Source organism: Typopeltis vanoorti, chromosome 21 (assembly GCF_054136105.1).
Source record: "Typopeltis vanoorti isolate ZY-2024b chromosome 21, IOZ_Tvanoo_1.0, whole genome shotgun sequence".
In the NCBI taxonomy this organism is placed as follows: domain Eukaryota; kingdom Metazoa; phylum Arthropoda; class Arachnida; order Uropygi; family Thelyphonidae; genus Typopeltis; species Typopeltis vanoorti.
Genome location: NC_143569.1, coordinates 73,392,433 through 73,526,172, shown reverse-complemented (window position 1 = coordinate 73,526,172; position 133,740 = coordinate 73,392,433). Strand labels below are relative to the sequence as shown.

At 35.2% G+C, this 133,740-nt stretch overlaps 2 protein-coding genes across 3 annotated transcripts; one reads left to right on the top strand and one right to left on the bottom strand.

Moving 5' to 3' along the window:
* Window positions 1-4,233: 4,233 nt before the first annotated feature.
* LOC150094970 (zinc finger BED domain-containing protein 5-like) lies at window positions 4,234-4,611 on the top strand. Its single transcript, XM_090411160.1, has one exon. The coding sequence runs from the start codon at window positions 4,234-4,236 to the stop codon at window positions 4,609-4,611; it is 378 nt and encodes a 125-aa protein (XP_090267286.1).
* An 18,625-nt stretch (window positions 4,612-23,236) lies between these two features.
* LOC150094969 (glycogenin-1-like) lies at window positions 23,237-118,155 on the bottom strand. 2 transcript variants are annotated; one of them, XM_090410921.1, is made up of 8 exons: window positions 118,026-118,155; window positions 113,380-113,515; window positions 102,865-103,039; window positions 74,238-74,400; window positions 45,500-45,626; window positions 37,517-37,697; window positions 37,314-37,349; window positions 23,237-24,948 (listed from the first exon to the last, which is right to left on the bottom strand). In XM_090410921.1, the coding sequence occupies exons 1-8, from the start codon at window positions 118,129-118,131 to the stop codon at window positions 24,736-24,738; spliced, it is 1,137 nt and encodes a 378-aa protein (XP_090267047.1). In that variant the 5' UTR covers window positions 118,132-118,155; the 3' UTR covers window positions 23,237-24,735. The 2 variants fall into 2 exon arrangements, with proteins under 2 accessions (XP_090267047.1, XP_090267048.1); XM_090410922.1 differs by lacking the exon at window positions 37,314-37,349.
* Between the last annotated feature and the right edge of the window lie 15,585 nt (window positions 118,156-133,740).

Sequence of the window (133,740 nt, the reverse complement as noted above, 5' to 3'; positions counted from 1 at the left end):
TCGGAAAGATGGCGCAGTGTTCGCACTTTAGTTAGAAAAGATCCGAATTCTGTTTTTGCTACAGACGGAAAAATGGAATTTAAACTGAATGATGAATCAGCCAGTCTCATGCGAAGATGGAAAAGTTTCGTCGCAAAAGCTCAAATACAACATTAACCAAAAATCTAAAGACATTATTCGTAATTTTATTAGTTTTGTATTGCTTTTCTCCTTGTTAATTTAATTCATTTTATCCACAACTGAAGAAAGAATTTACAGACTCGACTACCTTTGTAATGTAAATATTAAACGATCACATAATTCTAACAAATATTAGGAAAAAATATTAGATTCTACTAATAAAATGTAAAACATTTATTAGTATTAATTAGTATTTACGTTCTAAAGATTTAAATTTGCATTTTCACTACACATCATTTTATTTATTATTTTATTATTATTATTAGATAACCAAAGTTGTTTTTTTTTGTCTTTGTGATCATGAATCTTCATAAACTCCTTTGTTATTCCAATATTCCAAGGTAGGGGTGACTTGAATAACCCGGGCTACGAAGGCCAACATCGAGGTGGTCCCAAGTCCTTTTCAGGGCGAGATCGATCGGGCCAGGTCTTCCCATTTCGTTCATTTGTTTTTATTGTTATTTTCTCTCCGTTTGTTATGTTCTACAGATTTTTTATACCTCATGGACTGTTTTTATAGTACTTTTAATGTTCCTCTATCTGTTAAGGTTTTTTTTAGTATATTTTTCCTTTAAAAAAATGAAAATTCAACGACCGTTTTAGAAGTACCCGGTGGGTCAACAGCTAAAACTGGTCAACTGAGGCCTCTTTCTCTACTTTAACACTATTTAATTCTATCTTTTATCCCCCCCCCCCTCTCTCTCTGCTGAATCTCAGCGCCCGTTTATACTCAAAAGGCCAATGATGAGAGATTTAAACTCACAAATTATCATCATGAATTGTGATTTTGGTAGATGAAATAAAGTGATTGACGGGGGTGGGAATTTGTCGAGAATGAGATTTGATCGTCGATTTTTTACTAGTGTTTGTGCAAAGTAGTAGTTGTTTCACAGGTGAGTTACTTCCTTAAATTGTGGATAATCTTGACACTGATGACTTAATCCAAAAATTGGATAAAAATCTTGCACTTGAGCTGCTTAAAAAACTATTAAAGAAATTTGAAATCGAATGGCCAGGATACCTAAACTTTTACTCTGTGACAAATAGCGACCCAGAAGGCGGTGATACGAGAACAGAGAAGGAAAAAATTGACTTGGTGCCCCCCCCCCCCCCCACACACACACCTAAAGAATTTCAAGAAGTACATGCACGTAAAAACGCAGAACTGAAGAAGTGCACAGAGACGACAAAGTGGATGATGATACCCTAATACGAACCCGCTTCAAACACTGTTCAAGAGAAGATGCTTCCAATCATCCTACGAGACAAAAGCAAATGGACAACTCCATATCAATCATGAAGGGTCAAAATATTGCCCGCTCATGGACTAAAAATACAGATGAGGGCATAAAGATTCAGCCCACCACAATAGGAGACTATATTTTACTATATTTACTATACTGAGTATATTTTAAAAACTTTTTACATACAGTCATTTTTAATTTCAAATTCCGTGTACACTCTTGTATCCAGCATGAAGATATATAAAAAAAAAATGCTTTTAACATATTTGAATGTAATGCTTTGTAATTCAGGAATGAGTTCTCATCTCTTCAACAAATTTTACTACGGTAGTTATTTACATAATTTAAATTTCTTTGCTTTCTGGAAGTATACCAATATAAGGTTTAACAAAATTTATTACCTAATAAAAAATGTAAGCCATTTACGTTTCGAAAGCAAACTTGCTTTTTTATTTGGCTATAGAAAATGATGGAAGTTTATTATCATTTATTTTAATTAGTTCACGAATTGTGAGCGGAATAGTTATAATATAGAGCCGGATATTTTTGTGGTGATCTCAGAACTCTTAATTATATCTACCAGACTTTGTCCAATTATTGGTTAGATTAGTTAGCAGCAGGAACAAACAAAAGCGGCATCCGGAGTTCACAAGATTTATTTCATAAAGAGGTCACAAGAGATTTCAGATGTTTTTTTTTTTTTTTTCTTCTCTTACAGTTCATTATATCACCGTACTTTGCTTAGGAACCTCACCTTTCTTAAATAAATATGCTTAAAGCAGTCAACCCTAAATAAGTTTTTTTTTTTTTTTTTTTTTTTTTTTTTTTTTTTTTTAAATATCGACCGAAAACTTCCTGCGGTATTAATGCCACAATCATCGGAAAGGTGTTGCGGTATCAACGCATAGCCATTGTGGTGTTTGGCTACTCATTAAGGAACGTAAAGTTGAAATCCAAATTCCTCGACCTTCAATTTGCAATAAACAGTGGTGTAGTACGATACATCGACAAGACGTTTTTTTCTGGACAGAACAGAAAATACACCCGTAATAGAGTAAATTTTACAGTTTCAATTCCATTACATTTTTCATGGATTTTTTAATAAATGATATAAAAAAGGAAGATTCTGTGCGCTATCAGCTTAAACTTCCTGTCAATCAACGAATCCGGTAGATTATTTGCCAGAATTAAAGAAAAAATTCCTAACGTCATCTATAGTTACCAGTCACTTAATCTTATTTCCGGTTTTGATAAGTTTTTGGATATCCGTTTAACATCATGTATATTACTTCTAGCGCTACTCAGCTTGTTGGAAGCCTGAAGTGGCTTGGGGAAAAAAAAAGTGTATATTTGCTTTATAGAAGATTTTCTTTACGTAACTTTCAACTTGTGACATATATATACGGGTTATGGTTTAGGGTCACAAGATGGAGGCACTTGCTCCTGAGAACTTTGATTACTTGATAGCTTGAGTTCACTATTGGTGACAGCTGAAGAGTGCAGGATGCCTGTCATTGATCTAGGCTAATAAAAGGCGACAGATGATTCATTATCTATTTTATTTAATTCATCAACTCTGTGACTCCCATTTTTCGAAGCATTTCCAGCGAATGTTTTCTAATCCCTAGATAAACATGCTTTTTTTTGTGAATAGAATGCGTTAACATGCGTAATACAATAATAATATAAACATTATCCGCGGTATTTACAGGTCTTTAAAGCTGACGACGTGTGCAAATAAGCTTTCGTGGAGGTAATTTTATGCATACGGTGGTTTGTCTTATTCTTAAAGAACAGTGTTAATTGATTGTATTTTCATGGCCTGTTTTCGGATGATAAACCGGTATTGAACTGGAAGAACACCCTGCTACCTCCGTGTTACTCGTCTTTGTTTTAAAAGCCATGATAGACTGTTTGCATCCTGGACTGAATTTGTACTGAGATGGCTTTCAACCAAACAGCAATCGAAACTGAAGAAACAGAGTCCCTGATTCTTCTGAATTTCTTTATAGGCTTGACCTGGTTGCATGGAAAATCAGATGTACACTAATTCAGACACCGCAGTAAACATTTTGTCAGATTCCATCTGCCAATGTGAATACTCATCCTTATAGAAAATAAAGTAGGCAGATACAGCTGCCTACATTATTTTCTATAAGCTGTAGCTGCCTACATCCTGTGATGCTCAAATTCTAAGGAAGTGAGTCGTGCTATCCTCCTCTCAACCACTGCAGAAGAATAAAATTCATGACGATCCAAACGTCTGGCTCCCAGTACTTTTAATGGAAAAGTAAACTACTACTAATGATGATTGAGGAAAGCTATCTTAACGTGGTAATTCTCCATGTTCTTCTGCATAAAAGAAAGTTAGACAGAATTTCTTATCTGTTGACATATCGATGACAATCATATACGTTTTCCGTCCTGAAGAAAACGCCATTACTGAAGAAAAAAATAAAATAAAATAATAAATTTTTAATTTAAAAAATTCTAAAAATATATTAATGATATATAATTCAGAAGTATGAATAATCAAAGCTAATCATTGAAAATAAAAAAGAAATAATAATAAATTAATAATATCTTTTTGTAACCTAAAAGTTAATTCAACTTTATGAATACTATTTTTCTCATGGAAGCCTTTATTCATCTACGGCGAACTTGACTGTTAGCAACTGGTTAGCAGCCATTTTCCACAACTAGTCATTAAAATATAAGCTGAGTATAATCCTATCGACTTAGGACGAGAGTTTGCAGATATCTAATCATATATTTTTCTCTTAACTATTTTCCATCCCTTCCAACACAAATGTATGATTGGGTGAGATATCCATACTCGGAATCTTCTGCTCATCCTGAGAACTTGACTTTAAGAGAAGAGGAAGAACTTTGTGGGCTGCAATCTGATCGTACATTCAAGATGACATTTACTGACCTATCCTTGGACAAGTTCTGGATTTCTGTTAAAGAAGAGTATCCTACTATTCATAGGAAAGCAATAAATATATTGCTGCAGTTTTCAACGTCTTACAAGTGTAAGCAAGCTTTTTCTTGTTTGACAAGTATTAAGAGCAAAGACAGAAATCGTCTCCTTTCTGTTCAACATGAAATCTGTGTTTGTTTATCTAAAATCCGACCCCGAATTAAGTGTTTGTGTACTAAAATACAAGCACAGGTTTCTCATTAGAAAATTAAACTTTATTATTCATATTTGTTTCAAAAATAATTCTTTGGCACATATTTTTGTTCATATGACATTTTATATTGATTTATCTTATTTTGAAAATTACAAATAAACGATAAAGTTATTATAGCACTTATTTGTTTTCCTCGTGATCTTTAAATTCATAAATAATAAAGAAAGATACTAACAATGATATATAATAATTATTATGTAGGGTTCCCTACAACATGGATATTATTTCAAGGGTTCCGCAAGTGCAAAAAGGTTGAGAAACGCTGATGTATAACATCATACATCTCCTAGGAAATGTTTTACATTATGGAAAATACTAAGGATAGTGATCAGAGCTTACCCCACCTTTACTACGAGTTGTCATGAAAGCTTTGCTTACGCTTGGATCCACCGAAACTTTTAGTTTCTATCTATATTCGGCATGAAACTCTTGTAGTTTCTCTATTCGGCTTTAAAATAATGTTGGATTCAATATCCATTTAATTTGAATAAAAATTATAACATGTAAAGTATTGAGCAAGTAAGATACTGTTATAACAGAATAATAAATAAAATTTATTATTATCAACATTGTAATAGAAATTGGTACTAAAAACGAGATAAAATCCGTTTATCAATTTTTTCCTGAAGGATACTTAAAAAAGCGGGACTTTTGGAATTAACTCGGGACATTTTTATAAAAAACGGGACGAATGGGAACTCTACCCTAGACCAAACCAAATTCATACTGTGCTGTTATGTCTAATGATTATGCTGATACAACCCTAGGATACACAATATTCATACAATGACCTGAATGACAAACTACTGAGGATGAAACTATAATTTGCCTGAGAAGAAAATGATAAACTGCGACAGAACTCAAAATTTTGACAAGATAGGTTACAATGTCCAGGAATGTTTCATTGATTGTCTCACACAAGATCACACATTTTGTGATTTGTATTGATATCGATATTAGAGCAAGGTTGGAATGTTAGATGACATTAAGCTTAAGCAAATCAGATTACTTACCTCTTACAGGCAAATGTTAAATGTAAGCAATTTCAGAATTGGAATTAATATAATTTAGCATTCTTATGAGTGTCACACCTACAAAAGGTTGATCATCTATTAGTATTCAGGGAGGAGAGTTTCAGATAGGCTATGAACCATACGTTGAATTTTTTTTTTCATGCTAGAGGCCTTCCAAGTAAAAAAAAAAAAAAAGGTTGCAATATAAAGGTTGCAGTATAAAATAAATCCTCTAAACAGCTTTTATTCCCAAAATGCATTAGAGAATTTATTTCTTTTTTGACATTACATTGGATAATGAAAATCTGTCACTCAAGAATCGCATAAACATCCATATGTAATGCAGCTTTTTTTTTTTTTGAAGGCCTGAAGTAGCTTGAAAACAAAAATGGATTTAAAAGTTAAAGAGAGATAATTATGAAAGAAATTAATATAAAAGAAAATAGCCCTCTTCAGCATGTCTTTTCATTATAGTTAATGAAAAGACATGCTTCCTTCAGAAGCCTGAAGCATAAGTAGCAATAAGAATCATCTAATTGCTGCTAATTATATTTAGCAAATAAACAAGAAGCATTGGTGTCACTAAATATTATTATCAAGTTACACAAGCCATCATAATATTGATCCTAGAAAGCAAGCAATTTACAAGTCTCATACCTTAACTACTATGTAACTTGAAGCATATACTTTGTAAACATTTCACAGCTGTGAAAGAGCTAACTTGATTATTCAGAAAGGAAACTTCATTTTCAAGCATTTACATGACATACTTAATATATACTGTATTATATCCATGTTATTCTGATTTTTTAGTATCCGAGTCTGAGATACTGTATTTTTTTTTAAAGCACGTAAAATATGTGATTATGGTCTAAACATTTTCGAATTGTATCATCATCTCATCCACTCGATAATGGGTTGAGTCCACTAAGAAGAAAGGTTCTCCACTCATCACGATCACGACTCTATAGCTGGGAATGTTCTTTCAGCAACTTTATCCAAGTACTTTGTGGTCTGCCTCTAGGTCTTTTACTTCCTATATATCCATTCAGAGCTAAATATGGCAGTCATCCCATCTATGAGGGGATCATTCTCTGGGTGTGTTCAAACCATCTCAGTTGATGCTTAATGATTGTATCTATTATATCATCTGGGAAGTTTAAATCTATTCTGACTTGATCATTAGTGTTGTGTTACATCCAGTGGGTGTTATTAATTTTTCTGAGGCATTTCATTTCAAATGCTTGAAGTATCTTGATTGGTTGTTGAGTTAATCTCCAGGCTTCTGAAGCATAAGTAGCCAATGGGATGATAATTCTTTTATATAATTTTAGACTTGTTGGGATTTTTTTATTTTTCCACATTTTATTTAGTTTATTCATACTGGTCTAACCTAGGTTTAGCCTGTGTTTTACTGTTTCCTTATTGTTAAGGTTACTAGAAATGAGGCTGCCAAGATACACATATTTATTAACTTGGTCCAACAGGTGATTTTCGAGATTTATAGAAGTATTTTCTTCTTCTCTACCTATCTTTGTTATTTTTTTTTATGAAGATTTATTTTCATACCATAAGTTTTACAGGAGTCATTTAAAATATTAATAGTTTTTTCTACCTGTGGTTCAGAATCTGCTAGAATAATGATATCATCAACATATTAAATGCGATTAATGTTGGTACCATTGATTTTTACACCTGGTTCATCAGCTATGGTTTTACAGACTTCTTCTAGGAAGATGATAAAGAGTTGAGGTGAGAGAGGGGATTCCTGTATTACACCTTTCTCAACTCTGAAATCCTTGGTTTTAATGTTGTTCGTTTTAACAAAAGCTTTGGTGTCTCCATAATAATTTGTAATAAATGTTAAAATATCAGAATCCATTTTTACGTTTTTTAAGATAGTGATCAATTTGTTTCTATTAATTGAATCAAAGGCTTGGTTGAAATCTATAAAACAACAGTATATGGGCAGGTTGTATTCCCACTATTTTTCTGCTATATTATTAATGGTGAAGATGTGGTCTATAGTGGATCTATGTGGCCTGAATCCTGCTGGGTTTTCCTCTATGATTTTTTTCTGTAAGCACCTGTGTTCTCTTTTGTATAATTCGGATGAATAGTTTATAACTATGACTTAAGAGTGCTATGGATTTATAATTTTCACATATTCTTTCGTCTCCTTTTTTGTGAATTGGTATAATAATTCCTGTTTTCCAGTCAGTTGGAATTACTCCAGTATAAAGAATTTGATTAAATAAATTCATTAAGAAGTTAATGGCTTCCTTGCCACCATATTTCGAGAGTTCTATAGATATTTCATCTTTGCCTGTAGCTTTCGAAAGTTTCATTTGGTTTATTGTATTTACAATATCTGCTGGAGTTATGGATGATGCCTTTTCATATATCATCTTTTCTGTTATACTTTCCTCCTCTTGTTCTTTTTGAAATAATGTTTGATAGTAGTCTTTCCAAATTATTTTAATATTTTGTATTGATCCAGTTTCTAGATTGTTTTTATCTTTCATTGTTAATGGTTTATCTTTATGGATCTTAGTTAATTCTTTTATAATTTTATATACCGTTTTAATGTCATTTCTTTTATTAGCTTCTTCGTGCAATTTTGCTTTTTCCTCCAACCAATTGTTTTTGGCAGATAGGCACATTTTATCAATTTTGTTTTTAATGTTTTTATAATGTTGTTTATTTTCTTCTGCATTTTTTATATTTAATATATGCTTTGCTGCTCTTTTTTCTTCTAAAGTATTTAAAATTTCAGGGATTATCCATTGTATCCCAGCACTAAAAAAGGGTTTCCCATCCTTTTATAGTGGGGTTACAGTATTTGAAGTTCAATCTGTTTTGGATTTTATGGATAATTATATGAACTAAATGGTATTTTAAATAAACAGACAATCCAAAGCAATTAAAATCAATATTTATTGTGTACATTAAAATATATATTTCTAAGCCTCAATATATATCTTTCTCTAAAATATATATTTTACACTATTACAGACATTACCAGAAATAGTTTACAAAAACAAACATAACAAAAACTGACTTATTTTTACACTCAGATCTGTCTTATTTAGTAATTGTGGCACTGAATTATTAATTATAATTTAAACAAAGGAAACACTTGATTTATATCAACTAATTCAACTGTCCACTAAAGCAAATGACTAAACTGGAATGTTTCTATTCAAATATTTTACAAAAGCTCATAGAAATTAGGTTACAAATGCCATATGCAAATTTTAACTTGCATATATACCATTACTATCATTGCTATAAAATACATAATTATGGCAATCAAGTAACACCAGTTATTTTTATTAAAAATGCAAGTTCATAGCAAATTTATTAAATACCAGTTTAATCTTTTAATAAATGACAACTTTATCACATTGCTTCCATAAATTAAGGATTCAAGTACAATAAGTCACCAATTTATTGCAGATTTAAAAATGTAGCATGCAGACTAAACACAATAAGAATAAAAAATATTTTTTCCTTTGAGCTACAATTCATGTTGCTGAATGTCATATCTTACTGGATTTTAAAATTTTTTATTTTGCCATTTTGACTTAACTTTATTTAATGGATCTTAAAAACTGTAAATAACACAGACTGAGCTCAATAAAAGCTTTTCTAAATTGAGAAAAAACTTAAAAGGAAGAAAGAAGGCAGAATTCACATCTGATGTACAACTTAAATGTGAGAAATAAGAAAAAATTTTAAAAGATAATCATCAATAAGAAAAATGAAAAAATATTAGCTGAATATAATGAATTAGAAAAAAAAATTAAAAAAAAATTAAAATTCGCATTTTTTATGCAGCTCCCATCCACAAAAAGTCATAAACCTATAGTACATCAATATGGTGAGTGGGTGAAGGAATTTTTCTGCTATAAGTGCATGTATATACACACAAAATTATACAGCCAGACCCCAAAATATGTAATCTGCAAATATGTAAGAAATTCGCTCAACCCCACATGCTGCATCATCCCAATTACTGCATATCTCTTGCTGTAAATGCACTTATATAGTGCTGTGCTTATTTTCATGTTTTTGATGTTTTTTCTAAATATTCACAATGGCTGGTGGCAAATGCCCTTGAATCAAAATGTGAACCATCTCACAAATGTACTACAATTAATCTAGATGAAGGTGGACAAAGCTTATCAGGTATAGCACATGACCTCAGTCTTGCAAAAAAAGACAATCCGGCCCTGTGAACATACACAGATACAGTCAGGAATACCTAAGATGATCCCTCCAGCCATAGGTCTGAATTGTCAGCTATGCCAGTCCCAAGCCCGGATAAAAATAGGGAGGATTGAGGTTGTGCCGCACCTCCCCGTAAAAGAGGTGTTAAATCTTAAATCAGGGGTGGGGAAACCCCTCGCCCGCGAGTCTATTTCAATTCGCCCCTTTGCTGATGTACGCATATGTACATCAGCACACTACATACACTATATATGAGTTAAAATTTGCCAGACGCCCGCGGAAGTTTTTAAATTAGCAATTTACGCCCGTGATACTAAAAAGGTTCCCCACTCCTGTCTTAAATGAAAGGTTTAATTTGTCATAAAACATTTCATTCGGGATTTAACTAGGATACCAAAATTTCCCAAAGAAGTACTTGTATATGAATATAAATGAAACTGTAAATAGCGTATTAGTCCTTTGTTTTGTAAATTCTTCAAAAATTTTTTATATTGTTAACTGTCCTGTGAATAAAAGACAAAAATTGAAATTTAGTGAGAATTGTAATGGAACGGGAAAGGTTAGACCAAAGTTCATAGTGAAATAATCAGCTTAAAGAAGTAACCCGAGGCAGTAGCGTGTGTGAGGTCAAAGGTGCGTGCGAGATGTCCACGACGAAAACGTAACGAGGAAAAGATAGTACTGAGTGCAAAGGGCTTAGATGCTGTGAGGAATCTGTGACGTAGTAGGGAGAGCAGCGACGCGAGGATATAAAAAGTTGGGCAGTGCGAATTCAGGGCTTTTTTTGCTTCTTTTCCTTTTGGCTTTCGAGTACCGGTTGGAAGTCGTTTGAGCGGTCAGGAAGAATGATGGTCAGCAGTGGCTATGCAGCATGGTGTTCCAGTCCGTGCATAACAACGGTGCAGCTAGACTGTCAGCGAGGACCGAAGTTTCATGCCGAACCACGAGGACCTGTCCAGGTAGGGCAATTTTGCCCACATCGGCAAGAAGGTGATTCGTGAACGTAATCACTAGTTGGTCATATCCAAAGACCGTAGAATGAAAAAGACTAGCAGTGTGAATTCAGAAAATTGTTCGAGAATAGAGGCCAGCGTGATCTAGATGGTCAGTAATGTAAAACCTTTCTAGTTCCATTGTATTCTGAACAAAGCTAGAGTGTAGAAAAGTGCTGGTATTTATGTGATAGGACATTAACTGGTAGCAGAGCTCTAGTATTTTGATCCACTAGCTAACTGTTGTAAATTCTAGAGGTGTGTTGTAGTAGAGTTTGATAATGAATTGTTGAGGCATGTCACAGTCTAATAGCCTTAGAATGGATGGAATAATCTCTTGCATAATGTGTTAAATGAATGAGAGTAGGACATCTTAGATTGATATTGTCTTTTTATGTGAGGTGCTGATTGTGGTGAGATTTTGTCTGGTTAAATAATATTACATGCAAGTGTAACTCATCTCAGTTAAGTGTGATTTTGATAATTGTGTAACGTACTAAAGAATGAATAAACATTCCTGTTTTCTTTAACATGTAAAATTGCATGATCTCTGAAATCAATGCACCGCTCATTAAGATTAGAACTTGTATGAATTTAAACGCAGGGGATTAGCCACGACTGTATTTAAAACAAGTTCATTAAGGATTTGAAATAGAGTATATCAATAGCTAAGTTCTAAGAGTCATAGGTTAGTCTGTTGTTAACTCTCTGACAAGGAGGCTTCTCTTGTATAGGAAATAAGATGGCACAGCTTTAACAAACAAATTTTTCTTAATTCTAAAAAGGAGTTAATTCCAGATTCGCATCCGAAGAAATTGGGCTCAAATCCGAGTCGTTCTCTTTGTTTGCTGAGATTTGCACACATACCCAATAGAAGGAGCAGCCACAGAAAGGACAGAATTTAGCTAAAGCAGATTGTAGTAGTAGTAGAGGGGCTTAAGAAGGACAAAATACTATAAAAGCTAGAATTAAAAAATTAATAAAAAGAGAGTTAAGACAAATATAACTAATAAAGTACGTATATAACAAAATGGCGGAGCCGACAGGATTTTGATTTACTCAATGAAACAGAAAAGAAAAGGAAAAAGGGAATATAAATTTATGTAAATCAAGGTGAGTTGGTTTTGGTTTAAGATCGGGCAATCTAGCACAAGAAGTTTAGATAACAAAATTTTGTGTGAGAAGGGATAATATTGTGTAAACCTATATACAAGTAAGAATTGTTGGATTCTGAATATATAAAGATTTGAGTAATTAATATTTGCTTCAGAATCCAACATGATCTTCCATCACATAAGCTAGACTTGTAATTATTATTTAATCTAAATCACTTGTTTATAAATTAATATTCATGTAACTACCTTTAAGTTCTATTAATAATTAATTAATCAAGGATATATAATAATAGTGAGAAGACTCTGTATTAAAATATTAAGTTTCATTTATTTATTGCTATGTTAATATTATAAGAATTTGTATTCAACATTTTAACTGCATATTAATTGAAATGTAAATATTCCTTATTTGTTCCTGTATGTAGAGGTATAACGTTGTGCAATGCCTCAGTTTTATTATATTTTGTTTTAGTTGTCATGGAGACATATGTAAGATAGCAAGCATGAGTTTAGAAAAGAGCGTGGCAGATTGGTATTAAAGGGCTGGAAAGGATTTTAGTAGAAGAGAGCACGAGAATAATTTTGGCGGGAAGAAGGGATATATAAGCAAAGAAAAGAGAAAACAATTCGATTCGGGGGAATCAGAGTGAGATAATAGCGAGTAGAGAGATAACAGCGAGTCAGTCAAGTAGCTAGCTAAGGTCTACTAGTTGAGGAGCGAGTTAGCTAGTAAGTTGCAGAACAACAAATAAAGCAACAGAAGATAGCAAGGTAGCAACTGGATGACTAGCAATAATTTTTGTTGGGATTGATTCAGGACCAACCTTTCAGGGACACACAGAAACTTGAAGAATAGCATGGAGTAACTAAGAGAATAAGCAGAGGCAGCAAGGTTAAATTTAAACGATAGCTGTGCTAAGAGATATGGTGCCTAAAAGATTAATTAAATGCTGGAAGAATAGGCAACTGTACATAAAAACTTCAAGTTAAAGTATTACTGCGTGTTGCCTTAGTTCATGAGTTATTGGTAGAATACTGAATTGGTCAAGTGATGTCAAAGATAGTACAAGCATTTTGCTCCAAGCAAGAACCTTTAACTGTGTGAATTGCGACCATTAATTTATTCAGTTATTACTAAAAGGATTTGTTTTGTTTTTAATGAGTGCTGTTAATTGTTTTAAGTGAATACAGTTATAAAAGGTGCCCGTACATAAGTAGATGAACAAGGAAATTTACCGGTAAGAATTAACCAACTTTGTTACTCCTATGCGGAGATATGTGTGTGTTTCTTCCTAAAATATCCCTACATTAACAATAACTTTTGCAGAGAATAGCTGGAGTGTGGATTTAAGAGTGTATACTTGTGAAGAAGTGTTGTCGCCCTTATACTGTATTTGAAACTTAAGTAATTATAAGATGTTAATGTAGTTGGTTACTAAGGAACTTATGACATTCAACTTTTTCAAATAGTTAATTGAATTTTGTGAAAGCTGTATTTCAGACAACAGATTAACCATTGCCTGAAAGTATATAACTATATTACCAGATGAGCTAAAATGTTTGTAATACCTTATTCAGTGACTTAACTAAAGTGTATAATTTGTAAGCCTATATTAAATGTTTGTTTTGTTGATCGAAAGTTGTACTTTGCCTGAATCTCTTTTACTGCACCGTTCATAAAATAATCGAACCAAAGCGGGTGAATTAAATAAGTTAAATAAACTCGGCCTGTATACATAATAACAAAACACAAAAGGGGAATAGTTGAGAGTTGGTTTTACTTTAATTCTTGGACTAATTTAGATATAGAGTGGTGCAGTCAATAAATATAAATTTTCTCTATATTTGGATTAGAAATCAACTAGCAACTTATTTTTTTTGTTTAAGAACATCATAGTGACAAATTGACTGATCCAAAGTATAGGTTAAGACGAAATAGGGTCTAACAGAATCAACCATCAAGTTCCGGGATGGATGATTACGAATTTTCAGGACCATTAACCCTCAGCAAGTTTTTCTGCAATTCTCTGGGGAGGAAACTGACAACATCTTAGCTTTTTTTTAAGCTATGTCGAAGAGTTGAGGAAAGTAGGCAGGTGTAGCTTGTAGGGAAGGCAAAGAACTTCCTCTACTCTTCCCCCATCTTGAAAGAGACCTTAGACTATGCTAAATTTAAGGGAGTGCTGATTTCTGAGTTCTCCCATGAAAAAGGTCCCTTCCAAACCTTCTGGAGACTTTACATGTGTGTGTGTGCAAAATAAAGGGGAAAGTGTGACAAATTACTTGAACAGATTGCTTTTCATCACTCGATCTATGAGAGTGTCCATGGAGGAAAAGTCCCACGTTGAGTGGATGACTTTCCAACAATTCAGATCAGGACTATGTGATGAGGTACGAGAAGTAATATATAAGAAACATGTGAATAACTTAGATGGATGTTATAGATTAGCCAGGGAAAGGGAAAGAGTATTAGAGGAAATATCTCATGCCAATTCTCTAAGGCAATTATTGCTGGAGAGGCCTGGCACACAGTTCCCCCTCCACTCAGGATGCAGGAGCAATTCCGACTCCAGTGGAAGAGCTGAGCTTCTGAAGTCGCTCGAGCACAGTCACACCTCTACGGGAGAGAAAATGGTAACATCCGATCATCTGAGCTGCAAGAAGGAAAAAGGGGGTGAATCTACCTCCAGATAGAAAACATGAGATGGGACATGAGCCTATTGGATCTACTAATCAAAGTTTAAGAACAAACTCCTCTACACAAAGTGTCCAATCGTGCGAGAGACATGTTGGCAAGTCAAATTCTGAGGAAAACAAAAGGGTCTCTGCCACACTCCCTGTTGAGTCAGTCGGCAGGCCCAATTCACCTGATTTCTACTGCAAAATGCAAAGTGTAATGGTTGCAGAGACAATAGGACGAATTCCATTGTCCCTTGTAGAGGGGTTTGTGGAAGGGATCCCTTGTAACTTCCTACTCGACACTGGAGCCCATATATCTGTTATACCAATGCCACTAGTCAAGAAATTTAATGAGATTTCTTCTGATAGCCTCTTTGAATTGCACAAACCTGTTAAAATCACTGGAACAAACAGAGTTGAGCACCTCTCAAAGATGACAGTGAATGTGAAGTTTACCATACCATGTTTCCCAGTCAGTCTCTCCCATGAACTGCTGGTCCTCCCTGAACTCACGGATACAAGCAACCAGATCATATTGGGTCTCAACTTCTTGGAGAAACATCATTTCATGTGTGACTTTGCTAGCAAGACGATATCCCCTTTGTGGAAAAAGATTCCGACCTAAGTTTAGAGCAGGAAGTGAGAGGGAGGCGAATGTGGCCTTAGAAATTGAGGTGGAAGATTCGAAGGGAGTTTCAGATGAGTGGAGGAAAAAAATGGTGCATGATGTGATCAGCTCATTGAAATCTGAACATGAAAGAACAGAGATTGAGAAATGTTTTACACTGATATTCCAAATGCTTTCCCAGAGTGTTCACAGAAGAGGCTAGTTCCTTGTCTTGTACTAACAAAGTCAAACATGCTGTCCAAATCACGTCAGATTTTCCCATGTATGTTAGGCAATATCAAACACCCCTTAAGCACGTGGCTAAACTACAAAGGTTGTTGGAGGATTATGAGAGAGCTGAGAGCATCGAAAAATCTAATTCCCAGTGGAATAGTCCCTTCATTCTGGTTGAGAAACCTAACGGTGGCATGAGGTTCATTTTGGACTTGTGTGAGTTGAACAAAGTCACCAGGCTCATTTACTTTCCTATGTGTAAGTTTGAAGAATTATTGATAGGTCTGGGGGGGGGGGGGCAAGATATTTCTCAAAGTTGGATCTGAACTCAGGCTACTTTCAGATCCCCCTTAGGAAGGAAGACCAGAAGTACTTTGCTTTCACCACTAGATGGCAAAAATATCAACTGTGTCGACTTCCTCAGGGAGCCAGAAATTCAGCCATAAGCTTTCAGTGTCTGATGAATTCCATCCTCTCAGACATGTTGGGAAAAAGGGTTATATGCTTCCAGGATGACCTGTTGATCTACTCATCTGACTTGATGAGGCACAGGAAGATTCTGTTGGATGTTTTGGATATGCTGAACAAAGCCAGACTCTCTCTCTGAAGTATTCCAAGTTTTTTTTGAAGGAAGTTGAGTACTTAGGACACATTGTAAGTGAGGCTGGGATAACCCTCACTCAAGATAACATGACTGCTATATTGAAGGCCAGAGTCCCCACCACTGTTAGGCAAGTTCGGAGATATCTGGGAATGATAAATTTCAACAGAAAATTCATTCCTGAGTGCTCACGATGGAACCCATCGTGAGGATGACAAAAAAAGGGGTGAAATTCACAGGGGGAAGAACAACAGAATGCCCACCAATCCCTAAACATGGCTTGACTAGGTCACCTGTCCTCACTTATCCAAAACTCGGACAGAGTTTTGGATAAGTGAGGACAAAAAAAAAATGTCTTGCTGTTTGAAGGATCAAACAGCAAGACATTTTTCCTCTCAGCTGATGCTTCAAATGACACCATTGCTTCAGTAGTAGAACAAAAGGAAGGGGAGGATTTCAGGCCCATTGCCTTCATTAGCAGGAAGCTCTCCTCTTCTGGAAAACATTACTCTGTAATAGAAAAGGAGGCATTGGCCATTGTCGATGCTCTCAGAAACTTTAGGTACATGTTACTGGGGCAACAGATCATCCTGCGGTCAGATCACAAGCCTCTATCATTTATCTCATCCATGAAGGATAAGAATCAGAGGATTATCAGCTGGACACTGGAAATGCAGGAGTTCAATATAGAGGTAAGGTATATCCCTGGGAAGGCCAATGTAGTGGTGGATTACTTGTCTCTAGACCAGAGATTAGTTGTCTCTGGCAGATTATTTGGACTCTGAACCAGAGGAGAACACCCGTTCTCCTCTATCTGGGCCTCTATAATGAGTGACTTCTCTTGAAGTCACTCATTATAGAGGCCCAGAAAGTGGACCCAATGTGTGTGGGGGGGGGGGTATATCAAAGACTAATGAAGGGTGAGAAACTCTCAGAGGAACATTTGTTCTTTAAGACTGTGTGTGTAGACAAGGACTGTCTTCTGTTGTCTCAACGATGTCTCGGGAGATTGGAAGGATAAGATTCTGGTCCCAAAGGTCAAGATTCCTTGGGTGCTTAATGCAACCGTATTACGGTTGCATTAAGCTTCCAAAGATTTGGGAAACACTCATCACCAGAGTTCCCACCTTACATTCCAGGCCGCCTACTACTGCCCTTAGAGGGCGCTCTACCTAGATAGGACTTTAGTGTCACCCACGTGGTTGGGCTTAGTATTGTTTGTTATTTGTGTATATGTTACATTAATTGTTTTTGTAATCCCCGTAGATGTCCTATAGGAAATACGAAATATAGGAAGTATTAAATTCTATTTTAATTCTTTTTGAGTGTTGTAAAAAATCCATTAAGCCTCCAACATGAAGTAATCCTCCAATTTGTGTGGGGAAATGGCCTCACACTGATCAATGAAAAATTCATCTCCCAACTAAATACAATCACAAACATCTGTGCCTATGGCAGGGTTTGAGAGGTAGGTTGGAGAGTAGATATGCTCACTACTTGGCCAACAAAGCTGCCATGTTATCTAATCCTTAACCCACCTACAGCACTATAGAACAACTTTTCATGAGTGGGATTCACTAAAATAATAAATCTAAATTTATCAATAAATCCAGATTTTCTGTTGCATGCTTTAGATAATATCGCATTCAAGATAAAAAAAAATATGATTAAAAAAATTCAGGATTAAAAATATATAAAATTTTCCCAGAAGATGATTTAATACAATAACATCTTTTAAAATCTCATGTGGTCAATTCATGTTTATATCAATATTGACTAAAATTCAGTGTTAAGAAACAGTAGAAAATGTACAAATTTAATATGCAAGTATAATTTTTTTAAAGCAGTGTTATGTGCCGCTTTAAAAGAAAATACTATATGAGGCAGCTTCACCATACAACTTCAGACTCATTTTAACTTAAAATTAAAATGGTAGTCAGGTTCTTTCCTTAATAAAGAACTTGCTTTCCATTATTAAGCAGAAAGCAGTGATGGAATAATAAAACTATGAGGGGGAGTGTCAAAACCTTCTCTAAATGGAATTTGCATTTTTTATAGTTATCTGAATAATCCCACAATTTTCCCCACTGGGTACAAACAATTTAAACAGCTATGAAAGTCAAACTATGACGATATTTTCAATTTTAACAACATTCTAACAATGATAAAATAAAATGAAGTCAAAAAACATTAAAACCATGTTCAAGATGAATAACACAACTCATCTCCCAAACTAATCTTTTTGGGAATATATTTGCAAACATTACAACTATTTAGCACCATGTCTAAGTAAATAGTTAACATTCTAAATCTAAGCTTTTTTTTTAAGTTACATTAATTAAAACAGCATTTTAAAATGATTCAGTTCATAGGCACAGTTGGATGGCTATGATAAAGCTAACCACGTTTGCTCTTTATCAAATGCTATTAGGTGCAAAAGTAGAATTGCCTGAATGAATATTATCCAAAAGTATGACTATTAACTAGTCATATCTTCTTTTGCTTTTTTCCCCCTCTCTACATAAAAGGATTTTAGTTGAAAACATGTCATATGCTAAAGAGATGGGCAAAACAGCTTTCCTTGCAAACTAAAGTATCCACCTCAAGATATCAAAGTTTATCAGCAAATTTGCACAATATCATGAAATATATATTGCTAAAGATAGTAATAAATATTCACTCACTTCTGAAGAGGAGAACAAATTTCCAGTTGTTCTGTTACCTCAATCTTTGTACCTATAGCTACTTCACCAAAAAAAGCAAAAAAACTGATGATAAGACCTATGTATGATCGACATTTTGCAACATATGGTATGCACAAAACAATACATTATACAAATTAAAGAAGTCATTTTAAACAGCAGCATTATGTTTAAAAGTTTAATTTAAAATAGCAAAATTTCAAGAATTCAGTATTAAATAATTCAAATACTCTACCTGATAGCAATACAGCTAAAAGTTATGACAACTGCCTTATCTTATTATTATTACCCTTCAACCAGAAGATTTAAGTCCATCTACGGTGGTTCACTCATGGAGTTTATCAACAAAATGAATTCCACATTACGGCCAAATACCCAAATTCATATACCTAAAAATTACATGTGACTGACCTTATGTAAATTTACAAATATACTTACACAGTGACCAATTCTTATTGAACAGTTTACGCCAAACATCTCACTGTTTGTTTGAACATATCCTATAGTTCGGTTACTTCCCATGGCAAGAAATATAAAAATTAAGTGGCATTTGTGTGTAGGAAGGGGGGGGAATACCCGAGTAAACTATCATATATTTGTTTTATAAGTATATTAAATGCAAATAAATTATGTATCAGATAAGCAGAAAAACAGAGAGGGCTGACTAGTATTAGTGAACAGGAGGCAGAGTCCTTTAAGTATACAGGTACCAATGCAACTAAAGATATGAGACTAGTATATTATATCTTAATTGCAAGTTCTCCTGGTTGGTTTATCATTTTGCAGGATAAAAAACATTTCTGGGAGGAAAACCCTGCAATTTCGTATGTGACCTATCACCTTCAATTGAAAAGCCCTTACATTTTATTACTATGACATTTTATGCTTTGCAACTATTGCTAATTGACACACAAAGGTGTCACCTTTAAGCCAAAAATATGGTTCTAGGTTATACATAAAATTTATTTCTCTCTCTTTCTCCTTTCAGCTTGGCTGCAAGAGATACTGAAGACATTCTTTCTTGCCTGAACAGAATCTGATCAAAAGATGATATATGACACCAAAAATTAAATTAGCTACTGAATTTCTTTAATAGACCTGATTAAAAACTGCAAAGATGACCTTCACTTAGTCACTTACAAAAAGCCAAATCTACAATGGGACATTAGGGTTGCCACTATTGGTGCTACATACTTGCCGACTTTAACTGAGCCAACTGGTTTGTTACCCAATAGCATGCCCACACTCACGTCTTTAACAAGTAGAATGCATGGAAACATTTGCCAATAATGAAAATTTTCAATATAGGTTTAACATATAGAAGTGGCATAACATTTTAATTCACACTTTGATGTGATCAGTATCACAGCAGAGGCAACAAGGTGGACAACTGCATATCGTTAAAGACATATTGTTGGAGAGAGAGAAAAACTAGACCTCACATTGTCTCAGGCTCCACATTAAAAACTTTACATATATATACTATAATGTTATGGTAAAATAAAATCAATTTTAATCTTTTTTAAAACTAAAAACTCAAAAATGTTAGCTTTCAGATGCAATTTCTGGAGTAAATTTAGTCCACAAGGTGTGTATACTTTTCTACTATGACTAGTATTTGAAACATTTCCAGACACTAAAGGGATTGTTTTTTCTCAATATTCAAAATATATGCAATTCTGGATGTTTTATTCCAAACTTGAATCTTCTTTTGGAATATAATACAGACTATATAAGATATTATAAAATAAGACTGCTTGTAACTGTGATTACAACAAAATGGTATACATTAGCAGATACGTTTTTCAGATTTTTTCATTAAAAAAAATTATCTAATGCTTTTTATTTTTTATTCCCCAGGAGAACAAGTGGAACTTTAGGTATAACTTTTAGAAATTGATAGTAGGTGGCTGGTCTACACCTTTGCCATAAATGATAAATGAGTTAGTAGCTACTACTAACTTTCAAGTCTGTAAATTGTTGAAGACAACAGAAAAACTGCATATATCAATGGATAGGGGCAACTTACATGAGAGAGAGAGAGAGAGAGAGAGACCAGACTTCTCTCATTGTCACATACTTTTGCACTGACAACTACCACATATTTGCGACCATATATCATAACTTGTTGTTTGAAATAGTGATAATTCTATAGTCAATTTTTTTGACTGCAATGTTAAAAGCATAAAAAAATCACAAAAGTACTTATTCGGTCTGCATAAAAATAGCCAATTCCATGTATGGAAGATATGTAAATATGTTTTATAGGCCAATTGTAAGGTGCAAAAAATCATAAAAATGAAAGAAGAGATAATGAACTACATAAATGTTTATGAATTTAATGCAAATATTTTACCAAAATGCATTTATGCATAGTAATACTGTGTTCTAAGCAGTACCTCAACTATGCATTTTTAAAAAAATTTTAAGATGTAAGGACGCATTAGAAACCCATGAGAAATGAATAATTATAGTATCTATGTGATTAACAAAGTTGGGGTTTCTTTATTTTAAACAGACTTTCTTTATATAAATAAACTTATTGCAGCAGTTTCATATATTACAGTATATACAGTTTTCCAAGAATTTGGTAAATACATTACTTGGAAAGAAGTCAACAAGACACCCCCACCATGGGCAAAGTGCATCGTGCCATGTAAATGAGCCACATGTCTGTAACCAGTATAAATTGGAGGAATATGATGCTCCTAGTCAGTGAAAATGTGTCTGGGTGAAATGACTGCAAGAAGGAAACTCACAGAGTTTGAAAGAGGCATCGTGATAGGAAGCCATGTTGAAAGCCTATCTGTTCAGCAAGCTGTTGACAAACTGGACCATCTCACGTCAACAATCGCGATACTGAGATGGAAGCACAGGGAATCAACTGCAAGTGCTAGCCATTCGTTGGCCGACACATTGAATGCAGAGTTCAGGTATCAATTTGAACAAGAATCTGCACAAAAACATTCAGAACCAAGGCTCACAACAACGGTTTCCACAGTAGGACTGCAACTGCAAGCCCCGTATTACCTGAACCAATAAGCATTGTCTTCAGTGATACAAAGAGCATGTACAGTGAGATGTGGAAGCTTAGAAAGATGTGTTATGGAGTGACGAATCACACTATACCCTCTACCAAACAGGTGGATGCCCAGTTAATGTCTCTTACCAGAGTGTGTAACCCGAACTATGAAATTCCGAGATGGTGATGCGATTGCATGGTCCTGTTTTTCCTGATTTGTCCTCAGACCTCTGTGGTCCATGAACATTGAATACTGAGGGTATCCAAACATTTAAGACAATTCATTGCTTCCTATTTTGTGGCATTTCTATGGAACTGACCATTGTCTCTTTCAGCAAGACAATGCACTATGTCATAAGGCTGCTGTTGTAACTGCATAGTTTTTGGACATGAATGTCATCACACTTGGCTGGCTTCCGCAGAGCCCTCATTTCGATCCTATTGAACATCTATGGAATGAACTTGAGTGTGGCAAGGTTAAGGAACATCCAGCCCACAACAGTCCAGGACCTCATCACATGCCTACTTACTATTCTTCCTACAGGAAGAATGGTAATACTACTGTATTATATTACTATCTTATGGGACATATGTTCCACATAAGTCGTCCCATAGGATTGCTGCAATTATTGCAGCAATCAACCATTGCTGTTTGTTCCTCACACTGTTGTGTCCTTTGATTTCTTTCCAAGCAGTGTATACTGCTTATCTATTCACACAGCCAAAAATCTTTCTTTATTGAAAACAACTGGGAGTTTCTTTATAATTTGTGTATGTAAATTATTAGGTGGGACTGGAAAACTAAATACATTACAAAAAAAATTTCTCCCAGCTCAGAGAGAAATTTTTATACACATAATGCATTACACATAATGCAGCATGTAAATAATTACCTTATTACCTTAATGTGATTACTTTATCATGGATGTTGCAATGATCACTCATTGAAGTACTCACTGGATAATATCAATCAAAATAGTTTTGTGTTTGGTAGAAAAACAGTAGAAACCAAAAAGTAATTTTGCTTTGAAACTATGCTTCAGATGTTACAAAACTTTAGTCATGTGTAACAGTTGGACATATGATAAAGTGATTGGAATAAAAATTGCCTTACAAAAATGGATGATATGATACCAGACATTTTCAAGTGACATTTGTAAACATACCACAAATAAATGATTATGCTGCGTATTTGATATAATACAACTTAATTCAACATTTGTACTTCTAAATTCAGGAGAGAAAAATTTGTAATAAGAAAAAAAAAATCTTAGATAATTATTGATAAAGTAAATCTTAATATTTTAATTATATAATCAAAAATATACATTTCACAATTTCAGATAAATGGTTAAAATAAACAAAGGCTGTTCAATAAAATATGGAATGACACTTATTACAGGAAATAATGATTGACTTTAGGAATGAATACAAAATACAATAACAATGAACAATATGATGACAATAATACACTGAATCCATTCAGTTATAAATACAAAACTTAAGGTCATAAACAAATGAATATCACACATTTCATGAAAATATTAATATAAAATTTAAGATAACATTAAAGTGAGGCATTTTGAAGTATAAATAAAAAGAGCTATATTTTTGTACAAAATGCTATGGAGTTAGATACTCTGGAATGTATGAGCAAAAGCAATATATAATGTCTTTACATATAATGTCTTTATATACTGCTTTATATATTACTACTGACTGTGACAAAATCATTTATATCATGATTTACATATGAACAAAACTTATAAAGTACAGAAAAATACTTAATATAATTTTTAAATAAAAATCATATGAATATAAAGAAAATAAAAATGTTGTTTAATTATAAAATGATGTGATGTACAATATGAGACAAATTTTTGTTACAATGAAAACAGTATGACTGTATCAGAGAAGATATATTACTAACAACAAACAGTTGAAGCAGAAAGTTCTATCCTGGTGCTGTCTCTTAATGGTTTTAGGAAAAAACTTAAGTAGAATATTATATATTGTAATAAAATATAATAGAATTCAGATCTACAAGCAATTTTTTTTTAAAGCAGCTTGCAGAAAATAGCAATAAACACAGGTAACAACTTTTTTTCCTTTTTTAGACACAAACTTTTGTTTCAGAAAACAATTCTTATATGAACACACAAAATGCACAAAAGTTATTTAACACCAATTATCTAACATTATATACAGATTCTATAGACTGCAGGACAATCCAACACCTCCAGATGTCCTATCATACCAACTATAAACTATCAACCATTGACTATAATGTTATACTTCGAAAATTTAATGTACCATGAAAATTAAGATGAATATATCTTAATTTTCATGGTACCTAAAAGATAGCCTAACTTCTCTAAATTAATTTTGCAATTCTGAGTTTCTTATTTTCAAATGTTTATATTCATTTTTTTTTTCAATATGGCAAATAGGTTTTTATTTATGCTTCTAACAAAATAGCTCAGAACCTCAAAGCATATTGATAAATTGATGGAAAAGAACTAGTGAAAAGGCTCAACGTAATGATTTTTTTTTTCTTTAAAACCTCAACTGGAATTTCCATAACTCACCATTTGATATTTAGACATTTCTGTAATGTGACATTTAAGTGAAACAGAAAATCGATAGGTTACAAATATTTCCAGTAATAAAAAAAATTAAAAGTTAAATGATCATCATGTTTTAAGCCAACAAAAACTATAGAAATAGTGATCAGGAGTAAAAACAAATCAGTTATAAAATGAACACTAATTCAGAAAATGATTTGGCAAGTAGTTGATAATAAACATCAACAGATCAACTGCAATAGAATGGCAAATCTATACACAGAAAACACAATTCAGTATTTAATTAGTAGTTCTCCACATAACTATCCCACATCTGCCACAGAATAATTTACTACACAGAGTTTTCATTCTTGGTCCCATTAATAGCTTCATCAAGTTTACGCTGAATATTTTCAAATGCATCAACACCTAGATAGTCTACCTGACCACATTCCCATGCAAACTGCCTTGCAAGTCCTTCAGTTAATCCTTTGTTACTTGAAGCTACATGAGTAGAAGGAACTGAACTTATATTCATTTCTGCTATTTCTTCAGTAATATTTTTCTGTGTAAAAAAAAAAAATAATTCATATACCTTGCTTTACTACTACGTAATTGACAAATACTTTCAATTAACACCAATAATTTTTGTTACTGCTATTTTGAAATATATTATATTTCGAAAAACACATACATTTTAAGAGTGCTGATGTCGAAAGGTCTTTTCAGCCTTTTGGGTAAGAAAAAAATTGCAGGATAACCAGTGATAAATTCATTACACCAACTGATAGTAAACATTAGGCAGAAAGAAAAATGAATTTGTTGAAGAAAAAACATTTCAGAAAAGTTTTTTTCATCTTTTGATGAAATAAGAATATAACTGAAGCAGGGGGTAGCTAAGAATATCTACTCAGTGCATTGATTTTATTTAGAAAATAACTGTGGTAATTAGTACAAAGTATGAAAATGATTCAAGAGCGATAAATTTTGCAACAGCATTCTTGTATAAGTGACATTCGTTATCACAGTTGTAACATTTCTGTATCATCTCTAATCATTTTACCACTAAAAATGGTCTAAACTAAAATTAGGACAGCTCAAACAAAGACTCAAAATTTCAATAAAATTCATGAAGTCAGTCCAGAGCAGTTTTGTTATATATGAGTGCATAATGTAATCTAACAGGTTCATTCCAGAGCATATAAAGTTCCTTATGCCTGCAGTTTGGCCTACTTTGGACAGACTAGTAGATTGGTTTCAGACTTGTCAGAACTAGCAGACAATAATCTGGATACTCTTTCACAAAGGATTAAATGGAAGAAGATATCAGTTTTACACAGAAGTCACTAAAGGTCTGGAAGACTATTTGTAGAATCAGCATCTGCTATGAAGCACTAACCTTAACAAGTATGGCTGAATTAATTTGCCAAAGATCTGGGAGACAGTCATTCTGAAACCAAGATAGCCTAATTTCTCTAAATTAATTTTACAGTTATCCAGCCAAGAGAGGATGCCATGTTAGGACATTAGTTCTATTTCAGTTACAATTTAAGATGTTTTTAATGATTTAGTTTAGTGCTTGTGTACTTATCATAGTTATAATTTGTGCTCTGAAGATGCTGGGTAGAAAACTAGCAAAATATTAGTAAGTTCAATACATTTCTATTTTTCCTCTTTTTTGTTTGTTTATACTGTGAAACATTATTATGAATAATAGGCAATACCTAAACCTTTCAATACGTATACAAAATTTCTCTCTTCTCTTTTGCTACTTTCAGTAGCTCGTTCATGTCTTACCATACTTGTCACCTCTAATCATCTGTACCTACAAATGATCAACTCTTTCTCTTTACATTTCTACATCTTAACAGCCTCACTAATATCACTGATTTTCATACCAAAGAAGCACAATTTCATCATGCTCTTGTCAAGCACTCCTCTCATCATGGAATCGCATACAAAAACTTCTCCATTTTTCTCCTTACTTCTCCCTTTCTCACTTAGCCAAGAGTTCCTTTCACTTTCCCAGCACCTCTTCTTTCTCTTCTCAGCAGCTCCATTAACAATCATACTCTCTCTCTCTCTCATGATCAATTCTTCATTCTCCACATCATCCCTGTTATCATTCTTATACTAGTCAATTTTACTTATTGAATCCTACCCTCTATCATTTTTATCCTATTCTCTGTTATATCTACTGCTTCATTGCAATCTTTTGACATGACCTCCACTTCTAACACTCTCAAAGTGGATAAGTTTATGGATGTTCCTTTCAGAAAAAAGTCACATGCTGAACTACAAAACAGAAAATTAGGACCAACTGAGGAGTAAATTCGGTTCTGTCTTATGTCAATTCCTGTACGTGTGTGTTTGTGTGTGTGCGTGTGCACACACACACAAACGCAACCACTCTTGCTTTCAAATCAGTCCATTCACTCTTGGCAATGAGTACATTTCACAGATGATACACCAAAAACTCCCTCAAACTGAACTCTTTATCTAGTCCATCACAAAACACAAAACCAAAGAAACAATCAATAGACAACAGATAACTTTCACTAATGGAAAAATAACATGCCCTCCTTACAATAACTGAAGCAGCTTAAAATGTTCCATATTAGTCTCCAGAAGAGAATTTCCAAATTATCTAACCCTTAACTCACTTGCAGTACAAGTTTTATCCTTTGTGGACAGAAATTATACTAAAAAAAGTGAAAATTTACCACTGAAATTTGCAAGCTATTTTGGCCTCACAGTTTTAAGCACATTTTAATAAGCATAGCAGTCAACTTTAAAGACATCTAAATTTGTTCAAACATCTTTACATGATATATCATGTTAGAATAAAATATTCATCTGGTTTGGATTTATTAAGCAAGTGCAAAGATGTCAGCATAAACAAGGCATTAAATAAGAATAGAGACCTGCAAGTTGTCCAACTGGGTCATGCAGACTACGAAGTGAATATACAAAAAAGCAGAAAGGCAACTTATGTCTGTATACAAATGCTAGGAGTATCAAAGGGATAGAGTTTTGTTGCTTTAGTGAACATGTTGGGGAGTCTCATATTGTAGGCAATAGTGAAACCTGGATATCAAAGATAGATATACTAACTGGTATCAAATGTAAAGAGTGCAGTATTTTTAGGAATGATAGGCAAGATAGGAAAGGAGGGGTGAGCTGCTAATGATATTGGATGGACAAGAGGTTCAAGAGTTTTGGATTTGGTCATAGCATCAAAAGAGCTGATAATAAGTGAGATGCCATCTCTCCCACCAGTTGGAGAGAGAGAGTGACCATGTGGTTTTGACTTGGAAGATGAATAGACATGCAGGTGTATCAAAGAAAAGGGAAAGTATGTGGAATTATAAGGCAGGTGATTATAATAGTCTTAGGTATCAACTAGGAGCAGTTCCATGGAGGGCAGAATTGGAAGGCCAGGATATCATTAGTGCTTGGGAATTTGTGAAGGAATATTTGTTAGCAGCAATAGTAAGCTGTATTCCATGAGTGAAGCCGACACAATTTGGTGTAAAGTGGATGACAAACAAAACAATAACAAACAGGAACTGCAGTTGAAAAAGAGATTATGGAAGAGATATATAAAGAGGGGTGGAGGGTAGATACATGAAGAATATAAGACACAGGCCAGGAGAGTGAACAGTATGGTGAGGAAGGCAAAACTGGAATAGGAGAAGAGATTGGCACTAATCCAAAGAAAAGCCTAGGGGATTTTTTTTTTAGTTATGTGGCCTGTAGGAGGAGAAATGATTGTGGAAGAATGACAATGCAGGATAAAAATGGAAATACAGTGACTGATGCAGAGGACATAGTGGAGTTGTTCAATGAGCACTTTATTGGAATATTTCATCCTGGAGAAGAAGGTTTTAATAGTAGAAAGATAGGGCAGGTTCAAGGTTTAGAGGTGCAGGAAGAAAGTGTGTTCCAAATACTGAGCACTCTAGATACCAGTAAAGCTGTGGGACTGGATGGTATTTCACCATGGGTTTTAAGAGAATGTGCTAAAGAACTGACAGCTCCGTTGACCTAGCTCTTCAATAAAAGTATCTGGCTGCAGGAAAGGTACCCAAGGAATGAAAGGAAGGTAAGATAGTGCCGCTGCATAAGGGCAGCAGCAGACTGGAAGCGTCTAATTATAGGCCAATTTGTGTCATCAGTAGTTGTTAAGGTCTTGGAGAAATTAGTGAGGGACATACAGCGTTGGACAGATGAGGGTGAATTTATCTGTGAGAATCAACATGGATTTTTTAAGGGACACTCTTGCTTTAGTAATATGATTGCCTTGTATAATAGAGTGACAAGAGCAGTTGATGAGGGAAATGCATATACTAAGATGTTTTTGGATTTTGCAAAAGCGTTTGACAAGGTGCCACATGATAAGGGTTTACAGTGATACTGCTGGACCTGGCTAAGGCCTTTGACAGGATACCACATGGAATTCTAATCCGTAAACTGCAACATATGGAAATGGATAGGAGGGTGGTTGATGAAGAGATACCAGAGAGTAGTTTACTCAGGAGTAGAGTCTAAAATATGGCCTGGCCACAGGGCTCTGTTCTTGGACCACTGCCGTTTAATTTGTTCATTAACGATATAGGGAAGGAACTGAGAGGAACGGTACATTTGTTCGCTTATGATGCAAAGTTGGGTAGAGAATTAGTGAATGCAGAAGTTGTCAAAATTTTGCAGGATGATTTGGATAGATTGGAGGTCTGGGCTAAGGAGAATGGATGTCAATTTTATGTGGCAAAATGTAAGGTTATGCATTTTGGGGTGAAAAGATTAGGAGCAGTATATCACATTGGTGGAACTGTACTCCAGGAGATTGATGAGGCCAGGGACTTGGGAGTACTGGTGGATAGGGAGTTGAAGTTTAGGGGGCACATTGCAAAAGTGGCTAAATCAGCTCATGAAATCACTTGGATGCTGAAAAATACTTTGATGAGCAGAGATAAGCAAGTTATTGTTCCTCTGTATTGAGTCTTGATAACACCTCATCTCGACTACTGTGCCCAGATCTGGTCACCTAGGTTTCTTCTTGATGGGGAGGAGGTTGAGAAGATCCAGAGGCGAGTGACCAAGATGATAGCAGGTCTATGGAATGAACCTTATGAAAACAGATTGAAGATGTGGGTTGCAGAAATTGGTTGATAGGCGAAAAAGGGAGTGATATGATTGAGACATTCAAATTGCTGAAGGGTTTCTATAGAATTAATTCAGAGGATATTTTTGAGAACAGGACTGGTGGTGGGTGGACTAGAGGACATCCATGGAAACTGGGCAAGAGTATGGTTAGCAAGGGTGTTAGAGCTGGGTGTTTTACTTTTAGAGTGATGAATGGGTGGAATAAGCTGCCAGAGTCTGTTGTGGGTGCAATGACAGTGAATGAGTTCAAGGCAAAGTATGATAGATACTGTGTGAATGTCGAATAGTTGTGATGGACATGATGTTTAGGCCTCCCTCGATGAATCTAAGGACTCCTTGGAGTCGCCTGTAATAATAATAATAATAAGCTGATATTTAAGTTGCAGCACATGGGTTTAAATGTCAGGTTGGTCAAATGGATTTAGGATTGGCTGTCTGATAGTATCAGAGAATTGTGTATGGTGGGGCAATATCAAGGAAGCAGAAGGTTACAAGTGGGGTTCCACACGGCTCAGTACTGGGACCTGTATTGTTCAACCTTTATATCAATGAATTGCAAGTGGATATTCAGCTGTTTGCAGATGATGTGAAGCTGGGAAGGGTTATCAGTAATAGTTCAGATGTGGCAGCCCTGCAAGAGGATTTGAATAAACTAGATAGATGGGCAAATGAATGTTGGATGTTGGTTTAATGCAGCAAAATATAGTCTTGAAGTTTGGGATCCACTGATGGGAGGATGCATACTCGATTGGAGGAGCTATACTAGAGGAGGTAGGGGGAGACAAAAGATCCAGAGATGATGATTGATTGAAAATTCAGGGAGCATATTGCAAAGCTGGTGAAGGTAACCCTAGAGGATTGCTGCAATATTGAGAAGGATGCTGACCTGCAGAGATAAAAGAGTTATCATTCTGTTATATAAGACCTTGATGAGACCACACTTAGACTACTGTTCTCATATCTGGTCCCCAGGATTTGAAGAGGATAAATTAACTGTGGGAAGGGTACAGAGGCAGATAACAAAGATGGTTTTAGGACTGTACAATGTCAGTTATGAGAACTGACTGAGGGAATGTGGACTGCAGAGTTTGGTAGATAGAAGAAGGTGATATGATCGAGACTTTAAACTGTTGAGAGCCAGTTACAGGGTAGACATTAGGGAGCTCTTTCACTTGGAGGAACGGCAGGAAGGAACGATGACAAGGGGCCATCACTGGAAGTTATGAAAGGAAGCTGTGAGCAAGATTGTGAGGAGTAGTTTATTTGCATGGAGGGTGCTTGAACCATGGAATGCATTGCCTGAAAGAGTGGTTAGAGCAAGAACAGTCAATGAGTTCAAGGAGTGGTATGATAAACTTTGTATTTCCTAAAAACGACCTCCCATGATGAGTCTTTTGACTTCATGGAGGCCTGGATAATAATAATAATTTGAGTTTAAGTCTAATCTCTAGCACGTTCTCAAGGGAGTGTGAAAATGGGAAAATAGTTCTATAAAGTTATATAAAAAAACTGTTATATAAAGGAGGTAACAAGTTATAGACCAATCAGTAGTCTGTGGATAGTGTGCAAGGTATTAGAAGAGTTGGTTAAGGGTAAAATAGAAATGGAGTGAAGTAAAACTGCACATGTAGAAGGGAGGGGAGAAGCACAGTTTTTGAAGTGGTAGGCCTGTAAAAGCTGGCCATATATTACAATGAATGAACTTTACAAAGAGCTTATACTGCTCTTTGTAAAGATTTCTTTCAGGATATCACAGAGCTACATTATGTAAACTGGAACAAATGAGGATTGATAAGAGACTAGTAATGCAGATGAGAGGGTTGATGGACCGTACTCTCTGAATTTCACATCCCTAGCCTTGTTAATTTAATTTCCTGCAGTTCAATCATTGTAATATATGACTTGTAATCTTTTTATCCTGATGTGTATAACCTTACACTTTGTTACATTCGACTAGCAACTATTATCCTTTTGCACACTCCAAGTCTGCTTATAAATTATCCTGCAGCATCTCTACATCACTGGTATTAAATTGCAAATGTGAGCAGAATAGCTTAAAAGGATCACTTCGATGTTGAACACACTGATAATTTGAAATAAGGAGATCATTATCCCTTTCCATAATCTCTGATATGGTTAAATCTCGACTACTATGCAGATTTAGTTGCACTGGTTTCTTGGGAAACAATGAAGGTTAAATGGTTAAATTAAATGGTTAGCAAGTGGAACAAAATGGTGATATCTGTGGAGCATTCTTTATGAAGATAGACAAAGTGCGGATTATAAAGTTTACTCGACAGACAGAAAGCAAAGGATATGATAGAAGGAAGCATAAGTTAAAGGGATTTTATAGAGAAGTTGAAGAAATTTTTCTGGAAGGAAACAAGAGTCAATTCTGGAAATGTAGCACTAGAACTAGACTTTGTTTTGGGAGTTCATGGCCTTCCTGGCAAGCAAGTGGTTGCTTGCCAGGAAGTGGCCATAAATACTTTGTACTGAATGATAAGACTGTGTAAATAATTAGCAGAAGCCTCCTGCAATGAGCAACTCTACAAAGGTCCTAAATAATAATAATGGCAATATACCAACTCGACTGTCCAAGTGGACAATGTCTCCACTCTCTAACCAACTGGCTGAAGGCATGGCATGGATGCTTGTCAATGTTCTTGAGATGGTAGAGGCACCTTCACCCAGTATAAGACTACTACCTATTTACTGGAGTGGAAAGTTACTTGGAAAAAAAAAAAAAAAGTTTGATATTCGGTCTAGAGTAGGATTTCTGGATCATCTATCCCTTAGTCCACCTACACTATTAATGTTATGTAATGGTTTATAAGAGCCTCCAGTAGCTCAGTCAGTATAAACAAAGCCCTGGGTTCGATTCCTGTCAGTGAAGTGAGGAACCTTTATCTGGTCTCTTTCTACTAAAGGTAAGTTAGCTGGTCTCATACAGAGGTTGGAGTTTTTTCACCCGGAAACTCGGGTTTTTCATCCCCCAGAACAGGCAAACCACCCTTGAACATACACATCTACAGAAATAGGACACACTGGGAGGCATAGGGCTAACCACCTTATCCTCGAAGCGGTCGCTGTTTCAAATCATAATATAGGCCATGCCTAATATGAACGTAAGCCTAAAGACAGGACAAAAAAAAAATTTTTAGTCTAGTAACACTAGAGAAATATTAATCTTAGTTGTGAGCCATTAACTCAACCAGTTTTGATGACATGAACTTATTATTGCGTTTCAATTGAAGGCAAGTTAGCCAGTTTTATAGAGGCAGAAGGATTTTCCCTCCCAAATAGGCAAACCAACTAGAACATACACAACTAACAGCTGTAGCACACTATGTGCTGATAGGATTAATTGTCCTATCAGAGCTAATACTAATTAGGTTTCTAAAATCTCCACTTACTTGACCACTATGGACCCTATTGAGCCTAATACACAAGAGCACAGGAAATAGTTATATTTTCTGCATCTAATTCCATGAAACATTCTTTTATGCTTAATTTATCTACACTGTAATAACAGAATAAATTAAATAAAATCAGTATTATTCACTCAAGATGCTTTACTAATTCTTTCTGAACTTATGATATATCTACTGCAATTACCGTAGGATTATAGCAGAATTGGGGGGGGGGGGGTTGAGACAGCCTTCCCGTTGCCCTCCCAGTAGTGTTGCCTTGTGGTACATTGTTGGTGCTTCAGACAAAAGAAGCCCCAGAGATGAATCACAGGCAACACGAAGCTAATGTCTCAAACAAGGCGTCCAAAGGTTTCCAAGCCTCCTGGATTATTCACAATTATGATGAATACAAAACATAAAAAGTTCCATGCCGGCTCTATCGTTGCCCGGAATAACAAGGATCGTGTTGCTTGTTTAGGTGGAGGGCAAGCTTCGAAAAATATGTTACAGTCCCCTAATCAACACCACCTCAAGATATGTTCCCCAAACATAGAAGGGATATCTAAATCCAAAGCTGAAGTCATCAGCAAAATAGCCAAAGATAAAGCAATTGACGTCTTGACTCTCCAGGAAACCCGTTTGCCTGACACAGCCCTCAATAGACTAAAGATCCCAGGACTCATTCTCGTGTCTTATAACTGCCACCTCAAGCACGGCCTAGCAACCTATATCTGGCCTGGTCTCAAGGATATAACCCAAAGTGTTCTTGATACAGAATATTCCATACATATTAAAGTTCAAAATATCACCATATACAATATCTACAAACCTCCATCGCAATCCTGGCCTGATCAGATGGACCGACCTCCTCCTCACCGTGCTATCTATGTTGGTGACTTCAATTCCCATCACACCATGTGGGGCTATTCCTCTAACAACCAGGATGCAATAATCTAGCTAACTGGATGGACACATATAACTTGCATTTGAATTATGATGCCAAGCAAGATGGCACTCTTTACTCAGCCAGATGGAACAGAACCTACACCCCCAGATCTGTGCATAGTCACTAAAGACTCCGAAGACCACCCTCTACCATCAACCAGAACCATCCTTAACAGATTCCCTAATAATCAACATCATCTTACATTAATAGAGATAGGAACAATCCCAGTCATCAGTGGAACACCAATTGTTAGATGGAATCTCCACAGGTCCAACTGGACTGCATTTCAGAAACAAATCGAGTAAACCATTAGAGCAATTCCACCCACTCCTAATTGCTATTCTAGATTTGTTAAACTACTGAAATTTGCAGCAAAAGACTCTATCCCTAGAGGCTACAGAAAACAATATATCCCATGTTGGAGTAGAGAAAGTGAGGAACTCCTAGACAAATATGAGGAATCTAAAGATCCAACTATTGCTAAGGTGCTCATATCAACCCTGGATAAAAACAGAAAGGAAAGATGGATCTCAACCATCAATGAACTCGATTTTTTCACATCTAGTTGGAGAAGCTGGTCACTTTTGAGAAAATTAGGTGGAGCAGAGCTAACAACACACAAAACAATAGAGATAACTCCTGATTAAATGGCTAACCATTTATTGAAAACCTCCAAGATTCATCCCAGCTCTACCAGGAAAATTGCTGTACAAGCTTCCACCAGACAAATCCTGAGGATGGAACCCGAATTTCCGGAACTCGTACACCCAGTATCTCGGGAAGAGGTACAAATAGCCTTAAAACTTACCAAAAATGGCAAAGCTGCAGGAGTGGATGGTATACTCCCTGAGTTCCTAAAACATCTTGGTCAACATAGCTGGCTGCCCTTTTCTCAGAAATCATCATGACTGGTAAACTACCAAAGCTGTGGTGGGAAGCCAAAATAATTGCAGTGCCCAAACCAGGGAAAGATCCAAATGATGTGAAAAACCTGCGACCTATCTCCTTGATTTGCACCACCTTTAAGCTCTTTGAAAAAATTTTCCTTAAAAGAATTTCACCACTCATCGAAAGAGCACTCCCGACTGAACAAGCTGGCTTCAAGCCAGGAAGAAGTTGCTGTGACCAGGTCCTGGCCCTGACAACTCAAATTGAAGCAGGCTTCCAGAAGAAACTTAAATCTGGAGCCACTTTCATTGACCTCACATCTGCTTATGACACTGTCTGGATCAGAGGCCTCTTCCTAAATATTATAAAGTGTAAAAAAATTTTACAACTTTTTGATTCTATTCTCTCCAACAGAAAGATCCGGGTCCATATTGGCGGAAAAAATAGCAGGCCCAGATTCCTTCACAACAGTCTTCCTCAGGCCTCTGTATACATTTTAACATCTACGTGTATGATCAACCTCATACCAGATCAAGCAAGTATATGTATGCCAATGACCTAGCGATCTTACATCAATCCACCTCCTTTACCAACCTTGAATACAGACCTGAACACCCTGGAAGAGTACTTTAAACAGTGGTACTTTAAGCCAAATCCAACGAAAACAGTGTCCTCAGTATTCCACCTGTACAATGCAGAGGCGAATCGACAACTCAACCTTTCTTTCTGTGGAAAAATGGTAGAACATGAGCCTCACCCAAAATACCTTGGGGTGAGCCTGGACAGAAGCCTAACCTATAAAAGGCACATCATCAACCTCTCCAATAAAATTAAAACCAGAAATAATATCATTTCAAGGCTTGCTGGAACAACCTGGGGTTGTGGTGCAGAAGTCCTAAGGTCGTCTGCACTAGCCCTCACATTCTCTGCAGCAGAATATTGTGCCCCTGTCTGGGAAAGAAGTACACACACTAACATTATAGACACCCAGCTAAACTCTACCATGCACACAATTAGTGGGACAGTGAGAAGCACAGCACCTCTCTCTCCTGGCTGCTTGTTCTACCTAACATTGCTCCACCACACATACGGAGAAGACAAGCCTCGATTAAGGAATTTAATAAAGCAGTGAGCAACCCACTCCTGCTCCTACATCACTCTCATAAACCCACCTAGTCTATGCCTCAAATCTAGAAAGCCTCTCTGGTCTATGGATGAACTCTCTTCAGCTGCACTGCCATCAATATCTGACATATGGAGAGAACACTGGTCCAACAATCTACCAACAAACAGCTTCCTGGTAGAAGATCCCTATGCTCTGCAGCCTGGTTTTGATCTTCCTAGGAAGATTTGGTCATCAATAAACAGGATCAGAACTAGTCAGGGCAGATGTGGCTACCTTCTATATAAATGGGGGCTGTCAGATCACCCTTATTGTGTACGACTGCCCAAGGCACCAATTTCACGGTGGCGGCCTACAGGACATCCACAAACTAATGGATGAGGCCTTAAATTGGCTTTCCAGCCTGGACCTTGACCTGTAGTTGGTGTGGCGGTGGTTATGGAGGAAACAGAAGATCACGGTCCCATTCCACCACGAAGACATTATTCTTGTAGTCACTCTCATAGTCCTCGTCATGGTATCAACAGAACTCCTCCTCATGTTAGAAGATGATGTAATGTGAAATGGGCCCCCTCTAATGGATCAAGTTTTCTCACACAAGACACAACTGCTCTCTAATTAAACCTAGGATACAGCTACATTTATGTTGTGAGAACATGCAGCCTTGTCATACTTGTTACAGTAGGATGATAATTGCCCCTGGCTTGATTATGACAAGTTACTTTGCTTTATTTAAAAAAAAAAAAAAAAAAAAAAAAAAAAAAAAGGAAAGACTTAGAAAGCTGGTTGTGCCTTTTATGTAATGAACTTTTAAATGTTAAGATTTTCATCATTTGTTGCTGGAAATTGTGATTGTACTCTTCACTTACCAGTTTCATGTAGCCATAAGCATAAATAAATAAATAGCAGAATTGAATTTGATATTGAAGAATTTATCCTCATTTCCCTACCAAAATAAAGAACTTTTTTTTTTACCTGAAGAAATACAAGTTATATTAATCCATCCTTCAGAAATTTGAGTACTATGGAAGAATGATTAGCCATGACTTCATTTTGACAGTTTTGTACTTGCCTTTAATTAGAAGCTTCAACAAATACTGCACCACAAATATACTGTAATGATTGCAGTAAAGTATTATTAACACATTCTCAGAGCAAATCCATGAGCATTGTGAATTTGCTTTAGAATAGTATCATGCCTATGGGAATGATTAGGACTTTTTTGTGAATGAGTTTATTATAACGATGTTTGTGATTTACAGCAACTCTCATGATAGCAATTATTCTACTAATTCAGTAATGTTCTTAATATCATCAGGTTCAAAAAAATCATGTAAGTCAAAACTAAATTTGGTTAAAGTATGCAAATTTTAGTAAGGATCCTTTATACTAACTTTCAAAATCCATTCAGCAGGCAGTGTGCTACATTGCTAGAACATATTAAAAATAATTGTAAGCAAAGATTCCCTCAAAAACTCATTTTGTTAATACAGAGTAAGCAAACATTTATAAAAATTGTTTTAAACTAACTTATCGCCTATGTTTCTTTTATTATTTACTAATTTTATCATCATTATTACGTAAATAAAAAACTTACTTCCAATGGCTTCAGTTTGGGTTTGATATTTTTGATATATATATTCCACCAAAGCTGCAAGTGTTCCATAAGATGATGGCAATCATCACGTGACTCGATCTGACCAGTTGTCTCATTGTATTTTAACATCCATGGTTTCACTGCTCCAAGGAAATGAACTATCTTTATCCCTGAACCAAATCTAGCAATGAAAACAGAAAAGAGGAGAAATTTTTACTTAGTTGGATTATCATTCAGATTTTCCTATCATATTCATATCATATCATATCATATGATAGGAAAACCTAACTAATTCTTACTTGAAAGGCCTAGAAAAAAAAAAAAAAAGTTACATTCTCGAAAGGATTTGAATCCAGAGAATTTTCAAACTAAGAAGTACATGCCCTACTGATCATTGTTTGGGATTTTTGGCAGAAGCAATTATGACTATAATGCCATTTTATTATGTCCATAAATTACACATTCTTCTGGCCAGTTTATCTGTTTTGGCTGAAACACTCAAGTTCCCAAGAGGAAAAATCTTTCCCACCTCCATATGAGACCTGCTAACTTTCCTTCAATTGCTGAACAGGTACAGAGATTAGAGAAAGCAATACTTTTGGCTTAATGAAAATTAAATATAACATGATGCTAGACAGCAGTTTCAATTTTCTTAGTTTACTACTTTGTAACTATTCATCTACCTCTTATCTTAATTCAAAGCATTAATAAAGAATGAAGATAAGAACAATTTTTCCAGCTTCTTATGAGACAGCTAAACAAGCATAACTACTTAAGAACTGAAATTAACTTGAAAAATTAAAATACTTTAGAGGTGAACCCTGAACCTAAGAATCCAAAATGCTACAGGCTATTTTAGATCAATCTCAAATTATGAGTACAGAAAACAAAACCCAGCATATTTAAATGAAATACAGTGAATGCTCTAATGTTAAAATTCATGAAAAAAAATTTAAGTCATTTTACTCTATCCACCTCAGTGAATATCAGAGGTAGACAGGAAAATTAGCCAATTCAGCATATCACATCTACATGACTTCCTATCAGAAGAGGAACTATACATTTGTGATTTGACATCCCATGTTACAGAAGGCTAGATCTAGAACCCCCCCCTTTTTTTTTAAAATCTACAGTAACAAAATTTTCCTTTGTTCATTATCACATTCATTTGCTCTTTCTATCCCTGAAGATTTGCATTCTGACCACCATACAATTGCCTTTTTCAGAGCTTAACATTCATGATGCTGAAGTATTGCATATCAGCAATGGCCAAATGCAAATCCACTTGTCCACCAGAATACCAGATATTCCTCATCCTGTAAGTATATTGTAGATATAAGCTGTCCTCTCAATAACTCAGACCATAATGCCAGTTACCTTTTCTATGGAATGGGTTTCTGTAAGCCACCCCTAACCTTGTCTTTTGTCACTTATTTTTGAAATAAAATCTGAAGTTTTTCTGACAGTATCCTGTAGCTAATTAATTTAAATAAGTATTTGACAATTTTATATGTAGAAGCACTAACAGAACTATCAGATATACAGAAATCTCAGTTTCGTGGATTTTTATGCAATCCATATTCTCTGAAATCTGACCATGAAAGGGACCAAATCTTTATCAAAAGATGCAATGATACTAATCAGAATTTTAACTCTTTACTAAGAGTTCAGAAGGATTTCCAATAACTTACACAATTCTTTCTTGCAGAATTTTTCTATGACATACTGAAAAATTAATCATAATACTCACTCTTCTTTGTCAGTTTATTATGATATTATAATTATTCTCCAAATGGCTATAAATTAATTTTTGAAATGTTACTGGTGGAAACACCTTTCAATATTTATCCAGCAATTACGTAAAAATTTGTGTAGTCAGAAGAAATCTGAACCTGTTTAGGCATAAATGTATATTCCATAACCTCAGCTAAAATTTTGATCTCATTACCAGTGAAAGGATGACCTGAAATAGTGATTACCCATTTATTGAGGATTATGAATTAGTATACAAGATATTTTTCTTGAAGAGCACACTTTTTTTTTTTTTTGCTTAATTTAAGGAAAATCTGAATTGCTGATCAATTAGATAATGAAGCAAACAATTCAGTATTAAAAGACCATGTGGCAGACTGTTTTCAAAGATAAAATTATATAATGGTAAACTAGATACATCCTTGTTGAGAGATATACCATTATACGCTACTGTGGAACATTTCAAGGAAAAAAAAAACTGAAACAAAAATGACAAAAACTGGTGAGATCTTTCTGAGCAATAAATACAAAATGTTATATTCAGACAATAACAATCAAGGAAAAGAAGGTGTAGTTTTGTATTCAATACTAAATACGAGGCTAATCTTCTGGAATGGCAGGCAATTTCAAGTACAGTGATGTGGGCAAATATCAGAATGGGGAACTGGACATTTGTGCCTATGGTCCAACAAAAGGTAGATGGAGGAATTTTTTTAGGCTTTAGAGAAAGTAACTGACACAGTGGAAAAGGAAAAGTTAGTCCTTGTTGGGGATCTAAATAGCAGAGTAGGAAATGATTGTCAGACATACAAAAATATTTTGGGAAAATTTGGAGAAAAGAGCAAAGCTAAGAATAATAGCAAATGCTTGGATTTCTTCTCAGGACACAGACTGGATATTACTAACATAACACAATTTTCCAATATAAAAATGTGCATAAATTCACATGAAGAGAAAAGGCAAAGAATAAGAAAAGTCTCATTGACTACGTTATTGTCGATAGTGATATTTTCTCCTTGCTGCAGGACACCAGAGTGTACAGAGGATTTGAAATTGGAAGTGATCACCATCTAGTCTTGAGCAGGATAAAATTGAATTTCATATTGAAAAGAAGAACATGTAAGAAAGTTTTAAAGCGAATAAAAGTTGAGCAGTTCTCAGATGTGAACTGCAGACTACAATACACAAAGATTATTGAAGAAAAATGAAAGAGTTTGAGAACAGGAACCAAACCTTGGAGATTCGGTGGAAAGCTCTGAAGAAAATATTAATTGATTCAACCAGAGAGGCATGTGGTCAGGTTGTCTGCAAGGATAGAAAAATCAGAACTCCACAGGAAGTTAAAGAGGCAGTGAAGGAAAAGAAGAAAGCATATCAAACGTTCCTGGTGAATAAGTCAGCCTATGCTCTTAGAGAATACAGAGACGAATGTAAGAAAGCTAAACACTATGTAAAACTAGCTAAACAAAAGTCATGAGAAGATTTTGGTAAGAACATAGAAAATAAATATCAGGAAGGTGTCAAGATATTCTGGAGGCTGTTGAAAAAGCTCAGAAATGGAAGAAAGAGTGCTGTAAAAGAAATTAGAGATGACATGAAAACTGGAGAAAAAGATATCCTTGATGTATGGTGTAATTACTTCAAAAAATTGCTAAATGAAACAATCAGTGACAACACAGTAGTCAAAAAACACACAAAAGGACCAGGAATACATATCCATACTTGAAATAGAAAAACCATCAAAAGCCTGAAATGTGGAAAGGCAGCTGGAGTAGATGATATTTGACCAGAAATGAAAAAGTACGGAGGAGGTATAAAAGTCATACAGTGGCTGTACTGCATAGTTCAGAAGGCTTGGACACAGGGAAGAATTCCAGATGATTGCAGTAGAGCTCTCGTAGTACCCATATATAAAAAGGGAAATAAAACCGAATGTGAGAATTACAGAGGTATTTCCCTACTGAGCGTTCCTGGTAAGATTCACACACGTATACTTGAGAAATGGTTCAGAAGGATTGTGGAAGGGGCTGTCAGGATCAGATTTTCATTTTATGACAAACAGTTGAGAATTCATGGGAATATAACAAAGATTTGTACTTAAGTTTTTTAGATCTGGAAAAGATGTATGACAAGATGCCAAGAGAAAAGCTATTCAAAACGCTACAGTTGTATGGTGTCAATTGGGCATTATGTCAAGCAATACTTAGTCTTTATTTGAGTTGTAAGTCAGCAGTTAGAATTGCAGCAGTGATATCAAAATTGGAGATGTTAATCTCAGCTCTTTACTTTATGTGGATGATGTTATACTTCTAAATAAATCCAGTACAAGTCTGCAAGATTCTCTGACTAAACTGAATAACTGTTGTAACAAAACAAAGATAATGAAAATAGGTAGAAGCATTGAAAATATCAACTGTATTGTGAATGGAGAACCTATGGAACAAGTAATAAAACATTTCAGCTACTTAGGAATGATTTGTAGTGAAGATGGTAAGTTAAATATTGATACTAAATGCTAAATCTAGTGGGATGAAGCTCATCTTCTCCATAGAAGCAGGTTTAAATATGAATGCCTTTTCAAAGAAAGTTGTGAAGCCCTTTTACATCGGCTAAATCTGAATCGGAACAATCATCTCTCTCTCTCTCTCTTTTCCAAAAGTTCAGGAGATGCTTATTTTATGTAACCATCAAAAATAGTTTTTAATAATATTATTTATTAATATTAATTTCTGGCATACAACGACAGTTTTTAATTGATAAACCTCCAACTGCTGTATGTACCTTGCATTCTCATTTCTTTGATCTGCATGTTTCTACACACTGATGAGGTATTTTATTTTCAGTATGAAATATCTGTACTTTCATTTCATTAAATTTAATTACTGTGGTTATCGTGCAATTTATTGTTTATCATTCTTTCTGCACAACTTGCATATTGATTCATTAACTATCTTTGCCCTTCTTATCAGTTTGCCTCTATCATTGCATGGAAGCAAACTCAGAAACTTCACCTTCTCCCCCTACTTTTTCACTTTTCCAATAACTCTTTCACATCCTCCCTCACAAAATACTTCTCACCTCTCAGGTGATTGGTTCCAGCCAGAACAATCAATTCTTTCATGTTCCCTTTCTGCATTCTAACAGCATCACTAATATTATTAATTTTCATAACAAGGAAACATGATTGTGTTCTACTTTCGTGAAGTACTCCCCTTATCATAGAATCACCATAAAAAATTATCTGTTCTCTTTCTCTCATTTATTCTTAGAAATTTTTTTTTTTTTTGGCTTCAGACCTTCACTCAGAAACTTCACCTTCTCCCTCTACTTTTACACTTTTCCAATAACTCTTTCACATCCTCCCTCACAACATACTTCTCACCTCTCAGGTCATTTCCCGACCTGAGAGGCAAGAAGTATTTTCATTCCTGGTTTTGATATTTGCCTACATCACTCTACTTGATACTGCCTGATATTAAAGATTTAGTGCTGAATACTATAGATACTCCCTCTTTTCGCTGATTGTTACTGCCTGAATATAACATTTTGCATTTGTTGATTAGTTTCTTTGTTTCAGTCACATCTATTATGTCTATCTGATAATTATCCAATTCTTCTGCTAGTTCTACTTTTTTTCCATTGATGTTTCTTACGTTGATAGTACCAATCTTGAACTCTGCTGATGTTTAAATTGGGATGTGTTCTGGGATTTGTTCAAGTAGCTGACTCCACAGCGTTTGTCCTGGTTCCCTGATGAAAACATCGGTTATCCTAAGAAAAACTCCTGGATAACTGCTGCCTTTTTTTTTTTTTTTCCCATTAGAGGGTGCCAAAAATAGGACTTTAGATCTTTTGTCTTTTGCAATTATATTGTTTCACTCACTCACTGTCACGTTTACATGTGTGTTGTGCTCTGATGATGTGCTGAGTTGAAAATCAGCAAAATATTAGAGTTAATAAAACATCCTTGTGGATAAAAGTGTTTGTGGTGTTGTTAATACCGTGAAAAATAAGTCATGAATAACCATCAACGCCTAAGCTTATCAGTTAGTATAATAAATTTAGTTTAATCCTTTATCCAAGTGTAAGCGAACAAAGTTTGCACCTGAAAATATCTTCAGGACTGAGGTAAGGTGGTGCAACTCATAGCAAAGGTGGACCAAGCTCTCATCACTCCTTGTTGTTAGATTGTGATAGAGTGGAAATTTATGTATTCCTATCTTATCTCAAACAAAAGAATGAGATAAATACAGTAAATTGCCTCTAAGTGTAGAATAAGTATTATGTATATGTAAATCAAGTATGTTCTGTTGTGAAAAGGTTAATTAAGTATGTATTTTGTGCCATTTGCGAACGAGTTTAATTTAGTTTTGAAAATGTAAAGCATTACCAGAGCTTTAGAGATTAACCTGTGTAAAAGAATTATAAGATGTGAGCACAAATCCAACAGTTGGGGGAGTGTCAAGTTCAAAGGTCGTAACGCGATGGAGCGACTAGCACTTCCGCGTACGTGCGATTAGCAGGGCAGACAATGGTTGCCATGACGTAAAAGTTTGCCAAATATCGAAGGGGGCGAGAAGTGCCCTGAAAAAGGAGGGAAATATAAGGGTCATGCGACCCTGAGACAAGGCTTTTTCTTCCCTGGATTTCCTGGTGTCCCGTTCCTCTGCGGTGGCGTGGGGCGCGAGTCTCTTCGATGTCGGAAGTCTCCCGATAGGCAGTTACGGTCTTGGTGGCCATATTCGCCGCGAAAAGAAGTTTCCTGTGAACCTATGAAGCTCTAAAGATTCGAAAAGGGAAGATAAGTAAACTTTGTTTGTGTTATACTGAATAGGAATGAAAGATTTGTGTCATGTTAACATGTTGTAAAAAGGACATTTGTGATTTAGGATAGGATTATGTTGCTAGGACTTTAGAAGGATATTGAATTTAGGTTGATTATCTGTCGTTGTGTTTAAATTGCCTTTATATTGAGTGAAATTCAAGATATGTTTAAAGTGAAGAATTGGCATAATATTAAGAGATTGTGAAAGATATGAATGTTATCTTGTGTAGTCTGACAGAGCTACAGAGTTTTAGATCGATTGTAAAAATAGTACATGAATAACGCATTGGCGAAGGTTAATATAATTCATACTTTAGGAAGCTACTGTATGTTAATCTATATGTGTAACAGTAGTGTTTGAATTTTATTTACCTTGTCTGAAATTCCCTTAAGATGGGATTTATTTTAGTGTTCTTATGTGTATCAACCTTTGAATATAATAAACCTTGCTTTTGATTCTAACAAAGACTTTCTGTGATTTCTGGAATCCGATGCACCGCTTATAAAGATCTAATACGAACCTATGCAGGATATTTGAAAAGAGTAAATTTTGGTCACGTCTGCAGAGTTAATTGGTATCATTAAGTACTGTCCTGAGATTACCTCTTGGTTTTTAATATTAAATAATCTAATAGCGCTGAGTGGTGCAGCGAAACAAATAAATTTCTTGGCATTTTAAGAGGGGTAAATCTCAGACACTCTGGTACTGCCTCAATCTCGAGGAAATTCCATTGTCCCTCAGAGGTACCACGTGTTACCTGATAGAGTGTATCAAGGAGATATAGTAAAAGGTTAAAGAAGTTGTATTTAAGAAGAAAGGTTACAACATAAATCGCGCAGCAGATAGGATATAAAGAAGTTGTACAATATAGATAATAGAGATAGAATAAAATATAAGATAGTAGAGAAACCATCACAACATAAAAGGCAGGCAGCCGGTACAATATAAAGATAAGAAAAAAAAAAAAACCAACACAACATAAATGTCGCAGCTGGTAGGATTATTATTGAAGGAGGTTTAGGTAGAAAAGGATTGAATAATAAAAAATAAATAAAAGTCAAGAAAACGTTATAACATTATCTCAGTACTGAGATGACACTTGGATAAAGGATTAAACTAAATTTATTATTGCTGATTATAGTTTGTAGTGATTTATCATGTTTTAGAATAGTTTTTCTCTTCTATAAATTCTCTTGATTACAGTAATCAAGAAAGAGGTGAGATCTGTTAGTATCAGGAAATATTGACCAGAGCATTCTTAAACTGAACAGATGATTTTTCATGATTGAAAAAATAAGATTTTTCGTATATAAGTGATTTCTATAATGAGACATACAAACAAGCATTGAAAAAATAAAGCTATTTATTTATATAAAATTTACTATTAAATTTCATATACACTTACTGTTTATATGCAGGCATATATGTATAAGTGGTGCTAGTATTCATGTTATACATAAAGGAAAGATGACGGGAGATGTCTTTAGTGGCCCAGTCATTGAAAACCAAGTTTAACAAACCTTGATCACCTCCTACATTAATAATTTCAAAACATAAGCACAAATAAAAATGCACTTTAAAGTAATTATAATTACAATTTGAATATATTCTTACATATGATAAAAATGCATATGTCATAGCATTTTAGTTGTTACTCAGTTGGTCCATATTCTGAAGTGAATTTAATCAAGCAAAGCTTGATGGCAAGTCCCTAATAAATACTGCAACACCGTAGCACTTTTCTTATAAGTCACATTATATCAACTACTACATATGACAAATAGTCTACTCTCACTGCAGAAATAGCAAACTACCAAAATTACTGACCAAAGTTCTGCAGACATGATTCTATTCTGAAAGAAATTCACTATTGTCAATTTAACTCCACCATAACAAACTATTCCTGTAGTCTCTGCAGGTTTGAGTCAACAGTGAAAGTCAGACAAACGAATCAACAGAGTCAACTAAAGATAATCTTCGGGTTTCATCAATAGGAGATGACAGTGACTTCTCAAAAATTTCATTCCAGTAGAATAAAACATTGGTGAATTACTCCTGAAGCTTTAGTCAGAACGTATCCAAAATTATGTACAATCCAATTTCAGGAAAAATATCCCCCCCCCTTCCCAAAGGAAAAAACTTTCTGTATGCATGATTTGTTTCAGTATTCTCATCACTTTCCTCTCAAATTCCTCTTCACATCTGTATCATAAGAGCACTGATGTAAAAAAAAAAAAATATTAAGTTGAGATGAAAATAGGTATCATACTATGTCTGGTGGTATGAAAAGTGATGTATTATTGGGATACTATATTTAATCAAGAACTGTAGCCCAACTTGAGGTGAGTGTAAAAGAAAAAAAATATCAGGATTGCATTTCCATTGACTGGTGTCCACTTTTGCAACTGTTTCTGATATAATGGATCACATGAGAAACTTCACATTTTCAAAAATCTGAAGGTTTGGTAATTCTGAAATTTTGCAGAACCTTCAATGCATAATATCATGCTGAAGTAAATCAGATGTGATAAACATGTCAATGCAAGCATAAGCTGAAAACTTGGTCATGAGGAAAAAAAAAAAAAATTTCAGATGCTTATCTTGCTTCCAAACCTTTAATTAAAATGGTTAAACATGGCACTTTTTTTTTTTTTTTTTTGGAAAACAGTAGGTAGCAGTACATTCTTTGCTAGCTGGAAAAACTGAAAAAATGATACCACATCGATTTTGTCACTGTTAATAATAGCACTGGGATTCCCAAAAAAAAGTACTGGTTAAATATATTCTACAATAAAAGGACTTTGATAAAAAATACATTCCACTTCCTCTACAGAGATATCTAATTCTTCACAACACCTTTAAAAAGGAACTTTTGAGGATAATTGAATACTCCACTTTCCTTCTCACACCACAAGAACTTCTTTTTGTATCAATCTCTCAGCAACTTATATCATCTTAATTATACCACCTCATTTCTTCTTATCTATCAATCTCTGCATTTGCATTCCTTTAATCCATCCTTGATGCAAAAAAGGACAATAAGCACAACAAAAGGAAATGATGAAATGAGATTAATCCATCCTCACTGCAAACATTCATTATATAGTCCAGATACTATTTTCATTACTCTCCCAGATTATTTCTTTGCAAACATTTCTCACAATTCAGAAAAAATTTATGAAGAGATTACAATTCCCTTATAAGATTCAATTATTTCTATACTATGTTATTCACTGTGATATAACCAGAGTTTGTGAAAGGCATGATATTGCATAGATGGCCAATTTTAACTTATGGATCTGAGAGCTGGGTTAGAAATAAAACACCTGATCAAAGACTAGACCAATATGAAAGTTCTGAAAAAGATTTGTGAAGTGAACAGATAGCATCAATGGCAGTATCACATTAAAAATGAGAATATTAGGAAAGAACTTATCCTTGTTAGCATTCAGGAATGAGTTAGTAGAACTAATCTCAGGTGATATGGTCACTTAAAGATAAATTACAGCAAACAGGGATGGAAAATAAATTGCTTGCTTATTTTCAGAAAGGATTATGAAAAAGCAGTCAGAAAAATTAAATGACCAGTGGTGTGCTACAAGTTTCTGTTCTTGGGCTACTACCAATTAAAAACTGTTCAATAGGTGAAATGGTAGGGAGGACACTCAGTTCTTAGCTAATGATGGAATGTTAATGAAAGTGATAAGAATAAAAGATATGCTGTGGACAGATAACAAAATAGAAGACTTTATTTATGCCAATTTTAATGACATGAAATTTTGCATTTTGGATTAGACTATTATATTGTTGAGACTTCAATACACAAAAACAAAACATCAAATCAAGCAAGGAATCTGGGAGTGACAGCAGACAGGGTTATTGGTTAGTTATTTAGTAAAGCTACTAAGCAGCCCAACTAAAATTATGAGCCCTATGGTCAATGTTAATGGTATAAATTTGTTTTATACAGGTAAAAAAAAATTCAAGTTTCTGGAAAAAAAAAATACTGCTTCTGACATATTCATTAGAACCATCTCAATAAGTTCAGATCTTAGATAGAATTCAAAACTACATCTTTTAAACTAAAGGCTCTGACTGCACTGAAGGCAATAATAGTAAAGAATTGAGGGAACATATTGCAAAGGTGCCAAAAATAATGCAAAAAAAGATTGTTGCAACATCCAAAATAATACTGACAAATAAAAATAAGGAAATTGTGCTTTTCTGTAAAAATATGGTTTAATAGTAATTAATGAGAAAAACCAAAGGAAATAAAGAAATTGGTAGAATCTCATTTAATATCTTATTCATATCTGCAAGACCTCATAAATAAAGTGTGTTTTTCTGTGGTGATTGTTATTAATGACTGTTAAACTCAAGATAAATTCTGTTCAGATTTGGTTCAACCTGGGTTTGGGAGACGGGAAAAAATGAAGGGGCATGTAAGTGACAAGAAAATACAGTTATTATGGTTGCAAAATATTGACTATGAAGTTGGATTAAGAAAATGTAGGTGGAAGAGTTGGTAAACTGAAAGTAAAGATGGGGTATGATAAGCACTGAAGTTAGTGATGGCATGTTATTAGACAGATGTTGAAAAGATTTAATTGGTGGGATGGGATGAAAGAGACCAAAGATGGTCATTCTCCGAAAGAGCACCCAGTAAAGATCTATATTTCTGACTAGTGAGCAAGTGGAAAGGAATTAACAGAAGGAATGGTGAATAAATTTCAGAAGTATGATAGGCACTAAGTGAGTTATCTTGTTCAGCGGACCTCCATAACAAGTTCTCTCTTATGAAGTAGCCAAATAACATTTCAACTTCATTTCTTTATCTGCCACTTGTTACTTTTCGAGCTTACACTTTACACACATAACTATCTGTTGCTTCTTTTCTTATTTCTTCCATAGTTCTTTCCTAAATGTATTATTTATCATATCAACTTTTAAAATGCAGTCTACCACTGGAGTCTGTGAACGCCTCATGGCCGACAACCCCACAACATCAATCTCTAGCTCTTCATACCATGGTATGTTTCCAAATTTATATCCTGAGTCTTTCAGTCTCCACTATGTAGTTTCATATCTTCTTTACTGGTTTTTGGTGATGAAGTGTCAGACTTCTAATTTCCTGAAATGGAACCACAACATGTTCACAGGACATAGATATCTCATTACAACCAGATTTAGTGATGTACTGCAAAATCTGATATATTCACCTGGGATGAAAAGAGACCAAAGATGATCATTCTCAGAAATATATATATACTGCAATATTCCTATGTGCATCCTGAGAATAGCCAATTTTTTTTGTTTAAATGACAATCACAACTATGAAGGGATAGGAGGTTATATAATTAATACTGTGGGTGAGATAAGAGTTAGTTAATCTGAAAACCCTCTCCACAGATATGTGAAACTTTTTTAAAGCAACTTCAAAAAAGCAGGGTGGGGATCTCACAGCATGACAGAAATCATATATACTGACATTCACAAACATTCCTGCCATAGTGGTATTCAATCCACAAAATAGTTGGAGAGGGAAGACACTTAACCAACTGTGCTGACATATGAAATACTAATTCCTTCAAACACTTAAATCAACAAAAGGGCAAAATCAGTGGATTAAAATGTACAAGTGAAGCTAATGAACAAGAAAAAACAAGGCTAAAACATTTAAGGGAGAAAAATTAAGTCTAAATTCTGATTTAGTTTATAAACAGGTTGTCAGGTATATTATACTTGACAAGAAATTATATTTTTCTTACTACCCACATGTTATTACTCAAATGTAAGCAAACAAGTACATGTGCAGAGTATCTTCGCAACTAAGCTACTAATAGCAGCTGGATTTACATCTAGTTCCTTTCCTATATATATACCATAATGAATAGCACACTCTACTCAGGGAGTGCTTAATTCTATATATTAGGTCAAGAATCACTTTCCTGGCTTGTTTAGACCTTTGAGCCTTCATTAGAAACTAGACCCTATGGCAATACAGAACTAGCCCAACAGCAAAAGTGATATTTCTCACATACTAAGTAACAAAATGGGACATCACCATATAATTATTATAGTCTGGATTTTGAGATAGTCAGCATAGTTTTAGCAAGAAAGAAGTGGTGATATAACTACTTAAACAAAATGGTAGAGAAAAGTGTAGCAAAGCATATGTTTGATGGCTGGAAAAAGATCCAGAAGAAGATTAATATTAGGTAGATTGAAACCATTATGTTTTGGTATTTACAAGACTGAATTTTAGATCAGAATATTGGAGACTTGACATGAGATTAATTTGAAGGAAAACTGTTGATAGGATGCTATTAATAATGTAAACTTAAACATGCCGTATTATCACATTATTCTGCACACCCCTTGAGGATACACAAAAGAACTGATGAATTTTTAAAGCTAGGATTCAAGCCATAAATGAACTCAAAAGCCATACTGGTGCTCTGAATTTTTAAGTCACAATGTCACAAAACTGGTACTGATTCATAATTGCCCTTTACTAATATCAAAAAATAGTTTTGAAACAGCCATTTCATCAACAATTAGCTAGACAGATAGCATAAAGTATCTTGAAATTTGAAACTGAAACATTGAAATGATGGAACACCCCATTATTTTTGTTCCTTTTACTGCAATTTCCTGCTTCCTATTAAGCAAAAGCAGATGCTTTTAATTTTCCTCAGATGTTTTAAACCATTGCATTTTGAAGGCAAGTAAGAAGCACAAGGAAAATTATCAAAATAGAACACACATAAGAGTTGAGGGTTATTTTATTTCTTGCTTCCTTTCCAGACACATAAAACATCTCTTAGGAAAGGAGCAGGTCTTTACAAGTTGTGCAAACTAAAGGTAGTCTGCACCATGTGTTAAGGAGAAAATTAATTTAAAAAAAAAAAAAGTTGCTTAAGATGCTTAACATATTTTGGTTTCCATAAGTTAAATTTTAGGATCCATAAGTTAAAAGTGGTTTGAACACTATTATGACTAGCTTCTCTCTTATTCCATATGTAGTTTGCCACCCTAACTAAAAGTTACACCTAATTAGATGTACCTGGCTTAAACCAAATTATAACATGATGGTACAACATGATAAAATTTCATGTCAGCTGGGACGTCGGCAGGTTAAACAAGGCCCCCGTTGTTTTCACCAGGAAATCAGGGTGAACAGTGAAAAGTCAGCTACTGGAACAAATCTGAAAAAACACTCCAACTCAACATCACCAGAGTTAAAGATCGGTACTATCAACATAATGTGGAAAGGAAGCAGGAGTAGATGATATTCGACCAGAAATGCTGACGTATGATGGTATAAAAGTCTTGCAGTGGCTGCACTGCATAGTTCAGAAGGCCTGGACAGAGGGACGAATTCCCGATGATTGGAGCAGAGCTTTCATAGTACCCATATATAAAAAGAGAAATAAAACTGAATGTGAGAATTACAGAGGTATTTCCCTACTGAGTGTTCCTGGTAAGATATATGCAAGTATACTTGAGAAACGGTTGAGAAGAATTGTAGAAGAAAAGCTTGGTGAAGAACAAGCTGGATTCAGACCAAATAGAGGCTGTCAGGATCAGATCTTCACTTTACGACAAATAGTGGAGAAATCATGGGAATATAACAAAGATCTCTATTTGAGTTTTGTAGATCTGGAAAAGGCATATGATAAAGTGCCAAGAGAGAAGCTATTCAATACGCTACAGGTATATGGTGTCAATGGAGCATTATATCAAGCAATACTTAGTCTTTATTTGAGTTGTAAGTCAGCAGTTAGAATTGAAGAAAGTACAGGAAGATGGTTTAATGTTAAATCTGGTGTGAGACAAGGATGTACATTATCCCCTCTGTTATTCATTATCTATATGGATCACATTATGAAGGAAAGTGATAATAAACATGATATCAAAATTGGTGATGTTAATATCAGCTCTTTGCTTTATGCAGGCAATGTTATACTTCTAAATAAATCCACTACAAGTTTGTAAGATTCCCTGACTAAATTGAATAGCTGTTGTAATAGATATGGTATGAAGGTCAGCAATAAAAAGACAATGAAAATAGGCAGAATCGTCGAAAATGTCAACTGCATTGTGAACAGAGAACCTGTGGAACAAGTAAAACATTTCAGCTACTTAGGCACGATTTTTAGTGAAGATGGTAAATTAAATATGGAAATAGACAACAGAATTAATAAAGCTGGTACAGTAGGAAGTCAAGTGAATAAATTTCATATGGAATAAGAGAGAAATTAGTCGGAGCACTAAATTCGCTGTATACAAGACAGTGTTCAAACCAGTTTTAACTTATGGATCTGAGAGCTGGGTCAGAAGTAAAACACTTGACCAAAGACTAGAGACCGCAGATATGAGAGTCCTGAGAAAGATTAGAGGCGTGAACAGATGGCATCAATGGCAATATCATATTAAAAACGAGGATATTAGGAAAGAACTCTACATTGTCAGCATCCAGGAATGTATTAGCAGAGGTAATCTCAGGTGGTATGGTCATTTAAACAGAATGGGTGAGGAAATATTGGCAAAACAAGTGTTCTCTGCCAGATTGGCAGGAAAATGACCCAGAGGAAGACCAAGATATAGGTGGTTTGATAGGGTACAAAGTGCCTTAGACGACAGAAATATAAGATCTGATAATATTGGGGTCTTGACAAGTAACAGACTGATCTGGAGGAAAATTGTTGATAGAAAGTTAGTAATGATGTAAATTTTTCATGTAGTACTATCATATCCTGTACACCCCTTGAGGGTACAGGGCAGGAATTTGATGATGTTCTATAGGTTCTCCATTCAAGATGCAGTTGATGCTTTCAATGTTCCACCTATTTCTTATAACTTCCATAAGTTAAGTTAAATTTTGATGAATACCAAAACTGAAGATATTCAACTCAACTATGCAATGTACTCCTAATTACAGTTCTTATTTTCAGTTTAGTTAGGAAATTCTATAGACTTCAACTGGATTTGTTTAGGAGTACATTGCATAATTCAGTCTCCAATATCAAAATTGAATATCTTCAATTTTGATATTGGTACCATGCCATATGTCCTTTCCAGATCCATAAAATTCACATACAAATCCCTGTTATATTTCCATGATTTCTCAACTATTTATCTTAATAGTGAAAATCTGACCCTAACAACTCAACTTTGGTTGGGTGTTTTGCCTTTTGGGCAGATAGACAGTTAAACAGTGACTGTTTGATAGTCAGTTCAACAGCCAACACATCCAACCAGAGCCAATAGGTGACATAATTATTGCACTTTAGGTCATCCTGTATTTCTCCTGTTTCATCTTTGTCACTGAAGTGTGTCTGCATGCACATGTTTAATACAAGCATCTTAATCTCTGAAGATGCCAATTTAATTTTGGCAAAATATAGGAAGTATAAGTTGTCAATTTCCTATAAGGAAATTCTTCTGTAAACCTTAGTTTTATTTCCCTTTTTATAAAGGGGTACTAAAATGACCACTCCAATTATCTAAAATTTGATGTGACCAGGCCTTCTCAATAACTACTACAGTTTTTAGGAGAGGGGGGGGGAAGCTATTGAGTGGACATGCAAACATCAGTGAGGCAGTTGAGTCTAAGAATGTGTATAATATCCTAAGTTAGACATATGTGTATAATATGCCTAACAAACCAGAATGGGATAGTTAATATAAAGCGTCAGGATAGTGGTGGGCCTAAGGAGCTTTTTCACTTTTTGTACAATAATGCCAGGAGCATTAGGAACAAACAGCAGGAATTTTTGGCATTGGTTAGTTCATCCTAGCAAAAGGTTATTGGCATTAGTAAGACATGGCTGACAGAAGATGATATAGTCAGTGGGATAGAATACGAAGGGTATAGTGTGTTCAGAGAGGACAGAGAGAAAAGAATTGGGGGGAGGAGTTATTGATGATAGCCAATGAACTGCAACCAAAGAGAGTAGAAGCTCAACTGCAGGCCAGTGAGAAGAGCACATTTTGAGACCATCTGGTGTGAGATAGAGGCCAGCAAAACAAAATACAGTTGGATACTGCTATAAACCAGGGAATGGAAAAGATGATGGAGATAGTATGCATCAGAAAATAGATTCAATGAGTGGAGTGCAGGTAACTATTATGGGGGATTTCAACTATGGGAACACAGATTGGAAGGAGAGGACACATGGGATGAAGGAAATGGAATTTACGCAGTTATTAAGGAATAATTACCTGACACAGCATGTGATGGAATATAGTAGGAGTTTGAGAATGCTCAATCTAGTAAATGCATCTGAGAATTTGTCTATAATGAATATCACCATTTTGCCACTGACTGGTGGGAGTGACCATAAGGTCTTAACCTGGGAAGTGGTTAAATGTGTGGAATTTTTAGTTAAGATGGGATTTATGTGGAGTTATAGGGATGGTAAATATGACAAGCTTAAGAGATTGCATGGATCAGACAATAGCATGTGAAACTGCAAGGGCTGGTAGTGTATGGAAAGTGGTCAAGGAGTGTTTGAGGCAAGTAATGGTAGACTGCATACCTAGAGTCTGGAGAGTAAATCAAATGGGAGTTAAATGGATGAATATCATCAAGTTGGAACTGCAAAAAAAAGAAAAAATTGCAGAGGGAATTCAAGGAGAAAGGTGACCAGCAGGCACATAAGCACTACAAAGCACAGGCCAGAAGGATAACCAGTATGTAAAGAAAGGCAAAAGAAGAGTATGAAAGGAAATTAGCAATGCAGGCTAAAGAGAATCCCAAACAGTTCTTTTGATATGCTGAAAGTAAAAAAAAACAATGTTTTTGGCACAATGATTTAAATAATGGCAATGGCAGGGAGATAACTGAATCAGTGTCGAAATAATAGAATTACTAAGTGAATACTTTACAAGAGTATCAGCCAGGTGGAGATATTACAATAACGACAAACGCAAAGGCTTATATGGGAACTGAGATAAATGAAATGGAGACACATAGCATATTACAGAACCTTAATGTGAATACAGCTGTGAGAATGAGTTTTACATGAAACTGCTAGGGAATTGTGAGTGCTGCCCTTGATCGCATTGTTTAATATAAGCCTCAGCTCTGGAGGGGGTGGAAAGAAGGGAAAATAGTTCCATTACATAAAGGTAGCTCCAAGACTGATGCAGCAAATTACTGACCGATCATCATATCAGCAGTTATCGAAGTACAGGAGAAGTTGGTCAAGAGCTCAATGTATGCATGGATACTATATGGGGGGAAACGTGGTTTTGTGAAGAGTAGATCATGTCCCAGAAACATGCTTACATTTTATAATACAGTGACAGCACAGCTGAGATGGATAAAGGTAATGGGTTTACAATGATACTGCTGGACTTTGCAAAAGCCTTTGAGGATACCACATGGAATTCTAATCAGAAAACTGCAACATGGGGATGGATATAGGGTTAGTAAGGTGGGTAAGAGGGTGGTTGATGTAGAGATATCAGAAGGTAGTTTATTCAGGAGTAGGGTCCAAAAGAAGGCCTGTGACTAGTGGCATGCTACATGATTCTGTTCTTGGACCACTACTGTTTAATTTGTACATTAACGATATAGGAAAGAATCTGAGAAGAACTGTTCAGTTATTTGCCGAAATAGCTAATACAGATGAATGATGTTAAAATTTTGTAGGATGATGTGAACAGTGGCAGTCTGGGAAAAGGAGAATGGATGTCATTATAATGTAGCAAAGTGTAAGGTTATGCATTTTCAGGTGAAAAGATTACCAGCTGTATACCACATTGATGGAGTTGTACTACAGGAAATCGACGAAGACAGAGAATTGGGAGTGTTAGTGGATGGGAAGTTAAAGTTTAGGGGACACACAGCAAGTAGCTAAAACAGCTCATTAGATTAATTGGTTACTGAAGAATACTTTGATGAGCAGAGACATGCCGGTTAATGCTGTTATTATAGAATACAGTTGTATCAAGTTAAGAGCATGACATAAATGGACCTCAACTAAAGAGCTATAAAATCATTAAAAAAAATGACTCAAGAAATAAAGGATAATCTTACAATTAGAAGGCTCCTCCACAAAAGAATGGACCAATCACTACACTCAGCTTCTAAACAATAATAATCAAATTGAAATAAAACAATAAGGCAAGAAAGAAATGAATAACAATACAGTTAAATGATCTAAAGAAAATACTGGAAAAACTAAAAGATAGAAAAGCTACAGGAGAAGATGGAATAAATTCAGAACTATACAAATACAGCTCTAAACCATTTCAATTATGATTAATTAAATTCCTAAACAGAATATGGGAAGGAAACATCCCACAAGAATGGAAGACAGCAATAGTCATAAACATATTCAAAAAAGGAAACAGAAAGGATTTGCAAAACTACAGAGGATTATCCTTATTTAATACATGCTATAAAATATATACAGATATAATTAAAAGTAAATTAACACCATGGGCCGAGGAAATTATTAGAGAAGAAAAATGCGGCTTTAAGAAAGGAAGATCCTGCACAGATCCCACATTTACACTCAAACAAATTATAGAAAAAATAGAATTTAACCTGCCAACATATATGGCCTTCCTGGATTATGAGAAAGCATATGATCAAATCAACAGAACAAAATTAATCAATATAATGTATGAATTGAAAGCTCCACCTCAAACCACAAAAGCAATAGCAAACGTAATGGAAGAAATATATATTAAAATTAATAATGAAACAATAAAAAAAAATTAAAACCAACAGAGGTCTCATTCAAGGAAGTGGATTATCACCAACATTTTTCAATATATGTGGAAAAAATTTCAAGAGAGTGGAGGAAAAACAAAATCATAGGAATTAAAATAGGAAATAAAGAATTAACCAGTCTTATGTATGCTGATGATCAAGTTATTTTTGCTGAAAATGAAGACCAATTACAGAAAAATCTACACGTACTGAACAAAACAATAGAACAGCATGACACGAAAATCTCAATAAATAAAACGAAATCAATAGCATTTCAAGGTAAACAAATTAAAAGATGAGAACTAGTGAACAAATTTAAATATCTAGGAAATTACATAAGCCTCAAATGGAGAAATCAACACTGCATATAAAAGCAAAAATTCCTTGCAGTCATTGGAACTTTGAAAAGACACTTCAATAAACAGATGTGTAGAACAACCCAAATAAAACTATATAAAATAATAGGCAAACAAATTCTGAAATATGGCACTGAAACATGGACTTGGGGAGAATGAGATAAAAGACAAGTGGAAGCTGCAGAAATGAAGTTCCCAAGACCGCTCACAGGCGATAAAAGAATAGACAAGATAAGAAATAAGAAAACATTTATCCATAATTAACATAACAGAAGACATCACAAACTGTAGAAAGAATGAATGAGGACAGATGGCCAAATATTGCCTAGAAATATAAACCAAAGGGACATTGATGAAGAGGAAGACCCAGGAGGAGATGGGCAGAAGACTTTTTAAACCCCTGAAAACATTATAGGCAAGCAATTGCCTAACACGCAAAGCCAAGAAGAACAAGATAGCATACAGTTCACATTATCATAACAAAGGTTTTTCTGATATAAAATGATATGTGCATGAAGAGTCCCTTTATCTCACATTTACGAGGGTGGTCTGAAAAGTTCTAGGCCTAACAATGAAAAAACGAATTTATAATTTCAAAATTATTTTTATTTTTCAACATAATCCCCTTAAGACTAATACATTTATTCCAGCAATGCTCCAACGCCATTATCCTTGTCACTGTAGTGGTTCTCAGTAAGATCTGCAAAATACCCCTCTACAGCTGCAATCACCTCTTGATTCGAAGAAAAATGCTGACAGCAAGGAACAGTTTGTTTTGGGAAGAGACAGAAGGAGCCAAATCTGGGGAATAGGGTGGATGTTCCAACAATTCATAGTGCAGATCCCTTAATTTTTCCATTGCCAAAACAACTTTGTGGGCAGGTGCATTGTCCTGATGAAAGATGATTTTTTTCTTCTGCAAACTGGGCATTTTCTCAAGAATTTTTTTTTTCTAGTCTGGTTAAAAGATCAGAATAATATTCCCCGATTATTATTTTACCCTTTTCAAGATAATTATTAAACAAAATGTATTTAGCATCCCAAAACACCGATGCCACGACCTTTCCTGCTGATGGAACCTACTTTGTCTTCTCTGGCGGTGAACAACCGGCTTCTGTCCACTGTTTTGATTGCTGTTTGGATTCTGGCGTGCAATGGTGAATCCAAGTCTCATCCATAGTAATAAATAGACACACAAAATCAGTTTTATTCTTGTTAAAATGCTCCAAGCACTGTTCAGAGATTTTCATGTGAGTGCGTTTTTGATCTGCTGTGAGCAAATGCGCCACCCATCTTGTGCAGAGCTTTTTCATTTGCAATTCTTCATGCAAAATATATCCTACGCATTCTTTTGAAATGCCTATAGTCTCAGCAATTTCATGCACTTTGACTCGCCGGTCATCCAATACTATATCGTGCACGTGATCAATGATTTCTGGTGGTGTTACACTTTTTGGACATCCTTCATGTGGATCATCTTCAAGGCTGGTACGACCGCGTTTAAACTCAGCATCACATTTTCTAATTGCTGAAAACGAAGGAGAAGAGTGCCCATAAACGTTTATGAACTTCGAATGAATTTCTTTTGGCGTTGAACCTTCTTTTACAAAGAATTTTATAACTACACGATACTCAATTTTATCCATTTCAAGGGGTTCAGACAACACTTTTGCTTCAGACAACTGTATAAATTATACAGCTGTCTAAATAAACTACTTGATAGAATGACTTGCAATTTCACATAGATGCTTATGGTAGATGTACCACCTTAGAAAAAAAAAATCATGCTAATAGTGTTACCATCTATGGTCAAGGCTGAGAACTTTTCAGACCACCTTTGTAGTAAAATATTAATACCACTACTACTTACAATTATAATAATAAAAAGAAAATAGCATTATTATTATTATTATAATGTTCTATATTCTGAAAGTAGCCATATTTCTTGTTTTTCCTTTCAAGTAATGTAAAACTTGAAACTTGCTGTGTGCTTAGACAAACAATGGGAACGTTTCCAAGTGTTACTTGTGCATTTGCTAGCTGTGGTAAACTGAGGTTTTCACAGCTCATACAGAAAATGTTGCTCTGTAAGAACTGTGACCATGAGATTTTTTATTTATTTTTTTAATTTTTATAAACACTGTTTCTAAAACAATAGAAAAATTTGTTGGATTTTGTTTTTTTTTGGCAACTCAAATATATAAATATGACTTCTCCATTCCTTCCACCTTAGTATCACCACCTCCAAGTCTAGCTCCCACTGACGAGACCTCAATAAAGGTCGAAACCAGTCTGGATAGTGGCCCTTCCCTTAATGCATAGCATTATACATGTCTGCAAGGAGATGTGCTTTGCATTATGGGAGATACTAAGACAAGTGATGAGAGCTTAGTCCACCTTACCAAGAGTTGCCTCAGTCCTGAGGATACTTCAGGCCCAAACGTTGTTTGCTTACATTTAGGTAAAGGATTAAGCTAAATTTATAACAGTGTTAGATCCTGAATGAAGGAATCTTGCAAAGAAATCATTCATTCAGAATCTATCATACTAAACTACACAGACAAAGAGAAATACCTGCACATCAGCTGAAATTAAAGTGAAACTTCTTCACATATGTATAAAATTGCATTAATTTTATGTACCATGTGTTTTAATCTATTGTGATCGTACCAAGATCGAGTTAGAGAATGTCTTAAAAGAGGAATGAGTCACCAGAAAGATATTAAAGTAACAATTCATAGAAGGTATATTACTACACATGTCCAGCATAACGCCGGCAGCAGTAGCTTAAGCGAAATGTAGGTCGACGCAAATTCCGTGAATACACGAGTATAACAGAAAAGGGGAGAACAAGGGATGAACCCAAGGGAGAAAAGATATAGGTTGTGTGCAAAAGGGACTCCAAAAAGGGGGCGCTCGATTGAAGAATATAAGGGGATGAGTGCCATAAACAAGTATCGGCTCTCTCTTGTGTATTCGTTTTCCTGGTTCGGAAGTTAGCTGGTGGCTCGAGTAGGGGGGGGGGAATTGAAGCGTCAGTGCTATGATGTCGGATGGATAGTTTTCCTGAGAATGCTGTAGGATTCCACGCAGAGCTGAAGGTAAAATTTCCAGCCATACAGAATCGAGCCCTCACAGAGAAGTCCCATCGAGAGGAATAGAGATGTTTCCTGAGACTCAAAAATCGAGTCCGTGAATTGTTATGTCGTTGTTTTTCTTATTTTATAGATTTATATCTTCCTATTCTATCTTTCAATTGCTAATTTACTTCTTCAGATATCAGGCCTAATATACCTACATCTAGGATTGTTTCCTCTTCAGATACTGGCAAATTTATATAATGCTGCGACAGCCAGTATGCTATAGCAGAAAAGATCCTTGCTCAGGGAGACAATACTAGATTCTGAGGCGTTCTTACACAATGATTTATTTTAACACGGCCGTATAGATTCAGACTGCAGTCGTGACCTAAATCTATAGTTAAATACACATTCTATATTCCTTCCTGCCAAAATAGGTTCTATTTTTATAAGTGGTAAATCGGAATCATAGTCAAGCATGACTCAGGTTTAGGTAAATAAAACATGTTTATTGGAATATCAAAGAAAATGCAAAGAAATTCATACATTCAATTATTGTCTCAATGCTAAATAAGGAAACTCGAATTAAGAGATTAACATACTCTAAAATTAAACCAAAGGTTATAAAGCATGTAATACACAGTAACTGGAAAATGGGATAAATTGCAATTGGTATGTTAAGTTAAAATTCCCTTCTGCAAGCTATTCATAAGATGACATGACAAACATTCTAATGTTATTCAATTGCCATAAATCTACAATCCTAATCTCATTACGTTAATTCAATCACATACAACACAAAAGGCTTATTCTCAGAAGGAGGTTAACCATCTAATTAGAGTCTGTCCACAAAGTTTAGAATAATGTTTATAATTTACATTCACATATCATTTTCTCTCTTCTAAGGAATTCTAAACACAAAATAGAGTAATTCTACTTTACTGAACTTTTCCCCAACGTCTTTCAGCACCATGTGTACGTCTGGTTACCTATTGTTTATTAGCTGTCCTTACGCCAGCACAGGGGCTACGCTATCTTCGTAATTGCTGCTGATCACGGACTCGATTTTTCAGTTTCAGGAAACATCTCTATTCCTCTCGATGGGACTTCTCTGTGAGGGCTCGATTCTGCTAGGGCTGGAAATTTTACCTTCAGCTCTGCGTGGAATCCTACAGCATACTCAGGAAAACTCGCCGTCCGACACCATAGCACCGACGCTTCATCCTTCCTTACTTGAACCACCAGCTAACTTCCGAACCAGGAAAACGAATACACAAGAGAGAGCCGATACTTGTTTATGGCGCTCATCCCCTTATATTCTTCAATCCAGCGCCCCGTTTTTGGAGTTCCTTTTGCACACAACCTATATCTTTTCTCCCCTTTGCTGTTATACTCTTGTATTCACGGAATTCGCGTCGACATACATTCCGCTTAAGCTACTGCTGCCAGCGTTACGCTGGACACGTGTAGTAGTATACCTTCTATGAATTGTTACTTTAATATCTTTCTGGTGACTCATTCCTCTTTTAAGACATTCTCTAACTCGATCTTGGTATGATCACAATAGATTAAAACACATGGTACATAAAATTAATGCAATTTTATACATATGTGAAGAAGTTTCACTTTAATTTCAGCTGATGTGCAGGTATTTCTCTTTGTCTGTGTAGTTTAGTATGTTAGATTCTGAATGAATGATTTCTTTGCAAGATTCCTTCATTCAGGTTCTAACACTATTATAAATTTAGTTTAATCCTGTACCCAAGTATAAGCAAACAAAGTTTGGGCCTGAAGTATCTTCAGGACTGAGGTAACTCGTGGTAAAGATGGACTAAGCTCTCATCACTTGTCTTAGTATCTCCCATAATGCAAAGCACATCTCCTTGCAGACATGTATAATGCTATGCATTAAGGGAAGGGCCACTATCCAGAATGATTTCTTTGCAAGATTCCTTCATTCAGGATCTAACGATAGAAAAATTATCCCAATTTCATTTCTTTTTAGAAATTAGTGCTCTTTTCCCATATAAAACAAATCTGCCGGCACAAACATGCATTTCACAGATATGTGGTCCATAGTATACGCCTCTAAAGTAGATATGAGGAGAATGCAAGTTTTCTTCAGTTAGAAAACCTCTGTTCGAAATCTATGCAGTGCTATGAAAACCTTCATCAGTGCTTTTCAACTGAAAATAAGTTAGACAGTCTCATACTGGGATGACAGTTTTCCCTACCAGGAAATTGTGTTTTTCAGCAAACAGGCATAGCACTAGAAAATATCAAGCACACAATGTACTTGCCTCATAGTTGCTTCTGCCATAATTCCAATCAAAACAAAATCACTGCCTTAGTCCACTCAGTCACTTTCTGATTTAGACAACTAAGTTTGGGTAGCCAACTGGAGAGTGTCGCTGCTTTTTTACTAAGCAGCAGTTAGAATGCTCAATAATGCTTATGAAAATATTTAGGTGGGTATATGAATTTGATTCTAAATAGCATAGTTTAAGACCATTACCCAATCTATAGAGGCTTGAAAAAAACATGTTTGGTCTTATATCTAATTTTAATTACCCTACATATAGCATTAACATATTATAGATTTCCAAAATTTTGTGGTTGTGGACATATAAAAAAAAGTTTGCACCTAGAAAGCCTGTGTCCTGATGGCCCTACCTATTTTTATTTTATTCCCTCAAAAAAAGGTATAATAGCCACTTCAAGAAGAACAATATATTATATAATATTCTGTGTGTTATAAAAACAAATTCCTCTTCAAGAGGAACTCGAATCAATACAGTCAGGCATCTCTCTCTATCAATATTTGCAATCCTGAAAAGGACTGTTTTGATGGCCCTTAAAGGGAACATTTTTGTTTTCATACTGTTTAAAATTTATATATCTTGAACAGTATAGTACACCCTAACAAAGTAAATTAAAGATGTCAAGAAATTATATTCTTGGTTTAATCCTTCTTCCAAGCATAAGCAAATAAAAATTTTTGTTTGTGCTTGAAGTAACATCACGACTGGGTGACTTGAACGAGGGTGTTTCCATAAGTTTCTGGCCTGACTAACTTTTAGAGGAGACAGAAAGAAAACAACTGTGTCACTTTACACATCTTTGAATTAACATTTCTATGCCCTTGAAAAAATAACTTGTACTTTTTATTTGCAAAATGACCTAAAACTGCATCTTTCACCTCACTGTCATCTGCAAATTTTCTTTCTTGAAGGTCTTTCTTCAATTTCAAGAAGAGGTAGTAGTAGTAGTAGTCACTGGGTGCTAGATCTGGGCTGTAGGATGGGTGTTCAATCTCCTGAAAGCCACAGTCCTTCACTGCAGGCTTCGTAACAATAGCCAAATATACTGGAGCATTATTGTGAAGCAGGTGAACACCATGACTCAGCATTCCTCATCTCTTCTCCTTTATGCCATTGCACAATTTGGGCAGGAGTGAAGCATAATATTCTGCATTACGGTGGTATTCCTTTCCCAAGAGAATTTCCCGGCAATCCCATAAGAATGTTGATTATGATCTTTTTGGTGAACTGAGTGACCTTGGCTTTTCTCAGTAGTGTTTCACCAGGTTCGTGCTACTCCATGGATTCTGTTTTGGAAAAAGATCATAATAAAGGACCATGGTTTCACCCCTGGTGATAATGGATTTCTGCACTTCTGATTCTTGGAAAAGCAAAACTTGTGGGAAAAGATCACACAATGCTCCTTCTGAATTGAAGAGAGAGAAATCAGGGCACCCATCTTACCCTGACCTTCGTCATATGAAACTTCGTGAATGATGAGAAAGACAGTTGTTATAGAAAGCCTCAACCTTGCTGAAATTTCTTTGAGCTTCAGCCATCTGTCATTGAGTAGTTCCTTCTCAACAAGAGACATTTTCCTCAGTCATCACTTCCACAGGCCGACAATCAAAAGGATCATCTTTGATGCGCTTTCTCTCTTTTCCTATGCAAAACTTTAGCCCATTCCTTCACAATGGAATATGAAGGAGAATCTTCGCCATAAACACCATCCAATCGCTGTTTGATAACACTTGGAGAAAGCTCTTCTTTAGCAAAAAACTATCAGAGCATGGTACTCAATGTTTAACATGACAGCCACTTAGCATGCCATGTGTTAGTCAAACGAGTGCCTCCAACTGAATGACGCAGGTAGAGAGTTGAAAATGGTACACTAAGCTCACCATAGATGGTGCTATCTGTCACACATGGCATTTTAAAATTGGTACAAATTTTGTATGTCAGGCAGGAAACTTTTGGAACCCACCTCATATACAGAGGCTAATGACTTCACATTGGGAGTGAAATGGAAGAGCCACTACCCAGACCGGTTTCGACCTTTACTGAGGTCTCATCAGTGGAAGCCAGGCCCAAAAAGGATCCCAAGGTTGAAGTAATGCAAAAGTCATATTTCTCATATACAAGTATTACACATCCAAAAGGGTGTGTGTGCTTTGCATTATGGAGCAATCAATGTGAAATCATTAGCCTCCATATAAAAGTAGTTCAGTCGTGAAGTTATTCACATGCAAAACATTGCTTTGCTTACTTGGATAAAGAATTAAAACCAAGAATATAATTTCTTGACATGTTTAATTTATAGTGTAGCCAAGTGAAAAAAACTTTCAACCATCTTTCTCTAATCCAGCGTATTTTAGTAATAAGGTGCGACACCTTTTGATTTCTTGGTTTGGCTCCCACTGATGAGACCTCAATAAAGGTCAAAAGTGGCCTGGGTAGTGGCCCTTCCCATTATACAAAATCAGGACACCAGATTATTCTCCTTTCTGATTTTTTTAAGCAGACAACATTTGAGGGTAGTTTTTTTTTGGTGATAAAGTTTCTGAGAAACAGTTAGAATCAGCAGGGTTCAACTACAAAATGGAAGGATTGCCTGTTTTCCTGCTTTCTGAAGAAGGACCATGAACATATAGCAATGCTTTCACGATTTCTACTCTGTAATTTACATATGTTATGGTAGACTTATATTTTTTCTTGTATAGGAGAAAACAGTTCCAAGTAATAAAATCCAATATATGTCCAAACACTTTTTTATAATATTTTTTATGTTGTTTCCTCATTATAGAGTAAAATGATAGCTACTGATCGCATCTGTAGATCCCACCCATAGTGTTGTTTGTAGGCACACACAGCAATGCATTTGTCTTTCATGCAACCATCCTTATTCAGAGATTCCATTGATGGACTGTTCAGGGAAGACAAATGAAACACATCTTTTTTTCTTTTTTTTTTTTTGTACATAGTGCAAAGATTTTCCTTCACTGATAAGCTCTGATTTCACTCAAAGTTTTCCCGATGCCAGATCTGGAGGCATGTCTCCCTTTATGCATTTAGGTACAATAACTATCTGTACAATGCTGTAAAAGCAAATTCAGTGAGTTACGATGGATAACTACGTATAGTAGTTATCGATTGTAACTTACTAACCTTTCCCCAGTAAGGGATCTAGTTATTCCATTACTACAAACATCAACAAGAGAAGATCTAAATATTTATTACGTTTGAGTACAATCTGCTTTCCCATACAAGGTTTGAAATCCCAAAGATATCCACTTTGTGCATATCTTTGGGATTTCAAACCTTGTATGGAAAAGCAGATTTCAAAGCATAAATTTATCCCATACTTTGCTCTCTTTTGGGGAATATACTGCTTACATTTCAATCTGCTTTTGGGTGGCATAAGGCATTCATCGATACTGACTTTATTCTTGTTGAGAGGCTTATACGCTGGTTAGACATGATAACTAATATTTAAGGAATTGACAGCGTATACTGGAAATATAGATTAAATAAACTTTAATATACACTTTCCGCTATTTCGGCGAACGTCACGTTGCCATCTTCTTGGGAACTTACTAAAAAGACACGTGCACACAAGTACTAATAACAGCAAATGAGACTGAAGCTAGGAAGCTAGCGTTTTCCTAAAGTCCATCAGGACTTTAGGAAACCAGTACAGCCACTCTGGGCTTGCAGACCACGCTCTGGATACTCGCTACAGAATAAGATGGAAGAAAGCCACAGTAATACACCGCAGCAAGTTCAAGTATGAAAGACTATTCATGGAATCAGCCTCGGCCCTTAGGAACATGCCAAACCTCAACAAATTTGGATGCATGAAACTGCCCCAAATTTGGGAAACTTTTATCAGAAGAACTTCAGCCCAAAGGCCAAGAACTACCAATATAGCACACCAGGGGGCACCATCAGGACTTTAGGAAAACGCTAGCTTCCTAGCTTCAGTCTCATTTGCTGTTATTAGTACTTGTGTGCACGTGTCTTTTTAGTAAGTTCCCAAGAAGATGGCAACGTGACGTTCGCCGAAATATCGGAAAGTGTATATTAAAGTTTATTTAATCTATATTTCCAGTATACGCTGTCAATTCCTTAAATATTAGTTATCATCGATACTGACGTCTCTCTCTCAGGAATGTGTAGTGATCTAAATTTCTGACAAATTTTGATCAGAAAATCATAAATTTTTGTTGAGGACTGAGCAAGGATGTGTTGATTGATCATATTCATTATTATTCTGAAAATGCAAATACTTCATGATGAGACTGAATGGTTTTTTTGATAATAACATCATGAAATATTGGCATGTTCAGAATCCATTCTGTAGACCAATACATTTCGAGAGTGGACTTTTTCGCGATACCTTGCACAATCAAGGGCGCTATAAATGTAAGTAGCATGTTGATATCTATTGGACTCCAAAGTGTACTACCAAAATGCAGACTGTACTCAACTTGTTGGCAAGCACAGGATAAGAAAAAGGATGAGAACAACAACAGGCAGGAAAATACTGAACTTGGTAATCAAAATATTAATAACGACAAGGTAAGTCCATTAATATCTAAGAAAAAAGAGGTAATATGGTATGGTGACTCAATTTTAAAATTTGTGCTTGCCGAGGGAGTCACCACTTCTAATTTTCCTGTTTTTGGTTTTCAATTACAAACGTAATTGAAAACCAAAAACAAAATGTAAAAAAAAATGGTAGTGCTGGTAGGTACAAATAATTTAAGTGGTGACACACACAGTATGAGAGAAGATATGAAAGGTCTGTTTGAAGAAGCTAGAAAGAAATGTGAAAGAGTAAAAATTGTAGGATTACTACCTAGATATGATAGTACTGAGTTAAGGAAGGCAATGATAGCAAATGATTTCACGCGCAGGCTATGTAGAAGATATGGATGCGAGTTTTTAGACGTGTGGGGTGTGTTTGATGGCAGAAAAGATTTGTATAAGAATGATGGCCTGCACTTGAATTCATTTGGCATCAGAAGCCTGGAGAAATTACTTCTTGGTATGAGACTTAATGCAGAGAGTCAGGGGAAACTAGATCATCACGGGAGGAATTGGGAAAATGTGTGTGAAAGTTCAACTATGATATACAAACGTGATAAAGATATGAATGCCTTTGAACATGGTTATGTATGTAGCGAAGGAGTGGAAAAATATGCTTTGGATTCGGACCTTTTAAGTATGTCTGGGGAGGGAAAAGAGAAAATTCTAGAACAAGACCAAATACATTGCATATCTAATTATAAGAATAGGCTAGGTCATAATTTATTATGTCTATATACAAATGCTAGGAGCATTAGAAACAAAGGGGTTGAGTTTGTTGCTTTATTGAATACGATGTGGCCTAAGATTGTTGGCATTAGATTAGAGAAACCTGGCTATCAGAATCAGATATGGTAAGTGGGATCAAGTGTAACGGATATACTATTTTTAGGAATGACAGAAGAGATAGGAGAGGAGGAGGAGTGCTACTAATGATATCAGATGACTTAAGTCCAGTTAGGGTAGAAATACAAGAAAACAATGATGGTAACAATGTTCCATGTAGTGATGAGTATGAGTCTATTTGGTGTGAAGTGGAGGTTAACAGAATGAAATATATGGTGGGGGTGTTGCTACAGACCTGGCAGCTCAGTTGTAGGGGACAAAGAAATGCATTGCCAATTTAGCCTTATGGTACCAAGCAAAATCATTATGGGTGACTTTAATTTTCCAAACGTTGATTGGGTTGAAGAGAAATCTCATGATCAGAAAGAACAAGAATTTATTGAATTGTTGCGTGATAACTTTCTCAAGCAGCATGTGAAAGAAGGAACTCGAAGTCAAAGAGTGTTGGATTTGCTCATAGCATCAAAAGGGATCTCTGTCAAGAATATGACTATTTTACCACCAATTGGTGACAGTGATCATGCTGTTCTTTCTTGGGAAGTATCTGCTTGTATTGAAGCTCCAATTAAATCAGGCTACAAGCTGAAACTTATGATCAACTTAGAAGAATACTATCTTTGGTCCCATGGTATCAGTTACTGAATGGAAAAAATGTCAGCAATGCATGGGAATCTTTGAAAAATTGGTTGAATGAGGCAGTATCTGAATGTATCCCTAATGTTTGAAGAATAAATAGGTTGGGAGTGAAATGGATGTGCACCCTTATTAAGCTAGAGATCCACAAGAAGAAGTTGATGTGGAAAGAATATCTTGAGAATAAGAGTGAGAAGTGTTATGAAATATATAAAGCTCAGGCCAGAAAAGTAACGAGTATTGTGAGAAAAGCTAAAACGGAGGTATGAAAAGAAATTGGCCATGCAAGCTAAAGGCAATCCAAAAGAATTTTATCGTTATGTCACAAGCAAAAGAAAGAATGAATATGAAAGAATAACTTTATTGAATGCAGATGGTACACGAGTGTTGGAAGCTAAGGAGATTGTTCAGTTAATGACTGCTCACTTTGCTAAGATATATCAACCAGGTGTATGTAGCATGGTGTATGGTACTACTGCTATGTTGGATGAAGAGTTACAGGTTCATGAAAATGAGGCTGAAGAGCTCTTGCATAACCTGGATAAGAATTTGTCAATAGGGACAGATGGAATATCTGCCCGTTTGTTAAAGGAATGTTCAGCTGAATTGGCTAGGCCTTTCACACATTTGTATAACTTGAGTCTCAGCTCAGGAACGAAAGGAATGTATGATAGTTCCATTGCACAAAGGTGGTGCAAAAACTGATGTGTCTAAGACACATCAGTTTTTGCACCACCAGAGATACTAATAGGTCGGTAGTTACTACCGACCTATTAGTATCTCTGGTGTGGTAGTGAAGATTTTAGAGAAGTTGGTAAGAACTCGCATACAGAAATGGGTAGACAAGCATTCTATACTCTGCAGGGAACAGCATGGGTTTACTAAAGGAAGGTCATGTTTTAGCAATTTGCTCATATTTTATAACAATGTTACGGCCGAGTTGGATAAAGGGAAAAATCCACCATTATCATAGTGTATCTATCTAAGGCATTTGATAGGATACCACACGATAGGGTGTTGTGAAACTGGAGAATATGGGATTGGAACATAATCTATTGACTTGGATCAGGGGATGGTTGACAGACAGATATCAAAAAGTGGTATACAGTGGGTGTGAATCTGCCAGATTTAAGGTAACAGTGGTGTACCTCAGGGTTCAGTCCTTGGGCCATTATTGTTCAATCTATACATTAATGACATCAAGCAGGGTCTATCATCAGATTTGCAATTGTCAGGGATGTTACTGATATTCAGCAATTACAAAATGATTTGAATAGACTGGAAATCTGAGCAAACGAAAATGGCTGTCCATTTAATGTTAGTAAGTGTAAAGTTATGCACTTTGGTGTGATTAGAGTTCCAGGGGCATATTATATTAGCGGGGTTATGCTACAAGAAACTGAAGGAGCAAGGGATCTTGGTGTATTGATGGATAAGAATTTAAAGTTCAAAAGTCACATAGCAAAAAGTTGCAAATACAACTCAGAGGATAATTGCTATGTTAAAGCGAACCTTGACATGTAAGGATAAGGAAGTAATTTTGCCTCTTTATAAGGCTTTGATAAGACCACACTTGGATTACTGTGCGCAGATTTGGTCTCCCAGGTTCCAAGGGGATAAAGAAGCTGTGGAAAGGGTACAAAGAAGAGTTACAAAAATTATATCCAGATTATGGAATTTAGATTATGAGAACAAATTGCGAGTATGTGGATTACAGACTCTGGTTAACAGGAAAAAGAGGGATGATATGATAGAAATCTATAAACTTTTGAATGGGTATTATAGCATTTCAACTGATGAAATTTTCCGTTATATGGAAGGTGGGGAGAGATCATTACTAACAGAAGAGTTGGAAATCAAAATCAGATGGAAAGAATACTGTGAGGAACTGTACAGCAGAGTGGATAAAGAAAATGTGGAGTCCTCCCACCAAGAAAATTTTGATTTGGAACCTCCTCCACTTAGGCATGAAGTTGAAAGAGCAGTTAAGCAGCTCAACAGCAATAAGGGCCCCAGGTGCAGATGAAATCCCAGCAGAGTTAATTAAGGCCACAGGGGATGGAGGGATAAGAGTGTTTCATAGATTGATTACAAGGATATGAGAGACAGGATCATGGCCTAGAGATTGGAAGAAGTCAGTTTTCATACCACTACACAAGAAAGGTGACATGAAGGCATGCAAGAATTATAGAACTATTAGTTTGATATCCCATGCAAAAAAAATTTTTTATTAAAGATCATGCTAAATAGGATTGAGGCCAAAGTTGAGGCAGAGATGCCCGAGGAACAAACAGGTTTTAGGAAAGGTAGGGGCACCAGAGATCAGATCCTTTGTCTTAGACAGATCATAGACAAATATAAAGAATTAAGACTTAGACTACTCTAAAGCTTTTGACTGTGTTGAGCATGTGAAACTGTGGGAAGTAATGAAAAGAATGGGTTTTCCTCAACACACTATCAGGTTGATAGCCAACTTGTATAAGGAGCAAGAAGCCGCTGTAAGAACAGGAGTTGGATTGACTGACTGGCTTCAAGTTGGATAAGGAGTTAGACAAGGATGTTTACTTTCTCCTCACTTGTTTAGTATATATGCAGAGGCCATCATGCGTGAAGCATTGGATGAGCTCAGGACAGGAATTAGGATAGGAGGTAGATTGATCAGTCATCTGAGGTATGCTGATGATACAGTACTCCTTTGTAATGACATGGAAGAACTAGGTCTAATTCTTGACAAAGTTAACAAGATCAGTAATAACAGAGGACTTCAACTCAATTCTAGCAAGACAAAGATCATGGCTCTCAAAGGAAAAACAAACAGAGAAGCTCTTGGGAAACAAGTGTATCTTAATGGAGAAAGAATTAAGGAAGTCAACAAGTTTGAGTACCTGGGATCCATTATTAATGTGAAGAATTGCTGTTCAGAAGATGTCAGAAAAAGGTTAGGAATGGCTAAAACAACAGTCAGAGACCTGTCTAAAATCTGGAAGGATGGATCTATCTCCATGGGAACAAAGTTGAAGATTTTAGATGCAGTTGTTTTTCCAACAGCGACTTATGGATGCAAGACTTGGAACCTAAAGAAGTCAGATAAGAAATGGATATCTGCTTTTGAGATGTGGTGTTACAGAGGGCTGTTGAGGATATCATATACTGAAAGGCGTACAAATGAATGGGTGTTAGAAAAGATTAGTAGAACTTTAAGGCTCCTTAAGGATATTGACAGAAGAAAGTTAAAATATTTTGGACACATAGAAAGGAGGACTTCTCAGAACAGTAATAGAAGGTAAAGTTCCTGGAAAAAGAGGCAGGGGTAGACCATCAATGAGATGGATGGATGGCATGTGTGGAGTGACTGCTCTTCAGAGAGTTGAGGCTGGCAGAAAAGCAAACAACATGATTACATGGCGAGGCCTGGTGTGGAACATCACCGAGGCATCGGAGTGACCATACGATATCTGTAGATGCCCAGTGAACATAGAGAGAGAGAGGGAGAGAACACAGGGCATCCATGGAAGTTAAATTTATTTGCAGTCAAGAAAGGGGTAAGAGCGAGGTTTTTCTCCCAGAGAGCAGTGAGTGAGTGGAATAATTTTCCCTTACGGGTAGTGAGTGCATCTAGTGTGAATGAATTCAAGGGTAGGTATTATAGCTGGGTTAGGTAATTTACAGCCTCCCACGATGAGTCCTTGACCCCCTGGAGGTCTTAGATAATAATAAATAATAATAATAATAAAGTCTGTTCGACTATGAAGGAAAGAATATCACCATCTAGAAATAGACAGAAGAAGCCTAAAATGCTGCTGTGTGTCAAAGTCTTCAGTAATTCTTGGCTTACCTATGAATGGAAAATGTGGACAAGCTGGTATGCATTTAGTGATGTTCACACATCTTCTGCATGAAGACATCTCTAAACTACATGCAAAATCGTTATCTTCAGAGGTAAAAAAATTTCCCTCATCATCATCAGCAGAACAAGAGCTACTTGAAAGGCAAAGGCTCCAACTTTTCCTTTTCTTACCCCATACTTTGCTTTTTTGGGGGTTATATGCTGCTTACATTTCAATCTGTCTTTGATATATAGATATCAAAGACAAATTCAAATGTAATATATATATGTCTTGAGCCTCCGTAGCTCAATCAGTATACATGAAGCCCTTTGGTAGGAAAGACCTGGGTTCGATTCCTATCAGTGACATAAGGAATCTGGTCTGTTTTGATGAAAGGTGAGTTAGCTGGTCTCATACGGAGGTGGGTTTCACCGGGAAACTTGGTTTTTTGTCTCCCAGAACAGGCAAACCAGGAGGCATAGGGCTCCAGGTTTGCTGGATTCCCGGCCATGAATCTACAGACATAGGACACACCAGGAGCCATAGGGCTAACCATCTTATCCTCAATACAGCACAGTTAAATGTAGAAAAATCCTCAACACCACAAGGTAAAAGAGGAGGGAAGGAATAATAATAAGAAGAAGATATATATATCTTCTTATAGAACTTTAACACGGACTATAGCTCAAGTTCATAATAACTGTAATTCACAGTCAAATATTATAACTTTATAATTGTATAGCTTTAGAGTGTCTCAATGTTATTTTCAGTGTCTTTTAATATCTTTCTATATTCTTAACGCCTGATGAAGTCAATCTCGACAAAACATGTTGCATTTTCAAATAAATCTCATTTTGTTATAATTCTCGGGTTTTAAGTCAGTTAATATATATATATATATATATATATATATATATATGTCTTTAATTAAGATAATTGTTTGACAAAAACAATTATCTTAATCAAGTTCTGGGAGAATAAAATGTATGAATTGGCAACTAAGATAATTAGCAAAAAATTGAGATTGACATTGATCTTCAAAGGTGATACAATATTAAGTGAAGAGAGTATGAAAGGATTCTTATTTTGCATTGGCATTAAAAATTATAATTATATGATAAAACAAGTAGAAAAAATAAATATAATTTGTAGATAATTTAGTCTAATATAACTAAGATTCCAGTTACCGAGCAAATAGCAAGCAATTGTGTTTCTTGCTATAGATAATTATCACACCTTCTAATGGACATGACAGCCAAACTGCACTTCTTATTCATGTTCTTTCAACAGGAAGTATGAATCATATCCAGGTTTTGCTGGATGTGTGTGTGTGTGTGTGTGTGTGTGTGTGTGTGTCCTGGTCAGTATGGAGATTAATACAAGAGCAACAGTTGCTTAGCATTCCTTAGCTGTGCAACTGCAAACATACCAAACCTGCTTCTCCTCTTTTATTCCATCCACCTCTGTCCTCTGGAACAGCCTTCTTCATGAAGTATTCCCAAACTACTACCTGAAGCATTTCAAACATCGATAAACTTCTATCTCAGTCTTCATCTGCACCACACATACGGAGTTAATGTGCTTATAGGTCTTTTGACCTCTTATGTAGATCACTATGAGGGGGGGGGGAAAATTAAAGCTTATAAAGAGTTATGCAACAATGTTTAGAGATGCAATGATTTTAGGCATGGGATCACACTCCCTTAATAAAAGTGCATTCATAATATTAATGTCTGTGAGACATATTTAAGCAGCTGTTACTATAATAATCATAAATAACTTACCATCAAAACTTCCTTTTTCCAAGGCAAAATTCATCAACTGTTCATACATTTCATCCGATGGTCGGTATACAAATACTCCTGAGTTAAAACAATCTGGCCAACCAACATCTGCTACTGCGGATAACTCTTCCTTTTCAAAAAGTTCATCACAATTTTGAAGAATCTATTATAAAAAATTAATTTGAAATACATCTAATCAACTGTTAAAAAAAAGAAGAAAAAAAAAAGTAATTACATCTTTCCAAGGAAGAAATTAGCATTTATCCTTGGAAAGCAGGTAATGTATATTACAGTTGTGAAAATAAGTGTATCTTCTTAATTACAGTCTGAGTATGTTTAATCTTCAAAGGACTGTTAAAATTCTCTAAAAATCAAACTATTTGAAGTTGCATATTTAAATGTTTTATTTAAATTGAATTTATATTTTTAATTTCCTTTAATGTTTTATTTATTCAGTTTTTTCTCGAAATTTATATAACAGTAAGATGAATTGTTATGAGACAGGCATGTGAGAGCAGACTGATGTTGCCTAAATATGATGGGAAGCCAAGGTGGAAAGCAATGAAGAAAATTATGATGAATATTTCATAAGAGATAGAATCCACGATGATAAGGGGAAAAGAGAGTTATACAAGAGTGCACTGAGTAAGCATTGTAGCACGCACCTTGAAATGTTGGTTTCGGATGAATGGGAAAAAACACGAATCTAGAAGAGATCATGAGCTGGAAACTTCAGAAAGTTAAAAATTCATGCTGTGTGGAAAAAGAAAACTACAGGAATGACACAGAAGTAGCAAAATCAAACATTCTGAATGATGGCAGAAATAGGGCATGAATGAAAGTAAAATTGTAATGTATAATTACATTTCTTCATGCCAGTGATGGGTAGAACTGACAGCTGTTTGGTCTATTTTAGTTCAGACAAAAATATATTTAAGATTCATAAATTAAGAACAAAGGAGAGAAGTTTGTGGAATTAAGCTAGTTTTTTCCCCAAAATTATTAGCAAAGCAAGATATTGTTGGCCGAGATGGATAAGAATAGAGAGAGAGAGAGATGAAATTTTTATGAAAAAAAAAAAAAAAAAAAAGTACTATGTATCCTTGTCAGAGTGGAGAACCAACAAGCAACAAGAAAAATAATATGGAAAGTGAGGTCGTCTTCTTCTTGAGTATTCTGCAATTGAGCATGTTCTCCTCTTAGTAGCAAAAACTTTTCTTCCACTTTCTTCTGTTCTGAGCCTTCTCTTTCAAGGTTGTGTACCTGTCTCCATTCAGCATGTCATCTAGCATTGTTTTCCTTACTCTTCCTCTAGGTCTTTTTCCATCTATTTTTCCTTTGATGGCATCTCTGATGATTCCATTCCCTCTCAGAATATGTCCGATCCAGTTTCCCTTTCTTCTTTTTATCCTCCTTAACAGACTTCTCTTTCTTCTTCTACTCTTTTTAAGACCTCTTCATTAGTTATTTTATTTGTACATTTTATTTTTTCCATCCTTCTCCAAATCCACATCTCAAAGCTTTCTAAAATCTTAATTTCTTCTTTCTTCAATGTCCAAGCTTCAGCTGATTAGAGGGCAACACTCCACACATAACATTTTATTAGTCTTTTCTTTAGGTTTCTATCCATTTTACTTCTGAATCAATTCCATTTTCTATTAAAGGCATCTCTTAACATCATTATTCTTGCTTTTATGTCACTTTTACATCTTCCATCACTGCTAATAATACTTCCTAGATATTTAAATGTCTTTACCTGATCCAATTTTTCCCCATTTATTCTGATATCCATATTTGCCTCTTTCCTTGCTATTTTCATTACCTTTGTTTATCTGATGTTAATTTTCATTCCATAATTGATACAGGATTCCAGTAATCTTTTCAGCAGATGTTGTAGTCCTGTTTCAGTATTTGATAATAATGCCTTGTCATCTGTGTATCTTATTGCAAATATCTGTCTCCCTCCAATTTTTATTCCTTCTTCCGAATTCTCCAGTGAGGTATCATCACTTAATACATGTACTAGAAGCAATTTGAGAACCAAGAGTTGATCTTGGTGATGAGAGTAATCATGTGGGTAGCATGTGAAGATGGCCTAACTGGTGTGAGATCATCAGACTATTTAGAGGCCTATATAAGTAAGGTGGATAAGCTCTATATGCTAATTTTAAAATAACTAATATTTAAATAAGAAAAAGATAAGAATATAATTATATATACTTGAAATGGCAGAGGAACAAAATCTATAACTGACTATAACATTACTAATCAGAAACTAGCTCCACGTGAGAGATGTACATGTTTAAAGAGGAAATTAAATTTTTTCAGATCATTACTTGCAGTGTCTAAAATAGAAATACTACCAAATGGAGAAAAAAAGTAAATAAGAAAAAATAAGAAATAGGACAAGCATGCAAAGTATATCTATTACAAGAAGAAAGCATTAGAATGCTATTTCAATTACGGTTAACAGATTACCTAAAAGAAGCCAAAATCAATGAAGAATGAAAATCTTTAATAAAGATAATTCATAAAGCAACCTCGGAAGTATTTGAGGGGGAAAATATTAAAAAGATAAATATTATACATTTGAAACAGAAATATAGAAAATGCAATAAAATAAAAACAAATGATGTACAAATCTTTCCTTCAAAAACATACAAAAACAAGACATATAGCTAAAACCATAGAACAGAAAGCTCACCAAGATTCTTAGGACAGATTTATTAATAAAATAGAAGAGATACATGGTAGATAAAACACAGCCTACAGAATATTCTGTAAATTAAACAATGAAGAAAGAGATACAGTACAAATCAACATAATAATACAAGAGAAATAATGGGTAGAACATTATAAGACTTTATGGTATGGAACAAACTTAATAACAGAAAATAATAATGAAGAAATCAGAACTGACATAGAACCAATTAGATTAGAAGCACTAAAGGTATCAAACAATAGAAAATTAGACAGCATAAATGCAAAGCTTTGGAAATATGTTGGGAAATATTTACATCACAGATTCTTAAAATTAATAAATAACTATTGGAGGAAATGTGAGGCTCCATCAGATTAATCAAAAGCTAAGGTTATATCTATTTAAGAAAGGAGACAGATGATTGTGAAAATTACAGAGGAATCATTATCATCATCAAATTCCTGATATGTACCATCAAGGGGTGTACAGGATATGATAGTAATACATGAAAAATTTATATCATTAATAACTTCCTATCTACAATTTTCCTCCAAATCAGTCTGTTACATGTCAAGCCTCCAACATTATCAGATCTTATATTTCTATCTTCTAAGGCACTTTGCACCATATCAATCCACCTATATCTTGGTCTTCCTCTGGGTCGTTATCCTACCAACCTGGCAGAGAACACTTGTTTTGCTAATCTTTCCTCACCCATTCTGTTTAAGTGACCATACCACCTGAGATTAGCTCTACTAATGCATTCCTGGATGCTGACAATGTAGAGTTCTTTCCTAATATCCTCGTTTTTAATATGATATTGCCATTGATGCCATCTGTTCACGCCTCTAATCTTTCTCAGGACTCTCATAATCTACGGTCTCTAGTCTTTGATCAAGTGTTTTACTTCTGACCCAGCTCTCAGATCCATAAGTTAAAACTGGTTTGAACACTGTCTTGTATACAGCTAATTTAGTGTTCTGACTAATTTCTCTCTTATTCCATATGAATTGAATTGACTTCCTACCATATCAGCTTTGTTGATTCTACTGTCTCTTTCCATATTTAATTTACATCTTCACAAATCGTGCCTAAGTAGCTGAAATGTTTTACTTGTTCTACAGGTACCCCATTCACAACACAGTTGCCGTTTTCAACAATTCTACCTATTTTCATTGTCTTTGTCTTTTTAACGCTGACCTTCATACCATATCTATTACAACAGTTATTCAATTTAGTCAGGGAATCATGCAAACTTGTAGCGGATTTATTTAGAAATATAACATCGTCCACATAAAGCAAAGAATTGACATTAACATCTCCAATTCTGATATCATGTTTAATACCACTTTCCTTCATAATGTGATCCATATAGATAATGAATAACAGAGGGGATAACGTACACCCTTGTCTCACATCAGATTTAACATTAAACCATCTTCCTGTACTTCCTTCAATTCTAACTGCTGACCCACAACTCAAATAAAGACTAAGTATTGCTTGATATAATGTTCCATTGACACCATATACCTGTAGTGTATTGAATAGCTTCTCTCTCTTGGCACCTTGTCATAAGCCTTTTCCAGATCGACAAAACTTAAATACAGATCTTTGTTATAGTCCCATGTTTTCTCAACTATTTGTCGTAAAGTGAAGATCTGATCCTGACAGCCTCTATTTGGTCTGAATCCAGCTTGTTCTTCACCACGCTTTTCTTCCACAATTCTTCTCAACCATTTCTCAAGTATACTTGCATAGATCTTGACCAGGAACACTCAGTAGGGAGATACCTCACATTCTGTTTTATTTCCGTTTTTATATATGGGTACTATTAGAGCTCTACTCCAATCATTGGGAATTCGTCCCTCTGCATTATATCTGGTTGAATATCATCTACTTCTGCTGCCTTTCCACATTTCAAGCCTTTGATGGCTTTTTCTACTTCAAGTATGGATATGTATTCCTGATTGTATGCCTGTGGAGTGTTTTTTTACCACTGTGCTATCACTGCTTGTTTCATTTAGCAATTGTTCGAAGTAATTACTCCATACATCAAGGATATCTTTTTCTCCTGTTTTCATGTCACCTTTATCATCTCTAATTTCTTTTACAGCACTCTTTCCTCCATTTCTAAGCTTCTTCAACAACAACCTCCAGAATATCTTACCACCTTCTTGATATTTATTTTCTATGTTCTTGCCAAAGTCCTCCCATGACTTTTGTTTAGCTAGTTTAACACAGTGTTTCGCTTTCTTACATTTGTCTCTGTATTCTCTAAGTGCAAAAGCTGACTTATTTGCCAGGAACTTTTGATATGCTTTCTTCTTTTCCTTCACTGCCTCTTTAACTTCCTGTGTCCACCATGGAGTTCTGATTTTTCTATCCTTGCAGACAACCTCACCACATGCCTCTCTGGCTGAATCAATCAGGGTTTTTTTCAAGGCTTGCCACTGAATCTCCAAGGTTTGGTTCCTGCTCTCAAACTCTCATTTTTTTCTTCAATAATCTTTGTGTATTTTAGTCTACAGTTCACATCTGAGAGCTGCTCAACTTTTCTTCGCTTTAGAACTTTTTTTACATCATCTTCTTTTCAATATGAAATTCAATTTTATCCTGCTCAAGACTAATAATGATCACTTCCAATTTTAAATCCTCTGTACACTCTGGTGTCCTGCACCAGGGAGAAAACATCACTATCAACAATAACATTGTCAATGAGACTTTTCTTATTCCTTGCCTCTTCTCTCCATGTGAATTTGTGCACATTTTTATGTTGGAACATATCTGATCTCCATGGAGTCAGACGCAGAGTGGTAGGTATACACTATCACACATGAAGCACACACCCAACGGTGCCTTAAACTGATTCAACATGCCTACGTTCCAATCACCAACCACTCTCCATGCAAAGAACCCACTTTTCACTCCTCTGCTCACACCCTTCTTATACAATTTCCAGGTATGGCCTCTTCTACCCCTTCTCCCATTCTATGATAAAATCTCCATGTCAACCTGATAACAATACCTGTCTAACTTATGTTTCAATCATATCTCCTCCCTCCCACTCCTATTCATGAGACTTTGCAATTTGCATTCTTTCAATCTGTCTTCATACTCCACATTACAAAGACCACTGACGAATTTTGTGAACCTTCTCTTGACCCTTTCTAACAAATCCTCATCACCATGAAAACCTGGTAACTAAATCGTGCACAATAATCCATATGAGAACACTTCACAAATCCTGAAATTGTCACGATTGAATACTGTTTGCTTCCCTGTCACTAGAACACTTGAAGAAACACCACTGTAAGCTTGATTCTAGTTGCTAACTAGAACTTTTTCAATGCTTTTTTTAAACCAGTTCCTTCCTGAGTTAGTCGATCTTTGGCAGCACGTATGATTTTTTCCTCCAGAAACTCAAGTTTGCAACTTTAAAGACATTAAATGATTTATTAAACTGACTGTAGAACTCTCATTACTTCAGACAATAACATATAATGCTACAGAAGATGATGGGTTGTCTACTGCACTTGCTCTTTTCTGTATGCCTATGAAATCATTGATGGCCTTGGATCAGATATCAGTGATATGGCTAAATGTAAAGATTGGTTGCCTGCCATTGTAGCCCTAACTTCAAAAAAAGTTGATTAGGGCTACACTGGCTTTGCCTACTCTCTTTGGGGAACTGAAAGCATTACAGGATTTATTTATCACTCTTTAAGACTTGCACAATTAAGAGAACAATGTCATCTACATAGAAATAAAGAACTAAGTATAATATCTCCTATTCGAACATAAGGTTCAATGCACTTTTCTTAATAATGTAATCCATATAGACTATAAATAACAGTGGAGATAAACATAACCATGCTCTTATATCATTCTGTATAAAGTACCATTTACACCATACAGATTTAGCATTTGAAGTTTTTTCCCTCCTTAGTACCTTACCATTTTTATTAATCTAAGGAAAAAAAAAAAAGCATAAGAGATCTCTAGACTCCAGTGAGTTCTCAAATATCTGTAAATTTTGGTAAATTAAAAATCTGGTTTTGATAATCTATTGATTCGACTGTAATTCTCTTCCAATTTTCCCTTCAATTATTTTTCTTAGTTTTTTTCTCAAGTGTGCTTGCACAAATCTTTTCTAGAATATTGAAAATTTGTGGAAAAATGTGGAAATTTCTCTATAATTCACATATTTTGTCTTTTATTTATTTTATTATTTTTGTATAAATAAGTAAAATTTATAAATTATTTTTATGAACCACCTGGCATTCAACCTTGTGGCTAAACCTTCTCATGTTAGAAGCTTAAATGGAGTGAAACAGATTTAAGAAAGGATTAAAAATGTTATTTAATTCTTTCAATATTTCATCTTAGTCACTGAGACAGCATCATTATTATGGGAAACTCCAAGGAGTCCTTAGACTCATCGAGGAAGGCCCTAAACATCACGTGAAGAACTATTCAACATTTGTGCAGTATCTGTCATACTTTACTTTGAACTCATTCACAGTCATGTCACCCACAATAGACCTTGGCAACCTATTCCACTCATTCATTACTCTTCAAGCAAAAAACCTAGTTCTAACACCCTTGCTCAGTTTATATGGATGGCCTCTAGTTCTCCCACCAACACACGCACGTTCTGAAAATTTTCCTCTGAATTGATCTTGTAAAAATCCCCTCAGTAATTTGCATGTCTCAATCATATCCCCTTATTCATCTATCAACCATTTCTCTAACCCACAAATCTTCAACCTGTTCTCGTAAGGCTCATTCCATAGACCTGCTACCATCTTGGTCACTTGCCTCTGGATCCAATCCTCCTCAATATCAAGAAACCCTGGCACCCAGATCTGCATGCAGTAGTCAAGATGGGATCTTATCAAGGCTCGATAAAGAGGAACAATGACTTGCTTGTCTCTGCTCATCAAAGTATTCTTCAGTAACCAAGTGATCTGATGAGCTGCTTTATTAACACTCCCAAGTTTCTGGCTTCGTCGACTGCCTGTAGTTTTATTTATTTCATATCCAAAGACAAGTGGTACAACATTATTTACAACAAATTAGGAAACATTACAAACTTAAATTTGATACTTTTTTTTTTTTGGTGAATTAGGTGAAATTTTTATTTTTTTTAAATAAATATTTTTTTAAGTATAGAGAGTAGTAAAATTTATTTGTAAGATTCTATAATAATACAAAATTACAGGGAATAATAATTAAATATGAAAAAAAGGAAACTATACATAACTTGTATACAATAAATATGGTCAGATGTTCGTCCAGTATCTTGCACAATCAACTGCTCTTTCTGTGCAGGATATAAGGTCCTCTTTTGTGCACGGTGATGGAAGAAAAGGACAAGAAAGAAGGTGTTCCACCAAGTTGTCTCACACTCACAATTATCTGGGCCAATGAGGTAGCCCCATTTAATGAGGTTTTGTTTGCAGGATTCTGTCATTCGAAGTCTGTTCAGGCTTTTCCAAGTATTTCAGTCCAAGTGGGTACCATGTGGAAGATGTTCGGCTGTTGGAATACCAGTATTATTTTCAGGATATAGTGCAAGCCATTGTTGAAGTCTTGTCTCTGGAAGGTTTTTAGGTGGTTCAACAGTTGCCAGGAAGCTATGTTGGGATCTTAGTCTTTAGGCACTGTGGTCTGGCCGAATAGTTCATCATTCATTTGTCTACTTCTTTTGTCAGCTTTCATTTCCTGTAGTACAGTTCCATCAATGTGGTATACAGCTGGTAATCTTTTCACCCCAAAATGCATAACCTTACACTTTGCTACATTAAACTGACATCCATTCTCCTTCGCCCAGACTGCCAGTCTGTCCAAACCATCCTGCAAAATTTTAACATCATCTGTATTAACTATTTCTCTACTCAACTTTGCATCATTGGCAAATAACTGGACAGTTCCTCTCAGATCCTTTCCTATTTCGTTAATGAACAAATTAAACAGTAGTAGTCCAAGAACAAAACCCTTTGGCACGCCAGTAGTCATAGGCCTTCTTTTGGACTCTAGTCCTCAATAAACTACTCTCTGATATCTCTCCATCAACCACCCTCATATCCATATCACCAACCCTATAACCATCCCCATGGGCTGCAGTTTACTGATTAGAATTCCATGTGGTATCCTGTCAAAGGCCTTTGAAAAGTCCAGCAGTATCACTGTAAACCCATTACCTTTATCCAACTCAGCTGTTACTATATTAGAAAACACGAGCAAGTTACTGAGCATGACCTACTCTTCACAAAACCACGCTGTCCCCATACAGTATCCCCATTTCCATCTATCCATTCCTGTATTTTGCTCTTGACCAACTTCTCCAATACTTTGACACCAACTCTTGATATGCTGATCGGTCAGTAATTTACTACATCAGTCTTGGAGCCTCCTTTATGCAATGGAACTATTTTCCCCTCTTTCCACTCCCCTTGAGACTAACCCAGAGCTGAGATTTAGATTAAACATCTAAGGCAGCGCTTCCCAAACTGTGTGCCGCGACCCCCTTGGGGGCGGTAGGTTTTGTTGAGGGGGGCCCGTGAGATAATGAAGACAAATTTAAAATGTTTTAAGACTAAGTAGATTTTTTTTATTTTAAAAGACATGTATTTAACTTTTATTATTTATTATTTCTTTTTTTGTTATTTTTTTATATTTTAATGGAAAAATTCACACATTGGTGTTGGTTCACGAACTTTGCTTCCTGCGTATTTCGGCACTTAATGAATATTAGTAAATATTGCTTATTCATATGTTTCATTTCAAAGCAGTGGTTAATTGTATTTACTTCGAATGCTCTCCAGGGAAGCTCCAAATCTTCCTGTCCCTTTCATCAGGCGTTCGTAATCAGGGACTGTTGATATTGACTTTATATACATATCGAAACTCGTTTTATATTATTACCGTCATCCGAGCTAGTTTTAGGTTACCAATAAAAGTTCCGCATATACTTCACACATGAAAAAAAAGCTTAAACAAGTTCATGTGGGGAGATAGTAATTCACTTGCAGTGCCCTCCCTAACAGCCTGCAAACTGCAGAGTCAATAAAAATAAGTACTTTTATTATGCCAGTGAATAAGGTAAGAGGAGTCTGTGTAATATATTTCTCATCAAATAGTACAATTAGAGACAACTGGGATAAAAACACACTAATTAATGAATGACATGTCCCCTCATAGAGAAACTATGCTGTATAGACTGAAACAAAACCATATGTTGCATGGGAAAACACAGTATTTAACTAAAAACTATTGTTATTAATTAGATGCGAGTTCGATTTCCCAAGGCAGCAATAAAATTCAATCGAACGTGTTAACATTCGCAAAAGTGTTAAAACTAAGTAATATATATATAATGCATGTTATGGCAGTTTCACATATATGGAATTCGGTTGAAGAGAGAGTTAGCATTTCAGCTCAATTGTCAGCTATGCTTTTATCTTTCGGTTGCGCGATCTTTTGTTAATACCACACCAATCATATGTGCATTTTAATAACCTGCCTTTGCTGTCTGTTTCGCGTTAGGCTTAATTACCATAAAGGGAGAAAAGTCACAAAAGAGAAAATGTTCCTGGTCTGGGTATTCCCTTATTCAGGTAATATTCACTAATTTCATGTTATCAGTCTGTGGTGTGCCAGTAGCGGTAAGTGGAGATATTATTTGATCTATTCTACGATAAAAAATTTAACCCTGAGATGGATAAGTGGCTGATAAAAAATAAAAAAATCCTGCAAACAATCAGAAGAAGCAGAAACAGACTCAAAAAAAAAAAAAAAAGGACAGTATTTCATATTTTACCAGAACAGCCCGCATCGTCTTCAGAACCAAACGGTAAGAGGCAAAAAATGTAATATGTGCATTTGATTTTTGCAATATTCGCTGTGTATGTTTTGTATAGAATATAAATACAATAAATATTATAATAATATATCTCTCTATTATGATTTTTTTTCGAGGGGGCGTGAAATATTTTAATTTTTGCAAAGGGGGCCCTGACATCCAGAAGTTTGGGAAGCATTGATCTAAGTGCTTCCCAAACTTCTGGCAATGATCTCCCTTAGATCATTGTCAGGAGTTATCCCATCAGGGATAACTCCTGACAATGTCTAACATGAATTTCTCCCAGCACTTAAGACTTAACACATGGTTTGTGGATAAGCTTCTAGATTATACAGTCTAGCTACTAAAACTGTTGCAGTTTTAAAAGTTTAGCTGCTTGTACATGTTAGTTTTCTTATGGTTTTTCTGCCTCAAGTACTGATATCAATGGCAGAGTGTAAGGAATATGTTTGAGGAGAGAATGGACAGGAGACGAGAGAAGGTATGGATTTGTAGGAAGTGCAATATATTATTAGACCACAAGGCAATAAATGTAAAACAGATTGAAGAGATAAAAGATGGCATAAATGAAAGAAATGAAAAGGAAACAAAAGCTAGTGAAACTGAGAGTGTGAAAGAGTGTAGAAGAGAAAGTCAGCAAAAGCAAGCATATAAAAGCGAAAGTTAGTGATAAGGGAGTATGAATGAAAGAAAGTATGAATGAGGAAACAGAAGTACGGTCCAGCAGAACAAAAGAGGTTGTGAGGCTACGGGAATGACAGAGTGAAATTGTCAGACTGCAAAATTTGATGAAACAGTTGTTGAAAATGAAAAATGAAATGAGGCACATGTGGAGTGATATGAGATGTTCAGTAAAAACTAATGAAAGTGCGCAAAAGAATAGAATGAAAACAAAAAGGGTAAAAGAGGTGACGAGTGACTCCAGGACAGAAGCATATGGAGATTCCATAGTTAGAAAATTAGATAATGAGAGAATCCATAAGATCTGCTATCCAGGAGGGAGAATTAGCAGGATAATTCAGGCAATGAACTTGAGGAAGAAATGAGCAAAAGAACTAGTGGTGGTCATGGGAACAAATTAGAAGAGTGAAAGAAAACAGTGTAGTTGGAAAGGTTGTCAGTGTGTTGCTGAGGTATGAGGATGAGTTGAGACAGAAAGCTGAAATCATGAATGGTATGCTAGCAGAACTGTGTGAGGAGAAAGGAGTACAGTTTGTGGATGTATGGCATGTGTTTGAGAGAAGAATGGAATTATACAGGCATGATGGGTTGCATTTAAATGGCTTTGGAGTGAATGTACTGGAGAAAGTGTTGCTAAATGAAAGTACAGTGTGTGCTGCATGCAAGAGATCAAGTGAAAGATCAGGAGAGTGGTAATGAAGAGACAGGAGTGCTGCTTGGCAGTGGAAACAACGGTAGTGTGAGAGAAGAGGAGAGAAGGAGAACACAAGAGGAACAGGAAACTTCCTGGGTGGACAGGAACATGGTGTAGGGAGAGTGGGTGTTGAAAGTAGCAGTGAATGCATGTATGGAGATGGAGTATGTTGCACTATGGGTAGGAAAGTTGAGATTGAGCAGATATATGTAAGTGATGATAAAGGTGATTGGGCAAGGGCAGATGTGGTGGAGAAATCATAACCAACAAGTGGCTCAGATAGGACTGGTTATAGACATAAATCATTGGAATAAATGAAACATGGTTGAATAAAGATGATATCATAATGGAATGGAAGGGTACAGTATTTTTTACAAGGATAGAAAAGGAAAGAGAAGGGGGAGGTGCTGCTGATGATAGCAGGGGAATTAAGTGCACATAAGGTAGACATGAAAGTGGGATATAGTGGCAGTGTGATGTAACGTGGAAGTTGACAGGAAGACATATTTAGTTGTCTGTTGCTATAGGCAGGGAATATGGAGGGTGGTGATGAAGAAATGTAAAAACAACTTGAATTAGTGAACAAAGGAAGGGTAATTTTGGGAATAAAGAAAATGAATTTCTTAAATTCTTGAGAGATAACTATCTCAGACAGCGTGTAAAGCAGGGTATATGAGGATCGAAAGTTTTAGATCTGATCATGTCATCAGAGAATGTGAGTGTGTGTGTGTGTGTGTGTGTGTGTGTGTGTGTGTGTGTGGAGGAAGGGGGGGGGGGTTTCCACACTTTCCTCCAGTTGGTGAGAGTGAGCAGGAAGTGATCACCTGAGTTGTGGCTAGCGATATGCAGACTTCTGTGAGGAAAGGATATATGTGGAATTATACGGCTAGTGATTATGACAGGCACAGGAGATGGCTTTGGGGCTGTAGCATGGAATGAGTTGAGTGGTAAGGAAATGAATGCTGCTTGGGAACTGACAAAGAAATACGTAACAGCATCAATGTGTGAATGTAATCAGGTCAAAAAGATTGAATAAAGTGGATAGGCTTAAGCATGAAATCTGGAAGAAGATTAAAGGTCATTGGCAAATCAGGCAAAGAAAAACCCTAGAGTTTTTTTTAGATATGTAGGAAGTAGAAGGTAGAATGATTCTTGAATTAACTAAGTCACATGGTAAGATGATGTTAATGGATGAAAATGGTAGAATGGTAACTGCTACAGAAGACGTTGTTCAGGTATTCAGTGATAAGAATGCCTCATTCCACATGGATAATTTTTTGTAACAAGATCACAACAGGTATCTGACAAACAGAAACAACAGTCTGAGATCGTCTAACTTGACATTGTAGTGCCAAAAAATATGAGGTTGTGAATGTCTGACAGAAGGGCATTCCACCTACCAGTACAGGTAACTCCAATTTTATGCAAGAGAAGTGATCCAAGAAATGTGTGTAAAGCAAATTTCCATGTTAAAACCAATTTTTTTCAAGTCTCGATTGTTTTTATTGATTGATTTTTATTTATTTATTATTATTTTTTTTTTTTTTTTTTTATTTTTTTTTTTTTACAGACATAGCCTTATTCATTATAATTTTCACATTGATGGATATCAATTTTTCTTATTTAAACCACACAATTAACTTTTCCAACTCTCAGATGGTTTCACTCTGAGAATGGATGAATTTCTACTACAAGAAGGGAGTAACATTTTTACTCACTTCTTTAGTTTTATCTATATCTTTAAAGATTGTTCATATTGTTGATTCACTTAACTTAAATTTGTTGTGTGCAACATCAACCATAAAACTGGACTTGAGTTTCTGTACGTTTTTTTTTTTAACTTTGTATCCTAATTGATCCACATTGTTGTACATTCCTTTGCTGGTCTTATTAAAATGTTAATAAGGGTGCAAATTAAACCTGTAATAATTTATGTATGTGTGGAAAGAATACCATTAGAAATGTATCGAAGACATTTACATACCTCTGTTTTTAAAGTTTGTCTTCAAATCATCAACTAATTTTGAATCACTAATATCAGATGACATGCTGAGTAACATACTGTGCAGAGGACATATGTATACAGTGGGCGGAAAAAAAACACATAAAAGCAAATCTATATAAATTGAGATTTACCTGTATTTAAAATTATCTAAAAAGAATCTTACTTTCCCCAAGTCTTAAAGAAATTTCATTCATTCATTATCTTTACTTATTTTAGTCTCAGAAAAAATAAGAGAAGTACATAAAAACAAATAATTAATATAAATATACAAAGACATTTAAATAACATAAATGTTTAACTAAAATAATGTAAAATCTCTGGCAGAAAATTTAACCTTGCTAAATTTTTTGCAATCACTTTTCCAGTTTTTTTTCTCAATATTTAGTAATATTTAAAATATAATGTACTAAATAGAATGTTATTGTAAAAGTGCATATACATTGACTGTATGTAAAACTATAAGTAGGGATTATGCCAGATTAGTGATGACGAAACACCAACCAAAGGTCGCAAGGTCAACCGGTGTTGACCGAACGGGCAACAATGACATCATCGCTAAAGGCTAATCCCAAAAAGACATATAGAGAACAAAGAGTGAGATTTTACATAAAAGGAGATTGTGGCTCTTGGCTCCTATCGTTGAGGCATTTTACCTTCTCTTCATTTGGGCTCCGTTCCCATCGTTGAAGTTCTTCTCCCTTCATGGGTTTTCTATTCATCGAGTGTTGTTGGATCTTCATCTCCAGATCGCAGCAGGCCGTTTTCGTCATCAATGGCACTCAAGTCTTGTGCGTAACTGCTCTCCAGATAGAGCAGTTACGCACAAGCCTCGTGGTAACTACGGCTGATTTCATATCGAAATTTCCGACACAGGAAAGTTCTACAAGAGACCATCTGTGATATCCGAAGCACAAGAAAGTTAACCAGAAAGAAGACTCTATGAACCTGATGACGTATGCTGTATTTTATTTGGACTCTCTATTCATGGTAAAATTGTAAGTAGGCAATGTTCTTGTAATTGGTAAAAAACTGTATCTCGAAATTGTGAATGCTTGCAAGAATTTGTTTGTTATCAGACACTAACTAAGTCATAGGTTTTGTGGGAAGATTATTTATTGAATTGTTTATTCTAATAACGAATGTGTACTTAGTTATAATATAGGGAACAGTGCTATTGAGAAATTGTATATATCTGGGCAATTATTAAGTCACAGTCTGTAAGGGAAGGATTTTGCTAATTTGTTTATGCAGTGAGTGAGTGTGTGCATGGTTTATATCTAAAGAGTTAACCCAGTAATTATGTGCATTGTGAGCTTTATTATATAAATTGCATTCCCCTGCTTTTAAAAAGGATTGAGTGTGATAACTGCACAATATGTCATGTGTATTGTACTTCTTGTCTAGTTAAAATAAATGTTTTTGTTTTGTAACTACCAGGCCTGTTCTTTAGCTGAATGGTTTTACGGAATGGTTCCATCGATGTTTTATTCTGAAGGTGAAAAAATACTTGGAGAGGGAAGGATTACCATTTAAAGTTTTATTGATAATAGACAACACTCCAGGGCACCCTGAGTCACCGAAGATGAATATGTTCAAGTGGTTTTTCTTCTCACCTAATACGATCTCATTGCTTCAGCCACTCGATCAAGGTGTCATTAGATGCTTCAAAGCCTCATATGCTCGGTAGGTTTTCGATATGATTCGTACAATGGTTGAGGATTCTGCTGATGTTGGAGTCATGGAATGCTGGAAATCATTCACAATTGCAGATGCAATTGTATTCATCAAGGGAGCAATGGACAAATTGAAACCAGAAACGGTAACTGCATGCTAGAAGAATCTGTGGAGTGATGCCATTCATAATTCCCAAGACGCCCCTGATATTAACTCACAGATAACAACGATACTTAACACAGCACGGAAAATAGGTGGAGAGGGATTTGACGATATGACAGAAGAAGAATTGAATGATTACATAGATGGACATCGTGAGATGCTCACTAATGAAGAGTTGAAAGATCTTGCCAAATCTACAGAAGATGAGGATGAAAGTGAACAAGAACCACCAGCGTGAACACTCAAAAAATTTGCCACGATATTTCGAACAGCTCAAACATTAAAGGAACAGATAATGGATTATGATTCAATGATGGAGTGCAGCATAAAAATTACTCGCACGATAACAGAAGCTTTGGAACCTTTGCAGAACCAGTTTACTGAATTGAAGAGACAAAAACAGCAGCTTCCAATAACTGATCCTCCCCCCCCATAAGAATAAAAATGTTAAGATTTTATTAACAATTCCATTTTCATTAGCATATTTTCTCATTTCGTTCTACATAATTATGATGTGGGTTAAATTTTATTTGTCTAAAGATGAAGTTTTTTGAATGAGGCAATTTTTTTTGGTTTGCCACTTCACCCGTACTACTGAGGGGTGCTTTCTACCACATTTGGGCACACATTCCATTGCTCCTGATAGATTCTAAAGATGTAAAAATTGTTTCCTGATAATTTAAATAAATATGTAATGTTATTATCGAGGAGCAATGGAATGTGTGCCCAAATGCAGTAGATAATATCTTGGATAGTACGGGTGAAGTGGTAGTCTAGCAAGTACATCATTTAATAAAAAAAACTCTTATTATTATTTATTTATTTAGCCATACAATTTAGTGTATACATTATCTTAAATTGTGAATGAAGATATTTGAGAATTATAATACTTCATTCACATTTAACATAATTTGCCATGACTTAAGCAACACTTGTAAATATTATTTGATGTTAATCACTTGCTTATAATTATTATTCATATAGTTACTTTGAGTTTGTTTATTATTGTTTAATTATACAATTTTGGGATTCATATTAGTACTGAAAAGACTCAGTATTAAAGTGTCATTCAATTTATTTTATTTGTTCCTGTATAAACATTATAAGAAGCTGTGCATATGTATTATAAGAATTTGTATTTATCATATTTAAATGTATTTTATGTGAACTACGGATTATTTCCTTATTTGTTATTTCTGAAAGAGAATGCATATAAGTGGAATTCTGCTGATATGATTTTATGTATTTCTTCTAAATGAATTTAATTGACTAGTAAAGGAGAAACAGAGTTGTTTTTAGTTAGCGCGTGCTTAGAACATGATCGGCTATGATATGGAGAGAAACCTGTAGATGTAAGCTGAACTGGCTAGAACCGGATTTTGGCAGGAAGAATAAACACAGTTAATTGGAAAAACGAAAGTAAACTGGGGAGAAAGCTGGGAGACAACGAAGAGGCCGGTTGTGTGTAAAAAGCGGGTGGAGATATGCAAAAAAGTCGACAAGGAAAGGACCAGGAATAAAAAGACATTAAAAACTACCTCTATGGAATTCTAATATTACGATAGATTCCTAATGATTAGAGGAAGAATACTGCCGAGCTGAAGTCAATACATAGTGGGAAATAAGGAATTAGTACATGACGTAAATCCAATGTGTCAAGACTTATGTAGCTCTGTGTTTAATATTTCAGTTAACATAGTGAAGATTTCTTTGAATTGTGTTTCCTCATAATAACCAAGTTAACAGGAATTTTGAAAATGTGGCTGAGTAAATTCAATGTGCTGAATTTAAAACCCGGTAAGACTTATCCTTTTTACATCCAGTGTGAAGCAAATGAAAGTTAGTTCCGCCTAAATTATCTTAACCCTAGCTGTGGCATTTAATTATAAATAGTCAAGGAATAAAGCCCTAAAGTGTCCCCCCCCTTGAATTTGATAACTGCCTTGTAATTCAATTAAGTGTTCATAGACTAGAAGTGAATTAGAGAAGCCAACTATAAGAATATTTATTGTGAATTCTGGAACTCTGAACTGTGAGATCTGTTTTTTTATAAATCGACAGAATATAGAGAACTGAGAGTTGAATGTTTGATACGTAGTGTATTATATCTATTCTGAGTACTAGAACTAAATTGAGAATAGAGACAAATTGTGGTAGAAATACTTATCTCTTGAATAATAAGATCTTAAAACTTTAATGGCTTTAATCTTAAAACCTAACTAAATAGCTACCTGTATCTCACAGATATTTTGGATTTGTTCAATTACATTATCTTGTTTAGAAAGTTATACTTAGATGTACATGTTATATAACCCTGCATTAAATGTTTTGTTTTATTGAATTCAATTTGAAGTTTGTCTGATTTTCTTTCATTGCACTGCTCACAAAAAAATTTATCGGACCTTGCGGAAGCCTTAAAAGATAATATTAACCTCGGCCTGTAGAAAAGTGAGATTGCAAATGTTAGTTGATGATTGATTCTTCTATATTATATAGACTAATCTGAATATAAGGTGGCACAGGATAATATAAATTTCTTTATATTTGGATCAGTATCAATCAACATCTGACAAATAAAAAACGGAATTTAAAGAAGTAAGGATAAGTTCAACTAACCATCATAATTAGATCAGTAAGCAAGATAGGACGACACAACAAAATGGCACAGCCAACAGGATGTGAATTCACTAGTATAAGTTAAATAAATTTTGTGTAATAATAGTAGAAGAAGTGATCCCTAAAACCTTAATAGTAAATTTAAGTGAATCACTGTGAGCAGGTTGTGAACCAGAATCAGGCAAAGAAACAAGTTATTTTAGAATTCAGATTTTTAAATTTAAGTCTTATATCTGATATATTAATATGGCTGTTTCATCTAGTTCGAGAATGGAAGATAGTGAATTTTTTCATACAGTAAACCCACAACAGGTTTTTCCTCAATTTTCGGGAGAGGAATCAGATGATGTGCTGTCTTTTTTTTTCTTTTGTTGAAAAGCTTAGGGAAATAGCAAACTGGACTGACTTTCAATTATTAATATTGTTGAGAAGTAAATTAACTGGTAAAGCAAAAACATTTTTGTATTCATCCCCAATTCTTAAAGAAACATTAGAATATCAGAAATTTAAGGATGTTTTAATTTCACAGTATTCTAGATTAAGAAGTATTGGTCCGAACTTATGGAAACTACAGAGAGCCACACAAAAAGATAAAGTGTCACTGATTTTTACAATCATTTGTTGACTATATCCAACAGTTTAAATGTGACTAATGAAGATAAACCTCATTTAGATTGGGCTGTATTCCAACAGTTTCGACAAGGCGTAATGTTAGAGTTAGGAGAGACTGCCTATAAGAAAAGAATTAACACCTTGGAAGAATGTTTTAAGGCTGTCAAAGAAAGAGAACAAGTGATTGGGGACTTTTGTCCCTCATCCAATGTAGGCAAATGTTGTGAATAAAACTAATTATCCCTTGGAACAGTCTAAAGTTGGAGGCAAGAATAAAAAAGAAGAGGAGAAAAAAAAAGAATATAGGAGAAAGTCCTATTAGTGTTAATCACATGACTGTGAATGAAGGACAATCTAATAAGAAGTTGATGGAAGATGTACAAAGCTTAGTTCACCAAGAAGTTAAGCAATTGCAACAACCAATTATAGATAGTCTAAATGAAATGAGACAATTGACAACAATCACTGTAAAGACTAAAGAAGACCAAAACCCCACAGCAGAAAGTTAATGAAAGAATCAAACTAGAAGTAGAAAGACAAAATCAACCCATTTTAACAAATTTAAGTGAGTTGTTACAAGGATTACAAAATCTTAAACAACAGATACCCATTGTCTCTCAACCTCAGATAGAGAAAGAACATAGAAATCCTCCCATATGTTATAGTTGCAATAAAGTTGGACATCTTGCTAGAAATTGTTTTTATAGCAAAAGAAATTACTCTAACAAAAACTGGGATTCAAAGTTTGGACACATATCTCATAGAGGATATAATAGAATTCAGAAACACTAAAGATCTTGTGAACGATTGATGAGAATCAGAGGAGAAATCCTAGACTCTAAGTATAATATTCTATTGGATACAGGATGTAATGCTTCAACCATTAGAAAGGACTATTTCCTAAGTATAAAACACAAATTGTGGAAAAACATTGCCAATCTGAGAGAACCTGTAAGAATTACTGCTCTTTCTGACTCAAACTTCAATAGCTTATGAAAAGGTTCTTATAAGAATCTACCTACCAGAATTTAAACTAAGTGTCTGGCAAGATTTACTTGTTATCCCCTCAACCTCTAACATAAGCTCTCACATCATACTAGGAACAAATTTCTTAGAAAGGTATCAGTTCTCCTGTGATTTTTTTAGAAAAGAAATATCCCTAATAAACAGGAAAAGAAATATAAGAAGAGACAGCAATTATATGATGGAACAAGGAGACAGAAGGAAAGTTTTGTATACCTAATAAAAAAAGTTACTCCAAATAAGGTACAATTGTCTGTAACTGAACCAACTGTGAAGGATACAGAATCTGTTGTACCTTATCAGCCAGAAACACTACTTAACACTGATAAGCCTTTGCAGCAACTAATATCCATACCTGAGCGAGAAGTTAACAATAAAGATCAACCAATGGCATGCGTGTGACGTACTGCATGGTACACACTCTAATTGCTTCATTTCGACATGCTCAGAGTACACACGTTTTAGTGATAAACATAGGTTAGCTAAACTTTTGCCGACTTCACTTTTGCTGACTAAATTTTAATCTAATGGTAAGTAGCTTTAAATATATTAAAATATTATTTATTTTTTAGCTTATTTTTAAAATGAAAGGTTAGATCAGGATTTATATACAAAAAATATTATTTTTGCAGACCCAAGGAATGATCATGCCAAAGAAACGTTGTTACCAAGATTCATATGTGCAATATGGTTTTACTTTTGTGCTTGACAAAGAAAGTGTGCAAAAGCCGCAGTGCTTCATTTGCTCCAAGATATTAATGGCAGTATGAAGCCATCAAAAATGAGAGAGCATCTTCAGAATGTTCATCCCGAACATTCTAACAAGTCAGAGTCCTCATTTAGAATAAAACGAGCATGATTTGGTAAGAATATCACACTTCACGACCATCGATTTATTACTCTGAAGAAGCCAGCACTGGAGGCCCGTTATCGCGGCACATTGAGGGTCGCCAAAGAAAAGAAACCACATACAATTGCCGAGACATTAGTGAAGCCATGTGCTATGGACATGGCTGATGTGTGGCAAAGAAGATGTGTGTAAAGAAGATGAGTTGATGTGTGGTAAAGAAGCAAAAGAGAAAATTGCACAAATACCAATATAATACAACTATAATCGGATTTGAGAAATGTCAGAAGACATACGTATACAGGTAGTGGAGGAAATCAAGAAAAGTCCAGCATGAATTAGTTTAGAGTTGGATGAATCAACTGATGTCTCTAACTGCACACAGCTTCTTGTTTTTACTAGATATATACATCATAATGAAATAAAAGAGGAATTTCTTTTTTGTAAACCTTTGAAAGAAACAACAAAGGCAGTGGACATTATGAATTTGGTGAATGATTTTTCTGATTCAAATGGCCTTTCATGGGAATTAGTAGAAGCTATTTGTACTGACGGTTCTCCCGCTATGTTGGGGAAAAAATCAGGTTTCACCGCTTTAGTTAAAGAAATCAATCCAAATATTTTTACAAGCCATTGCTTCACTGGTATGCTTTAGCATCTAAAACACTTCCACATAATTTGAAAGCCGTTTTGGATATTGTTGTTCAAGTTGTGAATTTTATCAAAGCAAAAGCATTGAATCACCATGTGTTTAAATCTTTGTGTGAAGAGGTTGGAGCAGATCATATTGTACTGCTGCTTCATACAGAAGTACGATGGTTATCCAGAGGAAATGTTTTAGGAAGGGTTTTTGAACTTGGAAATTTAATTGAAATTTTTTTAGTTGAAAAAGAATCTACTTTTTCTTCATATTTCAAAGATCCAAACTTTGAGATTTCTCTGGCTTATCTTTCTGATGTATTTGGAATTCTTAATTCTGTGAACATTTCACTGCAAGGTAGAGATGTCATTCTCGCAGAGACTGAAGAAAAGATACAATCGTTTCAAGAAAAATTGACTCTCTAGGAAAGAAGGGTGGAGCTAGGTAACTTTATCAATTTCAAATCTCTTGATGAAATCACTTCAGATCAGGCATATGAACTAAAACAGGAAGTTCGTGATAACATTATATTGCATTTAAAAACTTTGAAAGGGGCACTTGCAAGAATAATTCCTCCTGACCAAATGAATGAGGCCTGGTTACGTAACCCTTTTCATATCGATTTAGAAAAAAATCAGTGACAACGACCCAGTGAAACACGACCTAATTGATCTCCACAATAACAAGAAACTCCTAATTGAATTCCAATCAATGAAGTTACAAAATGTTTGGTGTACACCTGGAAAAGCATATCCCGTTATCACCAAACATGCTTACATGGTGGCTATAATTCCATTTATAACAACTTATCTATATGAATCAGGATTCTCAGTTCTGTTTTCAATCAAGTCCAAAACAAGAAACAAACTGAAGCCTGTACATGATATGCAGGTATCTATTTCAAAATCTGCGCCAAGAATAAAACTGTTCGTGGATAAGAAACAGAATCAGGGGTCTCACCAGTCGATTTTACTGCAGTTTAATAAAGATTTTACAATGTTATGATAATGTAATTGATTTATTTACTGAAGAAAGCTTTTATGAAAACTTAATTACTGTTTATTTCTTATAATTCTTTGAATCTGCATGGTAAACTTAAGAATTTATTTCTTATTAAAATGAATAGAGGGTATTGGATAATTTACTAAAAGCCGGGGGGGGGAGGGTACGGGAACCAAAAAGGTTGGGAACCCCTGATCCAAAGTCTAATAAGATCTCCTAAAGACAGTTACCACTTCCATAATTATCCAGGCATTGACAGAATTCCTTATTCATGTTGTTTACAATATGTAAATAGACCAGCAGAAGTTTTGAAATAAGAAAAAATATTATAGCACCATGGCACACAAAAAGAAAGAAAAATCTCTTTCATATCATTCATTCACCACAGATCACAACAATCAATGGGATACAAAATTATGCCTGTTGGTAAGACAACTTTCTTTTTATGCTGTATGAATAACTGCAGTGCATTGCTTCATAAGTCTTTTGGAGAGCAGTGTGCACTATACATGCTTAGTTCTCATTGCTGATATTCTCATGGTTTATCTGAATAAGCTTTAATTTGTAAATCCATGTTCATATTTTAATCTTCAGAAGCAACTAGCCCCTTGATGCAAAATGTGGTGTTTGATTAACTTTAGTGCATCTTAACTAATAAAATTGAATTTTATTCTTAATTGGCAGTACTGTTGTTGCCACAACTGTTATGGTATTGTTCAAATTTCATATAAGAATTTACATTCTACATGAGAATATTATGATTTAAACTGATTTTGATCTCCACAATTTAAACAATAATAGCCAATTCTAAATTGAAGCCCACTGCCAGCTTCCTTATTACCTAGTTCACAGTTTTACAATTTCTTTTTTAATATTAAGAGATACTTATTCATTTTAAGATAGGTAGAAGAGTCTAGGAATACACCATGGAAATTAGGAAAATGTTATAACATCAAAAGCATTTTAATTTCTTCTTTAACCGTAATTACTGTTCATATTGGCAAAAAAAAAAAAAAAAAAGCATTTTAATTTCTTCTTTAACCGTAATTACTGTTCATATTGGCACAAAAAAAAAAAAAAAAAAAAAAAAAAAAAAAAAAAAAAAAAAAAACCTGTTCATCCTCTGGTTGGATCTTAAACCAAGTAAGAAACAAAACTGCATTCCAAATTTGGTCAGAAACAGTTGCACACTATCTGCAGAACAGCCTATCTGAAGAAAACAAGGAGCAATCTCTATAATCTTATTATTTCTATCTGAGTGGGCTGAAATTCTCAGAAGAGCATAACCAACATACTATTCCAAATTTGGGTGAAATCAAGTAAATCATATAAATTTTGGATATTTTTCACTATTTTCAAAATTCTCCAGTTTTTTTATTAATTGGTTTATATCACCTCCGTACTACAAGTGGGAGAAAAATGAAACATGCATCCCTTGGTTGGAAAGGCCTGGTTTCAATTCTCATGATACAATGACTCTTCATATTATTTTCTGACAAAACACATACAATTACAGAAAAACATATCATCCCCCCCCCTTTTTTTTTATAGTAACACTAGCATACCCGTTCTCAGGTAAGGAATTTGAGAGAATAATATTCTATTCAGATCTGAATATAAATCTTTAATACATTATAATAAATTCTAAAAATGTGAACATCTTTTTAAATTATTAAATACATTACAGTAGAAACAAAAACTATGACATTTAAATTTTCAATAATAGAAAAAGTTTAACAAGATGAATGAAACATAGTGGAGATTTCCAACTATATGGTTTGAGCTTCTTTTTTTTAATTTAAATTTTTAATGCAAACAGTTCAAACCATGCAGTTAGAATGTGATCATGCCATCGACCAGACATTGCCCTTAAGGTCAGGTGAAAACATGCGAAGAGGAATCTTGTTTAAAACTTCCTTTAGATTTTTTTAACTATTGAAAAATTAATTATAGAATAAACCTGCACTTATCTGTGAACAATATAGTGACAAAAATATAACAGGCAAAATTAAATGGAACATGGAATAAAACAGAAAGATAAGAAGCAGGTTTACTGCATTGGGATTTAAAGATATATTGGGCAGCTACTGCTTGTGTTTAACCAGGGCCAATGGAAAACAGAAATGATGGATGCCAGTTTGGTGGAGCAGCGTCCATGGAAGTATCTGAAGCAGACCATCTGTGAGATAGTCGTGTTCAAGTGAGTCAATAAGAGAGAGATCATCTATCAGCTGAATCACTTTTCTGGCTAAGGGAATCTTTTAGTATTGTTCTAGCATTGGAATTTTTAGGGAGGTTTTTGGTGCACGTCTCAAACATGTGAAGAGTATTTTAAGGATGAATGTAATTGAAATTTGTAGAGCTGGTAGCTGGATTGGTGAAAAGTCGCATAAAGGATGCTTATTTTTTTAGAGGATGAGGCAACTACATTTGTGATACATTACGCCAGGAAAGACTAGAGATAAACGTCAGTCTAAGGATAGAAATACAATGCTCCTGGTGATTTGTGTATTATCAAAAATCAAGAGGCAATGGAAGGTTAACACTGAAATCCATTTTGTGAGGAAAATAAAGAAGCAAGACTGTTTTGGTAGCAGTGAAGTGACTAGGTTATCATTGTTCCATTGAAAAATATAATCAGTGTAAGATATTCGTTGTAGAAGATCTTGAAACAAGGGAGTTTAGGCACTGACTAAACATTCCATGAATTGCTGAATAAGTAAGAGGAATGGAATGCACCATCATCAGCAAACTGTGGGCAGCTTCTATAATTTGGCTAACTACCCAATTACAGAAGGCAGAGGGTAGATCACAGATAACAATTTACTGAGCAGGCCTTGATGCCAAATATGATCAAATGCTTTGGAAATGTCAAGAGGAACAGAACACAGATCCAACTTTTTCTAAGATAGTCTGGAGCACAACTTTTGACCAAGGTTGTCACCATATTTACCATCTTTATCAATGACCACTTGCCATCTGTCCACCAACTTCATTATGCCATTTTCATAAAACTCCTGAGGTTTACTGGCGAAAAACTGATCCAGGTGTCTTTTGACAGCCTCCTAATTAGCAAAGGCTTTCCCATTCAGAGAATTCTGCAACGATCGGAATAAGTGGTAATCGGAAAGTGCCAGGTCCAGTGAATACGGAGGATGCAGCAAAACATCCCAGCCAAGGCGTAACAATTTATTCCTGGTTGTTAACGATGTGTGGGGTCTGGCGTTGTCGTGGTGAAAGACAACTCCTTTCCAATTTACCAATTCGGGATGTTTTGTGCTAATTGCACGGGATAGTCTCATTAACTGTGAGCAATAGACAGTTGAATCAATCGTTCTACCTGACAGTAACACCTCGCAGTGGACAACACCTTTATAATCCTACCACACAGAGAGCATGATCTTTTTTGGGTGCAATCCCGTTTTTGAGGTTGTATGTAGCGGTTCGCTCTTGTGTCCCCATGATCTTTTACTTACCACGTTATTGTATATGACCCATTTTTCATCTCCCGTAATCATCCGCTTCAAAAATGGGTCGTTTTCTTGGCGACGTCGCAGCAAATCACAGATGGATATGCGAGCAGCCATATTGGCCTCAGTCAATTCATGCGGCACCCAAACATTGAGTTTTGAAACATATCTTAGCTTGTGCAAATGGTTTTCAACACTTGTATGGGATATGTTCAGTACTGCAGCAATCTCCTGCACTGTTTGTGATGGATTTTTGTCGACGATATCCTTCACAACACTCGGTTGGGTGACTGGAACGAGGCGCATCACTCACATCAAAATTTCCAGAAACAGAATTTAAGTTTTAAAAGAGGTAAACCGTGAGTAGACATATCGGTACACAATAAATAACGGAAAAAACTCACGTAGAAAGATTATTTATTAGTATAATTTTCGCCTGTGTGTCACAGGCATCTTCAGTACATTAAGCTCAAAATTAAACACTAACTGACAATTCCAAAAAGCGCCACCTAAGTAGCTGGCGTAAGATAACTAAAAAGGTCAATAACTTTCCTAAAAAAAAAAAAAAAAAAAAAATTAATACAATAAAAAGTTAGGAAAGATTACCTGATTTGTCTATCCCCTTTATGGGAGATAGTACTTTACAAATCAGCTTATCTTTCCTAACTTTTTATTGTATTAATTTTTTTTAGGAAAGTTATTGACCTTTTTAGTTATCTTACACCAGCTACTTAGGTGGCACTTTTTGGAATTGTCAGTTAGTGTTTAATTTTGAACTTAATGTACCGAAGATGCCTGTGACACACAGGTGAAAATTATACTAATAAATAATCTTTCTACGTGAGTTTTTTCCGTTATTTATTGTGTACAGAACAGAATTTGGCAAACCACTTTTGGCATAGACGTTCTGTTAAGGCATCATTCCCATATATGCTGCATTTTTTTTTTATGAGCCTCCGCAGTTCGTTAGGTTATGTGAAATGTCGCCTTTCAGCTGTGCCATAGCGTTGCACGGTAGTGCAACAATAGTGACAGGCAAAGCAGCATAAACTTGTACTAACACATAAACCGAACGAACTTATTTGTCAACCCAATATATGTTAAAGATACCAAGAAATTTTATATACTTGGTTTTAATCTTTTTCCCAAGTAAGCAGAACAAAGTTTTGCACATGAAATATATTCACGTCTGAGCTACTTGTATATAAAGGTTAATGACTTCATATTACTGCCTTAGTATGTATCCCATTATGAAAAGTACACCCACTTTCAGGCATGTGTAATGCAATGCATAATGGGAAGGGCCACTACCCAGACCAGTTTCGACCTTTATTGAGGTCTCTTCAGTGGAGTCAGATCTGGGAGAGATACCAAGGTTGAAGTAATGCAGAAGTCATATATATCTCATATACAAGTAGAGAAAAGTTGCTTGACCTTAATAAAAATCTCTGGATGAGAGAAAGATGTGGAGAGTTTTTTACCTTGGGTGTAATATATGTAAAGATACCAAGAAATTTTATATACTTCGTTTTAATCCTTTCCCTGAGTATGCAAAACAAAGTTTTGTGCATGAAATATATTCACATCTGAGCTACTTGTATAGAGAGGTTAATGACTTCATATCACTTGCCTTAGTATGTATCCCATAATGCAAAGCACACCCCTTTCAGGCATGTATAATGCAATGCATAATAGAAGGGACACTACCCAGACCGGTTATGACCTTTATTGAGGTCTCTTCAGTGGGAGCCAGATTATTCCCATTATGCATGCCTGAAAGGGGGGGGGGTGCTTTGCATTATGGGATATATATATATATATATATATAAGTAAGGATAGTAAGGCAAGTGATATGAAGTCATTAGCCTCTATATACAAGTAACTCAGACGTGAATATATTTCATGAGCAAAACCTTGTTTTGCTTACTTGGGTAAAGGATTAAAACCAAGTATATAAAATTTCTTGGTTTCTTTAACATATATTACACCCAAGATAAAAAACTTTCTACATACAATATTATATAATATATAACATATGTATATTATACACACACACACACACACACACACACTGACTATATATACATTTACTGACTAAAAAAACTCAAACTTAATGAACCAATGTCTGGAAGTTCCTGAATTAAATAATACTAATGAATGCAGTAAGCAACAATCAAATGTTAATTGTTTTATTCTGGAAACCATACATGTAGATATTAAAAAAATAATAATAAAAAAAAAACTAATTTACTTCCAGTGATTTTGCATTTCTGCAATATACCACTGCCAATCTTGCCTAAAAGGGCAGACCTGAAAAAATGGTCTGGAAAAGATGACAATAAAAATATATAAATAGTTATAAATTTATATATTAAGGTTACTAAGTAATTTTATAAACTTAGTTATTTTACTCCTAATCCCAAGTAAGTAAACAGTTAAGTTTGCGCCTGAACGCAAATTATATATTTACACACACTTACATATATATAAATTCTATTTATATATTCAACATATAAATAGAATTGTTTTGCAATAATTACAACTGCAACTGATTACATGCAAAATTGTGTGTAATCAGTTGCAAGCTTAATTAGGAATACAAAAGAAAGGTTAAAAACTATGCAATTTGAACTTACTAATGTATCTGCATCCAAGAAAACACATTTTGTAAATTGTGTAAGTTTCCAACAGTGTAACTTTGTAAATGTTACTCCAAGCTCTGGTCGTGTAATTAGACGTAATTTTGCTTCATCTTTGCTGTCCATAAGATTTACTTCTTGCACTAAATCAAAAACTGAGGCCAGTTGACATCTGAAAACAACCCAAAAGTTACTTGCTTCTTGGATTTTTTTTTTAATAGTTGTATAGAACTGTACATGCATTGTAAGAGCAAACCATTTTTTATTTATTACTGTTACTAGATAGAAGAAAAAATGGCATTTTATATTAAAAAAAATTTCTTTTTAAAAAAAGGAAGTGAAAATTTTCACAAAGTTCCAGAATGCTGTTTTAGCATATTCTGACATCAGTTCATGTTTATTTAAAAAGAACTGATTTTGCAGTTGAATTCGTCTTACTAAAATCACATATGCTTTACAATTTTGTAACTACAGGATTTGCATAAAAACTACAACTGCAATCCGCAAGAAAATTGTTCAATGTGGGATATTATAATCCCCACCCCCTTTTTTTTAAATAGAATCTTTCTTACTTGAAAGAAATTCCATTTTGTAAATCAAAGTTTACAACGGCATTACTCATCATCTGTGAGGTAACTAATAGCCAGTGCTTTTTTTCTGGAAAAAAGGTGCCAGCACTCACCATGAAAATATTACAGCAATTTCCCCACTTTTAACATATCCTCCGATATACCCTCGTCATCTCTAGATCACCTCTTTCTTTTGGTATCAACTGCATAATGATGACCTTGGAGCAGTCATGAGCCCACATATTTGCTAATGTTGAACTGAATGAAAAGAGGTCCTACTATCCTGATGAACATCAGTGAAGAATTTGTCCGTACAAGCAGAAATGACCTAGATGAAGTTACTATAAGATTCATCTGAGAGAAACCCCTTTCACATTCACTGGAAGATATTGCAATTGTGCCCAAAGTGTGCTTTAGAGAAAGTAGTATGTCCAGGACTTTATTTTCTTGAAGATATTCACGGAAACCACGAACTGCTTCTCTTTCATTTAAGCTTCACCAAATGTCAGATACTTACCAGGATTTTCTGGCCAATATTTGGAATCTAAAATCTTAACACATTCAGGCAAATCAGCATCATCTCCTTCAAGCAGACGCTTTCCAACAGCCTCTTTCAGACTTTTATAGAAAGCAGAAGAACTTATTGCAGGCTGGTGTCTTTCATTTTTGTGGAGCTCAATCCCTTTGAACTTCATGTTCTTCTGAGTAGTTTGAAGAGAAATACAGGGTGTTCGGGATAAATTTGACAGTTTCGTAAGGAAAAAGAAAATCTTCTTTGTATATATTAAATTTAATGAATTGACAAAAAAACATTACAGGCAGAGTTAATTACAATACTATCAACAAGATTTACTCAAAATAACCACCATTAGCATCGATCACAGCTTCAATTCTGCTTCGGAACCTCGAACAAGCTGATGCTACAGTCTCCCTGGGAAGGGCCGCAAAAACTGTTTTAATTTTATCCATTAACTGGGCTTTTGTATTACTGGAAGTGCGATTGGTGTCTTTTTCAACTGCGCCCCATACAAAATAATCCATGGGGTTAAGGTCTGGGGAGTTTGGAGGCCAAACATTTGGACTGGTGAAGTCGTAGAAATTTTCAGACAACCATTTTTGACTTTTCCCAGAGGTGTGGCAAGGGGCCGAATCCTGCTGCCATACATACGGCCTACCATTGGCTACCCTTGTTATCCAGGGCTTGACTACAGTTAGCAACTCCACGAACAAAGCCCGAATTCCAATGCCAGGGTTCTTCAACACCTGTTCCTGCAGATTTGCGAGGAATTCTGCTGTACGAACGCAATCAGATCGTCTGCTAGGGATCTTTCTTCTTGCTACATCCTCGTAGTCACCATTGCAAGTCTCTAGTTCATGCCTGATTGTTTTTACTGTATTCAGGGAGCATTGGGCAGCAGTCGTAATATCCTTATTTTGATGGCGGGCACGAATCATCATGATACAAGTTATTCTCTTCCATGATTCAGGTGGGTTCCAGCTATCCATCCTTTCTGACATCTTGTATGTGAATGAAGAAGGGTCCAAACTTTTAAATGAAGAGAAGTGTGTGTTAATACATGTAACTTACGGAAAAATATAATTAATTATAAATATGTCAAATTTATCCCGAACACCCTGTACTGTAGTATGGACCAGGATTTTCAATTCTTTCTTCAAAAAGTTGAACTGTATTCTTTATCTTCCTGTCTGCTTTGTACAAGTCAATATTTCTCTCTTGTAAATCTAGGGAGTGTAAGTCTTCTTTTGCCTCCAGAAAGGGCAAAAGAAGACTTTCACACTGCAGAAGCAGTGTGAAAGCGAGATGTGACCCAGCAAGTGCTTAAAATTCTGCCAATTTTAAGAAGTTGAAGTTCTAGAGTCGCTGCACATTCCTGTGGCTGCCTAGCATTCTTAGGTGAAGAATGAAAAGTCACATATAGTTTGTCCATTAAACTCTTGAAGCGATTCACTCCTGCCACATTGTTCACTGTGTTACTAACAGACAATTCAAGGCGATGGCATTAGCTTCCTTACACCATTACGTACACCAAAAAACACAGCTGCACCATCACAAGTTACAGACAATAAATACTCCTTTAAGTAATCTTCAGATAATCCTAGACACTCAAGATGACTAATTAAAGAGTTTAGAATTTCTCTGGCAGTTACATCTGATAAGTTGATCAAATCTAGGAAAAGACTCATAGGAACTGAAAGTTCAGGAAGAACTACACAAACAATAACAATCAATGTTGTTGTATTACTCACAGTTGTCGATTCATCAATAAGTAACAATATTTTGTTCTTGGAGTTCACAATACTGTCTATTAATGTATTTCTCATTTCATTTGCAATATGGCTCACAATGTTAATGCAAGCATTTGCAGAATGAAGAATATATCCCATGTCTAGGCCATTAAGTTACTGTAAATTTATTTCGTCTTTAAAGTTGTTAAATGACTGATTTCTCCTCGCAACTTTGTAAGTGGCTTGAAACACTTTTTCCTGTTACATCTTTATTATGAGACAAAGTATTTAGGAAAGCTTTCTCTAATGTTTCGTTTTTTGCTTCAAATTTTATTTTTTGGCATGCTTTGCGCGCTGCACTCTCCTTATGATCGTAAATCTTTTTTTTAATGACATTAACTGTTGTTTGCGAGATTCTCCAAAATGACAGATTTTACCATTTTCCCACTCTGCTGAAATCGACGGCAAGACTTCCAACATCACGACACACTTTACAGCCCAACATTTTATTCTTGACATACAGCAACTCATTTCTCTCGCAGAAGTTATTTTTCTGCAAAAGTGTCCAACATTCGGGCCAGTCATTATCAGAATCTTCTTCCTTTTGACCACGTGGATCTTCGGTTTTGGTTTCATGACCCTCTTCACCAAGTGTATTTTCGGTGCTAGTTTTCTGTTTTACAGGATCACAAGTAGATTCAACAATTTTTGCTCCTGCAGCCTTCCTTTTTTTACTCATTGGCATAAAATAACTACTTATTTTACTAATTTTGAACAATGATTGCAATGATTTAACTTAGATATTCATGTGAACACCTGCCTGTTACAGAGTTAATATAGAACTGATAAATTGATATCGGAAGTGAACACAACTTTTTGTTTCCAGTTGCGTACCAACCTATGAAACAGGAAAGTAGGGTACCAACTTATCAGTAATCAAAACTGAAAATTCAATTCGTGAACACAGTACCATCTACCGGAATATTTATAATACATTTTGCTGTCAATAAATCGCAAATTTTTAAAAACTTAAGAAAAAAGGTGCCAGTACTGCGTACCACCAGAAAAAAAAAGCACCTAATAGCCCTCAGCAGGCAGAGTTAATTTAGCTAGTTGAAATGAAAACAGGTCATTTAAAAGTTTTACGTCTTTCAATAAACAGGCAACTAGACAAACTACAAGTGAGAAAGCAATTTAATGATGACATAAGAAAATTATATTGATGGCTCATTGTAATATATTTCAAAATTTACAATGTACACCAAAATTATTTTAAATTATATTACAATTATTTTGCAGTTAAATGCTTTTTATTAAAATCATATATGCTTTACAATTTTGTAACTATGGTTTTTGCAAACACTATTCACTATTTTCTAAAACACCTGAAGAGCTAAAAGAAATGATTAAAGAATTAAGTACAGAAAGCAACAAGTCTGGTCTCAATATAAATATTGATAAAACTAAAAGAATGTACAAAAAAAATATAAACCACAACCAAATGACAGAGAAATAGAAAATGTAACGAAATTCAAATATCGGTCAGATAATTAACATAAACAGAAATTGAGAATATGAAAGAATAAACCAGAATGAGAATAAGAAAGAACCAAATTGTCTCCACAATTTGGAAAATACAATAAAATTTTTAAAGAAAACATACCTATCTGTCAAAAAACAGAAGCATATGAACAATGTATCATACCAGATACGACATATGGAGCATCGCTAAAGACAAGAAAGTAAATTAGGAGCTGCACAGAGAAACATGGAAAGATCAACGTTAGATATAAAAAGAATAGATAAAGTGAAAAACATAGATATTAGTTAAAAAACAGGGTTAAAAGACATCATTAAAGAAATAAAAAATGGAGATGGACAAGGCATATCACAAGACAGGGAAAAACTACTGGACAAAAATTTGTACTTGAATTATGATGTAGTTCAATGGGAAATGACTACATCATTCAATGGGAAATGACTGGAGTTTCTGGGCCAGAGACAGAGAAAAGTGGAAAATATGGAGGAAATCATTATTCAGCTGTGGACAGATAAGGATTGATTACTGAATACTGCATAAAGTTTAATTAATTTAATGCAGGATACAACATGGTAATTAGCATTTATGAAGCGGAGACTGTGCTTCGGTCTTTCGTTTGTATCCTCCAATTCATTTCATGATGTGAAAACTAAACTGTAGAGTGTTTTTTAACTTGGGTATATTATGTATTCCAGATAGCAAGTAATTTTATATAAACTTGGTTTTAATCCTATTTCCCAAGTGAGCAAACAGACAAGTCAGTCAAATTTGCACCTGCACATAGTGCAATTCTAGTCAACTCATGGTAGTGCCACTCTACGTACACATCCGCAAGGGGATGTGCTTTACATTAAGGGAAAAATACTAAGGAAAGTGAGCAGAGCTTAATCCACTTTTACCAATAGTTGCCTAGAGTGGCACTACCATGAGTTGCCTAGAGTCATACATCTCCACAAGGGGATGTGCTTTACATTAAGGGACAAATACTAAGGAAAGTGATCAGAGCTTAATCCACCTTTACCAATAGTTGCCTAGAGTGGCACTACGTGTGCAAGCGCAAACTTGACTTACTTGTCTGTTTGCTCACTTGAGAAATAGGATTAAAAACCAAGTTTATATAAAATTACTTGGTATCTTGAAAACTAAACTGTTCAGAATACTATATTCAAAACATGTGCAGATGTGTTCAGTAACCATTGGTCATAGTACTAATGATCAATGTCCATGTGATATTTAAAAGCATATTGTTGTGTCAGAAATAACTGGCCCACTATAAGTCAGCCATTGGTTTCAGACACAACACGAGAGAATAGTATCTTAACATAAAGACATGCTTAAACTCTCAAGAGCAGATGCAGAGAGGTAATAAATAACTTGTAAATGAAAAGTGTATTAATTTAATTGATAATATTCTTGTAATATAATTCAAATATTCTATTAGAATAATAACCAATACAGGGAAAATTATGTTAACCAATCAGCAGAAGGCCTGATCATTATGCAATAGTCCATGACACAGCAGAAAACCTGAAAAGTAATCTGGTAACCCCTGCAGTAACAGTTCTGTCGAGAAGGCCATTGAGAAAAGAACATGACCTCATCGTTATCTGACGAATCAAAGACGGCTGAGTGAGTGACGTAGACAGAGAGTGAGGATGCTCGCCGCTGAGATATAAGGAGTGGCACGCACTTCCAACGCTCTCTCATTTTCTGCACCTTTCCGTGTTCCAGTGAGAAGGCCGTGAAGGCTGAGGAAGCCTGTTGCCGGAGTCCAGCAACCTTCCACGTTGCTGTGGGACCCGATGTGTACAGGACGTCCAACTGAACAACAGGGAATCAGCAGACAGGGCCATTGCTGAGTTTGCCGCCAATGTGACGATAGCAAAGAACCCAACACTTCGAAAGGAATGAATAAAGAAAGACAGCGGAGCGACAAGTAAGTCTTGCCACGTCCAAGGAAGGATCAGACTTAAAACAAAGGAACCACTTCGCTAAGAAGATTAACCGCTAAGGCAAATATCTCTTACCCTATATGCATAAGAAGTGCTGTAAAACCAGAGTGAACAAGGAAAAAGGGGAGAACCTTAAGCATAGCCCTGCTTGACCAGATAGAAGATCCATTTTTGGACTGAACGTCTTGATAGGACCTTCCTGTTGTAATTTGTAAATTTGTGTTTGAATGAACTTATAATGGAACAGTTAAAAGATGAATTATTATATGAGATACAATGAATGAGGTATACTGCTCTGTACATTAAGTCTGTGACTTGCATAAGTCTTATAGCAAGGAGTTTCCTTTTTACAAGATTTGTAATTGATAAGATTGAGTGAACGTATCATTTGTAATTTGATTAATTTTGTATTGCCAAAACTTGCATAACAACTGGAGTATCATTTAATCTTACTGCAAACCACAGAAATAACACTGATTAACTAATGCTCCTGAATTATAATTGTATGAGCCTGCATATTAAGAAGTGCGTGAGAGGAATTGATTGAGCCTATTGCAGTTGCGTGGGCATTTGTGCATGAACCTATTTCCTTTTGTATTATTATTACATGATTTCCTGTATATGAATTTTAGTTGTATTAAAATGCATTATCTTAAATCAAAGTTTGTATGCTTCTGTTGTCTGAGACTGACCTACCACTTATAAAAAATTCGAACCTGTGTAAGTGGGGGGAGAGACATTTGACGTAATATAAAGGGAGCCGCAACTTCATACCACGTGTTCCCAATGCTAAGTAATATTGTCGAGATAGTTTTTAAAGTAAGCTAAGTATCAGGAACTAGTCACTGGCTGGTGCAGTCGATCTAAGATAAATAAATTTGTCGGAGGCTAACTTCTGGTACGAGTAAGACATAAGTTGCAAAATAGAACGAGAAAAAGTAAAAGTAAAAAAAGCGAAAGTAACAAGTTATGACAATATCATTTTTAATTTGATTTGAAAGTGAACACCTCAGCTACTTCTGTCAAGCATTTTTTGAAGGCACAATGCTATGTTAAAAAAAATTAGCTATAGTAAATTATCCACTATAAAAACTTATTCCTGTAGTCCCTATGAGTTTGTTATAGGGAGATTTCACTGTATATCAATTTTAGTGCCTTTACTCTTGTGGTAACATTTCTGAATCTATGATGCCAGACTGCCAGAAGAGTGACTCTTATAAGTTTAATCGTAGCTGCTGACTTGAAAACAGAGTAGTTGATGCAAGAGCAACATATAGTGGAGTTGAATCAAAGAGATGGCAAGGAACAAGTGGTATCCCAGAGGAATCTGTACATGAAACACTGCTTTTCAAATTTGTACATCTATGATATTGGAAATGATTTGAGGAAGAATATCCAACTGCATTTGCAAATGAGGCAAAAACCGCAATAGTTAAAAGGCAATGAGGCAATCCTGTAGGATGATAAAAGCAGATTCATAGTTTGGGTGAGGATAATAGCTATCAATTCAATCCTAAGTTGAAGTTAGAAATATTGGGGTGAAAAAAACTATAGCTTAAATGGAACTAGAGTGTAAGAAATTGAGGCCAGGGGTAACAGTGGAAAAAGTTGAAGTTCAGAGGACTCATTGCAAAGGATCACTAGGATGATAAGAAACACAGTGACAAGGAAATTATCCATCTTTATAAGGCTTTGATATGATCATATCTGCTACTGTGCACAGATCTGGTCCCCCTGGATTATTTCTTAGAGATGCAGAAGTGGTGGAGAAGATTCAAAGGAAGTAATATAAACTGCAAATATAAAGTCTCAAAATAATGGAAAATAATTTGCATATTTACAGTAAATTATTCAATGTTTACAGTTTGAAAATTAAGAGGATAGAAATAGTACAAAAACAGTCATATATGTATAATACAGATGTGCACTGAGAATGCTGCACAACTGTGAAGCATGGAGACATAATTTGATTTTTTAGATGTTAGTGCTTTAAATAGAAAAACTCTGAAATTAAAATTTTGTTATTCTCACAATGCATCTATATCATACTGATGCATTTTGGATATGAAATAAGTAGTGACCACTTCCTTGTTAAAATAAAATTAAGATTACCTACCACCTAAATGGCTACAAATAACAAGACCAGAAAGAAAATTTAAAACATTTGTTTATGAAACTAGATTATTAAATGACACAAATATACAATGGCTATATGAACAAAGAATTAACCAATATTTAGATAAAATAAAACAAAATGAACAAATATAAGTAGAATGGCTTAATATAAATGCAGCAGCAGCAGCAGCAAATGATAGCAAATGAAAAGCTTAGGAAAGACCAAAAAATTCAATGAAAGGAAAAAACTGAAAAATGAGATGATACAATCAAAGAAATAATCAAAATGAAAAAAAGAAGCCTTTCATAAATGGTTAAGCAGTGAAAGATTAGAAGATGAAGTAAGAAAAAAACAGAGAATCATGGAACAAATTTGGTTTATATATATAGAATGATTTATATAGAATAAGACCCAATGTATATAAGAGTTTGAAAAACTTAAATACAGATACTAAAGAAAACAAAATTAAACACCAAATTGAAATTACAAGAATTGCTAAATTTCTATACAGAACTGTAGACAAATAAATATTTAAAAAAAGATAACTGGCAAGCAATTAATAAAAAGGAAAAAACTAAAGAAGAATTAGAAATCAGCCTGAAAGAAAGAAGAAACAGAAAATCGCCTGGAGAAGAGAAAGACTGCTATTATTTTTAAATAAAATCTATTCAACTGGTAACCCCCCCCCCCAATAGAACGGAAAAAAGCAATTGTGATTCCCATCTTTAAAAAAGGTAGAAAAGGTGGTAGAGATGACGGTAAAAACTTCCTGTTACAAAATTTATAGCAGAACTTTAAATAACAAACTGATAAAATATTCTGAAAACTTTATTTTAGAAGTACAGAATGGATTTAGAAAAGGAAGATGATGTATAAACCCAGCCTTTTGCCTAAAATTAATAATAGAGAAAAGAAGAGAATACAATTTAGAAACACACATTAGATTTATTGACTTTGAAAAATGTCAATAAATGTTATATTTATTGACATTCGACAAAGTTAAAAGAAGAAGCATTTTATTTAACATATTAAAAGAAAGAGAAATACCAAATAATATCCTAAAAGCTATCATAAGTATATATGAAAATAATCAAATACAAATAAGATGAAATCATGAGCTATCATATACGAGAGAGATAAACTAAGGAGTCTGACAGGGATGTTCCCTCTCAGCAACTTTTTTTAATATTTACCTAAATGAAATAATAATAAAATGGAATAAAAATACATTAAGGTATTAAACTTTCTCCTACTGTGAACTTAAACACTCCATTTTGCTGGTGACCAAATAATAATTACAAATTCTGAAGATAACTTACAGAAAGTTATTTTTAATCTAAATGAGATAGCCAAAGATTATGGAATGATAAAATGAACAGAAAAATCAAAAACTATGGCCTTTAAAGGACAAGATCTACAGAGCTAAGAGAGTAATAGATAACAAGATTTTAGAACAGGTGAATTCATTTAACTGCCTAGGTATGTTTGATTACACATGAAAATAAAAAAGATATAAACCTAAAAATTGCAAAATATTTAAAAATAGCAGGTGTAATTAACTCTATATTTAAACCAAACCTAGTTCAAAACAAACCAGACTAAAAGTATACAATACATTAACTCTACCAGTCCTATTGTATGGAAGTGAAATCTGGACAATAAAACAAAAAGACAAACAAAGATTAATAACAGCTGAAATGAAGTTTGAGAAAAACTTCAAAGTATACTCTATTTGATCATAAAAGAAATAAAGAAATTATGAAAGAATTAAAACCAAGAATCTGTAATAGAAAAAATAAAAAAAATAAACATAAATGGATGGAACATTCAAAGAATGAAAACAGAAAGATTACCAAAACAAGCCTTAAAGTACAAGCCATTAGGAAAAAGAAAACCAGGATGTCCTCTTCAAAGATTCAACGATGGCTTCTAAAGGCCAGAACAGGCCACTCTAGGCCTAAATCCTTGATAGGCATAATGATGCATTATGGAGCAGGACATAAAAATACACAATTATCTATTCAAATGTTATTCATATCAATGTTATTGTCTTCACAAAAGTTAATGAACTGATAATATAAAACTTACCTGATATCCTCTGATACACCCGATGTTATAAGAATTGCAAGACTACGTGAAGTTTGAACTTGTCGTAGCGAATAACCCAGAACCAATGCTCCCAAACCATAATGGTCATCTGTAGCTAATGTCACAAATGCCTCATCTGAAGAAAAAGAAAAGAGGGTAAGTTACAGAAATCAGAACTGCAAACATGTATATTACTTTCACTGTACACTTTTTTTTTTTTTAATATATTAGATATTAAATTCATTCCATGAGTACAAAATGCAAATTTTTAGCATGTGTAATAGAGCATTTGTCTTAAATAGGTCCTACAAGCATGGTTGGCTGGGTGTTAGTGCATCTGCTTGCGAACCACAAACTACAAGTTTGAATGCATGCATGCTTGAGTGTCTTGTGAAATACACCATCCAGCTTATTGAAAGCTTGAAGTAGATTCAAAAAGTTCTGTGTTTAGTCCCTAAAGCAGTATTTCTGGATTATGTAAAAATATTTTTTTTAAATAAAAATCTTAGGTCACTCATGGTACTAATGTATTGCAGGTGTTTATACTGTTTTATTCTTTTGAGGGTGGGAGTCACATTTAAAAAAAAAACAAAAAAAAAACGTATAACTTTATATTTTTTTTAAATGGAAAAAAGAAATGAGTCATCCTAGTTCAGTCAGCACTGACATGCTCTTGCTGGGAAAGATCTGGGTTCAAATTCTACCTAGATTGGAAAGAACCTTCATAATGACTTTTCAACTGAAGGTGAGTTAGACAGTCTAATACTGAGCTGGCAGGACTTTCTTCTGGAAATTCTGGTTTTTCATCTTGGACCAACTGGCCAGAAAATATGTACAATTAACAGAGATGGCAGACTATGTGGATAAGATTAACCATCGTATCAGAACATTAATTAGGTTTCTAAGAAGCCAAGTTACTTGGCTCTTTCAAGAAATTAAGATTAAGCTCCTAATATGTAAGATGAGATGAGGAGTAGGGGAAAAAAAAAAAAAACATGCAGCCCAAAACACACACTGTGCTGAAACCTATTTTCAACCATACCTCTTATAAATAAGTAAATGAAAATGTTCAAATATCAATTGGTTTTCCCCGATGTTTCTAACAGTGTTTCTTTCAGTGTGCCTATATTTCACAAAAATAGTAATCTGAAGCACAAATTCCATGGTTTTGATAGCTTAAAAGTATGTAAATATACAAATAAGGCACATAATATGTACTAATTTTTTTAGTATTGAATTAATTACATATAAAATGTACTACCAGCAACAATCAAATCTGTTCACTGAAAGGTCGTGCATGGTACAAATGCAACAGTTAACATTAACTGTGTTTAAAACCATCAAAAAGAACCAATCTTCTGTAAGTAATTGAAAACTCAACTGCTTTCCCTTTCACAGAAGAGTTTTTATGTTAACATTATTAGTGTTTTTTTCCATCACTTTCCTATTCACACCTTTATGCATTCTCAGGGGTAGTCTCTTATTCTCCTCTCTCCTGCTCACTTCATTCTATGTATAATATTTTCTATATTAATCCATCACCTTGCTGACTTAAATGCTCGTCATATCAGCTGCATTCTGCCTATCCCAAACTTTCCAATTTACATTCCCTCAGCCTCTCCCCATAACCAACGTCCAAGAGTTCTGATATTGCCTTAGTTATTGCAATGTATAAGTGTAACATAGAATGTAATGTATAAGTCATCTGTTATGTTTTTAATAAGACCAGTAGCTTTTATAAGCAACACCATGAGGTTGCATTAAAAAAAAAAAAAAAAAAAAAAAAAAAGAGGCATCCTTTATCATCCAATACATATAACAGTTCCACTCAATTAAGGATTATTTAATACCATCTATGAAAACAGTTTGGCAATGGACAAGGGATCAAGAATCAGCTCATCCCAAGATGGGATATAACAGTGAAAAAAAAAAAAAAAATATATATATATATATATAGCGGGAGAATTAAAGTGGCAGTCTGCTTTTCCCTTTAAGGATATATATATATATATATATATATATAGCGGGAGAATTAAAGTGGCAGTCTGCTTTTCCCTTTAAGGATATATATATATATATATATATATAGCGGGAGAATTAAAGTGGCAGTCTGCTTTTCCCTTTAAGGGACAGCACTTTGTCATTTCATTGCTAAAGATCCAGCATAAAGACCAGTAAATAACTAATTTGCAATAGCAATTTAATAGGGCATCTTGAATGAATTCAAATTTCTAGAATGCATAGGTTAGTAGTTGGAAGGGGACCAATCGTTCGATGCTGTTGGCACACTCTCCCTCGAGGAGTCTTTGGTCTCCCTGGAGGTGTCAAATAATAATAATAATATACTAATGGATTATATGTAACATGTCCTTCCAAAAAAAAAAAAAAAAAAATGTAATAAATACACAAAGAAGAACAGTAGGAAGATCTGAGTAAAGCATAGGATGTGTTTCTGCAAGTTAATGATCAGCTAAGAGAATATCCAAAAATTTATGAACTTTGACTTATCACCAACTGCCATGTCAGATTCCTCTCTATTCTCCTGATTTACGCTTATGCATAGAGCCATGTCAGATTACATAAAAAAATAATAATTAAGGAAATTTCACATGATCAGTTTATTGATGATTCAGGCTATTTTCAAATTAAGCTGCAGCATAGTGATCAAAGTGCATATGTAGGAATTTTCCAATTTGTTAAATGATTTCAAATACACATCTACCTAAAAAGCATGACATTCAAGCAGTAGACGTAGATTAATCATGTGTATACTTTGTTTTGAATAACTGATATACTGAAGCAAATTTCATTAGAAAATAGAAATAGATGCAACTTATGGTTTAAAAAAAAATATCACATTTAGTACTGTCAGTATATTATTATTAACACCCCAAGACCTCATGGAGTCAAAGACTCATCTGGGAGGTCCTTTTATCACACACACACACACACACACAGCTCATCATGCCGTGTTTTAAACAAATTCAAACTCTTTGCAGACACCACATTCTCAGGCAAGGCATTCCAATCATTCACAACTCTGCACAAAAAAAAAACCTGCCTCTCACTCCCCTACTCACATCCTCTTTATACAGTTTCCAGGGATGACCTCTGGTTCTCCCCTGATCTCCCACTATTCTCTGTAAAACTTCTCCAGCATTGATCCTATAACAATCCCTTACCAACTTGTAGGTCTTTATCATATCTCCCCTCTTCCTCCTGTCCACCAGACTCTGCAAATTACATCTTCTCAATCTATCTTCATACTCAACATTCCAGAGGTCAGAAACTACCTTAGTCAGTCTCCTTTGGACCCTTTCCAACATCTCTTCATCCTTCTGAAATCTCGGTGACCAAATCTGGGCACAATAGTCCATGTGTGGCCTAATCAAAGCCTTATACAATGGAACAAGAATCTCCCCTACTTCTACACATCAGTGTCCTCTGCATCATTCCCAGAAGACTTTATGTTGTCTTCACAATTTTGGCGATGTGTCCCCTAAATTTTAGATCCTTATCCACTATCACCCCCAGATCTCTTATTCTTCTACCTTCAACAATATATTCTCACCAAGCATAAATTCTGCATCCCATCTTTGTTTTCCAAATATCTGATATTTTCCAAATATCTGATACTAGATCATGTAAATTTAAAACTAATTTTCATATAAGTCTATCCTGTACTGAAACACCATCAGCTAGAGGCTCTTAATCTATGGATGTACAGGATTACTTGAGAATTCAAGTTGTGGTGCTCTACTGCATTGAATTAGTTGGTTTAAGCTATGAACAATTATTTCATTTTTAGTGTTATCACCTCTAGTCATGTGAACTTAAAAATTCTGTTCAAATATAAAACATAATACACACAAGAGGCTGTAAAACCTATAAGCCATCAGTGCCAAGTATGGCCAAAATATTTTGTCCCTTATCTTAATTTGTTGCATAGCTACTTTATCCTCCTTTCCAACATCAACATTCTAGGTGCACAATTTAACTGAAATATGATTTTTGAGGAAGAAACCAATGTTGTTCCGTTGGTTGTATACTATGACAACGCTCATATCAACTTATCTAGAAAAGAAAAATTTCCAAAATAATAATAATAATATACAAGGACTAGTGGTGAACTATTGTTTCTTTTCCAAACTGCTTTGTCAATATGCTCCAAAACAATCCACACAAAATTATACAATATTCGTGATTACTCAAATTCGCAGCAAATATTTCAAATAAAATCATATATATAAGCAGAATAAATAAGTTTACGTGATTGTAAAAGTTTAATTTAAATAATAGTTTCTAAGTATGGCATTTACAATTAGTTTTCATACTCAAACGAAAGGCATCGTCTTTGTTACATATTACCTGATAGGAAGAGTGTCTGCAACATCGTCTCTACTGACATTTAAATATGACCTAAGCGGCAATGAACCGTAGCCTATGCTCTTTCAGTAAAAGCAACGGTATAGGTTCTAAGGAGAGCGCATATACCCTCTGTACTTTTACAATTATAACCTTGAATATGACGTAATACATCAAAGATCAGAAATTAACTCTACAATCACTAAGCATGACGCTTCGAGACATGAAAGCAGCCTGTCAGAAAAATAAATGTAAAAGGTTCATTTTTCTAATCAACTTACTACTGTAGTCCGGCAAACAGGGCCGCTGATTACTTCTACAAGTAATGTATTTCCACACAGAACAGAACACTTTCTCTAACACGTACGTTCCCAATGTTAGCAACATGCTTACCAGTTACTTGGAATGCAAATTAAGAAATCTCACAAGCATTAACTTGCCCATTATTACAACGAACACCAGAAAATCTTATTTTGCCTGAAAGGGAACTGCGGCCTTTCCGCACACGGTAAAAATTACGCGAGCGCGCAAACTCTAAAATAATACTTCACTATCAATGCCACCAACAATTTTCGATGAAAATTGCTAGCCTGGACAAAACGACATCTGTTATAATTATATATATTGTCTGTTCTCTTATCTTTGCAAAAATGATTTGAAAAAAATCATTTGGAAAGGAGATGGAGATATACAGAAAATAAAACGACGGCCTATCAAAGTTGATACTGTTACAAATTAGGATTAAGAATCTTCTTATGGCCATCATGAAGAACTAAGGGAGGGGGGGGGATTTTTAAGTGGGAGTGCTACACATACAAAATAAAAAAAAATACTTTTTCCTAATCAGTAACCAATTTATTAATAAATAAATTTACATATTAATAAATTGCTTTATTAAAAATATTTCATCCTCACCACGAACAAACGCCAATAATAAAACTTTCGTATCTCACAGAAATAACGCGCGCAAGTATACGATACACTCCCCAAACGAGCAGTGTCGGAATCACTTGTAACGTGCAATGAGAAGCGCAAACGAATATCGGAGAGGCTAGCTGCAATTGGCCTAACGTAATAATTCTGACATTGTGTTAGATCGCAGTGCATTTGTTTCCTTATCTAAAGCGTTAATCGAACAATTCCAATTATTAACTATTCAATGTCAAAGAGCCTGTGTAGCTCAGTGGATGTGGCGCTTGCACGCCACGGCACTTGGCCGAGTCTAGTCGGCGACTAGAGGAAATTTTTCTAAGCTTTCGACCGGTTCCCAAGTTAGTCGATCTCTGGCACGGGAGCGGGTTTTTTGTCCCGTAAACTCAAGAAAATCGACCGTAGAACCCACATTATTTCAGACATTAAATATGAGTGTTAGGGACCACGAGATGGCGGCACCTGTAGAGCCGTCTCTCTTCACTGCGTGCCGCTTAATTAGTGATAGCCTTGGGCCAGCTATCTTTGATTTCAATTATTCAATCTCCATTGGGTACCAGTGGAGATTGAACTGCCCACTCAGTCATCAAAAAGTTAGATAGGGCTAAAAACGGCCTCGCCTACTCCCTGTATATACGGGAATAAAAAGGCGTTAGCTGATTGATTGATGTCAAAACATAAGCTGTAACCTCTAACGTGTTGTATTGCATTTATATAATGTTATAAGCATTGTTATTATTTATAAACACAAACAAAATTTAATATTTTAATTTTTTCCCTGGGAGTGCTGCAGGGTCGCAGTGCTTATGTACGAGCCGCCACTGGTGGAAAGGCTAACTCTAATAAAAAAAAAATGCAGACATTGTCACTGTAAGAGTCCACAGTGCTATGGTCACACTGCAAGTCCTATCGAGCACATTTTTTCCAGCACAAGGAGATTTTTGAAATGCGAATTTCCCAAATGACACACGTTGCAGTCATCCTTACCTTTTCCATTCATATCTCTGGAATGACGTCATTTTGGAGAAGATGCTGAAGTCGTTGGCAAAAGATATAATGAATGTACTATACAAGGAAGTTGAAAACGTGTAACACCGTGTCTGGCTAAATATATGACATTCAATAGTCTGCGTACTGGAGCGCTGTTCTTCTGCAGCATCTCCTAGAGCTAGTTTCTTCTGCGAATAGCATTTCTTACACCTTCCTAAACGCTTTTATACCGTATTCATTATCTACAGTAATTCCCGCTTGAAGCAATTAATAATAGACAATGTTTCGTCGTTGTCAAAAGTCGTTGGCAAAAGATATAATGAATGTACTATACAAGGAAGTTGAAAACGTGTAACACCGTGTCTGGCTAAATATATGACATTCAATAGTCTGCGTACTGGAGCGCTGTTCTTCTGCAGCATCTCCTAGAGCTAGTTTCTTCTGCGAATAGCATTTCTTACACCTTCCTAAACGCTTTTATACCGTATTCATTATCTACAGTAATTCCCGCTTGAAGCAATTAATAATAGACAATGTTTCTTGATTAAAAATCAATTTTCTTTCATAGAATTCTTTGAAATATACCTATGGTATATTTCAAAGAATTTCCAAATATTCCCAAAGGAAATATTTCGCATCTTGAGCTATTTGTAACATTCAGACTACCTTAAAGATCTGCTGTATACATGCAAAATTATACGATATCACCATCAGTTTTACATGGCACAAAAAGAATAACAGAACAATGCATCATCTATGATGAAGCAAGACTAATAATAATAGCTTTGACAATCCCATTCACAAAAAAGTTGGAAACCTGAGAGCATATTGGTATGTGTGTGGTAATTAAATCCAGAAACATGCTTTAGAAACTAAACATAGTATTTTATTTTATTTAAATCTGGGGCCATTGCCTGTCTACAAGTAAACTAGGTGACAAAAACATCTACAACCTAAAACATCCATTCCATAGTGTAATTCGAACCCGCAACTTGCTTACGTAGGTTCCTTTGGCATTAACAGCACGTTGGAAAGCAAAAATGCTGTAGGATCGGGAAAAATAAAAAAATAAAATATTATATTTACGGCTATTTTGCCTGCTTTTGTTAATAAAATAAAAATAAATAAATAAATAAATAATAGGACCAAACCAATGCAATAAATGGCAGTACAATAACGAGGGTAAGAAGCGCCTGTGGCAAGTGTCTAACTTGCGCTCCCCTAACCCAAAAATGACAAAAAAGTTTGAAAATTTTAAATGTAACAAGTTACATTTTACTAAATGCAACATGTTAAATAGTTACTATTAACCCCATCAAAATGAGTTGCAGTGTGTTGCAGAATTTGTGTGTCTAAAGCGGCGTACTGCTGAAATTTAAAAATACAATATTAAAATAGGGAACTTTTATTTATATTTATTTATTTATTTTTAACAATTTTTACGTTTTGTGCCCGTGGCGGGAGCAGCTTTCGCCACGCCATCGTTACGGCACTGATAGATGGAACTGTGATGTTAAAAAAATTATACTGCATTTTTTCTTCCATGAGAATGATAAAGAATAAATATTCCTTATTGTACTTACGATGTAAAACTGGATAGTACCTTCGTCATTCACAAAAAGGATTCATGAGTGATATTCCCAGTAAGTTATCCCAAAAATATATTATACTCTCCGTTCGCACGATATCTTTATCGAGACGATGTTGATTGACACTACAAGCAGTACGTTATACAGTATAAACAATATTGCGTTTCCTTCCTTTAACTCCACTGCAACACATCAGGGTAATGGAAGGAAAATTATATTTATAAATTGATATGCCTTTACACATGCAATTTAAAGAGTAAAATTTCCTATTTTACATTATTATCAGATCTAAGGTACCATATTAAGTTCATCGGAAGGGGGCCAATCGTTCGATGCTGTTGGCACACTCTCCCTCGATGAGTCTTTGGAATCCTGGAGGTGTCAAATAATAATAATAATAATAATAATAATATTCTTTAAGTACTGTATATTGTAACTGTGCACTGTCTCAATGTGATTTCGATCGCAAGTGAACGTTCGATTTCTTCTACTATGGAACACAACTCTCACATTTACTCTCGACCTCGTTTACCTTGTATTTTTAGTTTGTCATCGTATTTGTGTTGGTGATATTTGAATCAGAAGACCGAAACAAATTTATTTCGGTCTTATGATTCAAATATATGTACTAACATGAGTAAGATACAATGAGTAAGAAACTCGTCAGGTGTACAAATCACAATGTGCATAGCTTTGTATTGTCTACATATGTTATTGGTGGCAATAGATTCACATTTACAACCTTCCCATCGAATTCCCAGTCAAGCTTTATTTTTTAACATATTTTCTCAGCAAGGCGTAAATCTGTGAGAATCTGAAGAATAGCTTCCTCTGGTTGGCGATACGAGCAACGTTGTTAAATACTGGTATTCAGTCGAAAATGCATAGAACAAGTTTTTCTCCCTAAAATTATATGTTTTGGCGAAGGAGGAAAATTCGAAACTTATCTAGTGAAGACACGCAGAAGACCGAAACAAATTTATTTCGGTCTTATGATTCAAATATATGTACTAACATGAGTAAGATACAATGAGTAAGAAACTCGTCAGGTGTACAAATCACAATGTGCATAGCTTTGTATTGTCTACATATGTTATTGGTGGCAATAGATTCACATTTACAACCTTCCCATCGAATTCCCAGTCAAGCTTTATTTTTTAACATATTTTCTCAGCAAGGCGTAAATCTGTGAGAATCTGAAGAATAGCTTCCTCTGGTTGGCGATACGAGCAACGTTGTTAAATACTGGTATTCAGTCGAAAATGCATAGAACAAGTTTTTCTCCCTAAAATTATATGTTTTGGCGAAGGAGGAAAATTCGAAACTTATCTAGTGAAGACACGCAACTGCTGGACATCAAACAGGCCTTAGCTGTTTTGATATTAACTTCATACAGAGCCAGCAATACGGCACATGAAATTTATTTAGGGCTCTCCAATTGAGAAAACTGCGGCTACAACCATATTATTTTGTGCATGTACTGTTAACGAATAAGTGATTTAACAATGTGCACCTTCAAAATTCACTAAGTTTCGGCGACCTTGAGATTTAAGTGGGTGTGGCCTATGCATGGAATATTTATATTTTTGTATTTTCTCAGGAGTTTTGACACTAAACTGGCCATCCTGATAACAAAGCTTCACATTTCTCTCTGGCATGTCACCACACACACACTATATATCTCCAGCTCGTTTTCAAAATTCCAGTTAAATTCTTTTCGTTTTTTGTAACTGTAATAAGTATATAATATCCATACGATGAGTCCCTCACTGACGATACTAGTATGCTAATATTGAATAGTAAAGACACGGAAATACTCCAGAGAATATTATATATTATATATATATATTCCCCCTCCCCCCTTCAACTTCCCAAGTCTCTTTCACGCTTTTGTATACATATGCAAACTAATTTAATGAATTCAATAATTTCATGGATAACCTTACATTTAAACTTGTTTGTCTCGATCTATGGTCGCGGCCAAGAGCTTTTCAGACCACCCTCATAAATACAATCACAAACATCCATGATGACCACAGCGGGATTGGTTAGAGAGCGAATAAGGATAAGCTAAATAGTATCAGATCAGGATTATAGAATTGCCTTGGGCTTACATTTGATTCGAATTTCGCAGATTCAGCATTTGAAGCCTTTATTTTTACAAATTCTATTGTGTATATACGAGTGTCAGAGGAGTATATTCAAGGTGTGGGATGCACATCCACTAAATAGCAATATCACCGATATATTTTTGCATTTATTCCTGTTTGATTCCCCTAATTGTTTCCTGGCTTCGCGTGATTTCTAAAATTAAACCCAATATGCTAATACTTCATGACGAGGACAATTTTCGACGCGTAAACATTTCACCACATTCGAGTTAATAGCCTGGATCACAAATACGAACACCTTTGAACAGACGCACAGATGGCGCAGCGGTTCAAATTTTTAGCATTCCAGTGGTTTTAAACCACTGAGAAGGAGAGGTAGGGTGTGCGCTAAGAAAATAGCACCCAGAAATCAGTAGCTGTGACTGGTTATCATGTCAATCAATCCAATTGAACGTTGTTATTTGTCATGAGTTGCTATTTGTTTTCTGAGTTTCATCTGGTTTGCGTGCGTGAAATGTGAAACTGACGTGTTTAGAACACTGATATAGACAAGTTTTAATATATATATATAATTTTATATAAATAATTTATATAAATAATTTATAACTTTTTTTGACTATATTTACAATGGGAAACAGTGTTGGCGATCTACTGAATGTCCCGTTTTCTGCCAGAGCTTTTGCGGATTGTATGATTGTAGCCGAAAGTAATACGCCTCTTCCAAATTTATTATATTTACAACTTTGTTATGGTTGGTATATTTGAATTACTCATTCTCCTTCATTATTGTTTTCTAATATACGAGGGTGGTCTAAAAAGTTCTCGGCCTCGAGCATAGATGGCAACACTATCGGCAAGATTTGTTTTTCCTAAGTTGGTACAGCTGTCGTACGCATCCATGTGAAGTTGCAAGTCATTCTATCAAGTAGTTGTTTTATACAGCTCTCTGAAGCAAAAGTGCTGTCTGTATCCCTTGAAATGCATAAAATTGAGTATCATGCGGTTATAAAATTCTTTGTAAAAGGAGGTTTAATGTCAAAAGAAATCCATTCGAAGTTCATAAAAGTTTATGGGCCCTCTTCTCCTTCGTTTTCAACAATTAAGAAATTGGCTGCCGAGTTTAAACGTGGCCGTACCAGCCTTGAAGGACCTCCAAAAAGTGCAACAACACCAGAAATCATTGATCAAGTGCACGAGATATGATATTGGATGACTGACGAGACAAAGTGCGTGAAATTGCTGAGACTATATGCATTTCAAAAGAACATGCAGGATATATTTTGCATGAAGAACTGCATATGAAAAAGCTTTGCGCAAGAAGGGTGCCACGCTTGCTAACAACTGATCAAAAATGCACTCGCATGAAAATCTCAGAACAATGTTTGGAACGTTTTAAAAAGAATGAAACTGATTTTGTGTTTCGATTTTTTACTATGGATGAGGCTTGGATTCACCATTACACACCAGAATCCAAACACCAGTCAAAACAGTGGACAGAAGCCGGTTGTTCAGCACCAAAGAAGACAAACTCGGTTCCATTAGCAGGAAAGGTCATGACATCGGTATTTTGGGATGCCAAAGTCCTTTTGTTTATTAATTATCTTGAAAAGGGTAAAACAATAACCAGGGAATATTATTCCGATCTTTTAAGCAGACCAGAAGAAAAAATTCGTGAGAATAGACGGGGTTTGCAGAAGAAAAAAATCATCTTTCATCAGGATAATGCACCTGCCCACAAAAGTGTTTTGGCAAATGGGAAAATTAAGGGATTTACACTATGAATTGTTGGAACATCCCCCCTATCCCCCCCCTCCCCCCGATTTGGCTCCTCCTGACTTCTGTCGCTTCCCAAAACAGAAACTCTTCCTCGCTGGTCAGCGTTTTTCTTCGAATCAAGAGGTGATTGCAGCTGTAGTAGGGTATTTTGCAGATCTTACTGAGAACCACTACAGTTATGGGATAATGGCGCTGGAATAAATTATGTATTAGTCTTAAGGGAGATTATGTTGAAAAATAAAAATAATTTTGAAATTATAAATTCGTTTTTTCATTGTTAGGTTGAGAACTTTACAGACCACCCAGGTATCTTAAGACAAACACCTTGTCCTATACTCTATGCAGATTTGGTTACAATAAATTGATAAATTAAAGTTTTCAAAGTTATCCTGCAATTAATGGCATTGGACAAATTATGATGAGCGCTGATGCACAATACTCTTAAAACTTTCATACATCGATAAAAATGCAATCATACGGTTAAATAAGCCGCCGTAGCGCAATTGGAAGAATAGCGGGCCATTGCGCCTTTCAATTGGAAGAATAGCGGGCCATTGCGCCTTTCAATTGGAAAAGACCTGGGTTCGATTCTCGTCGTGACGAAGGGAATCCTTATATGGACTTTTTCAGTTGAAGGTGAGTTAGTCGATCTCATACGGTGGTAGCAGGGTTTTTTCTCCAGGAAATTGGGGTTTTTCATCCCGCGTACAGACAAATCGGTCTTCGGAACATGTAATTTACAGACAAAAACTAATGTTGTTGGTGATGATGGGCGTTGACGGTGGTGTCGTAGTCGGAGAATTAATTAGTAGTGGAGAGGATGAGATGTATTTAGCGAAGTAGAGTAGTATGCCCTCCCACGATGAGTCCTTTGACTCCCTGGAGGTGTCACGTAATAATAATAATAATAATAACAATAATAATAATAAAAACATTGACGTAAATCTTGTAGCGCGAGTTGCATAAGCCACATGACAGCACGCGACGCCACTGATATATATATAATCGGACCATTTTAAAGATATCTTATAGCCTTTACACTCACTGTTGTCGCTTCTTTCACAGATAAGTACAGTTCAGACAATCCAATCATGGATTATCTCTAGGTTCACAATTCTAAGCATGATCTCCAATCTTTGCTCATGTTTATCATTGTATCTAGAGGCCTTTCCTAATTTAACTTATTTAAAGCCTTTCCAGTTTCCTCGTGAGTAATTACGTCATTTCCTTTCTCTTCTCGACTATCAGATTTCCTATTCTCCTTTCTCTCTACGATAGTTAAAACTTCTCTAGATAATTTTGGAAATATTTCTTTTATTTATTATTCACTATGTAGATTTCATTCCGTAAAATGTTTTTCTCTATCCTTAATGAATTTTAAGGTATTCTTTTTTCTTCTTATTTTTTTAAAAACGCTTTATAAAAATTATTTCTTTTATAGAATAGAAGTAAATCATAATAATTTTAGCCAATTCCAGTCCTATTACTATTCTGTGTTCCTTACAGTTTTCATATTGTACTCTAAGATACCTTTCCTATTTAAATTCTTAACTTCCTCGTTCCAACCAGAATTTGTCTCTGATTTTAGATTTTCCACAAGTTTCTTCTGCTGCTTCGAGAATTGTTTTCTTAATGACGTGTTTAGGACACCCGAAAAAACATTCTTCTAAAGTTCTCCAGCACTCTGTGGATCCAGTTTTCTCCAGTATCTGTGATAAATTCTCACGTTCTTTTAAAAATTCGCTAATTCCATATTTTCAATTCAAACCCTCCAACTCTTTTATTTGCATTATTATTTCACTGTATCTACAGTTTTTCACAATAAAAGTTTTCTTCATTGTTTGGAAGCAGTGGTCACTTCCAATTCTAGAACCTCGTTTATTTTGACTTTCTTTTGCTGCAACTCAAGTATATAAGTGAATGAACTTCAGATCTATATGTTAAAAATCTCCCTCACGCTGTAGTATATGTATTTTGTCTGTGAGAAAATGTGTGATGATGTGATCAGCTGCTAAGCATTTTTTTTACTTTTTTTTTTTTTAAATATTCCAAAACTTTCATTTAGATTTCTATTTCCCCACTCTTATTTAAATTCCATTACATTCCTACAACAATTTTTCTTCAAAAATTGTTTTCCTCCTTACCCTTTACACAGGTCATCCGAAATTTGTGATTACACGATATAACTAATGGAAACGATTTTCAGTTTATATTTGCGGTCACATCGACCTTTCGTTCAAAACTTTGTGCTCTTTCATTCGCTATGCTTTACTTCCCTGTATCAGCACTTAATCTCCTGCTTTGGCTCTATAATTGGAACAAGATAAAATGTCAAGTAATCTTATATTTCCATAACTCACTGTCTTTTTTTTTTCTCTCCTCTTCTCTGCAAGTCCTCTAACATTCTGAGTTCCTTTTTCTCCCCCATATTATCGTTATGTATTAATTATTTGATGCATATTTCTTAATAATCTGTAAAGTTCGGATATGACGATAGTAATTAGCTAGCAGCATCTTGAGCATGGTAGAAAGGGTGTCTAGGGTCCTGAAAATCAGCTACTTAGATTCCTACTAAATCCCTTGGTGCTACCGTGCTGATTCAGAGGTACTCACAATCCTCAATCCTGCTTCATCTCAGTGAGCAACTGTGCAATGCCATTTATGTATATTTCCATATATTTGTAATAAAAGCGAGAGGGGGAATTAGGACTATTTTAAAGCCTTTCTTCGGCGTCTGTTTCCCTAGTTAGTCGATCTCTAGCAATGGACAAGTAAGATATTTCTCTGCTGGTTTTTAGCCTTCCATTTTAATTTTTTTTTTAAAGTAAAACTCAAGCTATTACAGACAATAATAATAATAATAATAATAATAAGGTTTAGGCCACAAGATGGCGGAGTTGTCTGCAGTACTCCGTTCTGAAAAGATTTGTTTCCTTGACAGATTGGACTCACTATCTCTGTGAGAGCATGAAGGAAGACCGGTTGCCAACCTGTCTTCAAAAAGTAAAAAAGTTAGGGCTAAAAGGACTATATTTCCTCTTTGGGGAATAAAAAGGCAGAGGATATTTTTAAGGAAGAAAGAAAAATCCACTAAAGAATTTTATTCCCAAAAGGGATGGGTGGTGACCTCTTTAATCCTAACTTATGGAAATCGACATGACCACCTCGCACGATCGCTGAGAGGATTTCCATAGGGTTCTAGATAAGATATGATTATTTCCAATTCTAAATTGTATGTTTTTAAATATATTTATTTATTAAATTCATGCTGATACAACAGTGGATATCTATGTTACAGTAGAAAATGAAACCCATGATCTAAGATGGTATCCGCTAGGTTGAAGCAATAGATCAAATTTGCTGTAAACTTAGTTAAGCAGACAAGAAATAGCACTCTCTCTTAAACATCATTCAGAAAAAAAACATTCAGGCGATCCAGGATCTTCCATATACACAACTCACTGATACTTATCAGACAGCCAATCCTTTCACTAACCTAATATCTAAACCCATACGTTGCAAATCAATATTAGTTAATAATTGCAACCCACAAATGCTTTTGCGAAGCCCAGTAAATTACAGGGTATACTTTCCCTCCCCCTCGTCGGTTACTCTTATTACTTTAAAAACCAGATTACTGTAAGATCGCCCTTGACAATCCATACCGATGTACAATAATGTTACTATTACTACTATATATATATATATATTCTATCCAAGTGTGCACACAAGCTTCTGTTTCTCCAACATCTTAAACTTGAAGCAATATAAGGCAAAGTGATCTATAGTTTGATATCTTTATTCTACCCTCTTTACACTCCTCAGGGACTTTCAAGTTAAAATGCTTTTAGTTTAACCAGCCAGGTCAGTAGCACTGCTAGATCCTTAGCGCGCTTCCTTTCGCATAGTTTCGAAAAATATGGTAATAATTATTCTAGAAAGCATCGATCTAATATTTAGATCAAAACCAAATATAAAAAGTCAATGACTTTACAACTTAAAACTGATAGTACTGCAGAGGAATGTTATAAAAATAAAAAAAATACATAAAAAATCAGCTAACGCCTTTTATTCCCTTATAGGGAGTAGGCGAGGCCTTTATACCCTGTCTAGCTTTTGGAGACTGAGTGAGCAATTCAATCTCCACCAGTAGCCAATGAGAGATAGCTGGCCCATGTCTATCACTAATTATAGCAGCCACCAATGAAGAGGCTGGCAAACAAGTGCTGTCATCTCTTGGTACCATTATTTCAGACAGTGACAAGATATGTCGCTGTCTGAAATAATGTGGGTTCTACAGCCGATTTTCTTGAGTTTACGGGATAAAAAAACCGAGTTTTCGGAAGGAATTTCGATGAACTGTAGGCTGGGTCGACGATTCCACATTATTTACATTACTTATCAGTTTGAAAACAACAACAATAATAATGATAGAAACAACGCAATTCGGTTTCGGTTTTAAACGTTAACAGAACTTTTTAGTTTCAGGTTTGTATATAATAATTTGCTGATCTCTTGGAATAGGTGGTCACTTCCAGGTGTTTTGCACAGCTCACAGTTTAAAAACATCGGTATAATCATACATTTCAGTTTTAAATAACTCACAAATTGTGAATAAGTAAGTTTCTGTAGTTTATTTAGGAGTTCAGAAGACAGCTTCAGGTAGCGAGACCACATGTTTTAAGATGAATAACGAGTTTAATAGAGCCTCCGAAACTTAGTCGGTATAGACGAAGCCCTTTGGTCGGAAAGACCTGGATTCCCGTCAGTGACGTGAGGAATCCAGGTGTTAGCCGGTCTCATACGAAAGTGTTTTTTGTTTTGTTTTTTCCAACCGGAAACTCGGGTCCTTCGTGTCCCAGAACAGGCAAACCGGCCCCGTGAACACACGCATCTACAAAGATAAGACTCACCGAGCTAACCACCTTATCCTCGAGTTACGGTTGCGAAGTCCAAGAATACTCGGAAAGGTCGTGGGCGCTTAAGTGCCTGTTAGGACCACTGACAGAAGTACAAGTTTAATAAAAACTAAACAAATGTAGCCTTACAAGTTTCCCAAGTCGACAGACTTATATTGTTAGGTGTATTAGCAAAAGTTGTACAAAAAAGACTGGAATTAATTCATTAAAATGTACCTAGGGATGACACAGTGAATCTGCTTGTAAACCTTTTCCCACCAGACAGTAAAACTATTCAAAAACAGTGTGGAAAACATATTTTACATATTTCACATATTTCAGGACAAATGTATAACAAAAAGGACTTGCCATGGATTCCCTATCTCCCGCCTTGGCCAACCTCTTTATGGACAATTTCGAAAGGTATGCTATTTAAAAAAAAAAAAAAAAAAAACAATCACAAGAGACCAAAAAACTTGGTTAAGTAACATTGATGATATTTTCGTTATTTGATCAGGCACAATGGATGACTTAATTCACTTCAATAAACCATCTGAACAGCTTGCATACGAATATAAAATTTACTCTTCTACTGGAAGATCTCACAAAAAAAAAAAAACATTCATTGATCCTTGTCGAAATAAACGAAGAAAAGAGACTGTCCTTTTTAGTGTATAGAAAATCAACAGCAAATGGAAAGTTTTTACATAAGATAGGTATGATTAAAACATTACGAGATAGAGCATACAATACATCCAGTACATCAATTAACAGAAATGAAGAACTACGCTACTCGAGACATAACCTTGCACTCAATGGCTATGAACCAAAGACGATCAACAAAATTCTTAATACGCCGACAGTTCCTTTACTTAAACAAGATTTTAAGAACGCAATCATGCTACCTTATATCAGGAATGTTACAATGTGGCAAAGTTGTTCCATGAGTATAACAGTAAGGTGGCTTTTTTCTTTTTTACAATTGCATAAAATCTCCAGATTCTTACATCATCCCATGAATAACCCAGGCGTTTATGAGATTCATTGCTCTTGTGGTATTAGCTATATAGGCCAGATGGGAAGGTCGGGGGAGATCCGCATGTCTGAACACGTAAGAGACGTCGAAAAAAGAAGACAGCATAAATCAGGTTAATTCCATACAACTTCCAGAGGCAATCAGGTAAGTTTGGCGACAAACAAAAATGCCTTATATTGATCATAACTGTTTAACAAGAAAATTCAAGGAAGCCTAACAAATGCTGCGGATCTCTAAACAATGTAACAAAAATCAAGGCTTAATCCTACCTAAAATCTGACTGCTGCTGACATAGTTGTACGACACGCGCGATGCTACAAAATGTGACACAGCAACTAGCTTTGAGTATACTGTATACAGGCAGGACCGGCGCATAGTATTTTTCTTGTGTGTGCGATTAATGTTCGGCGCCTTTCCAAAAAATGTTTTTTTTTTTTTTTTTAAATAAAGTGTGAATAAAACGAACAGAAAATGAAGAACAAATGAAAACCGCTTTACAGTATAATGTTACCTACGGATTAGTTCTGCTTATACAAATTTTTTCAAGTTATATAAATTTTCAAAATAATATAAAATAGTAATATAAAGTTAAGAGATTTATTCAAATATTCTTTACATAAATTTTGCTAAAAGGGACGGGTCTGGCTTTCATTTCAGCGAAATCCTGTCGCAGTTACATCAATGTTGATAGACTGAGCAACATTATTTTCTATTAAAATTAGTGTCAAACCATTTAGTTTTTCTTGACTCATGCTTGATCGCAGGTAGTTCTTTATTAATTGTAATTTAGAAAATGTTCTCTCTCCCTTAGCAACTGAAACGGGCAAAGTCAATAGTATTCTCAATGCAATCAGTGAATTTGCAAAGAGTTCTTCAAGGCTGCCAATTATTTTGTGTCGCTGAAGCCGCCCTAACAATCCGCTAATATAACAGGCTCGAATGTCGAGAAGAATGAGTTATCAGTAGTAAGCCGACTTTTAGGACCGGACCACATGCATCCGATCCAATTAAAATTAGGATTAGGATACGGTCCTTACACGGAACTCAACAATTAATCATAAGTTGATTTATGATACATCAAAAATTAAGAACTTTTAGGTATATTTTCATAAATTTGAATCAAAAATTAGTGATATAATCGGGTCCAGGATACAATTTCAGAATTTATTTGTTCGTTTCCTTGAAGATCTGAAGGGGCCCGAACGGAAGACGACGTACATTCATAATTATATGTACCATTCTGTACCATTAGTTGTTCGTTTAAACTCTTTATCTCATATTTTTGACATCTTTTAGGCGCCTTTTCTTCTGCGGCGCCTGTGTATATTGCACACTTCGCACACGCCACCAGCCGGGCCTGTATACAGGTATATTGCAAAAACAGAGGGTGAAAGAGATGATAATCGTGGCAGGAACGAATGATTTGAAGGAGGACAAAATGGAAATGATAGAGGATGTGAGGAAGTTGTTTGAGGTAGCAAAAGAGAAGAGTGAGAGAGTTAGGATTGTGAGTATCTTACCGCGGTATGACAGCGAAGTGTTTAGAAGGAGGGCCATAATTGCCAATGACTTTATGCGTGGGTTATGCATGGAGAGTGGTGTGGAATTTGTGGATGTGTGGAATGAGTTCGATGGGCGAAAGGACTTATATAAGATGGATGGGTTACATTTGAATGGAGTTGGTGTACGGAGACTTGAAAGAGTGTTGATGAATGATGTGGAAGTGGATGTACAGACTCAGGGAAACTAGATTTATTAAGAGGGGGGGAGAGTAGATATGCAGACTTTAGGGGGGAAGTTAAGTGTATGAATGAGTATATTATGCCCGGGCGAGTACGACGGACAACAAATCAGAATGGGATAGTTAGTATAAGGCATCAAAGTAGGGATGGGACAAATGGGCTTCTGCGATTCATGTACACTAATGCCAGGAGTATTAGGAACAAGAAGGAAGAATTTTTGGCCATGGTTGGCACTTCCAGGCCACAGGTTGTCGGTATTAGTGAAACATGGCTGACAGAAGATGATAAAGCTAGTGGGATTGAATGCGATGGGTATAGCGTGTTCAGGAGTGACAGGGTGAATAAAAAGGGGGCAGGAGTGTTATTGATGATAGCTGATGAGCTTCAGCCAAGGAGTATAGAAGTTGAACTGCAGGATGGGGAAAAAAGCCCATTTGAGGCTGTTTGGTGTGAGATAGAATCTAGCAGAACAAAATATACAATTGGGTGCTGCTATAGACCGGGTGATGGAGTGGATGGTGGGGATAGTATGCATAAGCAAATAGAAGAAATGAGTAGAAGGAGGGTAATTATTATGGGTGATTTCAATTATGGTAACATTGACTGGAAAGAGGAGAGGGCACATGGGAGGAAGGAATTGGATTTTATGCAGTTATTAAGGGACAACTATCTACGGCAACATGTATTGGAAAATACCAGGGGGCAGAGAGTGCTGGACCTAGTAATTGCAACTGAGAATGTAGCTGTAACGAACATGACCATGTTGCCACCAATTGGTGAGAGTGACCATAAGGTCATGACTTGGGAGGTGGCTAAAGGAGTCGAATTTACAATTAAGACAGGGTACATGTGGAATGACCGGGCTGGTAAGTATGACAAGCTTAGGTGTGTGCTTGGCTCAATGCCATGGCATGTAAAACTGCA

What these genes read in the sequence shown, in the direction of transcription:
- LOC150094970 (XM_090411160.1), top strand. Translation starts at nt 4,234, where the DNA reads ATGTATGATTGGGTGAGATATCCATACTCGGAATCTTCTGCTCATCCT.
- LOC150094969 (XM_090410921.1), bottom strand. Translation starts at nt 118,131, where the DNA reads ATGTTGCTAACATTGGGAACGTACGTGTTAGAGAAAGTGTTCTGTTCT. An exon ending in GGAAAAAGGAAGTTTTGATG is followed by an intron (nt 45,627 to 74,237) that starts GTAAGTTATTTA and finishes TTATTAATGTAG; the next exon opens with GAGGTGATCAAGGTTTGTTA. An exon ending in TATATGCCTGCATATAAACA is followed by an intron (nt 37,698 to 45,499) that starts GTAAGTGTATAT and finishes TTTCATTGCTAG; the next exon opens with ATTTGGTTCAGGGATAAAGA.